The sequence below is a fragment of the Lethenteron reissneri genome, chromosome 57 (assembly GCF_015708825.2).
Source record: "Lethenteron reissneri isolate LAM-NWPU_2019-01 chromosome 57, ASM1570882v1, whole genome shotgun sequence".
NCBI lineage: Eukaryota > Metazoa > Chordata > Hyperoartia > Petromyzontiformes > Petromyzontidae > Lethenteron > Lethenteron reissneri.
Window position 1 is genome coordinate 8,507,835 of NC_083835.1, and position 144,179 is coordinate 8,652,013.

The following is a 144,179-nucleotide window of genomic DNA, read 5'->3' on the forward strand; positions in this document are numbered from 1 at the left end:
TGAACCGCAATGCTGGTGAACGGCCCAGATGTGCATCGACAAGCAGTGGCTTCCTCGTTCAGTGTCTCATCAGCAGCGTCAGACTTTTCTTGAACCGCAATGCTGGTGAACGGCCCAGATGTGCATCGGCAAGCAGTGGCTTCCTCGTTCAGTGTCTCATCAGCAGCGTCAGACTTTGCTCTGGCAGCAACCACCACCTCTGCCACCGCCCCCTCTCCACTGATATTCCTCGTGCCTGCGGTAGCCGATACATCGCGATATTGTGATATTTCACGATATCGTGATGGCACGATAAATCATTAAGTAAAATATCCCACAACAATTGCATTGTCCGTTGTGAGGGCGAAACTAAAATATCCATCGTATGATGATCATTCCGCTCTTTAATTATTGTAATTACTTTATAAGTAAACATGTACAAATAGATAAGGAATAAAAACGATGGTTTATATTAATAATAGTGAACAGTTGCCGTACTGATGCAAGTCGTAACTATGAGCGGCTGCGTATGAGCCGTGATATTTCGTGAGTTGTTCAACTTTCTAACGGAGAAGTCTTTTAATATGTCTACTACATATGTATACTAGTCGACGTTTCAGGGAATGAACCTTCAGGGCATATACAATGTGGTGATGTCATATTCTCCGAAGTGGGACCATTGTCCGAAACGTCAGCCATTATTTATTATGTTTTATTTTAAGACAAATACAACAATAGAGATCCCCGTGTAGCTTCAACAGACTGTTGGGGCAAGTGCCACGCCCGGCCGCCTTTGTCTCCCCAGTGGCAATGTTCACTACACACCGCACTAGGTACATTTGAGGCTGAGTCGACCTAGGGGAGGCCCGACACCGGTTCAGATAATCGTCGCTGTTGGTGGCCGTGAGCGGGAATCGAACTCGGGTCGCCGGGTTCGTAACGCAGCTGCGCTAACCGCCGCGCCACCGCTCTTCATGGACACGACAAAGACAAAGGTCCCCCGTGTAGCCTGGCACACACAACTCCGGCAGGCAAGTCCCTGTGAGCAGGCGGCACCTCCGTGAGGTCCGGCACGGCACACACGGCACGCGCTGTGACCGCGGCGGTGATGTTATTGCGACTAGGGGCATCTTTATCTGTGTGTGGGGAGTGGTGGCGCAGCGGTTAGCGCTACGCTGCGCTACGAACCCGGCGACCCGAGTTCGATTCCCGCTCACGACGATTATCTGAACCGATACTGAGCCTCCCCACTAGGTCGACTCAGCCTCAAATGAGTACCTGGTGCGGTGCGTAGTGAACATCGCCACTGGGGAGACAAAGGCGGCCGGGCGTGGTGCTGGTCACCCACCCCCTCGTGTGCCGTGCCGGCCTTCATAGGTGCTCGCGAACAGCACTTGCCCCAACGGTCTGTTGAAAGGCTACACGGGGGATCTTTGTCTTTGTGTAAGGGGTTAGTTGACACTGTGTTAAGATCCCTCTTTTCGTAATAGGATTAAGCAGCGCCAATCTTAATCCTATCTTCGTGTTGGGAGAGAGAGAGAGAGATGCAGGGAGATGGAGTGTTAATGTATTTAAATTAACAGCGGCTGCGCTGCGAGTAGACTTGCTCTCGTCATGGTAATGTGGAATTCACAGCACCCGCCAATGACACTCCCCGAGCTCGGTAGAATAGGAAAGGTTTCAACTTGGGGGGCGCCACGGTGGCTAGGAGATGTTGACTACCTCGCCTGGTGTACAGGCGGTCATGGGTTCGATGCCGACGCTGACGCCTGCTGCTGTATATTTGGAGTTTGCGTGTGTCTCTCTCTCTCATCATCATCACAGTGGCTAGGAGATCTGGAGTTTGCGTGTCTCTCATCATCATCATCATCACGGTGGTTAGGAGATGTTGACTACCTCGTCTGGTGTACAAGAGGTCGTGGGGTCGATCCCGACCCTGACGATGCCTGCTGTATATTTGAAGTTTGCATGTCTCTCTCTCATCATCACGGTGACTAGGAGATGTTAACTACCTCGCCTGGTATACAGGAGGTCGTGTGGTTGATCCCGACCCTGACGCCTGCTGTATAATTTGGAGTCTGCGTGTCTCTCTCTCTCCCCGTGGTTGCGTGGATTTTCCCTCCGGGTCCTCCGGTTTTCCCCGTCCACATTGAGAATCGGACGTTTCTACGCGTTTCGAGTGTTTTGCTACCGATATAAAAATCGCACGTGGCAAAGATGATGATGGTGGTGGTAAGTCGCCACTTCTAGTTGAGCTGTCATTTCTGACGCTTCTGAATAAGAGCCACTTCGCTCAGTGGGGGCCTTACACCCGGTGACATCATAGAAATAAAATAGGTAAAAAAAAAATTGTAAAACACGCTTTAATGAAATGTACTCGTAATGGCAGAACTCCACGACTCCATTAAGTGGCCCCGCAGCTTGCCATAATGTAAGGGACCGTGGACAATTAGACCCGTAAAAAAGATTGTTTAAAAATCTATTTTAAAAGTTTAATGATAGATTATAGTATTGTCATCAGTATGGCATAGCTATACCAAGTTTACAGTCGATACGACATTGGGAAGACGGTTGAAATAGAGTTACAAGATTTGAGGATACGACAACAGACGGAGTGAGTTAAATAAAAGCTTGTAATAATACTAATACTGGGAGGAGGGCACGGAAGTGGCCGTGTTAATGTGAGGGATTAGCATGATGTTAATGTGAGAGATTAGCATGATGGTAATGTGAGAAATTAGAGGGCACGGAAGTGGCTATGTTAATGTGAGAGATTAGCATGATGTTAATGTGAGAGATTAGCATGATGTTAATGTGAGAAATTAGGGGGCACGGAGGTGGCTATGTTAATGTGAGAGATTAGCATGATGTTAATGTGAGAAATTAGGGGGCACGGAAGTGGCTATGTCAATGTGAGAGATTAGCATGATGTTAATGTGAGAGATTAGAGGGCACGGAAGTGGCTTTGTTAATGTGAGAGATTAGCATGATGTTAATGTGAGAGATTAGCATGACGTTAACGTGAGAAATTAGAGGGCATGTAAGTGGCTATGTTAATGTGAGGGATTAGCGTGATGTTAACGTGAGAAATTAGAGGGGACGAAAGTGGCTTTGTTAATGTGAGAGATTAGCATGATGTTAATGTGAGAGATTAGCATGATGTTAATGTGAGGGGTTAGAGGGCACGGCAGTGGCTATGTTAATGTGAGAGATTAGCATGATGTTAATGTGAGAAATTACAGGACATAGAAGTGGCTTTGTTAATGTGAGAGATTAGCATGATCTTAATGTGAGAAATTACAGGACATAGAAGTGGCTTTGTTAATGTGAGAGATTAGCATGATGTTAATGGGAGAAATTACAGGACATAGAAGTGGCTTTGTTAATGTGAGAGATTACCATGATCTTAATGTGAGAAATTACAGGACATAGAAGTGGCTTTGTTAATGTGAGAGATTAGCATGATGTTAATGTGAGAAATTAGGGGGCACGGAGGTGGCTTTGTTAATGTGAGAGATTAGCATGATGTTAATGTGAACAATTAGATGGCATGGAAGTGGCTATGTTAATGTGAGAGATTAGCATGATGTTAATGTGAGAAATTAGATGGCATGGAAGTGGCTATGTTAATGTGAGAGATTAGCATGATGTTAATGTGAGAAATTAGGGGGCACGGAGGTGGCTTTGTTAATGTGAGAGATTAGCATGATGTTAATGTGAACAATTAGATGGCATGGAAGTGGCTATGTTAATGTGAGAGATTAGCATGATGTTAATGTGAGAAATTAGATGGCATGGAAGTGGCTATGTTAATGTGAGAGATTAGCATGATGTTAACGTGAGAAATTAGATGGCATGGAAGTGGCTATGTTAATGTGAGAGATTAGCGTGATGTTAATGTGAGAGATTAGAGGGCACGGAAGTGGCTATGTTAATGTGAGAGATTAGCATGATGTTAATGTGAGAGATTAGCATGATGTTAACGTGAGAAATTAGAGGGGACGGAAGTGGCTTTGTTAATGTGAGAGATTAGCATGATGTTAATGTGAGAGATTAGCATGATGTTAATGTGAGAGATTAGCATGATGTTAATGTGAGAGATTAGAGGGCACGGAAGTGGCTTTGTTAATGTGAGAGATTAGCATGATGTTAATGTGAGAGATTAGCATGACGTTAACGTGAGAAATTAGAGGGCATGTAAGTGGCTATGTTAATGTGAGGGATTAGCGTGATGTTAACGTGAGAAATTAGAGGGGACGAAAGTGGCTTTGTTAATGTGAGAGATTAGCATGATGTTAATGTGAGAGATTAGAGGGCATGGAAGTGGCTTTGTTAATGTGAGAGATTAGCATGATGTTAATGTGAGGGGTTAGAGGGCACGGCAGTGGCTATGTTAATGTGAGAGATTAGCATGATGTTAATGTGAGAAATTACAGGACATAGAAGTGGCTTTGTTAATGTGAGAGATTAGCATGATGTTAATGTGAGAAATTACAGGACATAGAAGTGGCTTTGTTAATGTGAGAGATTACCATGATCTTAATGTGAGAAATTACAGGACATAGAAGTGGCTTTGTTAATGTGAGAGATTCGCATGATGTTAATGTGAGAAATTACAGGACATAGAAGTGGCTTTGTTAATGTGAGAGATTAGCATGATGTTAATGTGAGAAATTAGGGGGCATGGAAGTGTATAGTAGTGTATAGTGTAGTGTATAGTAGTGTATATTGTAGTGTATAGTAGTGTATAGTGTAGTGTATAGTAGTGTATAGTGTAGTGTATATTGTAGTATATGTAGTGTATAGTAGTGTATAATAGTGTAGTGTATAGTGTAGTGTATAGTAGTGGAGTGTATCGTAGCAAACCTCTAAACCCACACGGTTTATTAGCCTGTATTTTTGTACAGGGAAATTGAGTTTTCAGGTCCATACCACCTACAGCCGTTTGAATACGGGCCACAATAACAACAACATCAATAATGTCTATGTGTTTCTCCCTTGTAATAGGACTTTGTAGGATGAACGTTGACATGTATATTGGGCACTGGGTGACGAATAAGATCTGAGCTGGTCTGTAATAAGGTAGGGCACTGATAAGGGGTTGACAGGTTTGTAGTGGTGAGTGTATAGTGTATAGTAGTGTAGTGTATAGTAGTGTAGTGTATAGTGTATAGTAGTGTATAGTAGTGTCGTGTAAAGTAGTGTAGTGTATAGTAGTGTAGTGTATAGTGTATAGTAGTGTATAGTAGTGTAGTGTATAGTGTATAGTAGTGTAGTGCATAGTGTATAGTAGTGTATAGTGTAGTGTATAGTAGTGTAGTGTATAGTACATAGTAGTGTATAGTAGTGTATAGTAGTGTAGTGTATAGTAGTGTATAGTGCATATTAGTGTATAGTAGTGTAGTGTATAGTAGTGTAGTGTATAGTAGTGTAGTGTATAGTGTAGTGTATAGTAGTGTAGTGTATAGTAGTGTAGTGTATAGTAGTGTAGTGTATAGTAGTGTAGTGTATAGTAGTGTATTGTATAGTAGTGTATAGTGTATAGTAGTGTAGTGTATAGTAGTGTATAGTAGTGTAGTGTATAGTAGTGTAGTGAATAGTGTATAGTACATAGTAGTGTATAGTACATAGTAGTGTAGTGTATAGTAGTGTGTAGTGTATAGTACATAGTAGTGAATAGTGTATAGTACATAATGTAGTGTATAGTGTATAGTAGTGTAGTATATAGTGTATAGTACATAGTAGTGTATAGTACATAGTAGTGTAGTGTATAGTGTATAGTAGTGTAGTGTATAGTGTAACCTATAGTGACTTCGTAGTATGAACGTTGAGTTGTATAAAATGGCCACCGGGTGACCAATACCATCTGAATAGCTCTGTAACAAGACAGGGCACCGATAAGATCTTTGTCGATGTACCCCCTCTGCCCCCCCCAAGACCTCGCGTCCCCCCGGGGCCCCTCGGCCCCCTCGTCGCCAGCCCCCTCGTCGCCCTCCTCCCCGACGTCGTCGTCGTCGTCGTCGCTGTCGCGTCGTCGCCAGAAGCAGCGTCGCAGCCGCACCAACTTCAGCGCCGATCAGCTGGGCGAGCTCGAGGGCCTCTTCGACGAGACGCACTACCCCGACGCCTTCATGCGGGAGGAGCTCAGCCAGAGGCTCGGACTCTCCGAGGCACGAGTTCAGGTACCTGGGGAGGTGGGGGGGTGGGGGGGGTGGGGTGGTGGTGGTGGTGGTGGGGTGGTGGTGGTGGGGGGGTGGTGGTGGGGGTGGGGGGTGGTGGTGATGGTGATGGGGGTGGTGGGGGTGGTGGTGATGGGGGTGGTGGTGGAGATGGGGGTGGTGGTGGTGATGGTAGTGGGGGTGGTGGTGGTGATGGGGTTGGTGGTGGTGGGGGGGGGTGGTGGTGGTGGGCGGGGTGGTGGTGGTGGTGTTGGTGGTGGTGGGGGTGTGGTGGTGTTGGGGGTGGTGGTGGGGATGGGGGTGGTGATGAGGGTGGGGGTGGTAGTGGGGGGTGGTAGTGGGGGGTGGAGGGTGGTGAGGGTGGGGGGTGGTAGTGGGGGGTGGGGGTGTTGGTGGTGATGAGGGTGGGGGTGGTAGTGGGGGTGGAGGGTGGTGGTGGTGATGGGGGTGGTGATGGTGATGTGGGTTGGGGGTGGTAGTGGGGGGTGGGGCGTGGGGGTGGTAGTGGGGGGTGGTAGTGGGGGGTGGTGGTGAGGGTGGAGGGGGGAAGTGGGCGGTGGGGGGGGGTGATAGAGGGGGTTGGTGGTCGTGGGTGGTGGTAGTGGGGGGTGGTGGTGGAGGGGATCTTGATGAGAGTGATCTGCGCGGTGGTAATGGGATGGTGGTAGTAGTCGTGGTGGGGGTGGTGATGGGATGGTGATATTAGTAGTGGTGTGGGTGGTGATGGGATGGTGATATTAGTAGTGGTGTGGGTGGTGATGGGATGGTGGTATTAGTAGTGGTGTGGGTGGTGATGGGATGGTGGTATTAGTAGTGGTGTGGGTGGTGATGGGATGGTGATATTAGTAGTGGTGTGGGTGGTGATGGGATGGTGGTATTAGTAGTGGTGTGGGTGGTGATGGGATGGTGATATTCGTCGTGGGGTGGGTGGTGATGGGATGGTGATATTAGTCGTGGTGTGGGTGGTGATGGGATGGTGATATTAGTCGTGGTGTGGGTGGTGATGGGATGGTGATATTAGTCGTGGTGTGGGTGGTGATGGGATGGTGATATTAGTCGTGGTGTGGGTGGTGATGGGATGGTGATATTAGTCGTGGTGTGGGTGGTGATGGGATGGTGGTATTAGTAGTGGTGTGGGTGGTGATGGGAAGGTGGTATTAGTAGTGGTGTGGGTGGTGATGGGATGGTGATATTAGTCGTGGTGTGGGTGGTGATGGGATGGTGGTATTAGTCGTGGTGTGGGTGGTGATGGGATGGTGGTATTAGTAGTGGTGTGGGTGGTGATGGGAAGGTGGTATTAGTAGTGGTGTGGGTGGTGATGGGATGGTGATATTAGTCGTGGTGTGGGTGGTGATGGGATGGTGATATTAGTCGTGGTGTGGGTGGTGATGGGATGGTGGTATTAGTCGTGGTGTGGGTGGTGATGGGATGGTGATATTAGTCGTGGGGTGGGTGGTGATGGGATGGTGATATTAGTAGTGGTGTGGGTGGTGATGGGATGGTGATATTAGTCGTGGTGTGGGTGGTGATGGGATGGTGATATTAGTCGTGGTGTGGGTGGTGATGGGAAGGTGGTATTAGTAGTGGTGTGGGTGGTGATGGGATGGTGATATTAGTCGTGGTGTGGGTGGTGATGGGATGGTGATATTAGTCGTGGTGTGGGTGGTGATGGGATGGTGGTATTAGTCGTGGTGTGGGTGGTGATGGGATGGTGATATTAGTCGTGGTGTGGGTGGTGATGGGATGGTGGTATTCGTAGTGGTGTGGGTGGTGATGGGAAGGTGGTATTAGTAGTGGTGGGGGTGGTGATGGGATGGTGATATTAGTCGTGGTGGGGGTGGTGATGGGAAGGTGGTGTTAGTAGTGGTGTGGGTGGTGATGGGATGGTGATATTAGTCGTGGTGTGGGTGGTGATGGGAAGGTGGTATTAGTAGTGGTGTGGGTGGTGATGGGATGGTGATATTAGTCGTGGTGTGGGTGGTGATGGGATGGTGATATTAGTCGTGGTGTGGGTGGTGATGGGATGGTGGTATTAGTCGTGGTGTGGGTGGTGATGGGATGGTGATATTAGTCGTGGTGTGGGTGGTGATGGGATGGTGGTATTAGTAGTGGTGTGGGTGGTGATGGGAAGGTGGTATTAGTAGTGGTGGGGGTGGTGATGGGATGGTGATATTAGTCGTGGTGTGGGTGGTGATGGGAAGGTGGTATTTGTAGTGGTGTGGGTGGTGATGGGATGGTGATATTAGTCGTGGTGTGGGTGGTGATGGGATGGTGATATTAGTCGTGGTGTGGGTGGTGATGGGATGGTGGTATTAGTCGTGGTGTGGGTGGTGATGGGATGGTGATATTAGTCGTGGTGTGGGTGGTGATGGGATGGTGGTATTAGTAGTGGTGTGGGTGGTGATGGGAAGGTGGTATTAGTAGTGGTGGGGGTGGTGATGGGATGGTGATATTAGTCGTGGTGGGGGTGGTGATGGGAAGGTGGTGTTAGTAGTGGTGTGGGTGGTGATGGGATGGTGGTGTTAGTAGTGGTGAGGGTGGTGATGGGAAGGTGGTATTAGCAGTGGTGGGGGTGGTGATGGGAAGGTGGTATTAGTAGTGGTGTGGGTGGTGATGGGAAGGTGATATTAGTAGTGATGTGGGTGGTGATGGGATGGTGATATTAGTAGTGATGTGGGTAGTGATGGGAAGGTGGTATTAGTAGTGGTGTGGGTGATGATGGGAAGGTGGTATTAGTCGTGGTGTGGGTGGTGATGTGAAGGTGATATTAGTAGTGATGTGGGTGGTGATGGGATGGTGATATTAGTAGTGATGTGGGTAGTGATGGGAAGGTGGTATTAGTAGTGGTGTGGGTGGTGATGGGAAGGTGGTATTAGTCGTGGTGTGGGTGGTGATGGGAAGGTGATATTAGTAGTGATGTGGGTGGTGATGGGATGGTGATATTAGTAGTGATGTGGGTAGTGATGGGAAGGTGGTATTAGTAGTGGTGTGGGTGGTGATGGGATGGTGGTATTAGTCGTGGTGTGGGTGGTGATGGGATGGTGGTATTAGTCGTGATGTGGGTGGTGATGGGAAGGTGGTATTAGTCGTGGTGTGGGTGGTGATGGGAAGGTGGTATTAGTCGTGGTGTGGGTGGTGATGGGAAGGTGGTATTAGTAGTGGTGTGGGTGGTGATGGGATGGTGATATTAGTCGTGGTGGGGGTGGTGATGGGATGGTGGTATTAGTAGTGGTGTGGTTGGTGATGGGATGGTGGTATTAGTAGTGATGGGGGTGGTGATGGGATGGTGATATTTGTAGTGGTGTGGATGGTGATGGGATGGTGATATTAGTAGTGATGTGGGTGGTGATGGGAAGGTGGTATTAGTCGTGGTGTGGGTGGTGATGGGAAGGTGGTATTAGTCGTGGTGTGGGTGGTGATGGGATGGTGATATTAGTAGTGATGTGGGTGGTGATGGGAAGGTGGTATTAGTCGTAGTGTGGGTGGTGATGGGATGGTGGTAGTAGTCGTGGTGTGGGTGGTGATGGGAAGGTGGTAGTAGTCGTGGTGTGGGTGGTGATGGGAAGGTGGTATTAGTCGTGGTGGGGGTGGTGATGGGATGGTGGTATTAGTAGTTGTGGGAGTGGTGATGGGATGGTCTCGCATTCGCCGCGATCCGAGTTGACCACACGTAGATACTTCGGAAATCGCATCGTTCAGAATCATTATGAACGTGATGCTGTTGCTGATGATGATGATTTTATGCTGTTGCTGATGATTCTGCTGATGACAATGGTGATGATTGTGATCATAATAATTCTGATAATGATGATTCTGATAATGATGATGATGATTCTGCTGATGTGACGATAATGATTCAGCTCATGATGATGATGATGATTTTGTTGAGGATGATAATTAATCTCATGATGATTGTGGTTCTGATTATGATGATGATCATTCAGCTCATGATGAGTTCTGCTGCTGCTGATGATAATTAATCTCATGATGAGGATTTTGCTGAATCATGATACTGATTATAATTCATATAATTATTATGATTATGATGATGATGATGATTATTCATCTCATGATGATGATTCTGCTGCTGATGATGATGATAATGAGAATTAATCTCATGATGAGGATTCTGCTGATGATGATGGTGATCATGATACTGATTATAATTCATATAATTATTATGATTCTGATGATGGCGAAGGTAATTCAGCTCACGATGATGATTCTGATGATGCTGCTGATGGTGATTCTGCTGATGATGATTCAGTTCATGATGATGATTCTGCTGATGCTGCTGCTGATGATGATCATCATCATCTTTCGCCAGGTTTGGTTTCAGAACAGGAGAGCCAAGTGCCGGAAGCAAGAAAATCAACTTCACCGAGGTAGCGCCTTCATGCCTCTCGCTCTCCCTGGCCTCTCCATGTCCCGTGAAGAAGGGCCATTGACCGAAACGTCGCCTCTCATGTGCTTTCTTTTGAAGGCTCCGCATAGGGTCACCGCAACGCGCGGCGTTTTTCGCGGCCGTCTGGAACGCTCTCTTCCTTCCGATGTTAGCAAGGCCGCTGGGAGCTGTGATGCACTTTTAAATCGTCATCATCATCAAGATTGACAAATTAGTTTCTTTAGAAACTGCTTTGTGCACGTGTTTAGTATGTTGTCCTGAGCACGACTGGCTACGTACGGTGCAAAAGAAGTTCAAGATGCATGCATTCACCACCACAATGCCAGCAACACCACACCGTCACTACATCCACTATGACCACCAGCATCTCACCTCCACCACACCACAATCACCACGAAAACCACTGGCACCACCACCACTAACACAACCACCAACACCCCACCACGACATCCATGATTCCCGCGCCTCTGATAAGCGTGGTTGGCTACGTACGGTGCGAAAGAAGCTCAACACACCACACCATCGTGTGCTGGCGTGGTACTGCTATACACTACTATACACTACACTACTATACACTACACTACTATACACTATACACTACACTACTATACACTACACTACTATACACTACACTACTATACACTACACTACTATACACTACGCAACTATACACTACACTACTATACACTACACTACTATACACTACACTACTATACACTACACTACTATACACTATACACTACACTACTATACACTACACTACTATACACTACAATACTATACACTACACTACTATACACTACACTACTATACACTACACTACTATACACTACACTACTATACACTATACACTACACTACTTTACACTACACTACTATACACTATACACTACACTACTATACACTACACTACTATACACTACACTACTATACACTACACTGCTATACACTACACTACTATACACTACACTACTATACACTACACTACTATACACTACACTACTATACACTATACACTACACTACTATACACTACACTATTATACACTACACTACTATACACTACACACTACACTACTATACACTACACTACTATACACTACACTACTATACACTACTATACACTACACTACTATACACTACACTACTATACATTACTATACACTATACACTACTATACACTACACTACTATACACTATACACTACTATACACTACTATACACTACACTATACACTACTATACACTACATTACTATATACACTACACTACTATACACTATACACTACTATACACTACACTACTATACATTATACACTACACTACTGTACACTACTATACACTACACTACTATACACTATACACTACTATATACTACAATACACTATACACTACACTACTATATACTATACACTACTATACACTACACTATTATACACTATACACTACACTACTACATACCTGACAACTCCTTATCAGTGCCATACGTTTTTACATGGCAAGTCAGACATTAATGGCCACCCCGTTCCCCTTATACATGTCAACGTTCATCCTACAAAGTTCCATCACAATGGAGAAACACAAACACATAGACAACAACAACATTGTGTGCCCGTATTGAAACGGCTGTATGCCGTTTGGACGTGAAAACTCAATTTCCCTGTACAAGAATATGGGGTAAACGGTATGGGTTGACAGGGATGTTCTGTAGATGTAGATGTCACTGGTTCTTCATGTTCTGTAGATGTAGATGCCACTGGTTCTTCATGTTCTGCAGATGTAGATGCCACTGGTTCTTCATGTTCTGCAGATGTAGATGCCACTGGTTCTTCATGTTCTGTAGATGTAAATGTCACCGGTTCTTCATGTTTGTTCTGCAGATGTAGATGTCACCGGTTCTTCACATTCTGTAGATGTAGATGTCACTGGTTCTTCATGTTCTGTAGATGTAGATGTCACTGGTTCTTCACGTTCTGCAGATGTAGATGCCACTGGTTTTTCATGTTCTGTAGATGTAAATGCTACTAGTTCTTTATGTTTTGTAGATGTAGAGGCCACTGGTTCTTGATGTTCTGCAGAAGTAGACGCCACTGATTCTTCACGTTCTGTAGATGTCGATGCCACTGGTTCTTCACGTTCTGCATATGTAGATGCCACTGGTTCTTCACTTTCTGCAGATGTAGATGCCACTGGTTCTTCATGTTCTGTAGATGTAGATGCCACTGGTTCTTCACGTTCTGCAGATGTAGATGCCACTGGTTCTTCACTTTCTGCAGATGTAGATGCCACTGGTTCTTCATGTTTTGTAGATGTAGATGCCACTGGTTCTTCACATTCGGCAGATGTAGATGCCACTGGTTCTTCACTTTCTGCAGATGTAGATGCCACTGGTTCTTCATGTTCTGTAGATGTAGATGCCACTGGTTCTTCACATTCGGCAGATGTAGATGCCACTGGTTCTTCATGTTCTGTAGATGTAGATGCCACTGGTTCTTCACATTCGGCAGATGTAGATGCCACTGGTTCTTCATGTTCTGTAGATGTAGATGCCACTGGTTCTTCACATTCGGCAGATGTAGATGCCACTACCGCCATCTATTGCGCGGCGGTTGAACTTACGAATCTCATTCCGAACAGTCAACTGGGCATACGGACCAGGTTTGGTCGTATCTCGCTGTATTAATAATACCATGATAATAATCGATGTATTGCTCATTATTAACTATAATTAATCATTATAATGTATAGTTGTAAGGCGTGTGTCATGCGTGGGTCGCTATGGTGGCCGCCCTTATATGCAAAGCGGAAAATCAACAGAACTAGCTGGGTCAATGGACAAATTGCCCGCTCCCTCACTCACCAATTCACCTACTCACTCAACAACTCGACTACTCACCAACTCAACCACTCGCTCATCAACTTACCTACTCACCAACTCGCCTACTCACTAATTTACCAACTCACTCACCTACTCACCTGCTCACTCACCAGCTCACCAATTCACTTACTCACTCATCAACTCACCTACTCACTCATCAACTCACCTACTCATTCGCCAACTTAACTACTCACCAACTCATCAACTCACCTACTCACTCACCAACTCATGAACTCACTCACCAACTCACCTACTCACTCACCAACTCACCTTCTCACCAATGCACCTACTCACTCACAACTCATCAACTCACTCACCAACTCACCTACTCACCAACTCGCCTACTCATTAATTGACCAACTCACTCACCAACTCACCTACTCACTCACCAACTCACCAATTCACCTACTCACTCATCAACTCACCTACTCACTCGTCAAATCACCTACTCACAAATTCACTTTCTCACTCACCAACTCACCAACTCACCTACTCACTCACCAACTCACCTACTCACCAACCCATCAACTCACTCACCAATTTAGCTACTCGCTCATCAACTCACCTACTCACTCATCAACTCACCTACTCACAAATTCACCTTCTCACTCACTAACTCACAAACTCACCTACTCACTCACCAACTCACCTACTCACCAACTCATCAACTCACCAATTCACCTACTCACTCGTAAACTCACCTACTCACTCATCAACTCACCTACTCACAAATTCACCTTCTCACTCACCAACTCACCAACTCACCAACTCACTCACCAACTCACCTACTCACCAACTCATCAACTCACTCACCAACTCACCAACTCACCTACTCGTAAACTCACCTACTTACTCATCAACTTACCTACTCACTCATAAACTCGCCTACTCACTAATTCATCTACTCGCTCACCAACTCAACAACTTACCAACTCATGAACTCACCTACTCACTCACCAATTCGCATTATCACCAATTCAACTACTCACTCACCAACTTACCTACTCAGAAAAACATGAACTCACTCACCTACTCACTCACTAACTCACCAATTCACCTACTCACTCACCAACTTCTTACTCACCAACTCATCAACTCACTCACCAGCTCACCTACTCACCCATTCATTCACCAACTCTCCAGTTCACCAACTCACCAACTCACCCACTCACTCCAAATATACAGCAGCAGGCATCGTCGGGGTCAAGATCGAACCCACGACCACCTGGATACCAGGCGCAGTAGTCAACATCTCCTAGACAGCGCGCTCAGCGATTCGAACCCGTCGATCAAATCTTTGACCGATTGGCTCACCGCTAAGGCACTCACACGCCGACTGATCGGCCCCGCTAATTTTCGGCTCGCTAATTGGCCGGCTCGCTAATTGGCCGACCCGCTAATTGGCCGACCCGCTAATTGGCCGACTCATTTGCGTTATCGGCTCACGAATGCTGCCTCCTGATTGGCCGACTCATTTGCGTTATCGGCTCACGAATGCTGCCTCCTGATTGGCCGACTCATTTGCGTATCGGCTCACGAATGCTGCCTCCTGATTGGCCGACTCATTTGCGTATCGGCTCACGAATGCTGCCTCCTGATTGGCCGACTCATTTGCGTTATCGGCTCACGAATGCTGCCTCCTGATTGGTCGACTCATTTGCGTTATCGGCTCACGAATGCTGCCTCCTGATTGGCCGACTCATTTGCGTATCGGCTCACGAATGCTGCCTCCTGATTGGCCGACTCATTTGCGTATCGGCTCACGAATGCTGCCTCCTGATTGGCCGACTCATTTGCGTTATCGGCTCACGAATGCTGCCTCCTGATTGGCCGACTCATTTGCGTTATCGGCTCACGAATGCTGCCTCCTGATTGGCCGCGCCCCCTCCGCCAGGTGTGTTCTTCAGCGCGAGCTCGCACCTGGACGCGTGTCACGTGGCCCCCTACCTCAGCATCAACTCCCTGCGCCTCCCCTTCCAGCAGGTGGGCACCCCGGACCCCCTCTCCCTCCCTCCCTCCCTCCCCCCTTGACCCCTCCTCATCCCTTGAAAGTCCTAAACCCCCGATACCACTGAACCCCCCTCCTCTCCTCCCCCTTGACCCCTCCTGATCCCCCTAAAGTCCTGAACCCCCCTCCCTGCCCCCTTCCTCACCCCCTTGATCCCTCCTGATCCCTTTAAAGTTCTGAACCCGCGATACCACTGAGCCCCCCTTCTCCCCTCCCCTTGATCCCTCCTGATCTCCCTAAAGTCTTGAACCCCCCTCCCTGCCCCCTTCCTCCCCCCTTGATCCCTCCTAATCCACCTAAAGTCCTGAACCCCCGATACCACTGAACGCCCCTCCCCCTCTCCCCTTGATCCCTCCTGATCCCCCTAAAGTTCTGAACTCCCCTCCCTGCCCCCTTCCTCACCCCCTTGATCCCTCCTAGTCCACTGAACCCCCCTCCCTCCCCTCCCCCTTGATCCCTCCTGATCCCCATAAAGTCCTGGACCCCCGATTCCATTGAGCCCCCTGCTCCCCCGAAAGTCTCTGATCCCCCCCCCCCCTTCACCACTGCCCCCCCCCCCCCCCTCGACCCCTCATCTCTGATGCCCTAAACCCCACAACAGATCATCATCATGAAGCTGATGATGATTTTTTTTTAATGAGAATCTTGCAACAGCAGGTGTTGCTGCTGCTGCTGCTGATGATGATGATGATATTTGCCGTGACTATCCTGCCGCTCTTTGCTGATGACGATTATGATTAAGCTTCTGCTGCTGATGATGATGATTATATTTAACAAGGATGTTGCAGCAGCAGTGATATTGGTGATGACTATCCTGCTGCTGATGATGATTATTATGATGCTACTACTGCTGCTGATTTCCCTGCTACTGATGATGATGATGCTGCTGATGGATGATGCTGCTGCTGATGATGATGTTGATTATATTTAATAAGGCTGTTGCAGCAGCAACTCCTGATGATGATATTTGTGATAATTGTTTTTTTACCCTTTCATCTGGCAACAAAACTGACACCTTTTTTTACAAGGAGTCATGTTTGCATAGACCACAATACCTACATTATCAGAGTTATGTTTTTTGTTTGCATTACGACTGCAGGTATTGTGGTCTATGCAAACATGACTCCAGTTTTGTTGCCAGATAAAAGGGTAAAAAACCAATTATCATATTTTTCTACTGGCAAATGAGGTTCCAATCGTGATGATATTTGTGATTATGATGAAGCTGCTGCTACTGCTGCTGATGTGACTGATGTTGCTGATGATGTTGCTTATGATGTTGCTGATAATGTTTCTGATGATGTTGCTGATTATGCTGATGGTGTCATTTCGTAGGTCCAAATGGAAGGGATCTCCCCGCATGCGACTCTGCAAGCCGCTCATCCTCCATACGTCCTCTTCCCTCCACCTCCTCCACCACCACCTCCTCCTCACTCCCACCCTCACCTCCATCACCACCACCACCACCCACAACAACAACACCACCACCACCAACAACACCACCACCAACAACAACAACATGAAGAGGAGAGCCAAACGCACCACACATCACCACCACACCACCACCACCACCACCACCACCCCCACGTGCACCTCCCGACTCTGGGAGCACCGCCGATCGATCAAGGGGATGCCCCGGGTCCAGCGAGGATCGGGGGGCCCGGTGATGGGGGGCTCCTCCTTGCACCCCACCGCTCCGATTCAACCTCCTCGTCCATCGCCGCCGCCTCCTCGTCCACCTCGTCGATTGTTGCAGCTGCAGCTGCTGCTGCTGCTGCTGCCAAGACGAAGACGTCGAGCATCGCGGACCTGCGGCTCAAGGCGAGGAGGCACGCGGCCGCCCTGGGGCTGTGACGCGCAGGGCTGCTGTGACGCGCACGGCTGCTCGGACGCGGTACGGCTGTGACGCGCACGGCTGCTGTGACGCGGTGGGCTGCTGTGACGCGCACGGCTGCTGTGACGCGGCAGGGCTGCTGTGACGCGCACGGCTGCTGTGACGCGCACGGCTGCTGTGACGCGGTACGGCTGTGACGCGCACGGCTGCTGTGACGCGGTGGGCTGCTGTGACGCGCACGGCTGCTGTGACGCGGCAGGGCTGCTGTGACGCGCAGGGTGGGGGGGAGGAGGGGGGGAGGAGGGGGAGGACCCCGGCCATAGGAACGGCGGCGGCGGCGCGTGGAGAGGTTCCAGATGGAAGCAAGTTTGATGGGGGGGGAGGGGCGAGGGGGAGGTTTGTGGAAGGGGAGGTTTGTGGGGGGGGAGGTGTGTGGGGGATGGGAGGTTTGTGGGGGGAGGCGATTGGGAGGTTTGTGGGGGGGGGGGGGGTGGTTTGTGGGGAGGGCCAGGGGGACGTTTGTGGGGGGGGGAGGGAGGTTTGTGGGGGGGGCAGACACGTGACACGTGGAGAAGGGAGGTTAACAAAGGGGCTGGGGGGCGGGTGAAATCGATTGCAGGCCGCTCGACTAATCGATTATCGATTATTCACACGGGACCATCGATTATTCTGCGCGGCTGCTCTGAACCGGGGTGGGGGGGGGGGGGGTACGTGGCGTGATTTTTGTTCTGTTTAGAAACTGCGTGAAGTGTCATTGTACACGTAGGGGCTTCGTCTGGTGAACAATGGCGGGTGTGAGGGTTGTGTTGTTGTGTTGGGTTGTGTTGGGTTGTGCTGGGTTGTGTTGTGTTGGGTTGTGTTGTGTTGGGTTGTTGTGTTGGGTTGTGTTGGGTTGTTGTGTTGGGTTGTGTTATGTTGTGTTGGGTTGTGTTGGGTTGTGTTGTTGGGTTGTGCTACACCGCTGTTCGAGACGCCGCCACGAGAGCAAAACAGCCGCACGGTGACGTGGGACGACGTCGCTTACGAAACAGCTGCAACAACAACCACGTGGTTATTATAATACAAACTATTGTTATTATAATAACTGTTATTATATTGTTCTTCTTGGTTCTTTCGGTAAAGTCACGTAGAAGGGAAATTATAAAAAAAACGTAATATTTTTATTTAAAAAATTTTTCCCTTCTACGTGACTTTACCGAAAGAACCAAGAAGATGAATCCCTGCAGTCACGAAAGCTTTCAATTGAAATTGATTATATTATTATAATAACAATAATTGTATTCTTTGGGTCTTTCTGTTAAGCCACGCAGATAGAAAAAATAACCAAAATCAAAATCACGACGTTTCGATCGCAACACAAGCAATCGTCTTCAGGTGAAAAAGAGGGGAGATCTGCTGAGGCAGGCTGTTTATAAAGGTTTAGAGATGAGCGGGGCAGCTGATGTTAATGTAGGAGCGAGTAGGAGAGAGCGAGTAGGAGAGAGAAGTTTGCCTGTAAATGTAAGCTCGGTGAAAGCCAAGCTCGGCTACGACGCAGTGGCAAGCCGCCATTAATCCAACACACCTAAAGGTCGGCTGTGCTAGTGAATGTGTAGTGAGTCCGACTGAGTCGCAGACGTCTTGGGAGCAACACTCTTTATATTACCAACTCAACTCAACACAACACAACCTACACTTTGGTGTTGAATGCCCATCTAGCCCACGCTAAGGCAGAACTAGACACGGTTCGCTATCCCGGCCCGGACCACAAGCTGGGTCCCGGACCGCGTGACTAGAGGCTTCTTTTACCCGACGTGTATCTTCATCACCAGCAACACGAAGAACCCCGAGCCCCTCACGGGGCCCCGTTATATCGGCCTGGGCTGGGACTGGCTCCACCCCTCGCCCCGCCCACCTTCTAGATCCTTCGAGCTCTTTCCCGCAGGCTCCCGAGAGCTCTTTGATACCACGTGACCACCCAGCGGCCCCCCTCCACCAGTACCCCCCCTCCAATATCATCCGGTCATGTGACAGCAGGTCAACCAGCGTATCGTGCCCCAACGTAACCCTGGCTGGCTGACACTCCCTGTCGCTCCCTCACCGGGAGCCCGCACCGCACACTGCTCGCGGTGCCTCCGCACTGACCAGCGCTCACCCAGGCCCCGCTAGGGCTGGTACTACGCCAAGTAAGCGGGATACACGTAATGCCGACACATTGTCTGCCGTGGCTTCGTAAGCCCGGCACCACACAGTGACATACACAGTCACTACAAATGTAACTCAGAGAGTCCAACATAACCGCTAACATAGGTAGGTAGGATAGGAACATCACAGCCAGTTATGACCTAAACTGGTTACTAACGTCCTTCCAATGATTGCTCAGTTTGTACCCATCTTCTTCTCGGTTGAAATTGTGTCTGTGTTTATACATTTGGATGACTTCATGAACGAATCTGTGCTGATAGTAACTATTGTTATTTTTATCACACCTTTAGTGAAAACACTCGTCGGCTCGCAATGAACGTGGGCCTCCCCGAAACGCGACCGGCGAGCCATGCAGAGCCTCAGCCCCCACCGAGTGTTCGGTGTGCTTGAGGACCCACGTCTTATTGTCATGGGTTCAACTGAGTTGCAGGCGTAGACTTGGAGGCAACACATTTCTGCAGTTCCAACACACGGGGTAACTTCCCCTTAACAGAATAACAACCTATGGTGGTTACCACCAGGCTAACTACACTAGTTACAACGTAACTGCTTCTACGGACCGGGACCAACAGCTTTGTCCCGGGTCCACGTGTTGGAGACTCGTTGAATGGAGAATGTAGATGAACAACAACAACCCCGGTCCCTCTCGGGACCCGGCTGAGATTCTCTGCGGCGTGACCTGACTCCGCCCTTAGCCACGCCCACCTCCCAGAATCCTCTGGAAGGATCTGGGTCCAAATCACGTGAACACCCCTAGCCCCCTCTAGGGGTGGTCACGTGTCAACCAGAGTGCCACGGCCTCGAGTGACCTCATCCTTCGGCCGGCACCCACGCAAGCCCTGTCCTGTAGGGCTGGCACTGCACGCAAAGCGTGGTGACATCCGGCGTTGTCGTTCAGCGCTCACCGGGCCCCTCTAGGCCCGGTACTACACCCACAGCATGTTGACATCCAACGATGTCACTACATCATTGTAGTAATAATGATATCTCTGCATCGCTCGCGTCTTCTAATCCACCAGCACGTAGCCGGCCATGGCTAATCGGATGTGTGTAGGGTGGGGTTGTGGGTAGGGGGGAGGAGGTGGCGATGGACAACAACAAACAAACAACAACAACCGTCAAGAAATGCGCTTTTCGATGTCAGATGATAACAACACCACCACCAGCACCACCAGCACCACCACCACCATTGTGTGTGTGCTGCGTGTCCCGTGGACCTCCGCGTGCACCTAGCCTGGCACAAGCGCCGTGGTGAAGTCACCGCCACTTAGTGGCGAATGTCGCCGGCTTCTGTTGATGTTTGTTGTTGTTGTTGGTTGTTGTTGGTTGTTGTTGTTGGTGTGCGCGCGCGTGTGTGAGTGACGAGCGGTGGCGCAGTGGTTAGCGCTACGTTGCGCTACGAACCCAAGGGCGACCCCAGTTCGATTCCCGCTCAAGGCCAACAACATCACCCAGTGACGATTATCTAAACCGGTCCTGGGCCTCGCCCTAGGTCAACTCAGCCTCAAATGAGTACCTGGTGCGGTGTGTAGTGAACATCGCCACTGGGGGAGACAAAGGCGGTCGGGCGTGGTGCTGGCCACCCACCCCCTCATGTGCCACAGTGCCGGTAGCCTTCACAAGTCCTGCTCGCTAACAGCACTTGCCCCTACAGTCTGTTAAGGCTACACGGGGGGTCTTTGCCTTGTCCGTCTGTATTCCACGCGACACCGAACAGAAGTGGAACGTTTTTGTTCAAACGTCGACCTCCAGTCATCGGTGCGTCGATGATTTCCTGCCAGAGGCAATTGGTCCTCATGATGGAACCGAGGCAATTAAATATTTTATTTCTGGGACACTATTTTGTTTTCCCAGGGGTGTACTTCACTCCTGGGGTACCAAATCAATCCGAAATCGTTGCCACACTCCGCGATGTGTAAACGCAGCGAGCGAGGACGACGATTGCGCCGAAACCCTGACGACTCGCATACGCACGTGGTGGTGCATCGTGTACAGCTCGTCGAGATGAGTCGATTGGCACATCGCTGACCATCAACAGACTCGAAATGACTGCATCACGGACATCGTGCGAGAGCCGGGGCGCTGTGGTTACCCCGGGGCGCTGTGGTTACCCCGGGGAGCTGTGGTTACCCCGGAGCGCTGTGGTTACCCCGGGGCGCTGTGGTTACCCCGGGGCGCTGTGGTTACCCCGGAGCGCTGTGGTTACCCCTGGGCGCTGTGGTTACCCCGGGGCGCTGTGGTTACCCCGGGGCGCTGTGGTTACCCCAGGGAGCTGTGGTTACCCCGGGGCGCTGTGGTTACCCCGGGGAGCTGTGGTTACCCCGGGGCGCTGTGGTTACCCCGGGGAGCTGTGGTTACCCCGGAGCGCTGTGGTTACCCCGGGGTGCTGTGGTTTCCCGGGGCGCTGTGGTTACTCCGGGGCGCTGTGGTTACCCCGGGGCGCTGTGGTTACTCCGGGGCGCTGTGGTTACCCCGGGGTGCTGTGGTTACCCCGGGGTGCTGTGGTTACCCCGGGGCGCTGTGGTTACCCCGGGGCGCTGTGGTTACCCCGGAGTGCTGTGGTTACCCCGAGGAGCTGTGGTTACCCCGGAGCGCTGTGGTTACCCCGGGGAGCTGTGGTTACCCCGGGGCGCTGTGGTTACCCCGGAGCGCTGTGGTTACCCCGGGGCGCTGTGGTTACCCCGGGGTGCTGTGGTTACCCCGGGGCGCTGTGGTTACCCCGGAGTGCTGTGGTTACCCCGGTGAGCTGTGGTTACCCCGGGGCGCTGTGGTTACCCCGGGGCGCTGTGGTTACCCCGGGGTGCTGTGGTTACCCCGGGGCGCTGTGGTTACCCCGGGGCGCTGTGGTTACCCCGGGGCGCTGTGGTTACCCCGGGGCGCTGTGGTTACCCCGGGGCGCTGTGGTTACCCCGGGGCGCTGTGGTTACCCCGGAGCGCTGTGGTTACCCCGGGGCGCTGTGGTTACCCCGGGGCACTGTGGTTACCCCGGGGCGCTGTGGTTACCCCGGGGCGCTGTGGTTACCCCGGAGCGCTGTGGTTACCCCGGGTGCTGTGGTTACCCCGGGGTGCTGTGGTTACCCCAGGGCGCTGTGGTTACCCCGGGGCGCTGTGGTTACCCCGGGGCGCTGTGGTTACCCCGGAGCGCTGTGGTTACCCCGGGGCGCTGTGGTTACCCCGGGGTGCTGTGGTTACCCCAGGGCGCTGTGGTTACCCCGGGGCGCTGTGGTTACTCCGGGGCGCTGTGGTTACCCCGGGGTGCTGTGGTTACCCCGGGGCGCTGTGGTTACCCCGGGGGGCCGTGACACCACCATGAGGTTCACTTTGATGAAGCGACGTTGAGAACAGGTGGTGGGGGGCGTCGGGGGGGTGATAACAGAGTAATCGATTATAGACTTCACTTGGGTCATCGATTGCACTACGGATTAACTTGTGTGAATCGATTATAGACTTCACTCGAGTATATCGATTAGCCTACGGATTAACTTGAGTAATTGATTAAAGGCTTCATTTGGGTAATCGATTACTCAACGGATTTTTTTGAGTAATCGATTACAGACTTCACGTGTGTATTCGATTATGCGACAGATTGAGTAATCGATTATGGATTTGATTACTCCACAGATTGTTTGAGTCATCGATAATGGATTTCAGTTGGGTAATCGATTACTCTACAGATTGCTTGAGTAATCGATGGCCCAGTTTCGCTTCTGCGATCTGAAGGGATTGGATGCAATTTGGTTATGTTGATCATAGGCCATGTGATGATGGTGGTGGTGAATGTGGTAGAGGTGATGGTGATGATGGTGATGATGGTGGTGGTGATGGGGGTGGTGGTGATGGTGATAATGGTGATGGTGATGATGGTGGTGGTGATGATGGTGGTAGTGATGGGGGTGGTGATGATGGGGGTGGTGGTGATGGTGATAATGGTGATGGTGATGATGGTGGTGGTGATGATGGTGGTAGTGATGGGGGTGGTGATGATGGGGGTGGTGATGATGGTGGTGGTGAATGTGGTGGTGATGATGGTGATGATATTGGTGGTGATGGGGGTCTTAGACCATTTGATGATGGTGGTGGTGATTATGATGGTGGTGATGGATGTGGTGACGTGTCGTCATAGGCCATGTGGTGGTGGTGGTGGTGGTAATGATGGTGGTGATGGTGGTGGTGATGATGATGAAGTTGGTACAGTAGAGGGCAAAGGTGGTGCATCAGCCAGTCATCTCGGTCATCTCAGTCAGTCGACCCGTGGCACCTGCTGGGTCTGCCCCGTGACCTCCTGCCAGCGGGCGTTCGACACTTCACGTGGCCTCAAGGTGCACATGGCCTGGCACAAGCGTCGTGGTGACGTCACCGCCACTTAGTGGCGAACGGCGGTTGTTGTTGTTGGATAATGATGGTGGTGGTGAGGATAGGTATGGTGGTGGTGATGATGATGGTGATGTTGATAGGGATGTTGGTGGTGCTGGTGCTTGCTAACAGCACTTGCCCCAACAGTCTGTTAAGGCTACCTGGGCGATCTTCGTCTTCTGCGATGCTGATGGGGTGAACTGATGTGGGGAGTGGTGGCGCAGCGGTTTGCGCTACGCTGCGACCCGAGTTCGATTCCCGCTCACGACGATTAACTGAACCGGTCTCGAGCCTCGCCCTAGGTCGACTCAGCCTCAAATGAGAACTTAGCGGCGATGTGTAGTAAACATCGCCACTGGGGGGAGACAAAGGCGGCCGGGCGTGGTGCTGGCCACCCACCCCCTCGTGCGCCGTGCCGGTAGCCTTCATAGGTGCCGCTACTCGCTAACAGCACTTGCCCCTACAGTCCGTTGCAGGCTATACGGGGGATCTTTGTCTTTGGGCGTGAATGATGCCCACTGTTGATGATGATGATGGATTCAAAGATGCCCCCCACCCCTCACCCCTCACCCCTACCTCCTACTCCTCCCTCCCATGCCCCCCCACCCCTCCCCCCCACACCCTCCCACCCCTCCCTTCTCCCCCTACCCCTCCCCCACCCCGTCCCCCTCACCCCTCCCCCCCCACTCCTCCCCCCCACTCCTCCCCCCCACTCCTCCCCCCATGCCCCTCCCCCCCAATGCCCCTCCCCCCTCCCCCCCTCTCCCCCCATCCCCCCCTCACCCCTCCCCCCACCTGCCTGCGCAGCCGTCCCAAGTCGGTCTGTGCCCAGAGGGCTGCAGACGCGTCGAAGGCTTGTCACCTGGAACGTCGGCCCAATGCTGCTGTCGTTGTGAACGCCCCAATAAAGGCGTCGGATGCGCATTGACGCCGGGTGTCCCGCTCGTTTTTTCAGGCCGAGTGGAACTAGGGGGTGGCCTGGCATCTTTAACGTCGGTCAATCAACGGGTCAACGCACGCACGCTATACACTATACACTACAGATTAAACACAAACATAAAAATATATTTAAAAAATAAGTGTTTTACCCCTTTCCTGCAATAATACAACATCAATTCTAGATTTGAAGCTTTCGTGACTGCAAGGATTCATATTCTTAGGTTTTTTTCGGTAAAGTCACGTAGGTAAAACATTAAAAAAATAAAATAAAATAAAAATCACGACGTTTCGGAGGCAACACAAGCTTCCGTCTTCAGATGGAACCGTCACAGCCACGACAGCTGTATCAAGTATTTTTTTTTATTAATTTTAATGTTTTACCTACGTGACTTTACCGAAAAAAACTATAAATATGAATACAACATCAGTTCGATATCTTGATTTGAAGCTTTCGTGACTGCAGGGATCCATACTCTTTGTTTACTTCGGTAAAGTCACGTAGAGTAGAAATAAAATTACACTGTCAACACACTTTTTCTGGCATAAGGTATTCCAACGGTTTTAAGGTAATTTTGGGGTGCCGATTCCAAATCTGGCATCAATTTTTGTCTATCACATCAGGTTTTTGAAATATTAAATATTGCATTTTCAATAAAAACTGTAGAAGAAAAATATAAAATGTGGATATCTACATAAAATGATATTATAAACACGCTATCCTAAAAATACAGCACCATATTTTAACACTAAAGCAGTCACTGACTCGCAACAACTTGAAATCATAAGTGACAGAGTTAATTTCGGGTAAAATCAATGAAAATGGGATATGCCGATAGCATACAATGAGATGTGATAGGGCAAATCTGAGATCAGATTTGGAATCAGCACCCTGAAATTAGTCTAGAACAGCTGCAAAAGTCCAGGCCAGAATTTTTTGTTGTTGTTGACCAGTGTAATCGATCACGACGTTTTCGATCGCAACAGGTGCTAAGATGTTCAAACACCCAAAGGGCCGTCCATAAATGACGTCACGCGATTTTGTAAGATTTTGCCCCCCCCCCCCACCCCCTCGTCACACATCATCACAAATGTCTGACCCCGCCCCCCCCCCCTAGGTGCGTGACGTCAGGATTCATACTCTGTTTTTTTCGGTAAAGTCACGTAGGTAAATAATTAAAATACATCACGACGTTTCGGGGTCAACACAAGCATCCTTCTTCAGGTGGGAACAACTTAGCGCTACACAAACCGCTTAAGTGTGTCCGTGACGTCATTTATGGACGGCCCCCAAATCGATGCATCTTGTAAGGAATCGAGTCTCTCCGTTAATCCACACACGGTCCTTGTGAACATGCAAACCGACATGATCTGATGATAATGTGTATGGCTTTGTGCAGACAAAGCAGCCTTCTTCATCGCCTAAGTGTCACGACAGAGAACGCCAGAAGGCGACCAGTACAATGACAATGCACGCATCGGAGCACTGAGAGCTCTGGGTGAGCAGCTACATCACGGGACATGTCTGCCAAGGCCGCATGGGACACCAAACATTATTTGTTATACTGGTAGGAACCCACTGGTTCCACCAGCCCACAGGGGATTATTGTGTCCGTCCGTCGTGCAGGGAGGGGCTGGGTGGGGAGGGAGGGGCTGGGTGGGGAGAAAGGGGCTGGGTGGGGAGGGGAGGGTGGGGAGGGGCTGGGTGGGGAGGGGAGGGTGGGGAGGGGAGGGGCTGGGTGGGGAGGGTGGGGCTGGGTGGGGAGGGGAGGGTGGGGAGGGGCTGGGTGGGGGGGTGGGAGGGGTGGGCTGGGTGGGGAGGGGAGGGGCTGCTCACCCCGTAGTGCCCTTATAAAACTCAACGTTTAACCTACTCACGCCGGCTTGTGCCCGCCCTCACAGTCGGCCATATTTGCGGAATACACCACGCCGCCGTTGACCCTGCAGGCCATTGACCGAGCAACCCAACGTCCCTACCAGCTCCCTCCGCAGGAATGTGTTCTTACCAGCTAAGGACACACTTACCTACGCAGCGCTTTGCAGAAGCGACCTGCCCATCGCAGATGGGAGCTGAACGAAGTGGGCTCGTCGCCATCTTAGTCGTCTTCGTCGTCATCGTCGCCATCGTCACGTGGACAATTCTAGCAGCAGTCAAATTACTCTGAAACGCCGCGATGACGATCGGTTCTAAATGTGGAGGGTGAAAAAAAAGCGGAGGACCCGGAGAAAAATCCACGCGACCACGGGGAGAGAGAAAGATAGACGCAGACTCCAAACATACAGCAGGCGTCAGGGTCGGGATCGAACCCACGACCTCCTGTACACCAGGCGAGGTTGTCAACATCTCCTAGCCACCGTGATGATGATGGTGAGAAAGAGAGACACGCAAACTCCAAATATACAGCAGCAGGCGTCAGGGTCGGAATCGAACCCACGACCTCCTGTACACCAGGCGAGGTTGTCAACATCTCCTAGCCACCGTGATGATGATGGTGAGAAAGAGAGACACGCAAACTCCAAATATACAGCAGCAGGCGTCAGGGTCGGAATCGAACCCACGACCTCCTGTACACCAGGCGAGGTAGTTAACATCTCCGAGCCACCGTGAAGATGATGATAGAGAGACACGCAAACTCCAAATATACAGCAGCAGGCGTCAGGGTCGGGATCGAACCCACGACCTCCTGCACACCAGGCGAGGTAGTTACCATCTCCTAGCCACCGTGATGATGATGATGAGAGAGAGAGAGACACGCAAACTCCAAATATACAGGGTCGAGATCTAACCCACGACCTCCTGTATACCGAGCGAGGTTGTCAACATCTCCAAGCCACCGTGATGCTGAGAGAGAGACGCAAACTCCAAATATACAGCAGCAGGCGTCAGGGTCGGGATCGAACCCACGACCTCCTGCACACCAGGCGAGGTAGTTAACATCTCCTAGCCACCGTGATGAAGATGAGAGAGAGAGAGACACGCAAACTCCAAACATACAGCAGGCGTCAGGGTCGGGATCGACCCACGACCTCCTGTACACCAGGCGAGGTAGTTAACATCTCCTAGCCACCGTGATGATGAGAGAGAGAGAGACACGCAAACTCCAAACATACAGCAGGCGTCAGGGTCGGGATCGACCCACGACCTCCTGTACACCAGGCGAGGTAGTTAACATCTCCTAGCCACCGTGATGCTGAGAGAGAGACGCAAACTCCAAATATACAGCAGCAGGCGTCAGGGTCGGGATCGAACCCACGACCTCCTGCACACCAGGCGAGGTAGTTAACATCTCCTAGCCACCGTGATGAAGATGAGAGAGAGACAAACACGCAAACTCCAAATATACAGCAGGCGTCAGGGTTGAGATCGAACCCACGACTTCCTGTACACCAGGCGAGGTAGTTAACATCTCCTAGCCACCGTGATGATGAGAGAGAGAGAGACACGCAGACTCCAAACATACAGCAGGCGTCAGGGTCGGGATCGACCCACGACCTCCTGTACACCAGGCGAGGTAGTTAACATCTCCTAGCCACCGTGATGATGATGGTGAGAGAGAGACACGCAAACGCCAAATATACAGCAGCAGGCGTCAGGGTCGGGATCGAACCCACGACCTCCTATACACCAGGCGAGGTAGTTAACATCTCCTAGCCACCGTGATGATGATGAGAGAGAGAAACACGCAAACGCCAAATATACAGCAACAGGCGTCAGGGTCGGGATCGAACCCACGATCTCCTGTACACCAGGCGAGGTAGTCAACATCTCCTAGCCACCGTGATGATGATGAGAGAGAGAGAGACACGCAAACACCAAATATACAACAGCAGGCGTCAGGGTCGGGATCGAACCCACGACCTCCTGTATACCGGGCGAGGTAGTTAACATCTCCTAGCCACCGTGATGATGATGAGAGAGAGACACGCAAACTCCAAATATACAGCAGCAGGCTTCAGGGTCGGGATCGAACCCACGACCTCCTGTACACCAGGCGAGGTAGTCAACATCTCCTAGCCACCGTGATGATGATGAGAGAGAGACGCAAACTCCAAATATACAGTAGCAGTAATCGTCAGAATCGGGATCGAACCCACGACCTCCTGTACACCAGGCGAGGTAGTCAACATCTCGCCGAGGTGGAGATATGTTAACATCGCGGGGAGAGAGAGACACGAGAGAAAGAGAGAGAGACAAAGACGGCGGGCAGAATTACACTACAGAACGGTGGCGTACACACCCAGCTGGTAAGGTGAGACCATGGGAACGATTTTTCACGGAAGATTCGTGCCGGCTGCAAGCGGCAGTGATGGTTGCAAATGTGATTCGTAGCGTTGATCGTTGCCTGCTATGCAGTGTCGAAGGTTCAATGTTAATTTGACGTCTTATTGAGGAACTACTGACTGCTGGTGTGTGGTGGTGTCTTGGTGTAGTGTAGGACTGTTGTTGTTGTTGTCTTGGTGTGGTGTAGGAGTATTGTTGTTGTTGTCTTGTTGTGGTCTGGGAGTGTTGTTGTTGTTGTCTTGGTGTGGTCTGGGAGTGTTGTTGTTGTATTGGTGTGGTGTAGGAGTGTTGTTGTTGTTGTCTTGGTGTGGTGTAGGAGTATTGTTGTTGTTGTCTTGGTGTGGTCTGGGACTGTTGTTGTTGTTGTCTTGGTGTGGTCTGGGACTGTTGTTGTTGTTGTCTTGGTGTGGTCTGGGACTGTTGTTGTTGTTGTCTTGGTGTGGTCTGGGACTGTTGTTTTTGTTGTCTTGGTGTGGTCTGGGACTGTTGTTGTTGTTATCTTGGTGTGGTCTGGGACTGTTGTTGTTGTTGTCTTGGTGTGGTCTGGGACTGTTGTTGTTGTTGTCTTGGTGTGGTCTGGGACTGTTGTTGTTGTTGTCTCGGTGTGGTCTGGGACTGTTGTTGTTGTTGTCTTGGTGTGGTCTGGGATTGTTGTTGTTGTTGTCTTGGTGTGGTCTGAGACTGTTGTTGTTGTTGTCTTGGTGTGGTCTGGGACTGTTGTTGTTGTTGTCTTGGTGTGGTCTGGGATTGTTGTTGTTGTTATCTTGGTGTGGTCTGAGACTGTTGTTGTTGTCTTGGTGTGGTCTGGGATTGTTGTTGTTGTTGTCTTGGTGTGATCTGGGACTATTGTTGTTGTTGTCTTGGTGTGATCTGGGACTGTTGTTGTGGTCTTGGTGTACACACCAAGACGTCGGCACTAGGGAGACAAAGGCGGCCGGGCGTGGTTGCACAGTTTTCTGGACGGCCACTCGCGATCGGCACTTGCCCCAAAAGCCGGTGGAGGCTTTACGGCCGTGGGGGATCTTTGTCTGTGTCTCTAGCTCGTCTGGGGCAGCGCGGCTGCTTGCAGGGAGATGTCTTCAATTACCGCGCTAATGAGGCCGCACGTCACGTGCAGCGCACACAGGCAAAGGTGCCGCCGCCCGGCGGGTAGCCTTCGCAGGCCGTCAGGGGCAAGGGTCACACGCGGAAGGGTTAGGCCACGGGTCGCGCGCGGTGATGGGTGGTTGGTTGGTGGTTGTGGTGGTTGTTGTGGTGGTTGTGGTGGTTGTTGTGGTGGTTGTGGTGGTGGTTGTGGTGGTTGGTTGGTTCGTGGGTGGTTGTGGTGGTCGTTGTGGTGGGGGATGGTGGGTGGTGGTGAGTGGTGGTGGTGTTAGTTGGTGGGTGGTGGTGGGTGGTGGCTGTGGTGGTGGTTGTGGTGGTGGTAGTGTTCGTTGGTGGGTGGTGGTGGTTGTGGCGGTGGTGGATGGTGGCTGTGGTAGTAGTTGTGGTGGTGGTTGTGGTGGTGGTGGTTGGTTGGTGGGTGATGGTTGTGGTGGTGGGTGGTGGTGGTTGTGGTTGTTGTGGGTGGTGGTGGTGGTTGTGGTGGCATTGGTGGTGGTCATAATTAAGGTTTTTTGGGTTAAATGGTCAGAATAAAGGTGTTTGAGTTTTATCGCGTAAATAAACTTACGCGATCTAACCCAAACACCTCCATTGTTCGACTCAGCATCAGATGAGTATGTGGTGCCACTGGGGGAGACAAAGGCGGCCGGGCGTGGTGCTGGCCACCCCTCGTGCGCCGTGCCGGCCTTCATAGGTACCTTGCGACTAACAGCACTTGTCCCCAACAGGCTATACGGGGGATCTTTGTCTTTGTATTTTGTTGAATGATGGCGTTGTTGATGGGTATTTGTACCTTTGTGTAAGGCCAGTAGGGCTGGCACGGGGCAACGAAGGGGTTAGGGTGGCCACTACCGCCTTTGTCTCCCCAGTGGCGATGTTTACTACACACCGCGCCAGGTGTACTCACTTGAGGCTGAGTCGACCTAGGGGAGGCCCAGGACCGGTTTAAATAATCGTCACCGGCGTTGGCCGTGAGCGGGAATCGAACTCGGGTCGTCGTGTTCGTAGCGCAGTGCGCTAACCGCTACACACACACAGACACACAGATAGACACACACACGGACACACACAGACACACAAACACACACAGACACACAAACACACACAAAGACACAAACACACACAGACACACAGATAAACACACACATACACACACCAAGACACAAACACACAGACACAGACAAACACACAGACACAAACACACAATACACAAACACACACAGGCACAAACACACAAAGACACAAACACATACAGACACACAGATACACATAGATACACACAGACACACACAGACAAACACACACAGACACAAACACACACACAGACACACACACAGACACAGACACACACATAGACACACACAGACACAGATACACACATATACACACACACAGACTCACAGACACACACACACAGACACACCTACACACACACAGATACACACACAGACACACACACAGACACACACAGACACACACAGATACACATAGATACACACAGACACACACAGACAAACACACACAGACACAAACACACACACACAGACACACACACAGACACAGACACACACATAGACACACACAGACACAGATACACACACACACAGACACACACACACACAGATACAGACACACGCACAGACACATACAGACACACACACAGACACACAAAGACACGCACACACACACATACACGCACACACAGACACGATGTTTGCGGGTGGTGGTTGGGAATCCGAGAGGATGTTAGAAGCGGCGGCATGAGAGTGTGTGAGTGAGTGTGTGGTTGTGTGTGTGTGTGGTTGTGTGTGTGTGGTTGTGTGTGAGTGAGTGTGTGTGAGTGAGTGTGAGTGGGTGTGTGTGGGTATGAGTGTGTGTGTGGGTCTGTGAGTGAGTGTGTGAGTGTGTGTGAGTGTGTGTGAGTTAGTGTGAGTGAGTGTGTGTGTGAGTGGGAGTGGGTGTGTGAGTGTGTGAGTGAGTGTGTGTGTGTGAGTGTGTGAGTGAGTGTGAGAGTGTGTGGGTGTGTGAGTGTGTGAGTGTGTGCGAGTGTGTGAGTGGGTGTGGGTGTGTGAGTGAGTCTGTGAGTGAGTGAGTGTGTGGGTGTGAGTGTGTGTGTGAGTGTGTGTGAGTGTGTGGGTGTGTGTGTGAGTGTGTGTGTGTAGAGTGAGTGAGTGTGAGTGTGTGGGTGGGTGGGTGGGTGTGAGTGGGTGTGAGTGTGTGGGTGTGTGTGAGAGTGTGTGTGAGTGTGTGTGTGAGTGGATGTGTGAGTGTGTGTATGAGTGCTTGTGTGTGTGTGGGTGGGTTCAGGGGGTGGGGGCTGGGGCTGAGCCAGTCACGTGTCTGAGCGCCATCCCAATGCGAGAGCGCAAAGCGACAAAAATGCGCGCGTGGCGGTGGTGGTGCGGATGGAGGAGAGGGGGGGGGAGAAGGGGGGGGGAGAAGGGGGGGTGAGAAGGGGGTGGTGAGAAGGGGGGGGGAGAAGGGGGGGGAGAGGGGGGGGGGGGAGAAGGGGGGGGAGAGGGGGGGGAGAAGGGGGGGTGAGAAGGGGGTGGTGAGAAGGGGGGGAGAGAAGGGGGGGGGGAGAAGGGGGGGAGAAGGGGGGAGAGGGGGGGGAGAAGGGGGGGTGAGAAGGGGGGGGAGAAGGGGGGGAGAGGGGGGGGGAGAGGGGGGGGGAGAGGGGGGGGGAGAAGGGGGGGGGGGGAGAAGGGGGGGGGAGAGGGGGGGGAGAAGGGGGGTGAGAAGGGGGGGGGAGAAGGGGGGGTGAGAAGGGGGGGGAGAAGGGGGGGAGAGGGGGGGGAGAAGGGGGGGTGAGAAGGGGGTGAGAAGGGGGGGAGAAGGGGGGGAGAAGGGGGGGAGAAGGGGGGTGAGAAGGGGGGGGAGAAGGGGGGGGAGAAGGGGGGGTGAGAATGGGGGGGGGAGAAGGGGGGGTGAGAAGGGGGGGGGGGTGAGAAGGGGGGGGGAGAAGGGGGGCGGGGCTGTTGGGGTGAGGAGTTGGGGTGGGGGTCTCGGAGGATACCGCCTGACATTAACATTATCTCCAGTTCACATATCCCACTGCATCTCCAGTTCACATCTCCCACTGCATCTCTATCACTAGTCTCCCAACTCTCTCCCCACTCTCATCCAGGGTTGATGGATCACGCCCGGATGAGCTGTGGAACTCCCCTTCCTAACCCTGTGGGTGTGTGTGGAGCAAGGCTGTAGCCATGGTGTCAACATTGGGGGGGACCAAATCTTCCAGGGTGACTGGGGGTCCCCCCCCAGAAAAAAATATCTACATTTGAAAACTTATTTCCTGCCTAAAATATTGAAAAAATTCACTAACACATGGGATGGACCATTGGAACCTCCTTTGCCAGTAGCAAGATGTGATAATTGGTTGTTCACCCTTTTACCCTTTTATCTCCAATGGTGTAAATGCTTACCCCGAGCTCTCATACTCTGATGGTGCATTGTCTTTGAGTTGTGCGCCTTTTGGCGTCATCTGGTCCAACACCATGTGAGACTGGGCTCTAAGAAAAGCTGTCTCGGGTGTGGATCAATACATTTCAAGGACAGTGCAGATGTAGTGGTGATACGCGCTGGTAGTAGGGATCGTGGGGTAGCGCGTGGTGATTGGCTGTGTGTTGGTGACGCGCGCTGACGGTGAGGGATCGTAGGTCAGCGCGGGGTCATGGGTTATGTGATGGTGATTGGCTGTGTTGGTGACGCGCGCTGACAGTGATGGATCGTGTGGCAGCGCGTGGTGATTGGTTATGTGCGCTGACACAAGAAGGGATCGTGTGGCAGCGCGTGATGATTGGTCGGCTAGGGTGGGTGCTCACATCGCGGTCCGCATAGGCTCCGTCTCCTTGGAGCGGAGGGCTATATAAGGCGGTGCGCGCGGGTGCTCGGGGAGAAGTTGGTGACCAGTGAAGGCGGAAGACGGAGGAGGAAGAGATAGGGCCCTGAGACACCTAGTCCCGCTGTCCTTGTAAGGACCGGGGCCCTGTGTGGCTCAGAGGCGGGACCTTGGGACCCGGGGGCCGGACGTCCGTGTGAGGACCGGGCCGCGGGACCCAGTGGTCGTGATCCGTACCCAAGCTGGGGTGGGTCTAGAGGTTCCCCCGGATGCTACGGGGCTGGAATGCCCGTGTGGGTGTAGCCGGGTGGAACGTGTAGCGTGAGCTGTAGATACCACACGTGTCAGGTGGAACGTGTAGCGTGAGCTGTAGATACCACACGTGTTATTGTGACAACCCAAGTGTGAATAAAGTGTGCTACCCGTCAAGTGGTCTCCCGCCGTAGTTTACTATACTACACATACATACATTATCAGAGTTGTGTTTTTTGTTTGCATTCTGACCGCAGGCATTGTGGTCAATGCAAACATGACTCCTCGTAAAAAAAGGTGTCAGATAGAAGGGTAAAAAAACAATTATTACATGGGATGGACTTTTAATATATTTTCTACAATAATGTCTAATAGTGTATTATATTTACATTGCTCTGTTGATACTTTTATTTACCTTTTCTTGTTTCATTGTATGTAATGTCAGAGATTCGAGATTAATAAAGTACAACCATAACCACAATCCTATGAACAGAAATCTATTTTATAGCAATATACAGGGTGTTTAAAAAAATATGGACCCGATTTAAAATGGCTATATCTCTGAAATTGGGTCCATCTTTTTAAAACAACCTGTATTTGGGGGGAAATTTTGAGAATATTTGAATATTAGCGGGGGGGGGGGGGGGGGGTGGTGTAAAGGACGAGCTGTACCCTAGACTGCCGGGAGAAGTCGGCACAGCAGAGTATGAGCTAATCTCCATCTGTTCCACACTCCCTTCCTAACCCTGTGGGTTGTGTGTGTGTCGCCTTGTGTGGTCAAGGGTGGAGCGGTGGTGTAGCGGTTAGCGCTGCGCTGCGCTACAAACCTGGCGACCCGAGTTCGATTCCCGATCACGGCCAACACCGGTGACGATTATGTAAACCGGTCCTGAGCCTCCCCTAGGTCGACTCAGCCTCAAATGAGTACCGGGTGCGGTGCATAAAAAAAACACGTCGCCACTAGGGAGACAAAGGCGGCTTTGGCGTGGTGCTGGTCACCCACCCCCTCGTGTGCCGTGCCGGCCTTCATAGGTGCTCGCTAACAGCACTTGCCCCAACGTTTGGTCAAGGCTATCCTGGGAACTTTGTCTTTGTTTTTTTTTGTCACGTGGCGGACCCCGCGAGCCGTCAATCATCCCGTACGGGGGCGTGTCTCCACGTGTGTGCACGTGCATCGCCCGATTAGCGTGCCCATAAACAGGCGACGTTTCGGGAAATGATCCTTATTAATGAGCACCTGCGATGGCCTCCTTTATCTCGTGCATCTGTGGAATGGAGTTTTTTTTTTATCAAACTATTTAAACTGTTTTTTTTTATTTGAACCGGGTAAGGCCCCTCTGAGCTGCTATGGGGCCGTCCATAAATGACGTCACGCACCTGGGGGGGGGGGTCAGACATTTGTGACGATGTGTGACGAGGGGGGGGGTTCATAAATGTGATGTCACATACAAATGCGCAACTTTAAATAAATAGACAACACGTTCTACTTAATAAAATAGACTTTTTTATAAATGTTTTCTCCTACAACATCAGAGTGCAGCTCCACATTAAATACGCACAACAATGACAATAGTTTAGAGCGATATGAAGCATGTTTTTTTTGCGGGGGGGGGCAGAGCTTTGTGACGTCATATTTGAGGGGGGGTCCGACTTTTTGTGAATGGGGGGGGGGGGGTCAAAAATCGTCAAATCGCATGACGTCATTTATGGACGGCCCCAATGTGTCTCTTTTTTAGAAGCGACCTGGATATCACGCATGATAGCTCCAACCAAGTGGGCTTATCATCAACATCATCATCATCACTATCATCATCACTATCATCATCATCACTATCATCATCACTATCATCATCACTATCATCACCATCATCATCACCATCATCATCACTATCATCACTATCATCACCATCATCATCACTATCATCACTATCATCACCATCATCATCACTATCATCACTATCATCACCATCATCATCACCATCACCATCACGTGGACATTAATCGCAGCAGCCAAACACTCTGAACGCCGTGGCGACATTCATTCTAAATGTGGATGGGGAGAAACCGGAGAAAAATCCACGCGACCACGGGGAGAGAGAGAGACACGCAAACTCCAAATACACAGCAGCAAGCGTCAGGGTCGGGAATCGAACCCACGACCTCCTGTACACCAGGCGAGGTAGTTAACATCTCCTAGCCACCGTGATGATGATGAGAGAGAGACACGCAAACTCCAAATATACAGCAGCAGGCGTCAGGGTCGGGAATCGGACCCACGACCTCCTGTACACCAGGCGAGGTAGTCAACATCTTGTCACCGTGAGACTTTAATTAACGTGAAATGGCTTTGACTCTTACCTCTCCACCGGCCTCCACGTGCTCTGGAGAAAGGCCACGACTTGAAACGTCGCCTTTTATATATATTTACGTATAGGGCCATTCGCAGGGTGCTGATTGGCTGGTGTAAGGCTGTGGGCGGGGCTCTGTACAAGTGTCAGAAGCCCCCCCTCACCTGCGCGTGGCCCCCCTCACCTGCGCGTGGCCCCCCCTCACCTGCGCGTGGCCCCCCTCACCTGCGCGTGGCCCCCCCTCACCTGCGCGTGGCCCCCCCTCACCTACGCGTGGCCCCCCTCACCTGCGCGTGGCCCCTCCCCTCACCTCCACCTAGCCCCGCCCCTCACCTCCACCTAGCCCGCCCCTCACCTGCACCTAGCCCGCCCCTCACCTCCACCTAGCCCCGCCCCTCACCTGCACCTAGCCCCGCCCTCACCTCCACCTAGCCCCGCCCCTCACCTGCACCTAGCCCCGCCCCTCTCCTGCACCTAGCCCCGCCCCTCACCTCCACCTCGCCCCGCCCCTCACCTGCACCTAGCCCCGCCCCTCACCTCCACCTAGCCCCGCCCCTCACCTCCACCTAGCCCCGCCCCTCACCTGCACCTAGCCCCGCCCCTCACCTCCACCTAGCCCCGCCCCTCACCTCCACCTAGCCCCGCCCCTCACCTCCACCTAGCCCCGCCCCTCTCCTGCACCTAGCCCCGCCCCTCACCTCCACCTAGCCCCGCCCCTCACCTGCACCTAGCCCCGCCCCTCACCTCCACCTAGCCCCGCCCCTCACCTCCACCTAGCCCCGCCCCTCACCTGCACCTAGCCCCGCCCCTCACCTCCACCTAGCCCCGCCCCTCACCTCCACCTAGCCCCGCCCCTCACCTCCACCTAGCCCCGCCCCTCACCTCCACCTAGCCCCGCCCCTCACCTGCACCTAGCCCCGCCCCTCTCCTGCACCTAGCCCCGCCCCTCACCTCCACCTAGCCCCGCCCCTCACCTGCACCTAGCCCCGCCCCTCACCTCCACCTAGCCCCGCCCCTCAACTCCACCTAGCCCCGCCCCTCACCTGCACCTAGCCCCGCCCCTCACCTCCACCTAGCCCCGCCCCTCACCTCCACCTAGCCCCGCCCCTCACCTCCACCTAGCCCCGCCCCTCACCTGCGTGGAGAGATGGCGACTTCGCCGGACGCGGCCTGCTCTGCGGTAAGTCGGGAATGTTCGTGGTGTCCGACGTTCCGCGCCCACGGCGTGACAGGCCAGGCCCGCAGCAGTGGCGCCAAGCGGCCGAGGCAGCCGCCGAGACGTCGAGGAATACTGGACGGCGTGTGCCGGGCACGGGGGGTGCCGCTCTGTGTACTCCCGCCGCTGCGGACGTGCGGAGGAGGCCGCTGGCGCTTCAACACGAGACGCGGTGACACGCGAACACCACTCGCCTGCTGCGGCTACGGGGGGGGGGGGGAGTAGGGTTAAGGGGGGGGTTAAGGGGGGGTTACGGGGGGTAGGGTTAAGGGGGTAGGGTTAAGGGGGTAGGGTTAAGGGGGTAGGATTAAGGGGGGGTTAAGGGGGTAGGATTAAGGGGGTAGGGTTAAGGGGTAGGGGTTAAGGGGGTAGGATTAAGGGGGTAGGATTAAGGGGGTAGGATTAAGGGGTAGGTTTAAGGGGTTAGGGGGGTAGGGTTAAGGGGTAGGATTAAGGGGGTAGGATTAAGGGGGTAGGATTAAGGGGGTAGGGTTAAGGGGGTAGGGTTAAGGGGGTAGGATTAAGGGGGTAGGATTAAGGGGGTAGGATTAAGGGGGTAGGATTAAGGGGGTAGGATTAAGGGGGTAGGGTTAAGGGGGTAGGGTTAAGGGGGGGGTTAAGGGGGTAGGGTTAAGGGGGTAGGATTAAGGGGGTAGGATTAAGGGGGTAGGATTAAGGGGGTAGGATTAAGGGGGTAGGATTAAGGGGGTAGGATTAAGGGGGTAGGGTTAAGGGGGTAGGGTTAAGGGGGGGGTTAAGGGGGTAGGGTTAAGGGGGTAGGATTAAGGGGGTAGGATTAAGGGGGTAGGATTAAGGGGGTAGGATTAAGGGGGTAGGATTAAGGGGGTAGGGTTAAGGGGGTAGGGTTAAGGGGGTAGGGTTAAGGGGGTAGGGTTAAGGGGGTAGGGTTAAGGGGGGGGGTTAAGGGGGTAGGATTAAGGGGGTAGGATTAAGGGGGTAGGGTTAAGGGGGTAGGGTTAAGGGGGTAGGGTTAAGGGGGTAGGGTTAAGGGGGTAGGGTTAGGGGGTAGGGTTAAGGGGGTAGGGTTAAGGGGGTAGGGTTAAGGGGGTAGGGTTAAGGGGGTAGGATTACGGGGGTAGGATTAAGGGGGTAGGATTAAGGGGGTAGGGTTAAGGGGGTAGGGTTAAGGGGGTAGGGTTAAGGGGGTAGGGTTAAGGGGTAGGGTTAAGGGGGTAGGGTTAAGGGGGTAGGGTAAGGGGGTAGGGTTAAGGGGTAGGATTAAGGGGGTAGGATTAAGGGGGTAGGATTAAGGGGGTAGGATTAAGGGGGGGGTTAAGGGGGTAGGGTTAAGGGGGTAGGGTTAAGGGGGGGGTTAAGGGGGTAGGATTAAGGGGGGGGGTTAAGGGGGTAGGATTAAGGGGGTAGGATTAAGGGGGGGGTTAAGGGGGTAGGATTAAGGGGGTAGGATTATGGGGGGGGGGGTTAAGGGGGTAGGATTAAGGGGGTAGGATTAAGGGGGGTAGGGTTAAGGGGGGTAGGATTAAGGGGGGGGGTTAAGGGGGGGTTAAGGGGGGTAGGGTTAAGGGGGTAGGATTAAGGGGTAGGATTAAGGGGGGGGTTAAGGGGGGGTTAAGGGGGGGTTAAGGGGGGTAGGATTAAGGGGGGTAGGATTAAGGGGGTAGGATTAAGGGGGGGGGGGTTAAGGGGGTAGGATTAAGGGGGTAGGATTAAGGGGGGGTTAAGGGGGGGTTAAGGGGGGTTAAGGGGGGGTTAAGGGGGGGTTAAGGAGGGGTTAAGGAGGGTTAGGGTTAAGGGGGTAGGATTAAGGGGGGGGTTAAGGGGGGTTAAGGGGGGTAGGATTAAGGGGGGGGTTAAGGGGGGGTTAAGGGGGGGTTAAGGGGGGTAGGATTAAGGGGGGGGGTTAAGGGGGGGTTAAGGGGGTAGGATTAAGGGGGGGGTTAAGGGGGGGGTTAAGGGGGTAGGATTAAGGGGGGTAGGATTAAGGGGGTAGGATTAAGGGGGGGGGGTTAAGGGGGTAGGATTAAGGGGGTAGGATTAAGGGGGTAGGGTTTAAGGGGGGGGGGGGTTAAGGGGGTTGGATTAAGGGGGGTAGGATTAAGGGGGTAGGATTAAGGGGGTAGGGTTAAGGGGGGGTTAAGGGGGTAGGATTAAGGGGGGTAGGATTAAGGGGGTAGGATTAAGGGGGTAGGATTAAGGGGGTAGGATTAAGGGGGTAGGGTTAAGGGGGGGTTAAGGGGGTAGGATTAAGGGGGGTAGGATTAAGGGGGTAGGATTAAGGGGGGGGTTAAGGGGGTAGGATTAAGAGGGTAGGATTAAGGGGGTAGGGTTAAGGGGGGGTTAAGGGGGTAGGATTAAGGGGGGTAGGATTAAGGGGGTAGGGTTAAGGGGGGGGTTAAGGGGGTAGGATTAAGAGGGTAGGATTAAGGGGGTAGGATTAAGGGGGGGGGTTAAGGGGGTAGGATTAAGAGGGTAGGATTAAGAGGGTAGGATTAAGGGGGTAGGGTTTAAGGGGGGTTAAGGGGGGTAGGGTTAAGGGGGTAGGATTAAAGGGGGGGTTAAGGGGGGGTTAAGGGGGGGGGGTTAAGGGGGGTAGGGTTAAGGGGGTAGGGTTAAGGGGGTAGGATTAAGGGGGGGGTTAAGGGGGGGGGGTAAGGGGGATATAGTTAAGGGGGGGTTAGGGGGGTGGGGTTAAGGTGGGGATAGGGGAGTAAGGTTAAGGGGGTAGGGTTAAGGGGGGGGGGTATGGGTGGGGGGTAGGGTTAGGGGGGTAGGGTTAGGGGGGGGGTAGGGTTAAGGGGGGGAGGGGTGTAGGGTTTGAGGGGGGTAGGGTTAAGATGGGGGGTTAAGGGGGGTGGGGGTTAAGGGGGTATAGGGTCAAGGGGGGGGGTGTAGGGTCAAGGGGGGGGTGTAGGGTTTGGGGTGTAGGGTTTGAGGGGGCGCTGGTTAATGCGGTGCGAGGGTTCTGAATAAGGTTGCGTGCACCTAGCCTGGCACAAGCACTGTGCTGACGTCACGGTTGTTACTGTGTCAGTGTCAGTACTAATGTTGGTGCTAGTGTGAGTGCTAGTTAGTCTGGGTGCTAGTTAGCAACAGCAACAACAGCAACAACAACAACATGCGTTACGGCTACACAGGGGGGGCACGGAGGATCTTTGCGTGCAAAGTTGGCTAGGCGGGTTAGTCGATGTATCATTTACACATGCGTTTTGCAAATGTGTATATTTGTATGGATGTATGTACGTACGCATCTGCAAATGCAGGCACGTTAAGCAAACGTGAGTACACGTGCCCATAACACAGTGGATAACCGCCTCTTAATGGCGGTGATCGGTTCCACGTGTCCATTCGTTAAGTGATTTGATCTTTAAGCGAGCATAGGTGGTGAAGGTCAAAGAGCTTAATTCGTTACGACAGCAACGAAAGTTAAAAAAATTATCCCGTAAAAACAAAGTTTTTCACTATAAATCCTTTATATGCGTGGCGGCTAGAGTCCTCTCGTCCTCTGGCTTGAGATGGCTTTCACCTATGGGTCAGATGATTGCATTGCACCATTAAGCAATTGGTAATTAAATATAATATTTTTGTCCTAAAAAGTGTAAAATTTTGGAATGTTTTTTCCACGAACATTAATTGTCACGCACAACGAGTCTGTGTGGAAAATGTCAGCTCGATTGGATCACGGGAAGTGGGTTAAAAAACGACCGAAAGATTTGCACGGTCCTAAGCAAGCAAGCGAACTTAATATAAAGGATTTAAAAACAAACGTACTACATCATATTTAAACAATGGATATGAATACGTGAAGATATCAACGACGTTATGAACCATGTAATATTAAAAGAAACACGGTTGATCGATGAATTAATTAATATTCACTGGAGTTATAACAGCCCGTCGTTAACAGGGGAATGGTCGGTAAGTGAACACGGGCTCTATGGAGGCACTACACTACTATACACTACACTATACACTACACTATACACTACACTACTATACACTACACTGCTATACACTACACTATACACTACACTACTATACACTACACTAATATACACTGCACTACTATACAATACACTACTATACACTACACTACTATACACTATACACTACTATACACTACACTAATATACACTACAATACTATACACTACACTATTCACTACACTACTATACACTACACTATACACTACACTACTATATACTACACTATACACTACACTGCTATACCCTACACTATACACTACACTATACACTACACTACTATACACTACACTAATACACTACTATACACTACACTACTATACACTACACTATACACTACACTACACACTACACTATACACTACTATACACTACACTACTATACACTACACTACTATACACTACACTACTATACACTACACTATACACTACACTACTATACACTACACTATTATACACTACTATACACTACACTACTATGCACTACACTATACACTACACTACTATACACTACACTACTATACACCACTACTATACACTACACTATACACTACTATACACTACACTACTATACGCTACACTACTAAACACTACACTACTATACACTACACTATACACTACACTACTATACACTACACTATACACTACACTAATATACACTACACTATACACTAAACTAATATACACTACACTAATATACACTATACACTACACTATTATATACTACACTATACACTACACTACTATACACTACACTACTATACACTACACTAATATACACTACACTAATATACACTACACTACTAAACACTACACTACTATACACTACACTAATATACACTACACTGCTAAACACTAAGCTAATATACACTATACACTGCACTATACACTACACTATACACTACTATACACTACACTACTATACACTACACTACTATACACTACACTACTATACACTATACACTACACTATACACTACTATACACTATACACTACTATACGCTACACTACTATACACTACACTACTATACACTACACTACTATACACTACACTACTACACTACACTACACTACCTACTATACACTATACACTACACTACTATATACTACACTATACACTACACTAATATACACTACTATAAATTACACTACACACTACTATATACTATACACTACGAACAATGGGCTGCATAACGTACGTTGATTTTAATCATATGAATAACTCAAATGGCAATGGATACCATAGTCATTAATATGCATGAAGCTGGTTGTAGTTACTGGCAAAACGTCATTCTAATATTGTAAATGTTATGGCTTTACTCTCCAACACACCGGTGTGCTGTACAATACACTACACTATACACTACACTATACACTACACTATACACTACACTATACACTACACTACTATACTACTATACACTACACTATACACTACTATACACTACACTACTATACACTACACTACTATACACTACACTACTATACACTATACACTACACTATACACTACTATACACTATACACTACTATACGCTACACTACTATACACTACACTACTATACACTACACTACTATACACTACACTACTATACACTACACTATACACTACACTACTATACACTATACACTACACTACTATATACTACACTATACACTACACTAATATACACTACTATAAATTACACTACACACTACTATATACTATACACTACGAACAATGGGCTGCATAACGTACGTTGATTTTAATCATATGAATAACTCAAATGGCAATGGATACCATAGTCATTAATATGCATGAAGCTGGTTGTAGTTACTGGCAAAACGTCATTCTAATATTGTAAATGTTATGGCTTTACTCTCCAACACACCGGTGTGCTGTACAATACACTACACTATACACTACACTATACACTACACTATACACTACACTATACACTACACTACTATACTACTATACACTACACTATACACTACACTATACACTACACACTACACTATACACTACACTATACACAATACACTACACAATACACTACACAATACACTATACACTACACTATACACTACACTATACACTAAACTCTATACTACTATACACTACACACTATACACATTATACACTACACTACACTATACACTATACTATACACGATTATACACTACGCTATACACTACACTATACACTACACTCTATACTACTATACACTACACACTATACACATTATACACTACAATATACACTACACTATACACGACACTATACACTACACACTACACTATACACTGTTATACACTATGCACTGTTATACACTATACACTACACTACACTATACACTACACTATACACGATTATACACTACGCTATACACTACACTATACACTACACTCTATACTACTATACACTACACACTATACACATTATACACGACACTATACACGACACTATACACGACACTATACACTACACACTACACTATACACTGTTGTACACTATACACTACACTATACACTACACACTACACTATACACTATTATACACTATACACTACACTATACACTACACTATACACTACTATACACTACACTATACACTAGTGCTGTACTAGTATACTACACTATACACTACACTATACACTACACTATACACTACTATACACTATTGCTGTAATAGTATACTACACTATACATTACACTATACACGACTATACACTACACTATACACTACACTATACACGACTATACACTACACTATACACTACACTATACACAACTATACACTACACTATACACTACACTATACACTACTATACCACTACACTATACACTACACTATACACAACTATACACTACACTACACTATACACTACACTACACACGAGTGCTGTACCAGTAACTAATTGGCACGTTTCGTTCACGTGACAAACCTCACTAATAGGCTGTGCCGGGTGGTGACGGGTTTCACGACACACTAATATGTTCACGCGCTCTGACGCCCGCACGCCCCGTACCCCCACAGCTGTCGCCCTCCCAGCTGCCCCCGGTGGTGCGTCTCAACGTGGGCGGCCTCCACTTTACCACGGCGCTCAGCACCCTGCGACGCTGCCCCGGCTCCCGCCTCTGCGACCTCTTCAGCGAGCCGCCCCCCGCCGCGTCGCCCCTCCGCTCCCCCTCCCCCTCGCCGGGGGAGTCCGGGGGGGGCGCGGGTTGGGGGGGCCACCCCCCGCCCCTGCGGCTGGACGAGGATGGCCGCGTGTTCCTGGACCGCGACGGGACCCACTTTGGGCAGGTGCTGACCTTCCTGCGGGAGGGCGCCGTGCCGTTGGCCCCGGCCCCCGGGCTCCGTGCGGCCCTGGAGGTCCACGCGGAGGCGAGGTTCTGGGGCCTGGAGGCCATGGCCAGGGCGCTGGAGGAGGCCCCGCCCCTCTTCGGCGAGATGGTGGCGCGGAGGCAGTTCTGCGCGCAGGTGCCCGGCTACCGTGAGAACATCGAGGTGAGGAGGTGGTGGTGGTGGTGGTGGTGGGGAGAGGAGGTGGAGGTGGTTGTGGTGGTGGTGGTGGGGAGATGAGGTGGAGGAGGTGGTGGTGGTGGTGGTGGGGAGAGGAGGTGGTGGTGGTTGTGGTGGTGGTGGTGGTGGGGAGGGGACAGGTGGTGAGGCAGAGGAGGACGGGGAGGAGGATGGAGGGTGGTGGAGAGAGGTGGTAATGAGTTGGTGAAGAGAGGAGAGGTGAGGATGGTAGGTGAGAGGAGGAGGAGGAGGTGGTGAGGAGAAGAGGAGGTGGTGGAAGGAGGTGAGGATGGTGAGGAAAAGCAGGAGATCAGAATGGTGGGGAGGGGAGTAAGTGGGGAGTGGAGGGAGAGCTGGTGAGATGAGGTGAGGTTGGTTGGAAGAGGAAGAGGTGGTGAGAGGGAGAGATGTTGAGAAGGGGTGAGCATGGCAGGAGGATGACATGGTGAGAGGCAGTCAGGATGGTGGAATGAGGAGGATGAGGTGGGAAGATGATGAGGATGAGAAAGAGGAGGATGGAGGGATAAAGGGGGAAGTGAGAGGCTCTTAGTTGGTTCCAAAACTCTGCGATACACCACATTGCATCAGCATCATCAGAATGAACAATCAAAGCATTGTCATCATGATCATCATCACCATGTTCAACACCATGCTCATCATGATCACCACCACGATCATCACCACGATTATTATCACCATGTTCATCGCCATGATGATCATGATCATCATCGTGATCATCACCACGATCATCACCATGATCACCAAAACGGTCACCTCTGCGATCATCACCACGATCATCACCACGATCATCACCACGATCATCACCACGATCATCACTATGAGCATCATCATGATCATTATCATCATGATCATCACTATGGTCATCGTCATGATCATCACCACGACAATCGTCATCACCACGACAATCGTCATGATTATCATAATCATTCTGATCTTCACTATGATCATCATCACCATGATGATCGTCGTCAGCACAATCATTCTTATCATCGCCGTGATCCACAGATCATGATCCGCGTGGCTCGGGCTGAGGCCCTGGCATCTCGGCTCTCCCGAGTTCTCGTCCACGTCAACAAGAGCTCCGAACACGAGGTCCACCACCACAACCACCACAACCACCACGAGGGGAGTGCCAGGCGTGCGCACGCGTGCTCCATCCACGGGGAGCAGTACCTCGTCAACTTCGGACCCTGGAGCGTAGAGCCTGGGGTTCGGGATCTCCTGGATTGTGTCAAGGTGTGAGACTTCTCCCCCACGCGCGCCCGTGTCTGTGTGTGTCTTTGTGTGGGAGCGATAGTGTCGTGGTTAGCGCTACGCTGCGCTATGAACCCGGCGACACGGGTTCGATTCCCGCTCACGGCCAACACCAGTGATGATTATCTGAACCGGTCCCGGGCCTCCCCTAGGTCGACTCAGCCTCAAATGAGTACCTGGTGCGGTGTGTAAACATCGCCACTAGGGAGACAAAGGCGGTCGGGCGTGGTGCTGGCCACCCACCCCCTCGTGTACCGTTCCGGCCTTCATAGGTGCTCGCTAACAGCACTTGCCCCTACAGTCTATTAAGGCTATACGGGGGATCTTTGTCTATGTGAATCATCCACGCGTCTTCTCAATGTCTCCTCCGCGTGTGTGTCCACGTATCTTCGCACGTGTCTCCACGTGTCCATTTGGGTCTCCACGTGGCCCCGCGTGTCACCAAGTGTCCCCCTGCATGTCTCCCCCCCCACGTGTCTCCCCCCCACGTGTCTCCCCCCCCACGTGTCCCCCCATACCTCTCCCCACGTGTCCCCCCACGTGTCCCCCCACGTGTCCCTCCACGAGTCTCCCCACGTGTCTCCCCACGTGTCCCCCACGTGACCCCCCACGTGACCCCCACGTGACCCCCCACGTGTCCCCCCACGTGTCCCCCCACGTGTCTCCCCACGTGACCCCCATATGTCTCCCCACGTGACCCCCACGTGACCCCCACGTGTCTCCCCATGTGTCCCCCCACGTGTCCCCCCACGTGTTTCCCCACGTGTTTCCCCACGTGTTTCCCCATGCCTCTCTCCACGTGTCTGCCCACGTGACCCCCCACGTATCCCCCCACGTGTCACCCCCCACGCGTCTCCTCCATGGTGTGTTTGTCCACACGTGTGTCTCCCCCCCCCCGCACTACCCCCCCCCCCCCGTCTACCCCCCAGGTGGACGTGGAGGCGCTGGGCTACCGCGTCACCTGGGAGGAGCGGCTGCCCCCACCGGGCGAGGGGGGGGGCGACCGGGGGGCGGGGCTCGCCGGGCTCTTCCGCGGACCCCCAGCCCCCCCCCCATCCTGCGGCCTCTACGAGTTCCTCTTCCACTGGTGGTGACCTCGGCGGGGGGGGGCTGGTGGGGGGGGGGCTGGTGGGGGGGGCTGGTGGGGGGGGGCTGGTGGTGACCTCGGCGGAGGGCTGGTGGAGGGGGGGGGCGAGCGGAGAGATTTTGGGGGGGGGGCAAGGTCAATGGATCAAGCCCAAGATGTCGCATGCGAGAGGTCAAATGTCTGATGCAATGTACAGCTGGTACGGGTGGTACAGGTGGTACTGGTGGTACAAATGGTACAGGTGATACAACCTGTACGGGCACAGAGACAGCTGCCACTGGGGGTGCCCCTAGGCTAGACCCACACAGCAGCCATCATCACCACCCCTACTGGCAGCAGACCGATGCCCTTCCGCCCAGATCACTCTTGCGAATGAGACTCCCATCCTGGTCTCTCGCCTCGTTGTTAAACAACAACTTGCACTCCTTAAACATCGGCTTGCACTCCTCGTGATGATGATGTTGATGACGGGACAAAGCCGCCACGAACTCGGAATTGAATTCGGCTCTTGTGGCTGTGAGGGCAGTTCGTGTTGGCGAGATGATCACGTCCCCAGCTCACGAGGAAGAGCCGCTGGGAAGCGATGCACTTTCAAATCTAGATTGAAAACTAATTTCTTTAGGTCACGTAGATAGAAAAAATAATAACGATAGAAGAATAAAAATAAAAATTAAGTGCATGAAAAATAATAGCAATTATAGTAGGAGGCACGTGGGTTCAACCCTCACCCAGACGCCTGCTGAGTATTTGGAGTTGGCGTGTGGATTTCCCTCCAGAGTGCTCCGGGTTTATCCCCCTCCACATTCAGAATCACCGTCACCACGGCGTTGAGAAGATTTCGGCGACTGCTGTCAATTTTGATGACGACGATGATGACGATGATGACGACGATGATGACGACGACGATGATGATGATGATGACGACGACGACGATGATGACTATGATGATGACGATGATGACGACGATGATGACGAAGATGACGATGATAACGATGATGACGATGATAACGATGATGACGACAATGATGATGACTATGATGACGACGACGATGATGATGACGATGATGACGACGATGACGACGATGATGATGACGACGATGATGATGATGATGACGATGATGATGACGATGATGATGATGATGACGATGATGACGATGATGATGACAACAATGATGATGACGATGATGACGACGACGATGATGAAGCCCGCTTCGTTGAGTTGCTCTCATTTGTGGTGTCCAGGTCGCTTCTGGAAAGTAAAGAAAAAGAGCTACACAGCTCATTCTGGGGGCCCTTACCTGCTGACATTTAAATAATCTAGTTAGTTGAGGCCGACTCGTGCACCTCCCAACGCCTGTCAGCCCCTTATCAGTGCCCTACCACATTACAGACCAACTCAGACCTTACTGGTCACCCCGTGGCCCTTGTAAATATCAACGATCTGTCGACAAAGTCCGATCGCAAAGGGCTGCATGCCTTAATTTCCCCGTACAAGAATCCGGGGTAAACCGTGTGGGTTGACACGTACGCTACTACACGCTACTATACACCATATTATTGGATCTTTCGGTAAAGTCACGTAGAAGGGAAATAATAAAATAATAATAAAACCATAAAATTCTCACGCCGTTTCGGCCACAACACAAGCAGCCGGAACATCGTGATAATTGTGTTATGTTTTATTTTTATTATTTCCCTTCGACGTGACTTTGTCGAAAGATCCAAAAATATTAATCCCTGCAGTCACGAAAGCTTTGAATCGATACTATACACCACTATTATACACTACTACTATACACTACTACTATACACTACACTATACAATACTCTATACACGATACACTACTATACACTGCACTATTGTATACCTTTCAACAAATCACCCAACACATAAATACAACACTAAACTCATTATTCAAAAGCGTCCTGGCTACAAATGATTGCTCCACGAAATGGCTTATCATTTGGAAATCTGTAGCAGCAAAATCATCTACATAGTCTACATAGTCTAAACGCATATTTATAAATGAGGGAAAACCGGAGGAGAAAATACACGCGACCACGGGGAGAGAGAGACACGCCGACTCCAAACATACAGCAGAAGGCATCGGCAGGGTCGGGATCGAACTCACGACCTCCTGTATACCAGGCGAGGTAGTTAACATCTCCTAGCCACTGTGATGATGATGAGAGAGAGACACGCAAACTCCAAATATACAGCAGCAGGCATCGTCAGGGTCGGGATGGAACCCACGACCTCCTGCACACCAGGCGAGGTAGTCAACATCTCCTAGCCACCGTTGCTTCACACGAAGAGCCTCGTCTCGCCCTGGAGGATGTTCAAGAATCATAAGCTATCGACGAATGTCTAAGTTATAAGCTATCGAGCACTTTGCAGATTGATATTTAAGGGCAATCCACACTCGGGTGTTTCGTCAGCAAGGTTTTGGTTTGGTTTCCTTTGGGGGTTAGATCGCGTATATACGAATGTGTCGTGAAGCTCGCCACCACCCGACACTGCCAATTGTTTAAGGGACGTGTCCGGTAAAAGGAAATCGTTGCCGATTCAGCACGAACCGGTGAGTGCTGGAGAGTTGAACCCACAACGTTTACAATTCGTGTTACCGTGGCATTTTCGCTCGTTGAATGTTACAAACAACAACAACAGCAACCAGCTTCGTCAGGGGAGGTGCCAGAATTGTGAATAAACGCTTTGGGGGAGTGGTGGAAAAAGCCTCCATGGAGTCCTGAGACCTGCTTCCTAGACGGGGGGGGGGGGTGACACGTGACGAGTCACTGCCCCCCCCCCCGCTCCACCGCTCCACGCACGCGGGACATACTGGCTCCACGTGGGAGACAGCTGGAGGACCCCCCCCCCTCGTCAACCCCCCCCCACTTCCCCTCGCCACCCCCAACTCCCCCCTATTCCACACCCCCCTCACCTCCCCTCACCTCCCCCCACTTCCCCTTGCCACCCCCCACTCCATCCCCCCCTCGCCCCCCCCCACTCCTCGCCACCCCCCCCACTCTCCCCCCTCCACTCTCCCCCCCCCCCTCACCACCTCCCACACTTCACCCCCCCCGTCACCACCCCCCCATTCTCCCGCTACCATCACCCCCCTCCCCCGCTCCCCACTGTGTGCGTTGCCTTAAAATGAAATATATGGGGGGTGGTGGTGGGGGGGTGGTGGGGGGGGTGGTGGTGGTGGAAGGGGGGGTGGTGGTGGTGGTGGTGGGAGGGGGGGTGGTGGTGGTGGTGGGGGGGGTGATGGTGGTGGTGGGAGGGGGGGTGGTGGTGGTGGGGGGGGTGATGGTGGTGGGGGGGGGGTTTGGTGGTGGTGGGAGGCGGGATGGTGGTGGGGGGGTGGTGGTGGGGGGTGGTTGGTTGGGGGGGTAATTCCAGGACAGTGTCTGATGAAGCGAGTGCTGGGCCTGTAGCATATGTTATGAAGTGGCACTTAATTAAAAAAATAAACACAACGATTAAATTTCGATTTAAAGCTTTCGTGACTGCAGGGATTCGTCTTCTTGGTTCGTTCGGTAAAGTCACGTAGAAGGGAAATATTAAAATAATAAAAATAAAATATTATGTTTTATTTTTTTTATTTTATTATTTCCCTTCTACGTGACTTTACCGAAAGAACCAAGAAGACGGAATTGAAAGCTTGAAAGCGTTAAGCGCGGGGGGGGGGGCCTTGAAAGTGCGGGGCACGTACGTCGCTACTTGTGCTCCGAGGATGCTCAGCCACTGGGCTGTTTGTGGGCTAATCGACGAAACATCGATGGGGGGGCCCACTTTAGAGCCTGGTGAAGAACCCCCCCCCTACTGGCATCGGTCCCAGTGAAGGTGAGTGAGCGCCTTGAATGAGGACGCTGGGGGTGGCGATTGAAGTTGTCCACCCTCCCCCAGCCCACGGAAGCCGCAGGGGGAGTGAGGCGAGCTGCCAGGTGAGACGGTAGGGGTGGTCACATCGCGTCTGAGATATCCATAGTGGAGGATTTTTTGGGTTAGATTGGGTCAATGTGTCAATGTGTCGTCAAAGCCGCCACCACCCGACAAGGCGAACTAGTAAGGGTTGTCACGTGCTCAGTTTGTCAATGTTGTGGCTTGGTTCTTCAACACACCGGTGTGCTGTACTAGTACACTACTCTATACACTACACTACTATACACTACACTACTATACACTACACTATACACTACACTACTATACACTATACACGACTATACCATTACACTACTATACACTACACTATACACTACACTACTATACACTACACTACTATACACTACGCTATACACTATGCCACACTACACCACTATACACTACACTACTATACACTACACTATACACTACACTATACACTACTTTACCACTACACTACTATACACTACACTATACACGACTATACCATTACACTACTATACACTACACTACTATACACTACTATACACTACACTACTATACACTACTATACACTACACTACTATACACTACTATACACTACACTATACACTACACTACTATACACTACACTACTATACACTACACTACTATACACTACACTATACACTACTATACCACTACACTATACACTACACTATACACTACACTATACACTACTATACTACTACACTATACACTACACTATACACCACACTATACACTACACTACTATACACTACACTATACACTACACTAATATACACTACTATACACTACACTATACACTACTATACACTACACTACTATACACTACACTACTATACACTACATATACTATACACTACAATATACTACACTGCTATACACTACTATACACTACACTATACACTACACTATTATACACTACTATACACTACACTACTATACACTACACTACTATACACTACATATACTATACACTACTATACACTACACTACTATACACTACACTACTATACACTACATATACTATACACTACAATATACTACACTGCTATACACTACTATACACTACACTATACACTACACTACTATACACTACACTATTATAAACTACACTATACACTACACTGCACACGACTATACCACTACACTACTATACACTACACTATACACTACACAACTATACACTACACTACTATACACTACATATACTATACATTACTAAACACTACACTACTATACACTACACTACTATACACGACTATACACTACGATGTACTATACACTACACTATACACTACAATATACTACACTACTATAACCTACACTACTATACACGACTATGTACTATACACTACACTACTATACACTACACTATGTACTACACTACTATACACTACACTATACACTACACTATACACCACACTATACACTACACTACTATACACTACACTACTATACACTACATTATACACTACACTATACACTACACTACTATACACTACACTACTATACACTACACTACTATACACTACACTATACACTACTATACCACTACACTATACACTACACTATACACTACACTATACACTACTATACCACTACACTATACACTACACTATACACCACACTATACACTACTATACACTACACTACTATACACTACACTATACACTACACTAATATACACTACTATACACTACACTATACACTACTATACACTACACTACTATACACTACACTACTATACACTACATATACTATACACTACAATATACTACACTGCTATACACTACTATACACTACACTATACACTACACTACTATACACTACTATACACTACTATACACTACACTACTATACACTACACTACTATACACTACATATACTATACACTACTATACACTACACTACTATACACTACACTACTATACACTACACTACTATACACTACATATACTATACACTACAATATACTACACTGCTATACACTACTATACACTACACTATACACTACACTACTATACACTACACTATTATACACTACACTATACACTACACTGCACACGACTATACCACTACACTACTATACACTACACTATACACTACACAACTATACACTACACTACTATACACTACATATACTATACATTACTAAACACTACACTACTATACACTACACTACTATACACGACTATACACTACGATGTACTATACACTACACTATACACTACAATATACTACACTACTATAACCTACACTACTATACACGACTATGTACTATACACTACACTACTATACACTACACTATGTACTACACTACTATACACTACACTACTATACACTACACTATACACTACACTATACACCACACTATACACTACACTACTATACACTACACTACTATACACTACATTATACACTACACTAATATACACTACACTAATATACACTACACTATTATACACTGCACTACTATACACTACACTATACACTACTATACACTAGTGCTGTACTAGTGACGAATTGGCACGTTCTGTTTACGTGACAACCCTCACTAGTTGGCCGTGTCGGGTGATGTCGGTTTTGACGACACATTTATATATTTACGCACTCTCACCTAAAAACACCCCTCTTGTGGATGATATTGGTCACGTGTTAAATCATCCCATATATGAATTAACAAATCGCGTTACACGATAGGGCTGATTCCATGATTCCTTGCAAACAAGGTTGACTTTTGGTGATTGGACATCTTTACAGCTGTTTTATTGCCAGATAGTGTAAACCCTATTCTTATTTTTTTTCATACAATAGGGCTATTTTATTACATTTTAATTTTTCAAACTCACGTTCATTGGCATGGATGCAAGATGCACGGATTCTCCTTTTGAAGTTAATTTAGGGTTGATTTAACTTGTTATATTGTATGGGTCTCTGCGAGTCTATGGGTCTCTGTGTGAGTCTATGGGTCTCTGTGTGAGTCTATGGGTCTCTGTGCGAGGCTATGGGTCTCTGTGTGAGTTTATGGGTCCGCTGTACGAGTCTATGGGTCTCTGTGTGAGTCTATGGGTCAGTGTGTGAGTCTATGGGTTTCTGTGCGAGTCTATGGGTCTCTGTGCGAGTCTATGAGTCTCTGTAAGAGTCTATGGGTCTCTGTGCGAGGCTATGGGTCTCTGTGTGAGTCTATGGGTCTCTGTGTGAGTCTATGGGTCAGTGTGTGAGTCTATGGGTCTCTGTTCCACGCTCTGGGTCTCTGTGCGAGTCTGTGGGTCTCTGTGCGAGTCTATGGGTCTCTGTGTGAGTCTATGGGTCTCTGCTGTGCGAGTCTATGGGTCTCTGTGCCACGCTCTGGGTCTCTGTGTGAGTCTATGGGTCTCTGTTCCACGCTCTGGGTCTCTGTGCGAGTCTGTGGGTCTCTGTGTGATTCTATGGGTCTCTGTGCGAGTTCATGGGTCTCTGTGCGAGTCTATGGGTCTCTGTGCGAGTCTATGGGTCTCTGTGCAAGTCTACGGGTCTCTGTGCGAGGCTATGGGTCTCTGTGCGAGTCTATGGGTCTCTGTGTGAGTCTATGGGTCTCTGTGCAAGTCTACGGGTCTCTGTGCGAGTCTATGGGTCTCCGTGTGAGTCTATGGGTCTCCGTGTGAGTCTATGGGTCTCTGTGCGAGTCTGTGGATCTCTGTGCGAGTCTATGGGTCTCTGTGTGAGTCTATGGTTCTCTGTGTGAGTCTATGGGTCTCTGTGTGAGTCTATGGGTCTCTGTGCAAGTCTACGGGTCTCTGTGCGAGTCTATGGGTCTCCGTGTGAGTCTATGGGTCTCTGTGTGAGTCTATGGGTCTCTGTGCAAGTCTACGGGACTCTGTGCGAGTCTATGGGTCTCTGTGTGAGTCTATGGGTCTCTGTGCGAGTCTGTGGATCTCTGTGCGAATCTATGGGTCTCTGTGTGAGTCTGTGGGTCTCTGTGTGAGTCTATGGGTCTCTGTGTGAGTCTATGGGTCTCTGTGCGAGTCTACGGGTCTCTGTGCGAGTCTATGGGCCTCTGTGCGAGTCTATGGGTCTCTGTACGAGTCTATGGGTCTCTGTGTGAGTCTATGAATATCTGTGTGAGTCTATGGGTCTCTGTGTGAGTCTATGAATCTCTGTGTGAGTCTATGGGACTCTGTGCGAGTCTATGGGTCTCTGTGTGAGTCTATGGATCTCTGTGCGATTATATGGGTCTCTGTGCGAGTCTATGGGTCTCTGTGCGAGTCTATGGTTCTCTGTGTGAGTCTATGGGTCTCTGTGCGAATCTATGGGTTTCTGTGCGAGTCTATGGGTCTCTGTACGAGTCTATGGGTCTCTGTACGAGTCTATGGGTCTCTGTACGAGTCTATGGGTCTCTGTACGAGTCTATGGATCTCTGACCACGACCACGATTATTATTCTTATTCTTACGATTAATCATTGAACCGACAGTCGGACACAGCTGATGCACTAAACCCTCCGTTCTGGAACCGATCGGCTCGTGCAGCCAACACGCGGACACGAAACGCAGCAGCGGAAGCATCATCATTAGAGGGCGTGTGTCCCGAAACGTCTTTAATGGGATCACTTTTTTTCCCCCAACGTCAATCACGTCGGGATCGTCGCGGACTCATCGATCGCGCTCAGTGTCAGCAGGAAGGGAAAATAAACCACGGTGGCGTTTCAAGGGCAACACACAAATATATATAATAGGCGACGTTTCGGCCGATGGCCCTTCTTCACACGGCGCGTGCAAATTAAAACTTGCTCTTGAAAGAAAGGGGGGCAAATAGGCCCGTTGCCCGAAACGTCGCCTATTTACGTGGTTTGTTTTTTCTTCCTTTTAAGTTCAAGCGATTCATTAGGAAGACGATAACGCGTTAGGAAAAATTCGCAACAATCGCCAGCGGTATAAATCACGTAACAATTAATCAGTGTCTAGGGGGGGAGTGGGGAGCGGTGGCGCGGCGGTTAGCGCACTGCGCTCTTAACACAACGGGCGAGTTGGATTTCTGGCCACGGACAACATCAGCGGCTCTTCGAGAGCAGTTCAACGCAGTGTCCCCCTTAGTTTGCATTCGTATGTGCGACCTCGTCATCAACGCGAGGCCCTTAACGCCGTTTAAACAAAAAAAAAACCCAATCAGAGGTCGCAACCGGGTACCCGATACCCGTACCCTACCCGATACCCGGCTACCCGTACCCGGCCGGGTACGGGTACCCGTTTGCGACCCTGGTGCGGCCGGGTACGGGTAGGCCGTGAGTCACTGGTGAGTAACTGTTTGTCACTCATTTCCCAACGTCTTGTCTCTTCTCACAATTCAAGTTCCTAGAATCAACCCACCCGCGCCTGCAACGTGGCTTCATCCCAGAGGTCGCAAACGGGTACCCGTACCCGGCCGTACCCGGGTACCCGTTTGCGACCCTGGTGCGGCCGGGTACGGGTACGGGGGGTAAGGAATCAAAACCCGTTTGCGACGTCTGCCCCCAATGCGGCCACGGAGCGGAATGATGATTGAGATGGCACGCGGAGAGTGGCCGGGTCGAATCGCCGCTGGAAATCTCCACGCGCCGACGACGAGAAATCCGTGGGGGGCCATCGGTTTGTGTGGGGTGCACAGGTCGCTTCCGATAACACTGGTCAACAAAAAAATAAAAACATTTTTTTCTGGCCTGGACTTTTGCAGCTGTTCTAGACTAATTTCAGGGTGCTGATTCCAAATCTGATCTCAGATTTGCTCTATCACATCTCATTTTTATGCTATCGGCATACCCCATTTGCATTGATTTTACCCGAAATAAACTCTGTCACTTATGACTGCAAGTTGTTGCGAGTCAGTGACTGCTTTAGTGTTAAAATATGGTGCTGTATTTTTAGGATGGTGTGTTTATAATATCATTGTATGTAGATATCCACATTTATTTAATATTTTTCTTCTGCAGTTTTTATTGAACATGAAATATTTGATATCTCAAAAACCTGATGTGATAGACAAAAACTGATACCAGATTTGGAATCAGCACCCCAAAACCGTTGGAATACCTTATGCCACAAAAAGTGTGTTGACCAGTGTAATAGAAGCCAATAGCTTAAGGGGGGGGGGGGGGGCTTTACTTAGTAAGATGCAAAAATAAAAATATAACAATTATTTAGTTGTATTTGTATGAATATTTTTAAGTTGATGTGTTTACCTTTACCTAGACTTTGCTACGAATCCCTGGCGACCCGAGTTCGATTCCCGCTCACGGTCCTGGGCCTCCCCTAGGTCGACTCGACCTCAAATGAGTAACTAGTGCGGTGTATAGTAAACTTCGCTACCGGGGAGACAAAGGCGGCCGGGCGTGGTTGCTGGCCACCCACCCCCTCGTGTGCCACTGTGCCGATAGCCTTCACAGGTGCTGCTGCTACTCGCTAACAGCACTTGCCCCCACAGTCTGTTAAGGCTACACGGGGGATCTTTGTGTTGCATATAACAATACCATCCTCCCATCATCATCATCGTATTTCGTAAATGTTTGTTGTTTGTTGTTGTTATTGTTCGTTGTTGTTGTTGTTGTTGTAATGTTCTTCGTAGCTTATCGATTCCTCCTCCAGCGTAAAAATAAATATTCAGATTCTGACTTCATGGGTCACTGTCGGGGCTGCAGGGGAGGGGCGGGAAGGAGTGGGGGGGCGAGGGGAGGGGCGGGAGGGAGTGGGAGGGGCGAGGCGAGGGGAGGGGCGAGGGGAGGGGCGAGGGGAGGAGTGGGAGGGGCGAGGGGAGGGGCGAGGGGAGGGGCGAGGGGAGGGGCCAGCGTGGGCGATGTTCGGATTGGTGGAATGTCCACGTTGCATAACGAGGCGTGATACACAATCGAGGTTTGTTTGGGGTTAGATCGTGTAAATATACAAATGTGTCGTTAAACCCGCCACCACCCGACACAGCCAATTATAGTAAGGTCTGTCACGTGAACAGAACGTGCCAATTGGTTACTAGTACAGCACTAGTGTATAGTGTAGTGTGTCGTAGTGTATAATGTAGTGTATAATGTAGTGTATAGTAGTGTAGTGTATAGTGTAGTGTATAGTAGTGTAGTGTATATTAGTATATAGTGTAGTGTATAGTAGTGTATAATAGTGTATAGTAGTGTAGTGTATAGTGTAGTGTATAGTAGTGTAGTGTATAGTAGTGTAGTGTATAGTGTAGTGCAGGGGTCGGCAACCTACGGCTCCGGAGCCGCATGCGGCTCTTTACGGGCTGCTTCTTGACGATGAGTACGTATGTACTCAAATGCATTGCGGCTCTTGAAATACTGAATTTTGTACCGAATTGGAAAGAAATGTCTCTTCTTGTTATTTTGGTTGCCGACCCCTGGTGTAGTGTATAGTGCAGTGTATAGTAGTGCATTGTACAGTAGTATATAATGTAGTGTATAGTAGTGTATAATAGTGTATAGTAGTATAGTGTATAGTAGTGTAGTGTATAGTAGTGTAGTGTATAGTGCAGTGTATAGTAGTGTAGTGTATAGTGCAGTGTATAGTGTAGTGTATAGTAGTGTAGTGTATAGTCGTGTAGTGTATAGTAGTGTATAGTAGTGTAGTGTTTAGTGTAGTGTATAGTCGTGTAGTGTATAGTAGTGTAGTATATAGTGTAGTGTATAGTGCATTGTATAGTAGTGTAGTGTATAGTAGTATATAGTGTAGTGTATAGTAGTGTATAATAGTGTATAGTAGTGTAGTGTATAGTAGTGTAAAGTATATTGTAGTGTATAGTGCAGTGTATAGTAGTATAGTGTAGTGTATAGTGTAGTGTATATTGTAGTGTATAGTGCAGTGTATAGTGTGTAGTGTATAGTATATAGTGCAGTGTATAGTGCAGTGTATAGCGTAGTGTATAGTAGTGTAGTGTATAGTGGTGTAGTGTATAGTGTAGTGTATAGTAGTGTAGAGGAGTAGTGGAGAGTGGTGGCGTCGTGTGCGCTGTCCGGTGCGGTGACCTCACGGGACGTGGGGTCGCACGCGCTGGGCAGTGCACGTGACATCACCCCTCCGAGGGTATATAAGGGAGACCCCGTAACGTAAGCGGGGTCACTATAGGAACGGGGGAAGTAAACAGGGTGAAGAGGGAACCAGGGATAGTGAGAGGGATCAAATAGGGAGTCTGGGGAGAAGCCGGTGGTAGCCGAAGAGGTGCTTCTCTCTCCGGTCGGTGGAGTCGGCAGACTCCACGATCCGACACGAGAGAGAGAGACCGGAGCTAGCCGGCAGGGACCCCGACTCAGAGTAGGACCCCTAGCCCCTGGGAGTTGTGCACCCTGTGTAGTATTGACCAAGAGTAATAAACCCTGGCGGAAGCCCCTAACCATACCTCCGTCTCCGAGTACGTCCGTCGGAACTTCTCTACAACTGGTGTCAGAAGTGTCTGCACTGCTGCTACAATGTTTACATCGGGAGCGGAGCGCAAGAACCCAGCGACGGGACGATCGGAGGATGAAGACGGCGGGGAGGAGGCTTCGGCAGTGACCCCGGAGTCCGGGGCTCCGGTGACAGGCCCCGAGAAGACGACGGGCGGGGGTGCCAGCTCGCCGCCACCACCGCTGGAGACGGGGAGCACCCCTGCAGACCTGCTGAGGCAGCTCCTGCAGGCGATCGCGCAGCTCTGCGCCCGTCTCGACATCGCGGAGGCGAAGTTGGGTCCTCCCGGTCCGCACTCGGGATGGGAGCAACTGTCAACTGCCGGGACGCCGCGAGAGGCGGCCGCCATCTTCGCCGCGACGCCCCAGCTGGCTATTTTGCCTGCGACGTCGCCAGCGGCGGCCATGTTGGTTGGGGCGCCTCAGGCGGCCGCCATTTTAACTGCGACGCTGCAGGTGGCGGCCATTGTTCATGCGACGCCGCACGTCGGCGCCATGGCTGCCATGGCAACTGCGACGCCGTTGTCCACCGTGGGTGCCGCCGCGACTTCGTGCCACACCGCGCGCGCGGGGTCTGCCAGCGGCGATGCCACAGCTCCGCACCATGCTGCGCCCGCCGGGGGAGCCCCAGGTACGTCCGGGGCTCCACACCTCGCCGCACCACGGGAGTTGCCGAGGGTGCCGCCGTGGTTCCGGCCATCGCCGCGCTGGCGGGGTACGCTGCGGGTGTCGCCGTGGCCCCGTGCATCGCTGCCGCGGCTCCTCACGATGCCGCGCCGCGGAAGTTGCCGCGGTTCCGAGCATCGCCGTGCCTGCGGGGTTTGGCGCGCCCGCCACCGCGGCTGCTATAGTTGCCGCGGCCGCGGGGTGGGCCGAGGGTCACGCCGGGGCACCGCACCTCGCTGTGCATGCGGGTTTTGCCGCCGGCGACGCCGCACCAGGCTGCTATTTTGCCTGCAGCGATCGCGGTGGGGGCCGCCGGCGACGACGCGGCCCCGCACCTCGCGGTGCCTGGGCGTTGCCATGCCGACGCCGCGGCTCTGCATCTTGCCGCGGCATGGGCAGCAGGAGCCGCCGCTCGGGCCGGCGCGCGCCTGGCAGGAGCTGCGTTGGGCTGCTGGGCTGCTGCGGCTCTCCCGGGGCCTATCACTAGCTGGCACGGTGCCTGCCCTGGCGATTCGTGCCACATGGGGAGGCGTGCGCTCTGTTGATGGCCTGTGGAAACGCTGCCGTCGGCCTCCAGCCCTCATCGCTCAATTGTGTTATGTTGGCGTGTTTTGTCTAAGACTGCCCAATTGTCCGTTTTGGTGTGTTTTGTCTGGGCTGCTCAATTGTTCAATTGTTGTTTGTTGGTGTGTGTTGTCTGGGCCATCGGGATTCCGCCTTTGTATTGATGGCAGCGCGTGATGAGAGTTTCAAAGTTTTGAAATTTGATTGATTGTTGTCATGCTGCCTGGATGTTGTCGGTTGGTTGTGAATATGTTGGTTTGTGGTTCTGGGACTCCTCTACTTTTATATTGTTTACAGCCGAGTCGGCTGAATTTTTTTCACAGGGGGGGGTGATGTAGAGGAGTAGTGGAGAGTGGTGGCGTCGTGTGCGCTGTCCGGTGCGGTGACCTCACGGGACGTGGGGTCGCACGCGCTGGGCAGTGCACGTGACATCACCCCTCCGAGGGTATATAAGGGAGACCCCGTAACGTAAGCGGGGTCACTATAGGAACGGGGGAAGTAAACAGGGTGAAGAGGGAACCAGGGATAGTGAGAGGGATCAAATAGGGAGTCTGGGGAGAAGCCGGTGGTAGCCGAAGAGGTGCTTCTCTCTCCGGTCGGTGGAGTCGGCAGACTCCACGATCCGACACGAGAGAGAGAGACCGGAGCTAGCCGGCAGGGACCCAGACTCAGAGTAGGACCCCTAGCCCCTGGGAGTTGTGCACCCTGTGTAGTATTGACCAAGAGTAATAAACCCTGGCGGAAGCCCCTAACCATACCTCCGTCTCCGAGTACGTCCGTCGGAACTTCTCTACAGTAGTATAGTGTAGTGTATAGTGTAGTGTATAGTGCAGTGTATTGTCCAGCACACCGTTGTGCTGGAGAACGATTCCACAACATTTACAATCCGGGGCACGGCATTCCGTCATCAATTACAACCAGCTTCATCAGGCAGGCAGCTTGCGACGTGATGGGTTTACTCTCCAACACAGCGGCGCGGAGGAGAAGTCTCCTCCCGTGTCCTTCCTTCAATCGAGGCGTTGAGATGTGAGGACGTCTTTCGTGAGCACTTCGTGCATGTTCGTGATGCACGCGCAGCCATAAATGCATCTTTCGATTTAAAGCTTTCGTGACTGCAGGGATTCATCTTCTTTGTTCTTTCGGTAAAGTCACGTAGAAGGGAAACAATAAAATAATAAAAATAAAACATAATAAAATTTTGATTTAAAGCTTTCGTGACTGCAGGGATTCATCTTCTTGGTTCTTTCGGTAAAGTCACGTAGAAGGAAAATAATAAAATAATAAAAATTACACATCAAATAATTCTCACGACGTTTCGGCCACAACGCAAGCAGCCGTCTTCAGGTGGAGAACAGGTCTGTCGAGAAGAACGTCGCAGGCTGTCTGCCTTCTCGACAGACCTGTTCTCCACCTGAAGACGGCTGCTTGCGTTGTGGCCGAAACGTCGTGAGAATTATTTTAAGTTTTATTTTTATTATTTTATTATTTTCCTTCTACGTGACTTTACCGAAAGAACCAACAAGATCAAATGCATCGTTTGGCGATTCGCTTCCAAAGCAGGGCTAAGTCTGTGGCTATCCGAACGTTTAAAATTCGTTTTTATCTCTCTCAATTTCGCTGCTGCTGCTGCTGCTGATATGGCTGCCGCACCACGTGGTGAACAGGCTCGACCCCGTTGGTGAACAAGATAAACGGGGGGGGGGGGGGGAGACAAAGGCGATCGGGAGCACGTGGCCAATTTGGGTCCGTCCATAAATGACGTCACGCGATTTTGGACGATTTTGGACGATTTTTGACCCCCCCCTCACCCCTCGTCACACGGCGTCACAAAAAGTCAGACCCCCCCGCCTCAAATATGACGTCACAAAGCTCTGCCCCCCCCAAAAAATAAAACATGCTTGAAATCGCTTTAAACTATTGTCATTGTAGTGCGTATTTAATGTGGCGCTGCACTCTGATGTTGTAGGAGAAAACATTTATTAAAAATGAGGCGTTGGAAAGCTGAAATTCGGCATAAAATTCATTTTTAAATATTCAACTAAAACTGCAGATGTTCAAAATATGATATTGAAATTATCTTATAATTATAAAATATTAAAAGTAATTATAACTATTAAAAAAATACGTGGAACTTTGTAGTAGAACGTGGCAAAAAGTAGAGTACAATTATAACAATCACAAGTTCATTCCACAGAATGAAAAGACCTGGTAGAATCATTAAAATCAAAATGTTTAATAACAATCATTTAAAAAAATGATCAAAATGTATGCTTCTCCATTCTCCCTTGGAGAAGCATAAATTCTCCTTCATGGAAGAAATAAAAGGTGACCTTAGTAAATTAAAATAAATCAAATAGTTAATAATGAAAATTAATAAAAATTAGTGTTGATATAACAATTCGATATTTCTCTGCTTGGTTCTTTTGGTAAAGTCACGTAGAAGGGAAATAATAAAATAATAAAAATAAAACATTATAAAATAATTCTCACTGAAATAAAACATAATAAAATAATTCTCAGTGAGAATTATTTTATTATCTTTTATTTCAGTGAGAATTATTTTATTATGTTTTATTTTTATTATTACCGAAAGAACCAAGAAGATGAATCCCTGCAGTCACGAAAGCTTTAAATCGAAATTCGATATTTATTTAAAGTTGCGCATTTTGATATGACGTCACATTTCTCAAACACCTCCCCCCCCCATCGTCACCCCCCCCCCCCCCTAGGTGCGTGACGTCATTTATAAGACGGCCCCTTGCCACACCCGACCTTCACCACTTGAAGGACGTCACTGTGTGTGTCACTGTGTGTCACTGTGTGTGTGTGTGTCACTGTGTGTGTGTCACTGTGTGTGTGTGTCACTGTGTCACTGTGTCTGTTACTGTGTGTGTCACTGTGTCTGTTACTGTGTGTGTCAGTGTGTGTGTCAGTGTGTGTGTTACTGTGTGTGTTACTATGTGTGTGTTACTGTGTGTGTGTCACTGTGTGTGTGTCACTGTGTGTCACTGTGTGTGTGTCACTGTGTGTGTGTCACTGTGTGTAGTCACTGTGTGTAGTCACTGTGTGTCACTGTGTGTGTGTGTGTCACTGTGTGTGTCACTGTGTGTCACTGTGTGTGTGTCACTGTGTGTCACTGTGTGTGTGTCACTGTGTGTGTGTGTCACTGTGTGTGTGTGTCACTGTGTGTGTCACTGTGAGTGTCACTGAATGATGAGGGTGTCACTGAGTGTGTGGTGTCACTGTGTGTGTATCACTGTGTGTGTGTCACTGTGTGTGTCACTGTGTGTGTCACTGTGAGTGTCACTGAATGATGAGGGTGTCACTGAGTGTGTGGTGTCACTGTGTGTGTATCACTGTGTGTGTGTCACTGTGTGTGTCACTGTGTGTGTCACTGTGTGTGTCACTGTGTCACTGTGTGTGTGTCACTGTGTGTGTGTCACACTGTGTGCGTGTCACTGTGTGTGTGTCACTGTGTGTGTGTGTCACTGTGTGTGTCACTGTGTGTCACTGTGTGTGTGTCACTGTGTGTGTCACTGCGTGTGTGTCACTGTGTGTGTCACTGTGTGTGTGTCACTGTGTGTGTGTCACTGTGTGTGTCACACTGTGTGTGTGTCACTGTGTGGGTGTCGCTGTGTGTGTGTCACTGTGTGTGTCACTGTGTGTGTCACTGCGTGTGTGTCACTGTGTGTGTGTGTGTCACTGCGTGTCACTGCGTGTCACTGAATGATGAGAGTGTCGCTCTCGGCGAGGCCGTACGCCGCCTTGTGCGAGTTGAACACGCGCTGCAGGCCGCTCACGTAGAGCGCGTGGTAGCGGTCCACGTCCTCGGCCGTGGGCTCCGGGATGTGGGGGACCGTGATGGGCTCCCCCACTGGGGGGCAGGGGGGCAACGGGGGGGGGGGGGCAGAGGGGGCAGGGGGGGTGGCGGTGATGGGGGGGGGAGAAGGAACATCGGTGTAAGAGGGTTTGTGAGCGGGAGTTTCAGTGGGTGGGTGAGTGGATGAATGGGTGGGTACGTGGGTGAGTGAGTGAGTGGGTGGGTACGTGGGTGAGTGAGTGGGTGAGTGAGTGGGTGGGTATGTGGGTGAGTGAGTGGGTGACTGGGTGGGTGAGTGAGTTGGTGAGTGGATGGGTGAGCGGGTGACTGGGTGGGTGAGTGAGTTGGTGAGTGGATGGGTGAGTGGATAAATGGGTGGGTACGTGGGTGAGTGAGTGGGTGGGCACGTGGGTGAGTGAGTGGGTGAGTGAGTGGGTGGGTATGTGGGTGAGTGAGTGGGTGACTGGGTGGGTGAGTGAGTTGCTGAGTGGATGGTTGAGCGGGTGACTGGGTGGGTGAGTGAGTTGGTGACTGGGTGGGTGAGTGAGTTGGTGAGTGGATGGGTGAGTGGATGAATGGGTGGGTACGTGGGTGAGTGAGTGGGTGAGTGAGTGGGTGGGTACGTGGGTGAGTGAGTGGGTGAGTGAGTGGGTGACTGGGTGGGTGAGTGAGTTGGTGAGTGGATGGGTGAGCGGGTGACTGGGTGGGTGAGTGAGTTAGTGAGTGGATGGGTGAGTGGGTGACTTGGTGGGTGAGTGAGTTGGTGAGTGGATGGGTGAGTGGGTGGGTGAGTGGGTGAGTAGGTGGGTGGGAGAATAGGTGGGTGGGTGAGTGCGTGGGTGAATTGGTGGGTAGGTAGGTGTATATGTGGGTGATTCGGTGGGTGGGTAAGTAGGTGAGTGGGTGGGTGAGTGAATGGATGGGTGGGTGGATGTGTGCGTGGATGTGCGGTTAAGTGGGCAGGTGAGTGTGCGGGTGGGCAAGTTAGTGGGTGGGTGGGTGGCTGGGTGAGTTGGTGGGTGAGTGGGTAAGTGGGTGAGTGGGTGAGTGAGTAGGCAAGTGAGTGAGTGGGTGGGTTGGTGGGCGAGTAGGCGAGTTAGTGGGCAAGTGAGTGGGTGAGTGGGTGGCTGGGTGGCTGGGTGTGTGGGCGAGTGGGCGAGTGAGTGGGCAAGTGAGTGGGTGGCTGGGTGAGTGGGTGGCTGGGTGAGTGGGTGTGTGGGCGAGTGGGTGGGTGTGTGGGCGAGTGGGTGGGTGTGTGGGCGAGTGGGAAAATGAATGGGTGAGTAGGTGAGTGAGTGGGTGGGTGGGTGGCTGGGTAAGTTGGTGGGTGGGCGAATGGGTGGGTGTGTGGGTAGATGTGTGGGCGAGTGAATGGGTGAGCGAGTGAGTGGGTGTGTGGGCGAGTGGGTGAGCGTGTGGGTGGGTGGGCGTGTGGGTGGGTGGGTGAGTGGGTGTGTGGGCGGGTGAGTGAGCAGGCTGAGCGAGCCACTCACCCACGGTGAGGATGGGCGTGGGGAGGGGCAGGACGCCCCACGAGTCGGGGCTGAGGAGCGCCCTGCCGTGGAAGATGCAGGGCGCGAACCCCATGGCCTTCTGGAAGGCCACCTGGACACGGCGCTTCCAAGTGCCCTCGGCGAACACCAGCTGCTTGAAGGTGGCACCCTCGCCGAACGAGTACACGGGGACCAGGTCAGCCCTGACGGGGGGCAGGGGGGGCAGGGGGAGTGGGGGGGGAGTGGGGGGGGGTGAGTGGAGGGGGGTCCCCCGGTTTGTGAACAGAGTTTGTGACGGAAGTATTCGTCAACGAAGAGGGGTTGTTGTTGTTGTTGTGTCTCCCCGTGTCTCTGTGTCACTGTGTGTCTCTGCGTGTGTCTCTGTGCGTCTCTGCGTGTGTCTCTGCGTGTGTCTCTGTGTGTGTCTCTGCGTGTGTCTCCCCGTGTCTCTGTGTCACTGTGTGTCTCTGCGTGTGTCTCTGTGCGTCTCTGCGTGTGTCTCTGCGTGTGTCTCTGCGTGTGTCTCTGTGCGTGTCTCTGCGTGTGTCTCTGCGTGTGTCTCTGTGTGTGTCTCTGTGTGTGTCTCTGTGTGTGTCTCTGCGTGTGTCTCTGTGCGTGTCTCTGCGTGTGTCTCTGCGTGTGTCTCTGCGCGTGTCTCTGCGTGTCTCCCCGACTTCTGCCTTTCCCTCCCCATCGCCCCCCCCCCACCACGTGCCCCCCCGCCCACGTACCCCCCTCTCCCACCACGTACCCCCCCCCCCCACGTACCTACCCCCCGCACGTACCCCCCCACGTACCCCCCCCCCACGTACCCCTGCTGCAGAGCGATCCGCACGAAGCCCTTGCGCCCCTTGAGCACCACGCGGCAGTCCCCGTGGTCCCCGCTCTGCAGAGACTCGGCGGCGCCCCCCACCACGATCACCACCGCCTTGCCCGGGGGGCCGCCGCGAGACAGCAGGTGGTCGATCGCGCCACGACTCACCGGGCACAGGCCTGGGGGGCACGGGGGGGGCACGGGGGGGGGGGAAGGGGGGGCACGGGGGGGCACGGGGTGGGGGCACGGGGGGAGACAGGGGGGGGGCACGGGGGAGGGCACGGGGGGGCACGGGGAGGGCAAGGGGGGGCACGGGGTGGGGGCACGGGGGGGACACGGTGGGGGGGGACACGGGGGGGGCAAGGGGGGGCAAGAGGGGGGGCACGGGGGAGACACGGGGGGGCACGGGGGGGGGACACGGGGGGGGGGGACACGGGGGGGGAAGGACACGGGGGGGGGGGCACGAGGGGGGGACACGGGGGAGACACGGGGGGCACGGGGGGGGGACACGGGGGGGGGGACACGGGGGGGGACACGGGGAAGACAAATGAGTACCTGGTGCGCTGTGTAAACATCACGACCGGGGAGACAAAGGCGGCCGGGCGTGGCGTTGACAACCCACGCACTCGTGTGCCACAGTGCCGGCCTTCACAGGTGCTACTCGCCAACAGCGCTTGCCCCAACAGTGTGTCAGAGGCGACACGGGGGATCTTTGTGTATGTGTGAGATGTGTGTGTGTGAGAGATCTTTGTGTGTGTGTAAGATCTTTGTGTGTATGTCAGATGTGTGTGTGTGAGATCTTTGGGTGTGTGTGTGAGATCTTTGTGTGTGTGTGAGTGATCTTTGTGTGTGTGTGAGATGTGTGTGTGTGATGTGTGTGTGTGAGATCTTTGTGTGTGTGTGTGAGATATTTGTGTGTGTGTGAGTGATCTTTGTGTGTGTGTGAGATGTGTGTGTGTGTGAGAGATGTGTGTGTGTGAGATCTTTGTGTGTGTGCGTGTGAGGTCTTTGTGTGTGTGTGTAAGATCTTTGTGTGTATGTGAGATGTGTGTGTGTGAGATCTTTGGGTGTGTGTGAGATCTTTGTGTGTGTGTGAGTGATCTTTGTGTGTGTGTGAGATGTGTGTGTGTGAGATGTGTGTGTGTGTGATCTTTGTGTGTGTGTGTGTGAGATCTTTGTGTGTGTGTGATCTTTGTGTGTGTGTGATGTGTGTGTGTGTGATGTGTGTGTGTGTGAGTGTGTGTGATCTTTGTGTGTGTGTGTGATGTGTGTGTGTGAGATGTGTGTGTGATCTTTGTGTGTGTGATCTTTGTGTGTGTGTGTGAGATCTTTGTGTGTGTGTGAGATCTTTGTGTGTGTGAGATGTGTGTGTGTGTGATCTGTGTGTGTGTGTGTGATGTGCGTGTGTGTGTGTGAGATGTGTGTGTGTGTTAGATGTGTGTGTGTGTGATCTGTGTGTGTGTATGTGATGTGCGTGCGTGTGTGATCTGTGTGTGTGTGAGATATGTGTGTGTGTGATCTGTGTGTGTGAGTGATCTCTGTGTGTGAGATGTGTGTGTGTGATCTGTGTGTGTGTGTGAGATGTGTGTGTGTGAGTGATCTCTGTGTGTGAGATGTGTGTGTGTGATCTGTGTGTGTGTGTGATGTGCGTGCGTGTGTGTGTGTGATCTGTGTGTGTGTGATCTGTGTGTGTGTGTGATCTGTGTGTGTGATGTGCGTGTGTGTGAGATCTGTGTGTGTGTGATCTGTGTTTGTGTGTGATCTGTGTGTGTGTGTGTGTGTGATGTGCGTGTGTGTGAGATCTGTGTGTGTGTGTGATCTGTGTGTGTGTGTGATGTGTGTGTGTGATCTGTGTGTGTGTGAGATGTGTGTGTGAGCTGTGTGTGTGTGAGATGTGACGGTGTGGGCTGGGTGAGATGTGTGTGTGTGTGATGTGTGTGTGATCTGTGTGTGTGTGTGATGTGCGTGTGTGTGAGATCTGTGTGTGTGTGTGATCTGTGTGTGTGATCTGTGTGTGTGATCTGCGTGTGTGTGTGTGAGATGTGTGTATGTGTGTGTGATGTGTGTGTGATCTGTGTGTGTGTGATCTGTGTGTGTGTGTGATGTGTGTGTGATCTGTGTGTGTGTGATCTGTGTGTGTGTGATCTGTGTGTGTGTGTGATCTGTGTGTGTGTGAGATGTGTGTATGTGTGTGTGATGTGTGTGTGTGATATGTGTGTGTGTGATCTGTGTGTGTGTGTGTGATGTGTGTGTGATCTGTGTGTGTGTGATCTGTGTGTGTGTGATCTGTGTGTGTGTGATCTGTGTGTGTGTGATCTGTGTGTGTGAGATCTGTGTGTGTGTGAGATCTGTGTGTGTGTGTGATCTGTGTGTGTGTGTGTGTGATGTGCGTGTGTGTGATCTGTGTGTGTGTGAGATGTGTTTGTGTGTGTGTGATGTGTGTGTGTGAGATCTGTGTGTGTGTGAGATCTGTGTGTGTGTGTGATCTGTGTGTGTGTGTGTGTGATGTGCGTGTGTGTGATCTGTGTGTGTGTGAGATGTGTTTGTGTGTGTGTGATGTGTGTGTGTGAGATGTGACGGTGTGGGCTGGGTGAGATGTGTGTGATGTGTGTGTAATCTGTGTGTGTGTGTGATGTGCGTGTGTGTGAGATCTGTGTGTGTGTGATCTGTGTGTGTGATCTGTGTGTGTGATGTGCGTGTGTGTGTGTGTGAGATGTGTGTATGTGTGTGTGGTGAGATGTGTGTATGTGTGTGTGATGTGTGTGTGATCTGTGTGTGTGTGATCTGTGTGTGTGTGTGATGTGTGTGTGATCTGTGTGTGTGTGATCTGTGTGTGTGTGATCTGTGTGTGTGTGATCTGTGTGTGTGTGTGATCTGTGTGTGTGTGATCTGTGTGTGTGAGATCTGTGTGTGTGTGAAATCTGTGTGTGTGTGTGATCTGTGTGTGTGTGTGATGTGCGTGTGTGTGAGATCTGTGTGTGTGTGATCTGTGTGTGTGTGTGTGATGTGTGTGTGTGTGATCTGTGTGTGTGTGTGTGATGTGTGTGTGTTATGTGTGTGGGCTCGGTGCGGTGGTGGAGAACGAACGCGAGGGGGCGCGCCTCGCCCACGCGGCGCTCGGAGTCGGGGTGGTGACGGTGGGTCGGCCGTGATGATATGCTGCCGACGATGCTGGTGGTGGCGATACTGCTGTGCAACTCTATGTATCTCTGTGTGTGTCTATGGATCTCTGTGTAACTCTACGGATCTCTGTGTAACTCTATGGATCTCTGTGTGTAACTTTATACATCTCTGTGGGTTTCTATGGATCTCTGTGTAACTCTTTGGATCTCTGTGTAACTCTATGGATCTCTGTGGGTGTCTATGGATCTCTATGTAACTCTATGGATCTCTGTGGGTGTCTATGGATCTCTGTGCAACTCTATGGATCTCTGTGTAACTCTATGGGTCTCTGTGTAACTCTATGGTTCTCTGTGTGACTCTATGGAACTCTATGCAACTCTATGAATCTCGGTGTAACTCTATGGATCTCTGTGTGTCTCTATGGATCTCTGTGCGACTCTATGGATCTCTGTGTAACTCTATGGATCTCTGTGTGACTCTATGGATCTCTGTGTAACTCTATGGATCTCTGTGTAACTCTATGGATCTCTGTGTAACTCTATGGATCTCTGTGCGACTCTATGGATCTCTGTGTAACTCTATGGATCTCTGTGCGACTCTATGGATCTATGTGTAACTCTATGGATCTCTGTGTGACTCTATGGATCTCTGTGTAACTCTATGGATCTCTCTCTAACTCTATGGATATCTGTGTAACTCTATGGATCTCTGTGCGACTCTATGGATCTATGTGTAACTCTATGGATCTCTGTGCGACTCGATGGATCTATGTGTAACTCTACGGATCTCTGTGCAACTTTATGGATCTCTTTGTAACTCTATGGATCTCTGTGTGACTCTATGGATCTCTGTGTGACTCTGTGGATATCTGTGTGACTCCATGGATCTCTGTGTGACTCTATGGATCTCTGTGTAACTCTATGGATCTCTGTGTGACTCTATGGGTCTCTGTGTAACTCCATGGATCTCTGTGTAACTCTATGGATCTCTATGCAACTCTGTGGATCTCTGTGTAACTCTGTGGATCTCTGTGTAACTCTATGCAACTCTATGGATCTCTATGTAACTCCATGGATCTCTGTGTGACTCTATGGATCTCTGTGTAACTCCATGGATCTCTGTGTAACTCTATGGATCTCTGTGTGACTCCATGGATCTCTGTGTAACTCTATGGATCTCTGTGTAACTCTATGGATCTCTGTGTAACTCTATGGATCTCTGTGTAACTCTATGGATCTCTGTGTAACTCTACGGATTTCTGTGTAACTCTATGGGTCTCTGTAACTCCATGGATCTCTGTGTAACTCTATGGATCTCTGTATAACTCTATGGATCTCTGTGTAACTCTATGGATCTCTATGCAACTCTATTGATCTCTATGCAACTCTATGGATCTCCGTGTAACTCTATGGATCTCTGTGTAACTCTATGCAACTCTATGGATCTCTATGTAACTCCATGGATCTCTGTGTAACTCCATGGATCTCTGTGTAACTCTATGGATCTCTGTGTGACTCCATGGATCTCTGTGTAACTCTATGGATCTCTGTGTAACTCTATGGATCTCTGTGTAACTCTATGGATCTCTGTGTAACTCTATGGATCTCTGTGTAACTCTACGGATTTCTGTGTAACTCTATGGGTCTCTGTAACTCCATGGATCTCTGTGTAACTCTATGGATCTCTGTATAACTCTATGGATCTCTGTGTAACTCTATGGATCTCTATGCAACTCTATTGATCTCTATGCAACTCTATGGATCTCCGTGTAACTCTATGGATCTCTGTGTAACTCTATGGATCTCTGTGTAACTCTACGGATCTCTGTGTAGCTCTTTGGATCTCTGTGTAACTCTATGGATCTCTGTGTAACTCTACGGGTCTCTGTGTAATTCTATGGATCTCTGTGTAACTCTATGGATCTCTGTGTAACTCCATGGCTCTCTGTGTAACTCTATGGATCTCTGTGTAAATCTATGGATCTCTGTGCAACTCTATGGATCTCTGTGCAACTCTATGGATCTCTGTGTAAATCTATGGATCTCTGTGCAACTATGGATCTCTGTGTAACTCTACGGATCTCTGTGTAACTCTATGGATCTCTGAGTGACTCTATGGATCTCTGAGTGACTATGGATCTCTGTGTAACTCTATGGATCTCTGTGTAACTCTATGGATCTCTGTGTAACTCTATGGGTCTCTGTGTAACTCTATGGATCTCGGTGTAACTCTATGGGTCTCTGTGTAACTCTATGGGTCTCTGTGTAACTCTATGGGTCTCTGTGTAACTCTATGGATCTCTGTGTAACTCTATGGGTCTCTGTGTAACTCTATGGGTCTCTGTGTAACTCTATGGATCTCTGTGTGACTCTATGGATCTGTGTAACTCTATGGATCTCTCTAACTCTATGAATCTCTGTGTGACTCTATGGATCTCTGTGTAACTCTACGGATCTCTGTGTAACTCTATGGATCTCTCTAACTCTATGGTTCTCTGTGTAACTCTACGGATCTCTGTGTAACTCTATGGATCTCTATAACTCTATGAATCTCTGTGTGACTCCATGGATCTCTGTAACTCTACGGATCTCTGTGTAACTCTATGGATCTCTGTGCAACTCTATGGATCTCTGTGCAACTCTATGGATCTCTGTGTAAATCTATGGATCTCTGTGCAACTATGGATCCCTGTGTAACTCTACGGATCTCTGTGTAGCTCTATGGATCTCTGTGTAACTCTATGGATCTCTGTGTAACTCTACGGGTCTCTGTGGAACTCTATGGATCTCTGTGTAACTCTATGGATCTCTGTGTAACTCCATGGCTCTATGTGTAACTCTATGGATCTCTGTGTAAATCTATGGATCTCTGTGCAACTCTATGGATCTCTGTGCAACTCTATGGATCTCTGTGCAACTCTATGGATCTCTGTGCAACTCTATGGATCTCTGTGCAACTCTATGGATATCTGTGTAAATCTATGGATCTCTGTGCAACTATGGATCTCTGTGTAACTCTACGGATCTCTGTGTAACTCTATGGATCTCTCTAACTCTATGGTTCTCTGTGTAACTCTACGGATCTCTGTGTAACTCTATGGATCTCTATAACTCTATGAATCTCTGTGTGACTCCATGGATCTCTGTGTAACTCTACGGATCTGTGTGTAACTCTACGGATCTCTGTGTAAATCTATGGATCTCTGTGCAACTCTATGGATCTCTGTGCAACTCTATGGATCTCTGTGCAACTCTATGGATCTCTGTGTAAATCTATGGATCTCTGTGCAACTATGGATCCCTGTGTAACTCTACGGATCTCTGTGTAACTCTATGGATCTCTGTGTAACTCTATGAATCTCTCTAACTCTATGGATCTCTGTGTAACTCTATGGATCTCTGTGTAACTCTACGGCTCTCTGTGTAGCTCTATGGATCTCTGTAACTCTATGGATCTCTGTAACTCTATGGATCTCTGTAACTCTATGGATCTCTGTGTAACTCTATGAATCTCTGTGTAACTCTATGGATCTCTGTGTAACTCTATGAAACTCTATGGATCTCTGAATAACTCTATGGATCTCTGTGGAACTCTATGCAACTCTATGGATCTCTGTGGAACTCTATGGGTCTCTGTGTAACTCTATGGGTCTCTGTGTAACTCTATGAATCTCTGTGTAACTCTATGGATCTCTGTGTAACTCTACGGCTCTCTGTGTAACTCTATGGATCTCTGTAACTCTATGGATCTCTGTGTAACTCTATGGATCTCTGTGTAACTCTATGGATCTCTGTGTAACTCTATGAATCTCTGTGTAACTCTATGAATCTCTATGGATCTCTGAATAACTCTATGGATCTCTGTGGAACTCTATGGATCTCTGTGTAACTCTATGAATCTCTGTGTAACTCTATGGATCTCTGTGTAACTCTATGAAACTCTATGGATCTCTGAATAACTCTATGGATCTCTGTGGAACTCTATGCAACTCTATGGATCTCTGTGTAACTCTATGGGTCTCTGTGTAACTCTATGGGTCTCTGTGTAACTCTATGAATCTCTGTGTAACTCTATGGATCTGTCCAACTCTATGGATCTCTGTGCAACTCTATGGATCTCTGTGCAACTCTATGGATCTCTGTGTAACTCTATGGATCTCTGTGTAACTCTATGGATCTCTGTGTAACTCTGTGGATCTGTGTAACTCTATAGATCTGTGTAACTCTATGGCTCTCTGTGTAACTCTATGGATCTCTGTGTAACTCTATGGGTCTCTGTGTAACTATATGGATCTCTGTGTAACTCTATGGATCTCTGTGTGACTCTATGGGTCTCTGTGGAACTCTATGCATCTCTGTGTGACTCTATGGATCTCTCTGTGACTCTATGGGTCTCTGCGTATCTCTATGGATCTCTGTGGAACTCTACATCTCTCTGTGTAACTCTACGGCTCTCTGTGCAACTCTACGAATCTCTACGCAAGTTCTGCATGCAATCACGATCCTCCTCATCATCAGCACCATCCTACATCACACACACGCACACATGTAAATATAAAAGCCAATGTACTCACAGCCCGCCATGAGATACTCCCGGTAGAGTGGGATCCGGAAGTTGCCGGCGAGGGTCGCCACGTAGGGGTGTATCCCGGGGAACAGTTGCGCGAAACCCGTTGCCTCCGTGCAGAAGTTGATGAACGCCCCGATGCACATAACCCCGTGGGGGTGGTAACCAATCACGAAGTTGCGTGACGGACTCAGGTCGCACGTCTTGACCAGCTGGCAAGGGTCACGGGCACAGGGCGAGGTCACAGGTCAAGGGTGAGGTCACAGGGCGAGGTCACAGGTCGAGGGCGAGGTCACAGGTCAAAGGCGAGGTCACAGGTCAAGGCCGTGCCTTGCATCTCTTTGAGTCTCTGTGGGTATCTGTATCTCACGGAGTCTCTGTGGGTCTCTGTGGGTCTCTATGGGTCTCTCTGTATCTCACGGAGTCTCTATGGGTCTCTGTATCTCTCGGAGTCTCGGTTGGTCTCTATGGGTCTCTATGGGTCTCTGTATCTATTTGAGTCTATGGGTCTCTGTATCTATTTGAGTCTATGGGTCTCTGTATCTATTTGAGTCTATGGGTCTCTGTATCTATTTGAGTCTCTATGGGTCTCTGTATCTATTTGAGTCTATGGGTCTCTGTATCTATTTGAGTCTCTATGGGTCTCTGTATCTCACGGAGTCTCTGTGGGTCTCTATGGGTCTCTATGGGTCTCTGTATCTCACGGAGTCTCTGTGGGTCTCTGTGGGTCTCTATGGGTCTCTGTATCTCACGGAGTCTCTGTGGGTCTCTGTGGGTCTCTATGGGTCTCTCTGCATCTCACGGAGTCTCTATGGGTCTCTGTATCTTTCGGAGTCTCGGTGGGTCTCTATGGGTCTTTATGGGTCTCTCTGCATCTCACGGAGTCTCTATGGGTCTCTGTGGGTCTCTGTTGGGTCTCTGTGGATCTCTATGGGTCTCTGTATCTGTCGGAGTCTCGGTGTCTATTTCAGTCTCTGTAGTCTGTTCCTGTATCGAACCCAGGTCGCACACATTAACACACACACACGTATTGACATACATACACACCCACACATTAACATACATACACACAGACACACGCATGTATACACAGACACACGCATTAACATACACGTACACATTAACATACCAATACAACCGCCATTCACCACTAAGTGATGGTGACGTCACCACGGCGCCTGTGCCAAGCTAGGTGCACGTTGGGGCCACGTGAAGTGTCGAAGGCAGGAGGAGGTCACGGTACAGACCTAGCAGGTGTCATGGGGTGACTGCTGTGCCAGGCTAGGTGCACGAGGAGGTCACGGAACAGACCCAGCAGGTGCCATGGGGTGACTGACTGAAGTGAATGGCAGATGCACCACGCTAATTTGTTTTCATTTTAACCGCCCGGGGCTCTGCTCGTTGTTGTGAGCGTCGCTCCTGTGCCCTCTGTTGTTGTTGGAGGGCGACTGCCTCCAACACACACAAAGACAAATTGACACACACACACACACTGACACACACACTGACATACATACACACACACACACTGACATACATGCACACACACATTGACATACATGCACACAGATACACAGACACACACACAGACACTGACACATTGACACACACACACACACTGACACATTGACACACACACACACTGACACACTCACACACAGACACACACAGACACACAGACACACACTGACATACCGACACACACACAGACACACTGACACACTAACACACAGAGACATAATCAACGCGCTCCAGGGTTCGTGACCATGTGGGTGTGAGACACGTGGCAGGGGTAGCGTAGTGGCAGGGTGGGTGGAGGGGTAGGGATGGGTGGCGCAATGCGTCTGCGACCCCCTGCATGTCTGTAAGTGATCACAGACTGCTCCCAGCCAAATAAATCTGCGCCTAATCAGCGTGAGCAACATTGACCCTTAACCCCACCCGCCCCCCCTAACCCCCCTAACCCCCCTAACCCCCCTTACCCCCCCCCCCCAGAACCCTGCACACCCTACAAAGACAAAGACACCCCTCCACCCCTGTATAGCCTTAACAGACTGTTGGGGCAAGTGCTGTTAGCGAGCACCTATGAAGGCCGGTGCAGCGCACGAGGGGGTGGGTGGCCAGCACCACGCCCCGTGGCCGCCTTTGTCTCCCCCGTGGCGATGCTTACACACCGCACCAGGTACTCATTTGAGGCCGAGTGGACCTAGGGGACGCCCAGGATCGGGTTCGCTGGGCGTTGACCCGCGAGCGGGAATCGAACCCCGGATCGCCAGGGTTCGTAGCGCGGCGTAGCGCTAACCGCTGCGCCACCGCTCCCCCGCCGTGCACCCTGGACCTCAAAACTCCCCCCGCCACCTCGCCTCCACCCGTGCCGCCTCCTGCCTGTCTGTGCGTCTCGATGTTCAGATATGTGTCTGTCTGTGTGTAACCAGACACTCACATTGTGTGTGTGTGTGTCTAAGTTGATGGGGGAGCGGTAGCGTAGTGGATTAACCGACCGCGCTTACGAACCTGGAACGGCCGAGTTCGACTCCGGCTCACGGCCATTAACAGTGGCGAATATTCGAACCGGTCATGGGCCTCCCCTAGGTGGACTCAACCACAAATGAGTGCCTGGTGCGGTGCGTAGTAAACACTGGGGAGACAAAGGCGGCCGGGGGATGGTACTGGCCAACCCCAACCCCTCGTGTGCCGTGCCGGCCTTCATAGGTGCTACTCGCTAACAGCACTTGCCCCTACAGTCTGTTTAGGCTATACGGGGGGTCTTTGCATCTATACACACACACTCACACGTGTACCTCTATACGTGTGCCTCTGCGTGTGGGGAGCGGTGGTGCAACGGTTAGCGCTCTGCGACACGAACCCGGCGGACCCAAGTTCGAATCCCGCGGTCAGCATCAGTGGCGGATATCTGAACCGGTCCTGGGCCTCCTCTAGGTCGACTCAACCTCAAATGAGTGCCTAGTGCGGTGTGTCAAAACATCGCTAACGTCACTTGCCCCAACAGTCTCCGTGTGTTGCGTGTCTCTATGCTTTCCATGATTGTACTGGAGGAATGCCCTTCTGGTACAGATACAATGTGCGTCAAGGGGTGGCTCCCTATTGGTCAACCGATGATCCATTTAACACGTAGGATTTCGCGACCAATATGATTCATAATCAACGTTTTTGGGTTTAGATGGCGTTATTTATAAATGTGTCGTAACCCTCCACCACCCGATGCTGTTACCAGCGAAACGTCGGACTAATCAAAAGTTGTAAATGTTGTGGTTTCACGCTTCAACACACCGGTGTGGGCTAAAGCAGTGAACTATTTTGTCTTTTGTCAACGTGACACGTTTTTACTGTTTGGCAGTGTCGGGTGGTGGAGGGTTACGACACATTTATAAATAACGCGATCTAAACCCAAAAACGTTAATTATCAACAACCGTGCCATGTTACGCCGATGATCCGCTGATTGCTGCTCACTCCGAGAAGGAGTTGGAGACGCTGCTGCTGAGCCCGGAGCGTGCCACTCAAGAGGTTTTACCATCAGCCCGTGCCTGGGCACTTGATGTCATCAATCGCTCTCCTCCTACTCACGACTTGATGGACGGGGGGCAGTTGTGGAAAGCGTGAATAAGTGTCCGTGCCAGGGCGGTGTGCTCACGATCAGCACCGGTTTTGCAACAGAGATGTCACTCCGAATCACTCGAAGCTACCTGGTCTGTCGCTCCACACGAGGCTCAGTGTCTCCACGCTAAACGCGGAGATCTTTAAAAGAATCATCCGCGCGCCGATTTGAAACATTCCGGCTGGCCTGGCCAGCGATCCATCCTGGGTTTAACCAGCAGTCTGGATTGTGTGAGGAGCTCACAGATCCTTGGAAGATCTGGACACATTCCCATCGGTAAGCTTTCTCCCGCAGGCCAAGCTGCGTTGGCTGGGTCACGAAGCCCCTCCCCCATGCCCAGCCACCGCGTGCCCAAAGCAGCTTCTGTTTTACCGGCTAGAGGGGAGCTAAACGCAGCACCGGCTGGGGTAGAGATGGAGCTGATGGGGCACGGGCGTATGGAGGAGCTGAGTGAGGAGCTCACAAATCCTTGAAAGATCTGGGCAAAGTCCCATTGGTGAGCGCCTCCGGCAGGCAAGGCTGCGTTGGCTGGGTCATGTCGCACGCATGCCCAGCCACTGCATGCCTCGGCCGGATCGAGGGGGCTAAACGGGCGCGGCACGGGCTAGAGAAGAGATGGAGTGATGTGGTACAGGAGGACGTGGAGCTGAGTGGACTTGCCGATGACTGGTACCAGCGGTGTCAAGATCGGCCTCTGTGGAGGAGGCTCGTGAAGGACGCTACTGGGCAGTTGGAGGCAGTCGCCCTCCAATAACAACGGAGGGCGGAGGAGCGACGCTCACAGCAACGAGCGCAGCGCCAAGCGCACTAAAAATCGCATCGAGTTGGCACAGGAGCGGAGCAATGGGTGGCGCATCTGCCAGTCGTCAATTATCCCATGGCACCATCTGGGCCTGTGCCGTGACCTCCTGCCAGCAGCAAGCCTCCACGTAGCCTTAAAGTGCACCTAGCCTGGCACAAGCGAGGGGCGTTGCCGCTGTGCCTCCATTGCGGGGAGCGGTGGTGCAGCGGTTAGCGACGCCGAGCTACGAACCCGGGCGCCCCGAGTTCGATTCCCGCTCTTGGCCATCAACGCCAAGTGACGATTATTTGAATCGGTCCTGGGCCTCCCCTAGGTCGACTCAGACTCAATTGAGTACCCGGTTCAGGGTGAAAACACCGCCGTGGTGAGGCCCACCTACCCCCTCGTGTGTCGTGGCCGCCTACCGTGAATGCTCTTGCCCCAACAGTCTGTTAAAGGCTATACGGGGGATCTTTGTCTTTGTGTGTGTGTCTCTATATTATCTATATATATACACACACACACGCGTGTCTCACCACGTGTTCCCGTGCCTCTCTGGAACCCGAAACCTCGCAATGGGTTTGGCTCTGGACCCAAATCATTCACTTCTCGTCCTCTCTCTCTTCCCTTACAGCTCGTGACGCAAACACATCGGAGGCGTGTGGCCCCTTCACAGACTGTCAGGGGTGGGGGGGGCAAGGGCTGTTAGCACCACCACCACCCCCGGCCGCCTTTGTCTCCCCAGTGGCGATGTTCGCGCATCGCACGGTCACACATCGCACCTCCGACACGGTTGGTGGCGATCGAAATCGAGGCATGCGTACTTATTTGAGGCCGAGTCGACCTAGGGGAGGGGGGGGAGAGGCCCAGCAGCGGTTCAGATGATCGTCGCTGGTGTTGGTTCGGCGAGCAGGAAACGAACTCGGGTCCCTGGGTTCGTAGCGCGCTACACTACCGCTCCCTAAACTTAAGATAAAGATCCTCCGTAAAGCCTTAACAGACTGTTGGGGCAAGTGCTGTTAGCGAGTAGCACCTATGAAGGCCGGCACGGCACACGAGGGGGTGGGTGGCCAGTACCACGCCCGACCGCCTTTGTCTGCCCCGTGGCGATGTTTACACAAACAGCACCAGGTATTCATTTGAGGCCGAGTCGACCTAGAGGGGAGGCCCAGCACCGGTTCAGATAATCGTCACGTGCCGTTGGTGGCCGTGAGCGGCAAAACGAACTCGGGTCGCCGGGTTCGTAGCGCAGCCTAGCGCTAACCGCTGCGCCACCGCTCCCTACAAGGCCCCCCACACACACACGGTGTATTCCTATTGCTGCTGCTGCTGATGTTGTTGCTGTAAGTAACTTCCACGTTACTTGCAGGCTTTCGGGATGAAATTGGTTTCCTCCTGTGCTTCGTTAACATTGTGGGTGTCTCTGTCATTATGAGACCTCCTTTGCCAGTAGCAAGATATAGTAATACGTTTTACCCTTTTATCTGGCACCAAAACTGACACCTTTATGCAAGGGATCATGTTTGCAATAACCACAAGGAGAGTGCATATCATTATCAGAGTGGTCTCTTTTTGTTTGCATTGACTGCCTGTGTTGTGTATCTGTCTCTCTCTATATGTATCCTGCATTTTCATAAATATGCTAAATTCCTCTTGATATGCAAATTCCTTTGTCAATGCGCCCAGCTTATATATATGCTCCAAGCTCGTGTGCTGTTTCATTCAGACTCTGTCGCCTCGACGGACCTGGTTTTCACCTGAGGACGGCTGCTTGCGTTGTGGCCGAAACGTCGTGAGAATAATTTTATTATGTTTTATTTTTATTATTTTTTATTATTTTATTACTTCCCTTCTACGTGACTTTACCGAAAGAACCAAGAAGATGCCTGTGTTGTGGTTATTGCAAACAACATCCCTTGTATAAAGGTGTCAGTTTTGGTGGCAGATAAAAGGGTAAAAACCTCTTACAAATGTCGCTTTCCTGAATCATTGATCCCATCTGCGACGAGTGAACCTGGCCTGCAATGCGGCGAGCGTTGCGTCTCCGACATGGCCACGGTGAACCACCTTGCCCGGCATGCCCAAGCCACCGCACGCCCAAAGTAGCTTCTCTCTTGGTCGAAAAGAGGCGTGGGGTCGCCAAACGGGCGCGGTACGGCCTCGAGGGGAGATGGAGCCGAGGATTGTGGAGCCGAGTGGACTTTGCCGATACCGGCGGTGTCAAGATCGGCCTCTGGTGGTGGTGGTGGTGGTGGTGGAGGAGGCTCGTGAAGGACGCTGCTGCTGCTGGGCAGTTGGCGGAGGCAGTCGCCCTCCAGCAACAGCGGAGGTGGGCGCGGCACGGGCTAGAGAAGAGATGGAGCCGAGGATTGTGGAGCCGAGTGGACTTTGCCGATACCGGCGGTGTCAAGATCGGCCTCTGGTGGTGGTGGTGGAGGAGGCTCGTGAAGGACGCTGCTACTGGGCAGTTGGTGGAGGCAGTCGCCCTCCAGCAACAGCGGAGGGCGGAGGCGGGCACGGCACGGGCTCGAAAAGAGATGGAGCGACGTGGTACAGGAGGACGTGGAGCTGAGTGGACTTGCCGATGACTGGTACCAGCGGTGTCAAGATCGGCCTCTGTGGAGGAGGCTCGTGAAGGACGCTACTGGGCAGTTGGTGGAGGCAATCGCCCTCCAACAACAACGGAGGGGGGCGGAGCGACGCTCACAACAACGAGCGGAGCGCCGGGTGGCTAAAGCACATCAAGTTGGCACAGTAGGGGGCACAGGTGGTGCATCAGCCAGTCATCTCGGTCATCTCAGTCAGTCGGGTCTGTTCCGTGACTCTTCTCCTGCCCAGCAAGCCTTCGACACTGCACGCGGTAGCCTCAAAGTGCACCCAGCCTGGCACGAGCGCCAATTGCTGGTGACCTAAGGTTGTTGTTGTTGTTGTGAACCATTTGAAAGCGAGCGAAGGAGCGAGGCGCACAGACACTCAGAGTTTCGGCGGTGTCGGCCAGAGGTCGCAAACGGGTTTTGATTCCTTACCCGTACCCGGCCGCACCAGGGTAGGGTATGGGTATCGGGTACCTGATTGCGACCTCTGGGATGAAGCCATGTTGCAGGCGCGGGTGGGTTGATTCTAGGAACTTGAATTGTGAGAAGTGACAAGACGTTGGGAAATGAGTGACAAACAGTTACTCACCAGTGACTCACGGTCTACCCGTACCCGGCCGGGTACGGGTAGCCGGGTATCGGGTAGGGTACGGGTATCGGGTACCCGGTTGCGACCTCTGGTGTCGGCTCATTGTGGAGGAGGTCTCCCTCGTTATACGCGGGTTCGGTGTGTGCGGTTTCCGCGCGCTGCATATTTGCACCCAATATTCGCTTCGCTCTACGCGGTTTGAATTCACTCTGCACGCGGCTATGTGTCCGCACGTGGGGCAACAGTGTGTGTGTGTACTGTGTGTGTGTGCTGCGTGTGTGTGTACTGTGTGTGTGTGTACTGCGTGTGCACTGTGTGTGTACTGTGTGCGCTGTGTGTTTACCGCGTGTGCACCGTGTGTGTGTACTGTGTGTGTGTACTGTGTGTGTGTACTGTGTGTGTCCTGTGTGCTGTGTGTGTGCTGTGTGTGTGCACCGTGTGTGTACCGTGTGTTTCCTGTGTGTGTGTCGTGTGTGTGCTGTGTGTGTACTGTGTGTGTGTACTGTGTGTGTACTGCGTGTGTACTGTGTGTGTACTGTGTGTTACTGTGTGTGTACTGCATGTGTGTTACTGCGTGTGTACTGCGTGTGTACTGTGTGTGTACTGTGTGTGTACTGCGTGTGTGTGCTGTGTGTTGTGTGTGTTGTGTGTGTTGTGTGTGTGTAGTGTGTGTACTGTGTGTGTACTGTGTGTGTACTGTGTGTGTATACTGTGTGTGTACTGTGTGTGTGTACTGTGTGTGTACTGCGTGTGTACTGCGTGTGTATACTGTGTGTGTATACTGTGTGTATACTGTGTGTGTGTGTACTGTGTGTGTATGTGTACTGCGTGTGTACTGCGTGTGTATACTGCGTGTGTATACTGTGTGTGTATACTGTGTGTGTATACTGTGTGTGTACTGTGTGTGTGTATACTGTGTGTGTATACTGTGTGTGTGTACTGGGTGTGTGTACTGGGTGTGTGTGTGTACTGTGTATTAGTGTGTGTACTGCATGTTTGTACTGCGTGTGTACTGCGTGTGTACTGTGCCCTACTCGGCAGACAGCTCTCTCCGTCTGCCTCCTCGTGCAGTTTCGCTTTGTGCGCCGGTGTTTTGGAACGCATCTACCACCGCCCCTCGTGTCCCCCCCCCCTCGTGTCCCCCCCCCCCCCAGTGTCTCCCCCCCCCCCCGTGTCTCCCCCCCCCCGTGTGTCCCCCCCCTCGTGCCCCCCCCCCGTGTCTCCCTCCCCCCCGTGTCTCCCTCCCCCCTCGTGTCTCCCTCCCCCCCCCGTGTCTCCCCCTCCCCCCCCGTGTCTCCCCCCCCCCCGTGTCCCCCCCCCCCCCCGTGTCTCCCCCCCCCCGTGTCTCCCCCCCCCCCCCCCCCCCGTGTCTCCCCCCCCGTGTCTCCCCCCCCCCGTGTCTCCCCCCCCCCCCCGTGTCTCCCCCCCCCCCCGTCTCCCCCCCCCCCCCGTGTCTCCCCCCCCCCCCGTGTCTCCCTCCCCCCTCGTGTCTCCCCCCCCCCGTGTCTCCCCCCCCCCGTGTCTCCCCCCCCCCCCGTGTCTCCCCCCCCCCCCGTGTCTCCCCCCCCCCCCCCCCGTGTCTCCCCCCCCCCGTGTCTCCCCCCCCCCGTGTCTCTCCCCCCCCCCGTGTCTCCCTCCCCCTGCATCTCCCCACCCAGCAACAGCAGCGGCAGCGGCTTCACTCCCCACAGCTATTTAGGTCGCCAGTCGCAGGCGTTTAAAGGTCAAAAGATAAAACGGAGACGTGACACCTCCACCTGTACGGTCAATGTACATGCCCCCCCCCCCTAGCCCTCCCCCCATCCCCTCGCCCCCCCTCGCCCCCACCCCCCCTCGCCCCTACCCCCCCCCCCTAGCTCCCACCCCCCCGATCCCAAGATAATGAGTCCAGAGAGTGAATTGAGTGATTGGGAAATCTGGAGTGGATAAACTCGCTAATTGGCAGGACTGAGTTGTCCACAAAACCAGACACACATGACGCGTGTGTTTGTGTGTGTGTTTGTGTGTGTGTTTGTGTGTGTGTTTCTGTGTGTTTGTGTGTGTTTGTGTGTGTGTTTCTGTGTGTTTGTGTGTGTGTTTCTGTGTGTGTCTGTGTGTGTTTGTGCGTTTGTGTTTGTGTGTGTGTCTGTGTGTGTCTGTTTGTGTGTGTTTGTGTGTGTGTTTGTGTGTGTGTGTTTGTGTGTTTGTGTGTGTGTTTGTGCGTTTGTGCGTTTGTGTTTGTGCGTTTGTGTTTGTGTGTGTTTGTGTGTGTTTGTGTGTTTGTGTGTGTGTGTTTGTGTGTTAGCGACGCTCACAACAACGAGCGGAGCGCCGGGTGGCTAAAGCACAGCAAGTTGGCACAGTAGGGAGCACAGGTGGTGCATCAGCCAGTCATCTCGGTCAGTCGACCAGTGGCACCTGCTGGGTCTGCCCCGTGGCCTCCTGCCAGCGGGCGTTCGACACCTCACGTGGCCTCAAGGTGCACATGGCCTGGCACAAGCGTCGTGGTGACGTCACCGCCACTTAGTGGCGAATGGCGGTTGTTGTTGTTGTATGTGTGTGTGTATGTGTGTGTGTATGTGTGTGTGAGTGTGTGTGCGAGTTACTGTGTGTATGTGTGTATGTGTGTGTGGGTGTGTGTGGGTGTGTATGTGAGTATGTGTGTGTGTATGTGTGTGTATGTATGTGTGTGTGAGTGTGTGTGTGTATGTGTGTGTGAATGTGTGTGTGTATGTGTGTACATGTGTGTATGTGTGTATACGTGTGTACATGTGTGGTGTGTGGTGTGTACGCATGCTCTGTCCCACTCTCCCCGACCACAGTGCAAAGGTCACCTGCTGCTCCTGTTTTGGTTTGTGGGGGTAGTGTAGTGGGGGGTATTGGGGGGTAGTAGGGTCGAGTGGGGGGTAGTGGGGGGTAGTGGGGGGCTAGTGGGGGTAGTGTAGTGGGGGGTAGTGGGGGGGTAGTGGGGTCTAGTGGGGGGTAGTGGGGGGTAGTGGGGGGCTAGTGGGGGGGTAGTGTAGTGGGGGGTAGTGGGGGGGTAGTAGGGTTTAGTGGTGGGGTAGTGTAGTGGGGGGCTAGTGGTGAGGTAGTGTAGTGGGGGGTAGTGTAGTGGGGGGTAATGGGGGGCTAGTGGGGGGGGGGCTAGTGTAGTGGGGGGCTAGTGGAGTGGGGGGCTAGTGTAGTGGGGGGCTAGTGTAGTGGGGGGTAGTGGGGGACTAGTGGGGGGGGTAGTGTAGTGGGGGGCTAGTGGTGGGGTAGTGTAGTGGGGGGTAGTGGGGGGCTAGTGGTGGGGTAGTGTAGTGGGGGGTAGTGTAGTGGGGGGTAGTGGGGGGCTAGTGGTGGGGTAGTATAGTGGGGGGTAGTGTAGTGGGGGCTAGTGGTGGGGTAGTGTAGTGGGGGGTAGTGTAGTGGGGGGTAGTGTAGTGGGGGGCTAGTGGGGGGGTAGTGTAGTGGGGGGTAGTGGGGGGCTAGTGGTGGGCTAGTGTAGTGGGGGGTAGTGTAGTGGGGGCTAGTGGTGGGGTAGTGTAGTGGGGGGTAGTGTAGTGGGGGGGTAGTGTAGTGGGGGGTAGTGGGGGGCTAGTGGGGGGGGTAGTGTAGTGGGGGGTAGTGGGGGGCTAGTGGTGGGGTAGTGTAGTGGGGGCTGGTGGGAGCTGAGCTGTGGGAACTCCGGGGCGAGGTGGGGGTGGTGGGGGGGGATGAGTTGGGGTCAAGGGTCAGGGTCGTGGTGTTTGTGAATGCTGCGTTTTTGTAACAACGAGGGGGATTTTGTTTTTTATCGCGCCAGGAGTCAATGAATCCCCCATGCACGGAGCGAGTGCGACATGCACGGGGAAACAAAGGCGGCCGAGCCCGCCTCAATAGGTGCTCGCTAACAGCACTTGCCCCAACTGTCCGTGTGACTACACGGGTAATCGTTGCCTTTGTGCGTATGTGCATATATTTGGGAAGCAGTGGTGTAGGGGTCCGTGCGTTGCGCTACGAATCTGGCCTCAGCTGGGATTTTCCAAATGAGTAACTGGTGCTGGACCAGGCACCCAGTGGACCAGACACCCAGTGGACCAGTCGCTCAGTGGACCAGGCACCCAGTGGACCAGACACCCAGTGGACCAGTCGCTCAGTGGACCAGGCACTCAGTGGACCAGTCACTCAGTGGACCAGGCACTCAGTGGACCAGGCACTCAGTGGACCAGTCGCTCAGTGGACCAGGCACCCAGTGGACCAGTCGCTCAGTGGACCAGGCACTCAGTGGACCAGGCACTCAGTGGACCAGGCACTCAGTGGACCAGGCACTCAGTGGACCAGGTACTCAGTGGACCAGTCGCTCAGTGGACCAGGCACTCAGTGGACCAGTCGCTCAGTGGACCAGGCACTCAGTGGACCAGGCACTCAGTGGACCAGGCACTCAGTGGACCAGTCGCTCAGTGGACCAGGCACTCAGTGGACCAGGCACCCAGTGGACCAGTCGCTCAGTGGACCAGTCGCTCAGTGGACCAGGCACTCAGTGGACCAGGCACTCAGTGGACCAGGCACTCAGTGGACCAGTCGCTCAGTGGACCAGGCACCCAGTGGACCAGTCGCTCAGTGGACCAGGCACTCAGTGGACCAGGCACTCAGTGGACCAGGCACTCAGTGGACCAGGCACTCAGTGGACCAGGTACTCAGTGGACCAGGCACTCAGTGGACCAGGCACCCAGGTGGTGCCCTAGCATCTGCGTGAGCGACAGTCCTGAACCTCACCCATTTTCCTCTCGGAGTCAGGAGGAGGAAGATGAGGAGAGTGGGTGGGGGGGAGCGATGCCAACTCCAGCTGCAGGATATTGTCCGATTCTCCCTTGCAACTTCCAATGGGTCCTCGGTGGACACCCACCATCGCAGTGCAAGAACACCAGGCGCGTCGGGCAGATGACGAGCCGGTGGTCAGTGGATAACTCAACTCCACGTGCGGAGTGCAGTGGCCTCCCGTCAACTCTTCCGTCACTACGCAGGCCAGCAGATGTTCTATCCGGGACCTGGCATGCACCCAGAATGCCGTGTCGATGTTGCCCTGGCGATGGTAACAGCGTGCAGGTGATTGCAGCAGCAGCAGCCGCCGCCAACTGCTACCGTTCTTATTGAGCTGATGTGGCCCATGACTTCCAAAGAAAAATCACTCTCGCCCAAGGTGCCTGTATCGTGACCCAATGGGGCATTCAGGTCACCCAACAGGATGTCTCTATCCCGAGCAGCCACTTTAGCTAGCACCTGTGACAGGATGTCATAGAATTGGGCTCTGATCCATCGGCATTGCCTGCATCTCTCCACTGACCTTTGCATTCGGTGAGAGGCCGTAAGCCACCACCACCACCATTCCTCGCCTCCTGTTGACGGTAAGGCGAGCCCACAGTAGCCTGGGACTCGCAGCTTCCTCTTCCTCACCGCCACGCTCCCACACTGCCTTCTCAGTCTCTTAGTCAGGAGATCCACTCGCCCTGTTGTTTGATGCTATCCTGCGCCGACTAGGGGGACTGAGTTGGAGGAATGTCCACCCCTCGTGGTGACCGGAGCCACAACCAGTTCACAGGAGTTCCGCTACTCCACTGATTGTCCAGGCGAGTTTACCGGTCCAACTCTAATCAATACCAGGTGGCATATTTGCAGATGACGAGCCAATGGTCAGTGGATAAATCGACTCCATGTGTCCAGCACAACAGACAAAGATCCATCCCATCGTATAGCCTCAACAGATGTTGGGGCAAGTGCTATTCGTAGCTAGTAGCAGCAGCACCTATGAAAGCCGGCAAGACTCACGGGGGGGTGGGTGGCCAGCACCACACCAGGCCACCTTTGTCTCCCCGGTGGCGATGTTTACACATTGCACCAGGTACTCATTTGAGGCCGAGTCGACCTAGGGGAAGGCCCAGAACCGGCTTCAAATAATCGTCATTGGTGGTGGCCGTGAGCGGGAATCTACCTCGGGTTGCCGACGTTCGCAGCGCAGCGCCACCGCTCTCTGCGTGTGTCAAGCACAGAGGACGCACGCACCGACACGGGGAGATCCAGTGGACCGGTCCTTGCTCCCCCCCCCTCTTCCTGGCAAGTGTAGTGATTGTGGTATCATTGCTGGGTACATACGCACACGTATGACGTCACTGTGCCAGGAGCGTTACTACCACGAGGGTCGACACACACACATGACGTCATCCCGGCTGGAGGCGGGAATGACGTCAGGGCCGGTGCTGGACACGTGACCGGATCCCAGTGGGGGTCCAGGGGGCCCTCGGGGGGGCACGTGGACAGCAGGGGGAGGGGCTTCGAGAGGGTTCTCGAAGGTGGGCGTGGCCGGGGTGGGGCCCATATAAGCAGCCTCCTCACGAGGTTCGTGGCTGTTCCTGTGGAGAATGAAGACGCCTCGTGAAGACGCCAAGAAGAGAAGGCCAACAGTGAGCGGACCTACCAGCAGCCACCTGGCTGGGTCATGCTGGAGTAGCTAAGGGACAAGTGTGTGTGTTAGCTAGGGTAGGTCGGTGGTCACCACCTTACGTGCAGATTAAAAGTAACTGTTGAGTAACCTTCTTGGTTCTTTCGGTAAAGTCACGTAGAAGGGAAGTAATACAATAATAAAATTAAAACATAATAAAATAATTCTCACGACGTTTCGGCCACAACGCAAGCAGCCATCCTCAGGTGAAGAACATTACTTCCCTTCTACGTGACTTTACCGAAAGAACCAAGAAGATGAATCCCTGCAGTCACGAAAGCTTTAAATCGAAATGTTGAGTAACCGTTGTGTTCATTAATAAAATGAGTGTTGCCTCCCAAGAAGTGTGTTGCGCCTAAATTGAACCCACTACACAAGCACTGGAACATTCCACGTGGCCGGGGCGCAACAGTCGCCCGTCGTCGTTGCTGTTGTTTGCTGGAAAGCACCGAGCGCCAGTGGCTTCAGTTGCCCTGGCACCACCAGCTCGCGCGGGGAGGGGGGGGGGGGTGGCTGGCGGGCATCGCCAGGGCATATCGCTGATCGCCTGTCCTCTACGGACCTCCGGCTCACGCGCACGCACACACACACGCGCACTGGCATTGGCGATTTCGTTACGCGCACGCTTTTGTTGGCCAAATAAATTGGTGGCAGGAGTTTGCCGATTTTAAATCGCTACAAATCCAGGAATCCCGTTGGTCGATCGCGACGCGGACGCGGCGACTCACTACGTGGTGGCTAGGAGATGTTGACTACCTCGCCTCTGTATGGAGGACGGCGTGGGTTCGATCTCGACCCTGACGAGGCCGGCTGCTGTTGATTTGGAGTTTGCGTCTCTCTCCGTCTCAGGTGGTCACGTGCATTTTTTCTCGGGGTCCTCCAGTTTTTCCCCTCCACATTTTAGAATCGACGTCAAGCGTTGAGAGCATCTGGCTGAATCTCGATTTGAAGCTTTCGTGACCGCAGGAATCCATACTCTGGTTCTTTCGGTAAAGTCACGTAGGTATAAAATAAAATAAATTTCTACGCCATGAGCCACTTCGCTTAGCTATCATTTGTGCTGACCAAGGTCGCTTCTGCAAAAAAAGCTACACACAGCTCAGTGGGGCCTTACCCGGTAAAATACAAAAAGGTGAGTTCTATAGTGATAGGTCTTTACCCTTTCAACTGGTACAAAAACTGACACCTTTATACAAGGCATCACGTTTGCAATAACCACAACACAAGCAGTCAAAATGCAAACAAAAAGAAACAACTCTGATGATGATAATGATATCCACCGTCCTTGAAGTTGATTGGTCCACAACCAAGACAGCTTTTCTTAGAGCCTAGTCTCCATTGGTGTTGGACCAGATGACGCCAAAAGGCGTATAACTAAAAAATAGCGCACTATCAGAGTATTGAGAGCTCGGGGTAAGCATTTACACTGAGACCTCATTTACCAGTGGCAAAATATAGTGATAGGTTTTTACCCTTTCAACTGGTACAAAAGGACAGTGCATATCATTATCATCATCGGAGTTGTTTCTTTTTGTTTGCATTTTGACTGCTTGTGTTGTGGTTATTGCAAACATGATGCCTTGTATAAAGGTGTCAGTTTTTGTACCAGTTAAAGGGTAAAAACCTATCACTATATTTTGCCACTGGTAAAGGAGGTCTCGTAGTGTAAAGGTGAGTTCTAGTTTATTTCTGCTCGATCACTACTCGACTCATCCTCGCCGCCAGGATTGCCCAGATAGTGGACCATCTGGGCAATCCTGGCGTGTGGCACTCCAAGCAGTGATTTGGGTTGCCCGCGGTTTTTGCGATGGAGATGAAAGCTGTGTTGGTCAGCCCCGTGGTCACCAATCGCCCTACCATGCCATCGCTATCGTGACCTGCGGTGCCACCCGCCGTCCTGAACCATAAGATGCGGTGATCTCATTGCCAACTCCCAAAATCAGGTATTGATCACCAACTACCAGAATCAGGTTCTGATCACCAACTCCCCAGAATCAGGTATTGATCACCAACTCCCCAGAATCAGGTATTGATCACCAACTCCCAGAATCAGAATCTGATCACCAACTCCCAGAATCAGGTTCTGATCACCAACTCCCAGAATCAGGTATTGATCACCAACTCCCCAGAATCAGGTATTGATCACCAACTCCCAGAATCAAGTTCTGATCACCAATTCCCAGAATCAAGTTCTGATCACCAACTCCCAGAATCAGGTATTGATCACCAACTCCCCAGAACTAGGTATTGATCACCAACTCCCAGAATCAGGTATTGATCACCAACTCCCAGAATCAGGTATTGATCACCAACTCCCAGAATCAGGTATTGATCACCAACTCCCAGAATTAGGTATTGATCACCAACTCCCAGAATCAAGTATTGATCACCAACTCAGAATCAGGTATTGATCACCAACTCCCAGAATCAGGTATTGATCACCAACTACCAGAATCAGGTTCTGATCACCAACTCTCCAGAATCAGGTATTGATCACCAACTCCCAGAATCAGGTATTGATCACCAACTCCCAGAATCAGGTATTGATCACCAACTCCCAGAATCAGGTATTGATCACCAACTCCCAGAATCAGGTATTGATCACCAACTACCAGAATCAGGTTCTGATCACCAACTCTCCAGAATCAGGTATTGATCACCAACTCCCAGAATCAGGTATTGATCACCAACTCCCAGAATCAGGTATTGATCACCAACTCCCCAGAATCAGGTATTGATAACCAACTCTCAGAATCAAGTATTGACCACCAACTCCCCAGAATCAGGTATTGATCACCAACTCCCAGAATCAGGTATTGATCACCAACACCCAGAATCAGAATCTGATCACAAACTCCCCAGAATCAGGTATTGATCACCAACTCCCAGAATCAGGTATTGATCACCAACTCCCAGAATCAGGTATTGATCACCAACACCCAGAATCAGAATCTGACCACAAACTCCCCAGAATCAGGTATTGATCACCAACTCCCAGAATCAGGTATTCCTCACCAACACCCAGAATCAGAATCTGATCACAAACTCCCCAGAATCAGGTATTGATCACCAACTCCCAGAATCAGGTATTGATCACCAACTCCCAGAATCAGGTATTGATCACCAACTCCCAGAATCTGATCACCAACTCCCCAGAATCAGGTATTGATCACCAACTCCCCAGAATCAGGTTCTGAGTGAGTAGGTGAGCGAACTGCTGTGGGACGGAGTCAGCTGAGTGCAAGCTGCGCTGCGAGACATCAACACGACTCCTGGGACCACAGGACGGGTTCCGCACCATAAAAAAATCAGCACTGGGAAGACAAAGACGGCCGGGAAAGGTTCCTGGCCGCACCACTCATGCGCCGTGCCAAGTGCTAGCAGTACTTGGCCCAGCAGCCTGTGTAGCTGCAATGGGGGACCTTTGTCTGTGTGGAGTGTGTGGGTGAGTGACGGGCCGATTCGCTGGTGGAGAGACCAACCTTTATGGGGAAGTAATCTCGGAAGTAGTTCCACACACCCCAGTTCCGCACCCAGTTCGTCCTCCGGCCTCCTGAGTTAGGGAGGTGAGGAGGGGAGTGGGGGGGGAGCGGTGGCGCAGCGGTTAGCGCGCTGCGCTATGAACCCGGCGAAACGAGTCGGATTCGCACTCACGGCCAACACCGTTGACGATTATCTGCACTGGTCCTGGGCCTCCTCTAGGTCGACTCGGCCTCACATGAGAACCTGGTGCGGTGTGTAGTAAACATCGCCACTGGGGAGACAAAGGCGGTCGGGCGTAGTGTTGGCCACCCACCCCCTCGTGTGCCGTGCAGGCCTTCATAGGTGCTCGCGAACAGCACTTGCCCCAACAGTCTGTTCAGGCTATACGGGGGATCTTTGTATTTGTTTGTGTGTGTGTACGTGTGTGTGTATGCACGTGTTTGCTCGGCTAAAGTCCCGTTATCTTAACTTCGATAGCTCGAGGAATGGCGATGATAACAATATCGATGCTGATGATAATGATGTTTTCGGGCTGTTTATGCTATTTTCTACGTGACTTTACCGAAAGAACCAAAGAGTAATTCCTGCAGTCACGACAGCTTCGAATCGAGTTTGGACCACCTCCACGGGGAGGGTTTCCTCACAACTCACACTTAACTTCTAATTTAGCAATCTTTGGGAGAATGTAATCAACCAGGCTATGCATTAACTGTGTGTTAGCCGACTCTAGGCGTTGCATTGCATTACACTTCCTAATTGTACTACATTTGTTGTCAAACTTCCTATTTCACTCTCTAAATGTTTCCTTGCTTGTCCGTTTCACGCTTAACTTCTAAATTTAGCAATCTTTGCAAGAACGTAATCAACCAGGCTATGTGTTAATTGCTTGTTAACCGACTCTCTTTGTTACATTACATTACACTTCCTAATTTTACTACATTTGTTGTCAAACTTCCGATTTCTCTCTCTAAATGTTTCCTTGCTTGTCCGTTTCACGCTTAACTTCTAAATTTAGCAATCTTTGGAAGAACGTAATCAACCAGGCTATGCGTTAATTGCTGTTAACCGACTCCCTTTGTTGCATTACATTACACTTCTTAATTTGACTAAATTTGCATTCTCAAACTTCCGATTTCTCTCTCTAAATATTTCCTTGCTTGTCCGTTTCACGCTTAACTTCTAAATTTAGCAGTCTTTGGGAGAACGTAATCAACCAGGCTATGCGTTAATTGCTTGTTAACCGACTCTCTTTGTTACATTACATTACACTTCCTAATTTTACTACATTTGTTGTCAAACTTCCGATTTCTCTCTCTAAATGTTTCCTTGCTTGTCCGTTTCACGCTTAACTTCTAAATTTAGCAATCTTTGGAAAAACATAATCAACCAGGCTATGCGTTAATTGCTGTTAACCGACTCCCTTTGTTGCATTACATTACACTTCTTAAATTTGACTAAATTAAAGTTGCATTTGTAGTGACATAAGAAGGGAGGGGCTGCTGGGGGCTCTGGGTCCCTGGGAGGGCCAGGCGCTTAATCCCCTTGGCGCCAGGCGTGGGTTCTCAAGCGGGTCAGACGCTTAAGCCTCTTGGCGTCAGGCGTTGAGTTCCCAGGCGCTTAATCCCCTTGGCGCCGCCAAAGGGGGGGCTGTGTGTGCTCTGTGGGATATCTGGGGGCGCACACGGCCCCACCCCTCGTTGGGGACTGGGCATATAAGCGGAGCTTCCTGGACGATCAGGGCCAGTTGTAACTCAAGACCCAAGACCCACGACCAGCCATCTGAAGACCCTGGGATGCTGTGAGAGCCAGTGGTGGGACTCTGGAACTCCCGACTCTACGACCTTGTGAGGGCGAGTTCCGGAGCGTAGCCAGAGTAGAGTATCTAGGCTGTGTAGCTAGGCTGTGTACCTAGGCTGTAACAGAGTATCAGGACTGTTGGAGAGTTGGAGTACTGTTGGAGTGTTGTATTGTAATAAAGAAGTTACCTATACAAGTGTCTCCGGAACCCGTTACACATTCTCAAACTTACGATGTTCTTGCTCTAAGTAATTGCCACGCTGCTTGTTTGTAGAGTCTACTGTCTCTCCTCCGGCCACTACGGTCCGGAATTCCACGCAACTCTCTCATTGTCCTCTACCCCCCCCCGCCCCCCCTCTCTCTCTCTCTCTTATGCCATTTATTGTGAAAATTCCGTCACAGTTCCTATGATCACTGTTTCATTGCTTTCATGGCTTTATTTTGGTAATTTCGAAAAGTGTATTGGTTTAGCCATGTTTGTTTGTTGTAGCACAGAGTTAGACTGATGGCCTTAATCTAAGTTGTCCTGTGGTTGTAGTTGGTTGTTTGACTTGCATCCCACTGGGATTTTTGCACACAGCGTTGGTGTACGGTGATTTTTTTCTGCATTATTTTGCTGTGTTTTCTTGGATTTTCTGTTTGCACTTAGTCACATAGTCACTTTAAGATGTTTTTTGTTCATGTTTTAGGTTTTTGTTTGTTGCGGTTGCACCCGATTCAAGAGCCGAATGGCTCACAGGGCTATACCTAATACATGAACTTGAACTGCCCCAACCCCTCCCCCCCTCTCTCTCTATATTTAAAGCCTCGACACAGTGGCGCCGTCTTTCTGTTCGTCATTCTTTGGAGGAGCGTCGGTCAGCCAGATGGGGTTGTTGGCTGTTGTGTTGGCCGTCAGGCATTGTGCTTCTAAGTTTACTAGGTTTTTTTTCTTTCCTCATTCATTCTATACCCAATGACGGTTGCTTGTGTTGCAATCGAAACGTCGCATTCCATTCTTATTCGATTTCATTTTCTACGCGATTTTACCCAAAGAACCAAAGAGTGGTTATGCTTGTTTTCATGTTAACTTTCGATACGTGTTGATGGTGTATCACTCAAATGACTAACAAGGTATTATACAGGGTGTTTCAAAAGGATGGACCCAATTTCCAAGCAGTATATCTCACGATGGCAACATGTTACAATTACACAAAAAAGTTACCAACGGTTTAATGAGTTATCAAGTTTTACCAACCATGTTATAAATGTTCTACGTGCCCTCCACCTGCTGTACGGACAACATCGAGACGATAGTTGCATTCGTCCCAAACGCCTCTCAAAGTGTCTTCTTCCACTGAAGTCACCGCTGCCGTGATTCTGTTTTTGAAGTCATCCAGATTAGTTGCTAATGGTGGCACAAAAACACGGTCTCTTGTGCCACCATGCTCTTTGACATTGGCGGATCAGTGCCAAAACGTCGTTGAAATGCACTTTGCACCACAATAACGGATTCAGTCTTGCTGAACTGCAGAACGCAAAACGCGGGGTCGCCATCTTGCGAATGACTGAGACTAGGGGCTGTTTGTGCGCTGGGAGAGGCATCTAGCGGTAATCATTTTAAACTCTATGCCCCGCCCTCTCTATGCCCCGCCCTTTCAAGTGATAAGAGTTTCAATCATGGGCGGTTCGTGGTTGCAAAGATATAGCGATTTCAACTCGGTACCATCTTTTTCAAACACCCTGAAAATCCATTAAACACACAAATCAATACACACCGGTTTAACACGTGTAGGCTTTCGCGACCAATACCCATAATACACGTTTTTTTTGGGGTTAGATCGCGTAAATATTTACGCTAAATAGCCCAACAAACTGGTATTATGGAAAGTACACACACACATGCATGGCAATAACAAAGATCCCCCACGTAGCCTACAGCGGCTGTTCAGGCAAGTGCTGTTAGCGAGCACCTATGAAGGCCGGCACGGTGCACGAGGGGGTGGGTGGCCAGCGCCACGCCCGGCCGCCTTTGTCTCCCGGTTCAGATAATCGTCACCGGTGTTGGCCGTGAGCGGGATTCGAACTCGGGTCGCCGGGTTCGTAGCGCAGCGCGCTAACCGCTGCGCCACCGCTCCCCACACAGACGCACGCGTAGACACACTCAGAAGACATTTCTCCATATGTATGTAAAAGGCAAAGTTGTGAATATGTGTGTCTGTTCAAAATGTTTAGCGTACTTCCCGACATGCAACAAACTTGAAATTTGCCGTGTGGGTAGATTTTTTGCACAGCAAGTGAGCTGTGACGTCAAATCTGTCACGTGACCCGCGCACGTGGAAGCGTAACGCATTGTAGTGTAGCGGTTAGCGCGCTGCGCTACGAACCCGGCGACACGAGTTCGATTCTCGCTCACGGCCACCACCGGTGACGATTATTTTAACCGGTCCTGGGCCTCCCCTAGGTCAACTCAGCCTCAAACGAGTAGCTGCTGTGGTGTGTGAACATCGCCACTGGGGAGACAAAGGTGGCCGGGCGTGGTGGATCCAAGTCCCGGGCGAAACCGGGTAGTACAGCTAGTTATATATATAGGAGATTTCAGGTTGTGAGGGATGCCATTCCTACAGATGTTAGACATGAGAAATGGGGACACGTGAGACTCAATCCCTGCATCTGGCCATCTCTCTCTCTCAGGGGGTTCACAATCTTCATCTTCTACTTCCGCACGGGCTGCCGATGTGGATTCACAGCAACAGTTCCAGTTTCACATCCCGGTGGGTCAAGCCAGCAGCTAACCCGCGCCAGCAGGCGCAGTAGTGGAGTAGTCGGAGTGGTAGTGGATCATCGTCAACATCATCCATCATCGCCGTGATGTCTCCTCCTCCGTTATTTGTGGATTGGCAGTGATAGGGGTAGGGGTAATGATATGGGTAGTAAAGTAGGTATTAATAGGGGTGCAGGCGTAGTGATAGGGGTAGTGATAGGGTGAAAGGGTAGTGATAGGGGTAATGATATGGGTAGTAAAGTAAGTATTAATAGGAGTGCAAGGGTAGTCATAGGGGTAGTTATAGGGGTAGTTATAGGGGTGGTGATAGGCTGAAAGGGTAGGGATAGGGGTAATGATATGGGTAGTAAAATAGGTATTAATAGGGGTGCAGGCATAGTGATAGGGGTAGTGATATGGGTAGAGATAGGGTGAAAGGGTAGTGATAGGGGTAAAGATATGGGTAGTAAAGTAGGTATTAATAGGGGTGCAGGGGTAGTTATAGGGGTAGTTATAGGGGTAGTGATAGGGTGAAAGGGCAGTGATAGGGGTAGGGGTAATGCTTTGGGTAGTAATAGGGGTGAAGGGGTAGTGATAGGAGTAAATGAATAGTAATAGGGATATGGGTATGGGTAATGATATGGGCAGTTATACGGGAAGTAATAGGGGTGAAGGGGTAGTGATAGGGGTAGTGATAGGGATAGTGATAGGGGTGAAAGGGGAGTGATAGGGTTAGGGGTAATGATATGGTTAGTGATAGGGGATTCCAAGAACACAGGATGAGATGTTACTATCCTTTGTGCAAGCACTTCCAAGAGTTCATGAACAGTGAGCCTGGTGAAATTTGGGGAGCGCATCGTCAGTAGTGTACCTTTGGTTCCTAGGGTGTTTCGGCCTTACACACTATACACCCTCCCCAAAGGCGGCCAGCGACAGGCTGATCAATCCTACGCTTGCATCCCATTCCCAATTAGTCCTAGGAGTTGCCTTGTTGTTGATGGGTAGTAATATGGGTAGTGATAGGGGTGAGGGGTAGTGATAGGGGCGAGGGGTAGTGATAGGGGCGAGGGGTAGTAATAGGGGTTGTAATAGGGGTTCATCGGAGGGGGGGGGGTTGAGCTCGCTTCGTTGGCGGTTAAGGGCGTTGCTTCACAATGGCCGTGTCAGAGGCATGAAGCCAACACTGATGAAATCCTGGGTTCAAGCCCTGGGTCTGAGTGTCTGGTTAGATTCTGTGTCTCTCTCTCTCATATAGAACTCACGATGGCCGTGTGAGAGGCATGAAGCCAGCACTGATGAAATTCTGGGTTCAACCCCTGGGTCTGAGTGTCTGGTTAGATTCTGTCTCTCTTTGATATGGAACTCACAATGGCCGTGTCAGAGACATGAAGCCAGCACTGATTAAATCCTGGGTTCAAGCCCTGGGTCTGAGTGTCTGGTTAGATTCGGTGTCTCTCTCGCTCATATAGAACTCACAATGGCCGTGTCAGAGGAATGTAGCCAGCACTGATGAAATCCTGGGTTCAAGCCTTGGGTCTGAGTGTCTGGTTAGATTCTGTGTCTCTCTCTCGCTCATATAAAACTCACAATGGCCGTGTGAGAGGCATGAAGCCAGCACTGATGAAATCCTGGGTTCAAGCCCTGGGTCTGAGTGTCTGGTTAGATTCTGTGTCTCTCTCTCTCTCTCGCTCATATAGAACTCACAATGGCCGTGTCAGAGGAATGTAGCCAGCACTGATGAAATCCTGGGCTCAAGCCCTGGGGCTGAGTGTCTGGTTAGATTCTGTGTCTCTCTCGCTCATATAGAACTCACAATGGCCATGTCAGAGGCATGTAGCCAGCACTGATGAAATCCTGGGTTCAAGCCCTGGGTCTGAGTGTCTGGTTAGATTCTGTGTCTCTCTCCGTCTCATATCAGGATTCACAACGGCAGTGCCAGCGACACGGAGCCAGCATTGACGACAACCTGGGTTCAAGCCCTGGGTCTGAGTGTCTGGTTAGATGTTATTGGTTCTTTCGGTAAAGTCACGTAGAAGGGAAATAATAATAAAATAATAAAAAATAAAACTATAAAATCCTCACGACGTTTCGATTGCAACACGAGCAATCATCATCAGGTGTGAAAACCAAAGAACCAAAGAAGATGTCTGGTTAGAGTTTGTATCTCTCCATCACATAGCGTTTACAATCGCCGTGTCAGAGACATTGATCCAGCGCTGTCGAAGATTTTGAGTTTGAAATGATCAAGGTGAGGGTGAGGTGAGCGACACACGCTAAGGCAGGCGAGTCACAGATACGACCCATGGTACAGCAGGCGAGGGACAGGTGAGGCTGGTAGGAGACACAGCCAACGTAAGCGAGATAGACGGTGGACAGACATAGGCCAGGCAGGTGCGAGACGGCTGAGGCAGGTGAGAAATACAGGTGATGCAGGTGACAAAGGTGAGGCAGGTGAGATAGGTGAGAAATACAGGTGATGCAGGTTGGAGGCACGTGTGAAGCAGCTGACAGACACAGGTAGGAGACACGGGTGACCCGGACGGTTGAGCAACACGGGTGAGGGACAAGTGGGAGACACGGGTGAGGGATACGGGTAAGAGACACGGGTGAGGGACAGGTAGGAGACACGGGTGAGAGACGCGGGTGAGAGACGCGGGTGAGAGACGCGGGTGAGAGAGGCGGGTGAGAGAGGCGGGTGAGAGAGGCGGGTGAGAGAGGCGGGTGAGAGAGGCGGGTGAGAGAGGCGGGTGAGAGAGGCGGGTGAGAGAGGCGGGTGAGAGAGGCGGGTGAGAGAGGCGGGTGAGAGAGGCGGGTGAGAGAGGCGGGTGAGAGAGGCGGGTGAGAGAGGCGGGTGAGAGAGGCGGGTGAGAGAGGCGGGTGAGAGAGGCGGGTGAGAGAGGCGGGTGAGAGAGGCGGGTGAGAGAGGCGGGTGAGAGAGGCGGGTGAGAGAGGCGGGTGAGAGAGGCGGGTGAGAGAGGCGGGTGAGAGAGGCGGGTGAGAGAGGCGGGTGAGAGAGGCGGGTGAGAGAGGCGGGTGAGAGAGGCGGGTGAGAGAGGCGGGTGAGAGAGACGGGTGAGGGACAGGTAGGAGACACGGGTAGGAGACACGGTTGAGGGACACGGGTAGCAGACACGGGGTGAGAGACACGGGTGAGAGACACGGGTGAGAGACACGGGTGAGAGACACGGGTAGGAGACACTGGTGAGAGACACGGGTGAGAGACACGGGTAGGAGAAACGGGTGAGAGACACGGGTGAGAGACACGGGTAGGAGACACAGGTGAGAGACACAGGTGAGAGACACGGGTGAGAGACACGGGTGAGAGACACGGGTAGGAGACACGGGTAGGAGACACGGGTAGGAGACACAGGTGAGGGACAGGTAGGAGACACGGGTGAGGGACACGGGTGAGAGACACGGGGGGAGAGACACGGGGGAGAGACACGGGGGAGAGACACGGGTAGGAGGCATGGGTAGGAGACACGGGTGAGAGACACGGGTGAGGGACAGGTAGGAGACATGGGTAAGAGACACGGGTGAGAGACACGGGTAGGAGACATGGGTGAGACACGGGTGAGGGACACGGGTGAGAGACACGGGTAGGAGACACTGGTGAGAGACACGGGTGAGAGACTCGGGTAGGAGACACGGGTGAGAGACACGGGTGAGAGACACGGGTGAGAGACACGGGTGAGAGACACGGGTAGGAGACACGGGTAGGAGACACGGGTGAGAGACACGGGTAGGAGACACGGGTAGGAGACACGGGTAGGAGACACGGGTAGGAGACACAGGTGAGGGACAGGTAGGAGACACGGGTGAGGGACACGGGTGAGAGACACGGGGGGAGAGACACGGGGGAGAGACACGGGGGAGAGACACGGGTAGGAGGCATGGGTAGGAGACACGGGTGAGAGACACGGGTGAGGGACAGGTAGGAGACATGGGTAAGAGACACGGGTGAGAGACACGGGTAGGAGACATGGGTGAGACACGGGTGAGGGACACGGGTGAGAGACACGGGTAGGAGACACTGGTGAGAGACACGGGTGAGAGACTCGGGTAGGAGACACGGGTGAGAGACACGGGTGAGAGACACGGGTGAGAGACACGGGTAGGAGACACGGGTGAGAGACACGGGTAGGAGACACGGGTAGGAGACACGGGTGAGAGACACGGGTAGAAGACACGGGTAGGAGACACGGGTAGGAGACACGGGTGAGAGACACAGGTAGAAGACACAGGTAGGAGACACGGGTAGGAGACACGGGTAGGAGACACGGGTAGGAGACACGGGTAGGAGACATGGGTAGGAGACATGGGTGAGAGACACGGGTAGGAGACACGGGTAGGAGACACGGGTAGGAGACACGGGTAGGAGACACAGGTAGGAGACACGGGTAGGAGACACGGGTGAGAGACACGGGTGTGAGCTTGCCGTCACCTCTGTGCGGGGTCCTCCAGTCGATCACGAGCCAGGCGAGATAGAGGGTGGCGATCGGCCACAGGGTGGAGCACAGCAGCACCACCATGAGCAGCGGGCACACCACCCCTACGGGGCACGCGCAGACAAAGATCCCCCAGGTAACCTTTAATAGACCGGAGGGGCAAGTGCCGTTGGCGAGCGGTTGCACCCGATTCAAGAGCCGAATGGCTCACAGGGCTACACCTAATACATGAACTTGAACTTGAGCATCGCGCGTGCGCTCGCTTACCCGCCAGTAGAAAGGTGAGCTCCCATTGCAGGACTGCCAGCGCCTCCACGTGCGGCCGCAGCCTGTGCGCCACGCCACGGACGGAGGGCCCGCTCCACTTGACGCAAGCGGCCACGTCATGCCCGCCGACGCTGCCGCTTGCGCCGACGACGACGCCGCCGCCGCTGCCGCCGTTGCTGCTGACTGCACGAAAGACAGTAGATATGATCATCCTTGACGATAAACACACGCTTGGCTACGTACGGTGCGAAAGAAGTTCAACTGTACGCACGCGTCGAAACCCCCCCCAGCCACCCCCCTCGATTGGCTTGCTTCTGGGCCTCGTTCGAGACCCAGACATCATCCGCGCCTCCTCGAAGACACCGGTGGGGTGAACCGTCAAACTCACCCACCACTCGCTTGCCAATTCACTCGCCCGCTCACTCGCTCGCCAATTCACTCACCCGCTCACCCACTCGGTCACTCAATGGCCAAGTCACCTACTCACTCACCACTGGTCGAGACGTCAACTCGCTCACCAATTCACCCACTCGCTCACTCGCTCGCTCACCCACTCGGTCACTCAATGGCCAAGTCACCTACTCACTCACCACTGGTCGAGACGTCAACTCGCTCACCAATTCACCCACTCGCCCACTCGCCCACTCGCTCGCTCGCCCACTCGCTCGCCCGCTCGCCCGCTCGCCCGCTCGCCCGCTCGCCCGCCCGCCCGCCGCCCGCTCGCCCGCCCGCCGCCCGCCCGCTCGCCCGCCCGCCCGCTCGCTCGCCCGCCCGCTCGCCCGCTCGCCCGCTCGCCCGCCCGCTCGCCCGCCCGCTCGCCCGCCCGCCCGCTCGCCCGCCCGCTCGCCCGCTCGCCCGCCCGCTCGCCCGCCCGCCCGCTCGCCCGCCCGCTCGCCCGCCCGCCCGCCCGCTCGCCCGCTCGCCCGCCCGCCCGCCCGCTCGCCCGCCCGCTCGCTCACCCACCCGCTCGCTCACTCACACGGTCACTCAATGGCCAAGTCACCTACTCACTCACCACTGGTGAAACCATCAAACTCATTCACTCACCCAACCCACTCACTCACCAATTCACTCACTCACTCACTCACCCAATACAACCGCCATTCGCCACGAAGTGACGGTGACGTCAACACGGCACCTGTGCCAGGCCAGGTGCACTTTACGGCCACGTGAAGTGTCGAAGGCTCGCTGACAGGAGGATGTCTCGGGACAGACCCAGTAGGTGCCAGGGGTTGGCTACTGAAATGACTGACAAATACGCCACCTGTTCCCCCTACTGTGTCAACTTGCTGCATCTTAGCCACCCGGCGCTCCGCTCGTTGTTGTGAGCGTCGCTCCTCCGCCCTCCATTGGTGCGGGAGGGCGACTGCCTCCAACTGCCCAGTAGCAGCGTCCTTCACGAGCCTCCTCCACTCACCCACTGACTCGGTCACCCATAAAAACACATAGATACCCATAGGGCCCGCCGGTTTCGAACCGCATAGATCCCAATTGAGACCCATAGATGCCCAGAGACCCATATAAACATATAGGATACATATATTCTCAGAGACCCATAGAGACACATAGATACTCAAAGACCCTTATGAACACATAGAGATACATAGAGCCATTTACATGAGACTCAAGAGATACAGATACCCATTGAGACTCAATGAGATACAGATATTGAGAGACCTATTGAGACTCAAGGAGATAGAGACCCACAGAGACTCAAAGAGATGGACAGATCCATAGAGACCCATTGAGACTCAAAATAGATACAGAGATGCATAGAGACGCATAGAAAGCCAGAGAGCCTCAAATAGATACAGAGACCCACAGAGACTCAAAGAGATGCATCGATCCATAGAGGCCCATCGAGACTCAGGAGATGCATGACAGACACAGAGACTCAAAGAGACGCATCGATCCATAGAGACCCATCGAGACTCAGGAGATGCATGACAGACACAGAGACTCAAAGAGATGGATCGATCCATAGAGACCCATCGACACTCAGGAGATGCATGACAGACACAGAGACTCAAAGAGATGCATCGATCCATAGAGACCCATCGACACTCAGGAGATGCATGACAGACACAGAGACTCAAAGAGACGCATCGATCCATAGAGACCCATCGACACTCAGGAGATACATGACAGACACAGAGACTCAAAGAGATGGATCGATCCATAGAACCCCATTGACACTCAGGAGATACGTGACAGACACAGAGACTCAAAGAGATGGATCGATCCATAGAGACCCATTGAGACTCAGAGATTGAGACCCACATAGACTCAAAGAGATGGATCGATCCATAGAGACACATCGACACTCAGGAGATGCATGACAGACACAGAGACTCAAAGAGATGCATCGATCCATAGAGACCCATCGACACTCAGGAGATGCATGACAGACACAGAGACTCAAAGAGACGCATCGATCCATAGAGACCCATCGACACTCAGGAGATACATGACAGACACAGAGACTCAAAGAGATGGATCGATCCATAGAGACCCATCGACACTCAGGAGATACGTGACAGACACAGAGACTCAAAGAGATGCATCGATCCATAGAGACCCATCGACACTCAGGAGATGCATGACAGACACAGAGACTCAAAGAGACGCATCGATCCATAGAGACCCATCGACACTCAGGAGATACATGACAGACACAGAGACTCAAAGAGATGGATCGATCCATAGAGACCCATCGACACTCAGGAGATACGTGACAGACACAGAGACTCAAAGAGATGGATCGATCCATAGAGACCCATCGACACTCAGGAGATACGTGACAGACACAGAGACTCAAAGAGATGGATCGATCCATAGAGACCCATTGAGACTCAGAGATTGAGACCCACAGAGACTCAAAGAGATGGATCGATCCATAGAGACCCGCAGAGACTCAGGAGATACATGACAGACACAGAGACTCAAAGAGATGTATCGATCCATAGAGACCCATCGAGACTCAGGAGATGCATGACAGACACAGACGCAGCAGTGCGGCTGCGGTGTCGAGCCCGAATTGTGGCCTTGTGGGCCCAGAGAACGCCAAACGGCGAGTAGAAATAAAGCGTGCATGGCTCGGGTTGAGCAGTTAACGCCGATGGGACTATTTTGGCAGTCCTATTACACACTACTATGAACTACACTACACTATACACTACTATGAACTACACTACACTATACACTACACTATACACTACTATTAACTACACTATGTTACACGATACACTACACTATACACTACTATGAACTACACTACTTTACACTGCACTGCTATACACTACACTATACACTACACACTACTATGAACTACACTACACTACTATGAACTACACACTACTATGAACTACACTACTATACACTGCACTACTATACACTATACACTACACTATATACTACTATGAACTACACTACACTACACACTACACTACTATACACTGCACTACTATACACTATACACTACACTATACACTGCTATGAACTACACCACTATACACTACACTACACACTGTTGCTGTTCTCAGAGCGAGGGGGAGATGGGACGACAATGATGTTGGTGGTCAGAATCAGCATCTGTATTCATGGCAGCAGCAGGAATCCGATGAGATGTGGAAACTATTTTTTTCACAGATGTCCAGAAGTCACACGGGGTCAGAACGTTTCAGCAACAACAAGAAGCAGTTACGAAATACGACGACGATGATGATGGCAGGAGGGCATTGTTACGTGCAACACAAAGATCCCCCGTGTAGCCTTAACAGACTGTAGGGGCAAGTGCTGTTAGCGAGTAGCAGCACCTATGAAGGCTACCAGCGGTACACGAGGAGGTGGGTGGCTGGACACGTTCGCCCATGCCGCCTTTGTCTCCACAGTGGCGATGTTTACACAACGCACCAGGTATGTATTTGAGGCCGAGTCGACCTAGGGGAGGCCCAGGAGCGGTTCAAATAATCGGCAACTGGTTCTGGCCGTGAGTGGGATTCGAACTCGGGTGGCCGGGTTCGTAGTGCAGCGTAGCGCTAACCGCCACGAAGCGACGGTGACGTCACCGCGACGCTTGTGCCAGGCTACGTGCAACGTTGAGGCCACGTGAAGTGTCGAACGCCCGCTGGCAGGAGGTCACGGGGCAAACCCAGCAGGTGCCACTGGTCGACTGACTGAGATGACCGAGATGACTGGCTGATGCACCACCTGTGCCCCCTACTGTGCCAACTTGCTGTGTTTTAGCCACCCGGCGCTCCGCCCGTTGTTGTGAGCGTCACTCCTCCCCCCTCCGTTGTTGTTGGAGGGCGACTGCCTCCAACTTCCCAGTAGCGTCCTTCACGAGCCTCCTTCACAGTGGCCGATCTTGACACCGCTGGTACCAGTCATCGGCAAGTCCACTCAGCTCCACATCCTCCTGTACCACATCACTCCATCTCTTCTCTAGCCCGTGCCGCGCCCGTTTAGCCCCGTTGATCCGGCCGATCAAAAGCTGTTTAGGCATGCGGTGGCTGGGCATGCGGGCTACATGACCTAGCCAACACAGTCTTGCCTGCCGGAGGAGCTCACCGATGGGACTTTGTCCAGATCTTTCAAGGATCCAGCCTGGTTAAACCCAGGATGGATCGTAGGCAAGCCAGCCTAAATGTTTCCAACCGGCGAAGATGTTCGATTAGGGGGGTCCACGTTTCTCCAGCACAGAGAAGGGAGGGAATGACTGTGGCCGAGAAGACCTGGAGCTTCATACGGAGCGACAGACCAGGTAGCTTCCACACTGATTCGGAGTGAGACCTCTGCTGTTCAACCAGAGCCGGTCACGAGCACACTGCCCAGGTATGGGAAACTCTCTACAACTGCCCCATCACCGATTGGGAGTTGTGAGGGTGGAGTGTCCGATGGTACAAAATACCCAGGCAAATGCTTAGTTTTGGTGGGGCTGATGGTAAGGCCCCACCTCTTAGTGGCACATACACTGGCACACACACAGTTACACACACACATACTGGTACACACACTTGTACACACACACACACAGATACACATACTTGTACACACACACACTAGTACACACACAGCTACACACACAGCTACACGCACACACTGGTACACACACTTGTACACACACACAGCTACACACACACACAGCTACACACACACACACTGGTACACACACAGCTACACACACACACACGCCTACACACACTGGTACACATACACACACACACACTGGTACACACACACACTCGTACACACACACACTGGTACACAGCTACACACACACACAGCTACACACACAGCCACAATGTGTGTCTGTATCAGCAGGGAGAGTCAGTGTTGATCCACGCAGACTATCAACTTTAAATCGTTTTGGTCAAAGTCCTAAGTCTGGAATTATTGTGTTGATTGCTGCCGCTGCTGAGTTTGCAGCGGCGCACCAACAACGACAACAACAACAACCCCAACGCTTCCCGTGTCAATAGCAAACAACGGCGGACACAATTGGAAACAACAACAACAACGCCACACTCTCACGCCAATAAACGAGTTAGTTGCTGGAATAAACTTGCTTAATTATTCTTCGAACAATGACCCCCCCCCCCTACATCGATTTATCTTCACGCTAAATTTTGTTTAAAATTTAATTATTAGTTTCATTCATTTTAAAACAGGAGGGTGGGGGTGTAGCAGCCAAAGAGCCCCATGCCGCCGGTTACAAACGCCCCCGTAAGCGCTGTCTAAAACGGGCGACGTTTCGGGCAATGCCCCTTCTTCACAGCGCACGCCATAGACGCGAGCCAGGCGTTGACCGGGGCGGCCCGCCGGTTTCGAACCGCGGCGAGCCCCGTGACGCCACTCACCTCCCAGGTCGGCAGAGCTGTACGCAGCAGCGATGATGGTCTTCATGGTGAGTTGGGGGGCTCAGGTGAGTTGGGGGGGAGGCTCAGGTGGGATGGGCGGGGTGGGGAGCTCAGGTGAGGCTGCGATCACAACGGCACGAGTTCTCTGCCCCATGAGCTCGGTTTATAATGGACTCATCCCTCCCTCCCTCCCACTCAACTCCCTCCCCTCCCTCCCACTCACCTCTCTCCCTCCACCGCTCTCAGCTCCACCCCCTCACCACCCCCTCGCCACCCCCCCCCTCTCTTAACCCCACCCTCTCACCTCCCACTCCCCTCTACCCCCTCACCTACCCAGCGCCTCCCACTCAGCTCCCTCCCTCCACCGCTCTCAGCTCCACCCTGTCACCACCCCCTCGCCTCCCACTCAACTCCACCCTCCCACTCAGCCCCACTCTCTCACCTCCCACTCACCTCTACCCCTCACCTACCCCTCGCCTCCCACTCAGCTCCCTCCCTCCACCGCTCTCAACTCCACCCTCTAACCACCCCCTCGCCTCCCACTCAACTCCCTCCCTCCCACTCAGCTCCCTCCCTCCACCGCTCTCAACTCCACCCTCTCACCACCCCCTCGCCTCCCACTCAGCTCCCTCCCTCCACCGCTCTCAGCTCCACTCTCTCACCTCCCACTCACCTCTACCCCCTCACCTCTCTCTCTCTCAACCCCCCTCTCTCTCTAACTCCACCCTCTCACCTGCCCTTCACCCTCTCAGCTGTTCCACAAACTCCCTCTCAGCTCCCCTGTCGCTCCACTGGGATCGAAGCTCGGGGCTGAGGCTCCTCCACTCCCGCTCGCGCCCCACATCCATCCGTGCGGCTACGTTCGATGATACCGCATGCACCGGATTACAAGACGCACTTCCCATCCCCCCTCCACCCTCTCGTCGCGGGTGCGTCTTATAATCGGGTGTCCAGACGGGGGAGCGGTGGCGCAGCGGTGTGGTGGTGCTGCTGCTGCTGCTGGATACCGATATCCTTTCGTGTGCCGTGACGGCCTTAATAGGTGCTCGCTAACAGCACTCACCACATCGATATCGCGTTGCGTGTGTGCGCGTGTGTGTGTACGTAGGTCGACTCAGCCTCAAATGAGTATCCGGTGCGATGTGTAAACATCGCCACTCGGGAGACCGGTCCTGGGTCTCCCTCTAGGTCGACTCGGCCTCAAATGAGTACCTGGTGCTGTTTGTGTAAACATCGCCACGGGGGAGACAAAGGCGGCCGGGCGTGGTGCTGGCCACCCACCCCCTCGTGTGCCGTGCCGGCCTTCATAGGTGCTCGCTAACAGCACTTGCCCCTACAGTCTGTTAAGGCTACACGGGGATCTTTGTCTTTGTGTGTGTGTGGTGTGTGTCGGGCGTGGTGCTGTGTACGTTGGACTTCGTTCGCACCGTACGTAGCCAACCGCGCTGATTGGAGGTGCGGGGGACGGACAACAACACAACAACAACACTAAACACAACAACAACACTCACCACAACAACACTAAACACAACAACACTAAACACAACAACAACACTCAACACCTCAACACTCAACACAACAACACTCAACACAACAACACTCAACACAACAACAACAACTCAACACAACAACACTCCAACACAACAACACTCAACAACAACAACACTCAACACAACAACAACACAACAACACTCAACAACAACAACACTCAACACAACAACAACACAACAACACTCAACACAACAACACAACAACACTCAACAACAACAACACTCAACACAACAACAACACAACAACACTCAACAACAACAACACTCAACAACAACAACACTCAACACAACAACAACACAACAACAACACTCAACACAACAACACTCAACACAACAACAACAACTCAACACAACAACAACACAACAACACTCAACAACAACAACACTCAACACAACAACAACACAACAACACTCAACACAACAACAACGCAACAACACTCAACACAACAACAACAACAACACAACAACAACAAGCGGCAGTTGTAAACAATTTCACTGTCAACGTGGAGCAGTAGTTCGTCACCTTTACAGCAGCCGTGCACCCTTTGAGTTTCACTCGTCATTAATGTTGTTGTATCTATAATGTCAATAAATACATCGGGGTCTGATGAAACACAGTCAGATGTAGCTTCACGTGCCCCGTGCCATTATTCGTGTTCTCGATGATTCACCATCAAACCTCGCACCCCCAGGTTAAGAACCACTGGTGTAGTGTATAGTGTAGTTTATAGTGTAGTGTATAGTAGTGTAGTGTATAGTAGTGTAGTTTATAGTAGTGTAGTGTATAGTAGCGTAGTATGTAGTGTATAGTAGTATGTAGTGTAGTGTATAGTAGTGTATAGTGTAGTGTATAGTGTAGTGTATAGTGTAGTGTATAGTGTAGTGTATAGTAGTGTAGTGTATAGTAGTGTAGTGTATAGTGTAGTGTATAGTAGTGTATATTAGTGTCTAGTAGTGTATAGTTTAGTGTATAGTAGTGTATAGTGGTGTAGTGTATAGTAGTGTAGTGTATAGTAGTGTAGTGTATAGTAGTGTAGTGTATAGTAGTGTAGTTTATAGTAGTGTAGTGTATAGTAGCGTAGTATGTAGTGTAGTGTATAGTGTAGTGTAGAGTGTAAATCAGTGGCTCTTAACCTTTACCGCAGCCTTGCACCCTTTGGTTCTCAATACTAAAACAATGTCATGATCTTCTTGGTTCTTTCGGTAAAGTCACGTAGAAGGTAAATATTTTTATTATTTTATCATTTCCCTTCTACGTGACTTTACCGAAAGAATCAAGAACATGAATCCCTGCAGTCACGAAAGCTTTAAATCAAAATTCAATGTAATAATCTTAATAAATACATCGGAGTTTGATTAAACAAAGTCAGTTGTAACGTAGCGTGCCCACAGATTAATTCGTGTTTTCGACGATTCACCTTCTAAACAAAATCTGCCCATGTCCCACACCCCCAGGTTCAGAAGAAGACCCACTGATTTCGACGATGAATTGAATATCACTGCTGTTGCTGATGATCACGATCATGATCATGATGATCACGATCACCATCACCAATACCCCGACGTGTGCACATCTCCCCACTTCGTCACGAACACCTCGAGCCGATCTGTGTCGTCCCAAAACCCCGCACATTTTTGTAATGTGAGGATATATCTGGGTCGTTGACGGATTACAACTCGTCACGATGATTGGCTCTGCCGGTCCTGGCCCATAGCCAATGGGGAGAAGCCTAGGGGCGTGGCCCTGACGTGATGGAAAGGTGACAGCTGTAAGTAGAGGATTGGTTCTACTGGCTTTAGCCACAGCCAATGGGGAGACGAGTCAGGGGCGTGGTCCTGGGAACCGACGATGGAGTCTGGAAGATTCCATAGAGGCTAACCAGGATTGGTGGAAAGGTACCACGTGACCCGGGTATTAAATAGGGGTGGAGACGAACAACACGTGGTCAGAACTGGAACGAACGGAGGAAGGGGGCCACGCGAGAGCGGGGGTCCAGGCTGCCACGTGGTCCAGGCTGCCACGTGATCCAGGCTGCCACGTGGTCCAGGTTGCCACGTGGTCCAGGCTGCCATGTGGCTGCGTGCGTCTCTCTCTATCCCTCTCGCGCTGTCTGTCAGCAGCGTGAAGGAGTGTTGTAAGGACAGACAAATAAAGACCGGATTCCAGAAGTCGCTTCCACGACCTTTATTACACTTGCATCGCTTGCAGCATCAGAATTGTAAGTTGTACTTACACTGGAGGAATCCGATGAGCTATGAAAAGCTTCTGGGTTTTTTTCCATGTCGTTTCACAAATGCGTCGTCACTTTATGACAAACTCAAAAACAGGTAGTCCCCGACTTACGATGGAGATGCGTTACGACGACCCCATCGTAAGTCGAAAATGCCGTAAGTCGAAGATGGCCTATAACCTACCCAGGAGTCTTAAAGAATGGTGATAATTTAGCAAAACAGAGCAATTTACAGTACCGTACTGTATAAACTATATACCGTATGTATTTATTAATTACTATACTGTATTGCACATTAACATGTAAAGTTTAAAAAACAAGGTAAATTCTTAGCCTACATATATGAACTGCTATTTAATAGAAAGTTTTTTCAGGAAACAATCCTATCTGCTATAAAAAAAACACTTTTAACATGCATTGAATGTATCGTATCGTGGTAACCCTAAAATGAAATCGCTAAAGCTACGTATCACACATGCATTGAACGTATCGTAACGTATCATATTGTGCTGTACTCACCAAGATTCTGAAACACAAAAACACAGAAAAAAAATGACACGCGCTAACACCGTGACCACTTAACTCCGTCAACCGCTGGTGAGTGAGAGGCATCACCACACAAGGCGGGAGATGCGCACAGTACATCCCAGCACCGTCCCAACGCACAGCATCGTACCTCGTACGCTGCGACGTTTGCCTGATCGCGCGAAATGTAAAATATTTTACAGTTTTGTCATATCGATATCGCCATCGTAAGATCGAAATATCGTAAGTCGGACCATGGTAAGTCGGGGACTACCTGATCATTGTTTTTTTACCCTTCTATCTGGCAACAAAACTGACACCTTTTTTTACAAGGAGTCATGTTTGCATAGACCACAATACCTGAGCTCTCATACTCTGATGGTGCATTGTCTTTGAGTTGTGCGCCTTTTGGCGTCATCTGGTCCAACACCATGTGAGACCAGGCTCTAAGGAAAGCTGTCTCGGGTGTGGAACAATCAACTTCAAGGACAGTGCATACATTATCAGAGTTGTGTTTTTTGTATGCATTATGACTGCAGGTATTGTGGTCTATGCAAACATGACTCCTTGTAACAAAAAATGTGTCAGTTTTGTTGCCAGATTGAAGGGTAACAAACCAATTATGATATTTTTTACTGGCAAATGAGGTTCCAATGGTGTAAAAGCTTACCCCGAGCTCTCATACTCTGATGGTGCATTGTCTTTGAGTTGTGCGCCTTTTGGCGTCATCTGGTCCAACACCATGTGAAATTAGGCTCTAAGAAAAGCTGTCTCGGGTGAGGACCAATCAACTTCAAGGACAGTGCATACATTATCAGAGTTGTGTTTTTTGTTTGCATTATGACTGCAGGTATTGTGGTCTATGCAAACATGACTCCTTGTAAAAAAAAGTGTCAGTTTTGTTGCCAGATAGAAGGGTAACAAACCAATTATGATATTTTTTACTGGCAAATGAGGTTCCAATGGTGTAAATGCTTTACCCCGAGCTCTTATACTCTGATGGTGCATTGTCTTTGAGTTGTGCGCCTTTTGGCGTCATCTGGTCCAACACCATGTGAGACTAGGCTCTAAGAAAAGCTGTCTCGGGTGTGGACCAATCAACTTCAAGGACAGTGCATATGTGGTGCCACAACGACGGGGCCGCTCTGCCGAACCAGGGAGCCGCCCGGCTTCCCCCACCGCACTGCCCCCCATCACCCGCCCCACATAAGCACACACCCGCACGCATTCCCCCCCCCCCAAGAGCTGGAAGGGAAGGTCACCTGATCGACCGGTTTTTATCCGAGAGACCCTTATCGGGATTAATTCTCACGGTTTCCGGCGATCAGGGAATTGGATGACCTCCCCCGTGCTACGTGGCACCGCGGCGCTGCGGCCGGCCTTAATATGGTTTGGTCGCGGCGTGGGGCATTCGGCCACTGCGGTTGAGGCGCATTTCCCCCCACACACACCCCCACGAGTCGACGGGGCAAGCAGGGGAGGCACGGGACAGCATGAATAGCGGGCTCACAGGGGCTGTTGCGCATAGTCATGGAGGGTTGGGATAATTGCGCTTGAGCGCGCAGGCCCCATTGTTAGGGAGGGTAAGGGATTAATTAGGATTTACGCCTTGCACGCAGCACACTGATTAGCATATCAACAGCGCCCGGGGAACCGCCGTGCACGGGCTTGGGGTGCACGAGCCCATTGTTCAGCGCAGCATCCCCTTTGAGGTAGGGAGGATAAATAGAGGAGCGGAGAGGGGAAATCGCCCTTCTCTCCAGGCCAGCGGACCAGCAGGAGTTCCAGCCAGCGACCCGGACGTCCGTGCGACGCATCGAGGTACGCTGTTAGCGCAGAGAGCAGCGAACCTCCGCGGGTACCAAACAGTGAGTGGGGAGGTGAAGTAGGGTATCGTAAGCCGATAGATAGGGAATAGGTACAGGTTTAGTGGAATAGGCCAGCCTCGTCGACTCACTGATTCAACATCAATTCGCAGGTGGCCTATAATAAATCATTAATAGCGAAGCGTGGTCTCGCGTGATCTTGTCGTGCAGTGTGAGCGTGTGGGTGCGCTGTGTGCGCAGTGGTTCGCCACGTGAGTGAGCGCTGCGCGGAGCTGAGCGCGCGGGTTGCGCGTGAGTACGCAGTGATTCTGTAGTGCTGCGGCTCGCCTCGGGGGAGCGCTGCGCAGAGCGGTGCGAGAGTGGGTGTCGCGTGTGTTCACTCCGTGTGTGATACAGGTGCGCGAGTATAACGTGAGTTGAGTTGGAGTGCGCGGAGCGGCGTGTGTGTGGGCGTGCGTGCGTTCGCTCCGCGTGGGTTGCAGGCGCGCGATTAGGAAAGGGAAGTATCGTAGTAGAGAGGGGCAGAATACGAATCGGTAATTAACCATGCCCATTACGCGGACCCGCGGTGGAGGGGAATCCGCGGGCGACGGCTCCCCCGCCATAGGTGAGGAACTTAGCAGCGGTTCGCTTAGCAGCGGGGGGGCGATTGATGATGCTAGCCCGGCCGTTAGCATTATCGAGGGAGGGATCTCGGGGGTTAGCGACCCCCACATATTGGTGTCAGAAGCGGGACGATCCCCCGCACCCCTAAGGGAAAGAGGCCCCCCAACCCAGGTTAAAATCAAATGCACATTTACGGGCAAAGGAATTCCATCATGGAAATCGTTTGCCCGCAGCATCAGGGGGGCTAAAAAGGTTAATGGGTGGTCGGATGAGGAGGCGTTGCAGCAGTTAGACATACATTTAGATGGACGGGCAGCTGACTTTGTGGAAGCTTTGCCCGCAAGCACACAAACTCAGTGGGAAAAATTAATGTGCGAACTCGAACGGCGCTTCGGCGCCTATGACGAGGAGGAGGCGCAGGCGGCCTTAGAGGCACGCCGCCGCCAGCCCGGCGAGGATCTGCGAGATTACGCCGAGGACGTACGCATGTTGACCCAGCTCGCGTACCCGGAGCACGAGGCGAAAGTAATTGAGAGCCTCGCCGCCGGGAAGGTCCAGCGATATTTGGCACGCACCTCGTGGTGGCAGCCAAATATAGACGGTGCACGCCTCTCCTTTAACACACTTGTCGAGCACGCGCGTAAATGCGAGAAGCTTTCTGGTGAGCGCGCGCAGCCTCGAGGGAGGGGACGAGAGTGCGCCGTAGCGAGCCTACTCTCGGACGAGGAGGAGGAGCTCGCCATCGCAGTAAGGGGACGGGCAAGGGAGCCCCAGAGACCCAGCGAAACAACTCCGGGGTGGGTAGCTGGGTTACAGACCGGCATCGGAGATATGGATGGTAAGATAACCCACGTAGGTGAGAAAATGACCAAACTGCAATCCTCCGTTGAGACCAACCGATCCGAAATGGGGGACCTACGCGCCACGGTGGGAGGGTTATCTGGAAGGGTAGCCCGACTCGAGGCGGAGGGTGGACAGCGGCGCAATGGGGGGGGAGGGATTGGGCAGGGGACCCACTACGGAGCCGCTCCCCCTCCTCGGGCATGTTATATGTGCGATCGCCGAGGGCATTTAGTGAGAGACTGTCCTGAAATCACCCGAGCTAGGCAGATGCGGGGGTTAAACTCCAACGCCCCCTAGAAAGCGGACCAACTAGGGGTGCAATCGACGCGGTCCCGATACAAATAGACGATAATGAGAATAATGGCGAGCGAGTGATCTCCACACAGGTTCCAGCAACACCCACGGAAACGATGATTCCTGGCGACTGGCTGCGGGAGCTGGTGGCGGGGATCACGGGGGCCACGTCGCTGGTGGAAGGGGAGGTTAACGGAGTGCGTACCCGAATCCTGCTGGACACGGGGGCGGTGGCCTCGCTCGTGAGCGCAGCGCACTGCAGCGCGATCGGGGTCGACGTGCGTCACCTGCAGGCCCCGGACCGCGCGCTGCACACTGCGAGCGGAGCCGGAATGGGGCTGCTGGGGAAAGCCACCCTAGAGGTCCGCATAGGCAGCCAGGTGTGCACGCAGGAGTTCTACGTGTCGAGTGCGTTGTGTCACGAGTGTATCGCAGGCACCGACCTCCTAGAACGGTTGGGACTCAACGTGCAACCCCGCCAGCGATGCGCCACCATGGAGAGCAACGGCGAGCGGATACCGTTCCTGGGACGAGAACCAACGCGCCGCCGCTTTGCACCTGTGGCCGCTATCCTGACGACGGCAGTCACCATCGGCCCGCTCACCGAGATGCTGGTGCCGGTGGCAACATCCCCCACCGACCCCGCGCTCCGACCATCAGGGGAGGTAATGCTAACTCCTCACCCGGAGTTGGCAAAACGGTATGGGGTTGTGGGATCCGCCACGTTGGTAAACGCAGATGGGGACCGATTGTTTATGCGGATGTTTAACCCCCACAATACCCCCGCGATACTGCGACGGCGCACCCCGATAGCCACAGTACACCCCCTGCACGCACGCCACTCTAACGACTCGGTGTTCGCACTCTGGGCTGAGGACCCCGGTCGTCCTGAGGGTGAGCAGGACCTGGCCTGGCGAGTCGGCCCGACTCCCCGAGCCGAGGTCGTTCCCCTGCTCGACGCGTTACATGTACCATGGGCGGACTTACCTAAGGGAGAGGCCGATCGGCTGCGCGAGTTACTGCGGGAGTATGCCGACGTGTTCAGCGAACACGACTCGGACGTGGGTCGGACCGACCTTGTTAAGCATCAAATTGACACCGGTGCAGCCCGACCCATCAAACTCCCTGCGTACCGAGTGGGCGCACCCGAACGCGCCCAAATCAAAGAGGCAGTCGGGGACATGCTTCGCGATAACATAATTCAGCCCTCGGCGAGCCCCTGGTCAGCCCCGGTGGTACTAGTAACGAAAAAGGATGGGTCAACCCGGTTCTGCGTCGATTACCGTAAACTAAACGCAGTCACGCTCGGCGATGCCTTCCCCATACCTCGCATCGACGACACCTTCGACAGTCTCGCAGGAGCGCGGTATTTTTCCACCCTCGATCTGGCGTCCGGTTACTGGCAGGTGGAGATGACGGAGGAGGATCGGCCAAAAACAGCATTCACCACCCCGATGGGCCTGTTTGAGTTTCGAGTGTTGCCGTTCGGACTCACTAACGCGCCCGCGACGTTCCAGCGGTTGATGGAGTTGGTGATGCGGGGCTTGCAGTGGGAACAGTGCCTGATTTACTTGGACGATGTGATAGTGTTCAGTAGATCTTTGTCTGAGCATTGGTCCAGGCTTCGAGAGGTGTTCCAGCGACTGCGAGCGGCTCATCTCAAGCTCAAGCCACGTAAGTGTTACATCGCACAACGCGAGGTGGGGTACCTCGGGCATCGCGTCAGCGAGGCAGGCGTGCGCACCGATCCGGAGAAGGTACGCGCCGTAGTGGAGTGGCCACGGCCAAGGAATCTGACGGAGATCAGATCATTTTTGGGGCTCGCCACCTATTATCGTCGATTTGTAAAGGGATTCAGCGAGATTGCACGCCCCCTCACCCAACTCACCTCCCCTAAGCACCCCTACCAGTGGACGGGGGCCTGCCAGACGGCCTTCACCACTCTCAAAGACCACCTCACCCACGCCCCCACCCTCGCTTTCCCCGATTTTACCACCGATTTTATTTTGGACACCGACGCCTGCAGCAGCGGGCTGGGCGCGGTGTTGTCACAGGTACAGGATGGGACGGAACGAGTCATCGCGTACGCCAGCCGGACCTTGAGTGGGGCCGAGCTGAACTATTGCGTGACCGGCCAAGAGTTGTACGCCGTGATTTTCGCATGCAAACAGTTCCGGCCGTATTTGTACGGCAGGAGATGTCGCGTACGCACCGACCATTATGCTCTGCAGTTTCTTCTTACATTCAAGGAGCCGCGGGGGCAGATGGCCCGGTGGTTGGCGCAGTTGCAGGAGTACAACCTGCAAATCGAGTATCGGGCTGGCCAGACGCATGCAAACGCGGACGCCTTGTCGAGGCGACCCACGGTGTACGCCGAGACGAGGGCGGAGGAGGCCTGCCCGTGTTTCACGGGGGGACGCTGCCGGCAGGCAACGGACCCCCGAGAGGCCGCGGCCACTGACCCCCCCCCAGCGAGGGAGAGTGCAGTGTGCGCCACAGAAACCCTCACAGGTGGCACTGAGGATCCCGTCGACCGCCCGGCAAGCGCGGGACCCGCGGCTCGGGACCCGATCGGACGGATCCAGGAGGACGTCGGCTGCGCCTTCCCGGGCCTAAACGACAAGCAGCTGAGACAGACCCAGCAGCGAGATCCGGATCTGGCGGCAGTGGAGGCGGCACTGCGGGAGGAAAAGAGCGCCCTACCAGGACCCTGGAGCGGTTTGTATGCCCGGTTGTGTGTGCGGAACGGAGTGGTACGAGAGTTAACCGAGGCCGGCCAGCCGGGGTGCATCTGTGTTCCTGCCCAGGTGCGACCCCAGCTGCTACGGCTGGTGCATGACCACCCACTCGGGGGCCACGATGGGGAACGACGCACTCGAGAGACCCTGCGTCGCCAGTATCTCTGGCCCAAATTGGCACAAGATGTGGCCGCCTGGGTGCAGGGCTGCCGGGCCTGTCAGCAGTGTGGGCAAAAGCCGGCGAGGTACCAGGTACCCATGAGGCTGTTCCGAGTCAGTCGGACGAATCAGTTGGTCGGAATCGACCTGCAGGGGCCCTTTCCACGATCCCACCGGGGCAACCGATATATTCTCGTAGCGGTGGAATACTTCACCCGCTACCCCGTGGCGGTGGCTATCCCGGATAAAACAGCCCTCGTAGTGGCCCGGGCCTTCGTGGAAAACTACGTACTTAAGTGCGGGATCCCCGAACGAGTCATTACCGACCAGGGTAGTGGATTCGAGGCCGAACTATTTCAGGCGCTGTGCCGAGAGTTCGGGATCCAGAAGGACCGAACCACGGCGTATCACCCCCAGGCGAACGGGATGGTAGAGAGGATGAACCAGACTCTGGCCGGGAAGCTTAAACGCATGGCGGCCGCGAATCAACAGGACTGGGACGAACACCTCCCCTATGCCCTGTTCGCCTACACCACCGCCGTTCACACCTCTACAGGACAGACCCCGTTCCTAATGATGTTTGGTCGCGAGTCTCGCCTGCCCGCAGATCTGCTGTTCGGTGTTCCTCCGCCGCAACGGGAGGAAGGGAGCCACCCCGTGGAGCACTTGCTGGAGACCCTGCGAGGGGCCAGGGGCCGAGCCTACCCGCACGGAGAGGCCGCGCACCAGCGGCAAGAGCAGGGCGCCCAACCCCGTATGGAGCCCCCCTTCTACACTGCGGGCTCCGAGGTGTGGCTGTACACTCCCCGCGTCGGTGCCGGACAGGTGGGGAAGCTGACCACCTACTGGCGAGGACCCTGGATTTTGAGACGGCAGATCTCACCATGGACGGTGCTGATTCAGGGAGGAGAGAGGGGCCGGGAGATGGTGGTCAACATCCGCCGACTGAAGCCGTGGCGAGCAGCCCCCGAGGGGGGGAGCCCCGCCGTCCAAGTACCCCGAAACCCCGGGGTCCCCCCACCCCCCGTGCCCGGGGGCCTCGCGCAGTACATGGGCCCCACGGAGCCCCGGGCTCCGAGGGGCCCCGGGCGGGGCCGGGGGCGACGAGGACGGCGACCCTTAAACCCCACCGCCTCTGAGTTTGTTCCCCAGCCCGCAGGTGCCAGAGGCCGAGGGGAGCCGTTGGAATGGAGGAGGAGACCACCGCCGGAGCCCCAGGAGACGGAGCCGCCACCCCCGAGGCCAGCCACAAGGGCCGGGCGAATCCCGCGGACCCCGCGGCGATACCTCGTGGGGGCAACCCAGGCGAGGTGCTCCAGTCAACCCGGGACGGGGACTGGCACCCCGGGGGGCTATGTGGTGCCACAACGACGGGGCCGCTCTGCCGAACCAGGGAGCCGCCCGGCTTCCCCCACCGCACTGCCCCCCATCACCCGCCCCACATAAGCACACACCCGCACGCATTCCCCCCCCCCATAGAGCTGGAAGGGAAGGTCACCTGATCGACCGGTTTTTATCCGAGAGACCCTTATCGGGATTAATTCTCACGGTTTCCGGCGATCAGGGAATTGGATGACCTCCCCCGTGCTACGTGGCACCGCGGCGCTGCGGCCGGCCTTAATATGGTTTGGTCGCGGCGTGGGGCATTCGGCCACCGCGGTTGAGGCGCATTTCCCCCCACACACACCCCCACGAGTCGACGGGGCAAGCAGGGGAGGCACGGGACAGCATGAATAGCGGGCTCACAGGGGCTGTTGCGCATAGTCATGGAGGGTTGGGATAATTGCGCTTGAGCGCGCAGGCCCCATTGTTAGGGAGGGTAAGGGATTAATTAGGATTTACGCCTTGCACGCAGCACACTGATTAGCATATCAACAGCGCCCGGGGAACCGCCGTGCACGGGCTTGGGGTGCACGAGCCCATTGTTCAGCGCAGCATCCCCTTTGAGGTAGGGAGGATAAATAGAGGAGCGGAGAGGGGAAATCGCCCTTCTCTCCAGGCCAGCGGACCAGCAGGAGTTCCAGCCAGCGACCCGGACGTCCGTGCGACGCATCGAGGTACGCTGTTAGCGCAGAGAGCAGCGAACCTCCGCGGGTACCAAACAGTGAGTGGGGAGGTGAAGTAGGGTATCGTAAGCCGATAGATAGGGAATAGGTACAGGTTTAGTGGAATAGGCCAGCCTCGTCGACTCACTGATTCAACATCAATTCGCAGGTGGCCTATAATAAATCATTAATAGCGAAGCGTGGTCTCGCGTGATCTTGTCGTGCAGTGTGAGCGTGTGGGTGCGCTGTGTGCGCAGTGGTTCGCCACGTGAGTGAGCGCTGCGCGGAGCTGAGCGCGCGGGTTGCGCGTGAGTACGCAGTGATTCTGTAGTGCTGCGGCTCGCCTCGGGGGAGCGCTGCGCAGAGCGGTGCGAGAGTGGGTGTCGCGTGTGTTCACTCCGTGTGTGATACAGGTGCGCGAGTATAACGTGAGTTGAGTTGGAGTGCGCGGAGCGGCGTGTGTGTGGGCGTGCGTGCGTTCGCTCCGCGTGGGTTGCAGGCGCGCGATTAGGAAAGGGAAGTATCGTAGTAGAGAGGGGCAGAATACGAATCGGTAATTAACCATGCCCATTACGCGGACCCGCGGTGGAGGGGAATCCGCGGGCGACGGCTCCCCCGCCATAGGTGAGGAACTTAGCAGCGGTTCGCTTAGCAGCGGGGGGGCGATTGATGATGCTAGCCCGGCCGTTAGCATTATCGAGGGAGGGATCTCGGCGGCTAGCGACCCCCACACATACATTATCAGAGTTGTGTTTTTTTGTTTGCATTATGACTGCGGGTATTGTGGTCTATGCAAACATGACTCCTTGTAAAAAAAAGGTGTCCGTTTTGTTGTCAGATAGACGGGTAAAAAAAAATTATCATTTTTTACTGGCAAATGAGGTTCCAATGGTCGGGGACTAACCGTATGGCCCAAGTCTCGCGCTCCCACATTTGCGTCGCCCTAACTCTGCACTGGCAGCATGATCGTCTTTCAGACTTCACCCACCACCATGATCGCTGCAAAGTATGATCTGTGTTTTGATTTGGTGTGCTGATCTTAAAGGTGCATTGAAAAAAGTTGACACTCCGACTGATGCTCCTGCTGTTGTGGAGTGACTCATGCAGCCAGCTATGGCTGCAGGGTTTGGTGGTACATGTTGTTCACATCGTTTATTGTGAAAATTCGGTCACAGTTCCTATGATCACTGTTTCATTGCTTTTATGGCTTTATTTTGGTGATTTTTTTAACAAACGTTTTTCGGTTTGGCCATGTTTGTTTGTTGTAGTACAGAGTTAGACTGATGGCCTTAATCTAAGTTGTCTTGTGGTTGTTGTTGTTGTTTGACTTGCATCCCACTGGAATTTTTGCACACAGCGTTGGTGTACGGTGCTTTGTCTGCAATATTTTGCTGTCTTTTCTTGGATTTTCTGTTTGCACTTAGTCACATAGTCACTTTAAGATGTTTTCTTGTTCATGTTTTAGTATTTTTTATTTTATTGCGGTTGCACCCGATTCAAGAGCCGAATGGCTCACAGGGCTATACCTAATACATGAAACTTGAAACTTGAAACCACGTCCAACCCACTACCACCCTGGACACGAACTACGTTGAGCCGTGATGCCAAGTGCACATCATGTTGTTATGATTGACGTGCATCGTTTAGGAGATGTGGGGGGGGGGGGAGAAATGTCTCTTTCCATTGACGTCGTTTCGAAATGCGTCGTCGCGTTGTTTCAGGAACTCATCCCCAACGTGAACCGAGGTATTACTGCTACTGACGATGATGACGATGATGCTATCAAATCATCCTTCTGGTACCGATGATAATGATGATTACGATGGTGCTATCATATCATCCCTCTGCTACTGATGATGATTACTATGATACTTTCAAATAATCATTCGATAACGATGATTATCACTACAACACTCTCATACCATCCTTCCGGTACCGATGATGATGATGATGATAATGATGTTATCACATCATCCATCTGCTACCGATAATAATGATGATGATGATTACTATGGTACTATCACATCATCCATCTGCTATCGATGATGATGATTACTATGGTACTATCACATCATCCATCTGCTATCGATGATGATGATGATTACGATGGTGCTATCATATCATCCCTCTGCTACTGATTATGATTACTATGATACTTTTAAATAATCATTCGATAATGGTGATGATGATGACTACAACACTCTCATACCATCCTTCCGGTACCGATGATGATGATAATGATAATGATCTTATCACATCATCCTTCTGCTACCGATGACGATGACGATGATGATTAATTGACACCTCCCCTGCACCGCCCACTATTCCCTGCCCCCCCCGCCCCCCCACAGCCCAAACCTGGGTCACCGTGACCTCCTGACATCCTGACCTCCTGACCCCCTGACCTCGTGACCTCCTGACCTCCGCACACTCTCGCCACGCGTTTAGCACGCGCGGCGCGTGCCGTGGTGATAGGGGGACACGGGGGGAGGGGTGGAGGGGGGGCGGTTGACCAATGGGAGCGCGGACCTGTGACCACGCCTCCTTCACACGCCACAGACATTGGCCCCGCCCCCATCCCGGGCAGCCCCCACGTGACCCTCGAGACCCGGCCGCCTTTGTCTCCCCAGTACTGACGTTCACAAAGACAAAGATCCCCCGTGTAGCCTTAGCAGACTGCAGGGGCAAGTGCTGTTAGCGAGTAGCAGCACCTATGAAGGCCGGCACGGCACACGAGGGGGTGGGTGGCCAGCACCACGCCCGACCGCCTTTGTCTCCCCCAGTGGCGATGTTTACTACACACCGCACCAGGTACTCATTTGAGGCTGAGTCGACCTAGGTGAGGCCCAGTACCGGTTCAGATAATTGTCACTGGGTGTTGGCCGTGAGCGGGAATCGAACTCGGGTCGCCGGGTTCGCAGCGCAGCGTAGCGCTAACCACTGCGCCACCGCTCCCCACACACACACGCGCACACTGCACCGGAGACTCACTTCAGGCTGGGTCGACCTAGGGGACGTGGCCTGGACCGGTTCACCTGCTCGCCGTCACTGTCGGTCCGTAGCGCAGCGCGGCGCGCTAACCGCTGCGCCACCGCTCCCCACGAGACGCAGTTACCCCCCTGCCCCCCCCCCCCCCCCTCTATAAATATCAGGCGGTGATGTTGCCAAATAGAATAGAGAGAAGTGACCCCAATGTGGCCGGGAGATGTTGACTACCTCGCCTGGTGTGCAGGAGTTCGTGGGTTCGATCCCAACCCTGACGCCTGCTGCTGTATATTTGGAGTTTGCGTGTCTCTCTCTCTCATCATCATCATCACGGTGGCTAGGAGATGTTGACTACCTCGCCTGGTGTACAGGAGGTCGTGGGTTCGATCCCGACCCTGACGCCTGCTGCTGTATATTTGGAGTTTGCGTGTCTCTCTCATCATCATCATCACGGTGGCTATGAGATGTTGACTACCTCGCCTGGTGTGCAGGAGGTCGTGGGTTCGATCCCGACCCTGACGACTGCTACTGTATATTGGGAGTTTGTGTGTCTCTCTCTCTCTCATCATCATCACGGTGGCCAGGAGATGTTGACTACCTCGCTTGGTGTGCAGGAGGTCGTGGGTTCGATCCCGACCCTGACGCCTGCTGCTGTATATTTGGAGTTCGCGTGTCTCTCTCTCTCTCATCATCATCACGGTGGCTAGGAGATGTTGACTACCTCGCCTGGTGTACATGAGGTCGTGGGTTCGATCCCAACCCTAACGCCTGTTTCTGTATATTTGGAGTTTGTGTGTGTCTCTCTCTCTCTCTTTTTTTTTACGATCAGTGGAAACAAGAAGATGCTCCCCTCATCATCATCACGGTGGCTAGGAGATGTTAACTACCTCACCTGGTGTGCAGGAGGTCGTGGGTTCGATCCTGACCCTGACGCCTGCTGCTGTATATTTGGAGTTTGCGTGTCTCTCTCTCTCATCATCATCATCACGGTGGCTAGGAGATGTTAACTACCTCGCCCGGTATACAGGAGGTCGTAGGTTCGATCCCGACCCTGACGCCTGCTGCTGTATATTTGGAGTTCGCGTGTCTCTCTCTCTCTCATCATCATCACGGTGGCTAGGAGATGTTGACTACCTCGCCTGGTGTACATGAGGTCGTGGGTTCGATCCCAACCCTAACGCCTGTTTCTGTATATTTGGAGTTTGTGTGTGTCTCTCTCTCTCTCTTTTTTTTTACGATCAGTGGAAACAAGAAGATGCTCCCCTCATCATCATCACGGTGGCTAGGAGATGTTAACTACCTCACCTGGTGTGCAGGAGGTCGTGGGTTCGATCCTGACCCTGACGCCTGCTGCTGTATATTTGGAGTTTGCGTGTCTCTCTCTCTCATCATCATCATCACGGTGGCTAGGAGATGTTAACTACCTCGCCCGGTATACAGGAGGTCGTAGGTTCGATCCCGACCCTGACGCCTGCTGCTGTATATTTGGAGTTTGCGTGTCTCTCTCATCATCATCACGGTGGCTAGGAGATGTTAACTACCTTGCCTGGTGTGCAGGAGGTTGTGGGTTCGATCCCGACCCTGATGACGCCTGCTGCTGTATATTTGGAGTTTGCGTGTCTCACTCTCTCCATGATCGCGTGGATTTTTTTTCCGGGTCCTCCGATTATTACCTCCACGTTTAGAATAACCTATCATGCGTTTAAGAATATTTGGCTGCTATAAATGTCCACCTTGGGGCGGTCATTCGTAATAGCCGGACCACTTCTAAAAAAGAGCTGTATAGGTCAATGGGGCCCTATCTCATAAAATAAAATAGTTTAGATGATAGCTCCCACGTCACGCCGCTTTAGTACCAGATTAGTGCGGCAAAGATGATAATGATGATACTAAACTGAAAAAAATTACGACGTTTCGATCGCAGCACAAGCGGTCGTCCTCAGGCAGAAAAAAATATAATCCAGCAGTTGAACTGGTTCAGCAGTTAAACTGCTGGATTTATTTTATTTATTTTATTTTTCTACTTACGTGACTTTACCGAAAGAACCAAAGAGTATGGATTCCTGCAGTCACGAAAGTTTCAACTCAAGATTGATAATACTGAAGTCAAATTAAGCTAAAACAACATCTTCTTCCACCAGGGAAGGCCCAATTGAGTTGCGTAGCTCTTTCCAGAATCTTAATCAGAATATTAATTTTTACTGGAAGATTCCGGTGTCCCGTAGACCGGGACAACACGTTACAACAACAAACACTTTTTAAAAAACCACGACGGGAGTGCAAAATATAGCAAAGTAAACAAATTGCGAACAATATCTACAACTACACCGTTGTATTTTACCAGCTGTTAGTTTGGCTAATAGAATCGACCACGAATGATATCTTCACGAAGTGACTTATCACGTGGACATTTATATCAGCGGCCAAATGCTCTAAACGAGCAGAGATGTTGATTCTGCATGTGGAGGGAAAACCGGAGGACCTGGACACAAATCCACGCGATCACGGGGAAAGCGAGAGACACACAAACTCCAAATATACAGCAGCAGGCGTCAGGGTCGGGAACGAAACCACGACCTCCTGTACACCAGGCGAGGTAGTTAACATCTCCTAGCCACCGTGATGATGATGATGAGAGAGAGAGACACGCAAACTCCAAATATACAGCAGCAGGCGTCAGGGTCGGGATCGAAACGACGTCCTCCTGCACACCAGGCGAGGTAGTCAACATCTCACAGCCACCGCGGCACCCCTCAATAATATAGTAGTGATGACGATAGAAAGAGGCCTCTCTGTCACAGAGGCCGAGTGCGAGAGAGAGAAACAGAACACGACTCAGAAAGAAAGGACGACTCAGAGAGAGAGAGAGAGAGGACGACTCACAGAGAGGACAACTCAGAGGGAGAGAGAGGACGACTCAGAGAGAGAGGACGACTCAGAGAGAGAGAGGACGACTCAGAGAGAGAGAGGACGACTCAGAGAGAGAGGGCAACTCAGAGAGAGAGAGAGAACGACTCAGAGAGTGAGAGAACGACTCAGAGAGAGAGATGACGACTCAGAGAGAGAGGACGACTCAGAGAGAGAGAGATGACGACTCAGAGAGAGAGGACGACTCAGAGAGAGAGAGAGGACGACTCAGAGAGAGAGGACGACTCAGAGACAGAGATGACGATTCAGAGAGAAGACGACAGAGAGGGAGAGAGGACGACTCAGAGAGAGAGAGGACGATTCAGAGAGAGAGAGGACGACTCAGAGAGAGAGGACGACTCAGAGACAGAGATGACGACTCAGAGAGAAGACGACAGAGAGGGAGAGAGGACGACTCAGAGAGAGAGAGTACGACTCAGAGAGAGAGAGGACGACTCAGATATAGAGAGGACGACTCAGAGAGAGAGAGAGAGGACGACTCAAAGAGAGAAAGGACGACTCAGAGAGAGAGAACGACTCAGAGAGAGAAAACCTACTACTATATTTTGCCACTGGTAAAGGAGATGTCTCATAGTGTAAAAGCTTGATAGCTCTTTGTATTTCTCAGCCCTCCTCCTCCTCCTCCTCCTGCAGGCGATCACCAGCAATGTCCGTACGCCACCTCCTGCCGAACAACGCTCACGGTTCCCTGCGAGACGGCAATATAATTCTAGATTTGAAGCTTTCGTGACTGCAAGAATTCATATTCTTAGGTTTTTTCGGTAAAGGGATATGAATCCTTGCAGTCACGAAAGCTTCAAATCTAGAATTAACGCCCTCTACGGGAAGGAATTCCAGCTATCTATTAGAGTTTTTAACAGACATCGAGACAAGAAGTAACAGCTTCTCGAGACGCTGGCATTCCTCAAGAGATGCCGAGATAACAAGGTCATACCCATCGCTTTCACACTATATATACGAAGTGGTATATCCTGTAATCTCTCATTTACTTGATACAGCTGTCGGGCTGTGACGGTTCCACCTGAAGACGGAAGCTTGTGTTGCCTCCGAAACGTCGTGATTTTTATTTTATTTTTATTTTACTTTCATTAATTTTAATTTTTTACATACGTGACTTTACCGAAAAAACCTAAGAATATGACGGCCATATAACTTCACACGTTTGCCTGCGTGTGTGTGTATGTTGAACTTCTTTCGCACCGTACGTAGCCAACCGTGCCATTCGGAGGTACGAGTGGAAGGACATCGATCATCTAGATTTTACAAGTGTATTCAACTCCAGTGTCTTCCCGATGACGCTTACGATATAAGTGATGTCTTCATTGATTACGTATTGATATTCATATATCGAACGCCTGAAGGGTGCTCGAAGCGCGCTCTGTAATCGGTGTATATTTGGAGTCTGCGTGTCTCTCTCTCATCATCATCACGGTGGTTAGGAGATGTTGACTACCTCGCCTGGTATGCAGGAGGTTGTGGGTTCGATCCCAACTCTGACGCCTGCTGCTGTATATTTGGAGTTTGCGTGTCTCTCTCTCTCATCATCACGGTGGCTAGGAGATGCTAACTACCTCGCCTGGGATGCAGGAGGTCGTGGGTTCCATCCCGACCCTGACGTCTGCCGCTGTATATTTGGAGTTTGCGTGTCTCTCTCATCATCACGGTGGCTTGGAGATGTTAACTACCTCGCCTGGTGTACATGAGGTCGTGGGTTCGATCCCAACTCTGACGCCTGCTGCTGTATATTTGGAGTTTGCGTGTCTCTCTCTCTCATCATCATGGTGGCTAGGAGATGTTAACTACCTCGCCTGGTGTACAGAAGGTCGTGGATTTCGATCCCAACCCTGACGCCTGCTGCTGTATATTTGGAGTTTGTGTGTCTCTTTCTCTCTCATCATCACGATGGCTATGAGATGTTAGCTACCTCGCCTGGTGTACAGGAAGTCGTGGGTTCGATGCCAACTCTGACGCCTGCTGCTGTATATTTGGAGTTTGCGTGTTTCTCTCTCTCATCATCATCACGGTGGCTAGGAGATGTTAACTATCTCGCCTGGTGTGCAGGAGGTCGTGGGTTCGATCCCGACTCTGACGCCTGCTGCTGTATATTTGCAGTTTGCGTGTCTCTCTCTCCCCGTGTTCACCCTCCACACTTCGAATCGACATCGCGGCGTTTGGAGTATTTGACTGCTGCGATGAATCTCCACGTGTTGATGGTGATGATGATGATGGTGATGATGGTGATGGTGATGATGGTGATGATGATGATGGTGATGATGGTGATGATGATGGTGATGATGGTGATGATGATGGTGATGATGATGGTGATGATGATGATGATGGTGGTGATGATGATGGTGATGATGGTGATGATGATGGTGATGATGGTGGTGATGATGGTGATGGTGGTGATGATGATGGTGATGATGATGGTGATGATGGTGATGATGATGGTGATGATGATGGTGATGATGATGGTGATGATGGTGATGATGATGGTGATGATGGTGATGATGATGGTGATGATGGTGATGATAGTGGTGATGATGGTGATGATGGTGATGATGGTGATGATGATGGTGATGATGGTGATGATGATGGTGATGATGGTGATGATGGTGGTGATGATGGTGATGATGGTGATGATGATGATGGTGATGATGATGGTGATGATGGTGATGATGGTGGTGATGATGGTGATGATGGTGATGATGATGATGGTGATGATGGTGATGATGGTGATGATGGTGGTGATGATGGTGATGATGGTGATGATGATGATGATGGTGATGATGATGGTGATGATGGTGATGATGGTGATGATGATGGTGATGATGATCCACCACTTCGTTCGGCTGTCATTTGTCGGCTGGTCGCTTCTGGCCAAAGAGACACGTGGGCCTGACGTTGTTAAATAAATAAATAAATGTGGTTTCGATTGCATCTAGTTGAAGCTTTCGTGACTGCAGGGAGCCATACTCTTTGGTTCTTTCGGTAAAGTCACGTGGGTATGAAATAAAATAAATCTCGACGTTTCGATTGCCACACAAGCAATCATCATCAACGTGGGAAAACCACAGCAAAACTTATTTTTTCTGAAGTGGGAAAGACAAAGTCGGCATTCATAGCTGCTCGCTAACAGCACTTGCCCCTACAGTCTGTTGAGGCTATACGGGGGATCTTTGTCTTTGTACACACACACGTGTTCCGTGCGTGTGTGTTCTTCGCGAATTATTTTCAGAGGGAACTGGGGGAGGGGGGGGGCGATTGAGAGGGTGACACTTTTTCTAGATGGTACATCGCGGTAGCAGAACGATGGTGATGGTGATGATGATGGGGGCCGCAATGAAAGCCACCAGAGGCCGCCAGAGGGCCGCGTGGCCTGTCGATCAAGAAGACCTCTGGCGGAGGCCTTCATAGGCGCCACTCGCTAACAGCACTTGCCCCAACAGTCTCTTGAGGCTATGCGGGTGACCTTTGTCTTTGTTTGTGCGCTTGCGTAGATGAGCGGTAGCGTGGCGGTAGCGTGGTGACCCGAGTTCGATTCCCGCTCACGGCCAACAACCGGTGATGATTGTCTAAGCCGGTCCTGGGCCTCCCCTAGGCCCACTCAGCCTCAAATGAGTGCACGGTGTGGTGTCTAAAAACATCGCCACCGGGGGGAGACAAACACGGCCGAGCGTGGTGCTGGCCACCAAGGTCCCAACACCTATTGGGAGCTTGACACCCAGGGTGGCACACCTGCTGGGAGCTTGTCACCAGGGTGGCACACCTGCTGGAGCTTGTCACCAGGGTGGCACACCTGCTGGGAGCTTGACACCTAGGGTGGCACACCTGCTGGGAGCTTGTCACCAGGGTGGCACACCTGTTGGGAGCTTGACACCCAGGGTGGCACACCTGCTGGGAGCTTGTCACCAGGGTGGCACACCTGCTGGGAGCTTGTCACCAGGGTGGTACACCTGCTGGAACTTGTCACCAGGGTGGCACACCTGCTTGAAGCTTGACACCCAGGGTGGCACACCTGCTGGGAGCTTGACAACAGGGTGGCACACCTCCTGGAGCTTGTCACCAGGGTGGCACACCTGCTGGGAGCTTGTCAACAGGGTGGCACACCTGCTGGGAGCTTGTCACCAGGGTGGCACACCTGCTGGGAGCTTGTCACCCAGGGTGGCACACCTGCTGGGAGCTTGTCACCAGGGTGGCACACCTGTTGGGAGCTTGTCAACAGGGTGGTACACCTACTGGGAGCTTGTCACCCAGGGTGGCACACCTGCTGGGAGCTTGTCAACAAGGTGGCACACCTGCTGGGAGCTTGTCACCAGGGTGGTACACCTACTGGGAGCTTGTCACCCAGGGTGGCACACCTACTGGGAGCTTGTCACCAGGGTGGCACACCTCCTGGAGCTTGTCACCAGGGTGGCACACCTGCTGGGAGCTTGTCACCAGGGTCGCACACCTGCTGGGAGCTTGACACCAGGGTGGCACACCTGCTGTACCTTGTCACCAGGGTTGCACAGCTGCTGGGAGCTTGTCACCCAGGGTGGCACACCTGCTGGGTCCTTGACACCCAGGGAGGCACACCTGCTGGGAGCTTGACACCAGGGTGGCACACCTGTTGGAGCTTGTCACCCAGGGTGGCACACCTGCTGCGAGCTTGACACCAGGGTGGCACACCTGCTGGGAGCTTGCTATCAGGGTTGCACACCTGCTGGGAGCTTACCATCAGGATTGCACATCTGCTGGGTCCTTGCCATCACGGTTGCACATCTGCTGGGTCCTTGCCATCAGGGTTGCACATCTGCTGGGTCCTTGCTATCAGGTTTGCACACCTGCTGGGTCATTGCCATCAGGGTTGCACACCTGCTGGGGCATTGCCATCAGGGTTGCACACCTGCTGGGTCCTTGCCATCAGGGTTGCACATCTGTTGGGTCCTTGCCATCAGAGTTGCACACCTGCTGGGTCCTTGCCATCAGGGTGGCACACCTGCTGGGTCCTTGCTATCAGGTTTGCACACCTGCTGGGTCATTGCCATCAGGGTTGCACACCTGCTGGGGCATTGCCATCAGGGTTGCACACCTGCTGGGTCCTTGCCATCAGGGTTGCACATCTGTTGGGTCCTTGCCATCAGAGTTGCACACCTGCTGGGTCCTTGCCATCAGGGTGGCACACCTGCTGGGTCATTGCCATCAGGGTTGCACATCTGCTGGGTCATTGCCATCAGGGTTGCACATCTGTTGGGTCCTTGCCATCAGAGTTGCACACCTGCTGGGTCCTTGTCATCAGGGTGGCACACCTGCTGGGAGCTTGTCGCCAGGGTGGCACACCTGTTGGGAGCTTGTCACCAGGGTGGCACACCTGCTGGGAGCTTGTCACCAGGGTGGCACACCTGCTGGGAGCTTGACACCAGGTTGGTACACATGCTGGGTGCTTGTCACCAGGGTGGCACACCTCCTGGGTCCTTGCCATCAGGGTGGCACACCTGCGGGAGCTTGTCACCAGGGTGGCACACCTGTTGGGAGCTTGACACCCAGGGTGGCACACCTGCTGGGAGCTTGTCACCAGGGTGGCACACCTGCGGGAGCTTGACACCCAGGGTGGCACACCTGCTGGGAGCTTGTCACCAGGGTGGCACACCTGCTGGGAGCTTGACACCCAGGGTGGCACACCTGCTGGGAGCTTGTCACCAGGGTGGCACACCTGCGGGAGCTTGACACCCAGGGTGGCACACCTGTTGGGAGCTTGTCACCAGGGTGGCACACCTGCTGGGAGCTTGACACCCAGGGTGGCACACCTGCTGGGAGCTTGTCACCAGGGTGGCACACCTGCGGGAGCTTGACATCCAGGGTGGCACACCTGTTGGGAGCTTGTCACCAGGGTGGCACACCTGCTGGGAGCTTGTCACCAGGGTGGCACATCTGCTGGGTGCTTGTCACCAGGGTGGCACACCTGCGGGAGCTTGACACCAGGGTGGCACACCTGCTGGGTCCTTGACACCAGGGTGGCAAACCTACTGGGAGCTTGTCACCAGGGTGGAACACCTGCTGGGAGCTTGACACCAGGGTGGCACACCTGCTGGGAGCTTGTCACCAGGGTGGCACACCTGCTGGGAGCTTGTCACCCAGGGTGGCACACCTACTGGGAGCTTCCCACCAGGGTGGCACACCTGCTGGGAGCTTGTCACCAGGGTGGCACACCTACTTGAGCTTGTCACCAGGGTGGCACACCTACTTGAGGTTGTCACCAGGGTGGCACACCTGCTGGGAGCTTGTCATCAGGGTGGCACACCTGCTGGGAGGTTGTCACCAGGGTGACACACTTGCTGGGAGCTTGTCACCAGGGTGGCACACCTGCTGGGATCTTGTCACCAGGGTGGTACACCTGTTGGGAGCTTCCCACCAGGGTTGCACACCTGCTGGGAGCTTGTCACCAGGGTGGCACACCTGCTGGAAGCTTGTCACCAGGGTGGCACACCTGCTGGGACTTCACCCAGGGTGGCACACCTGCTGGGATCTTGTCACCAGGGTGGCACACCTGCTGGGAGCTTATCACCCAGGGTGGCACACCTGCTGGGACTTCACCCAGGGTGGCACACCTGCTGGGAGCTTGTCACCAGGGTGGCACACCTGCTGGGACTTCACCCAGGGTTGCACACCTGCTGGGTCCTTACCATTAGGGTTGCACACCTGCTGGGAGGTTGCCCACAGTCGCCTCGCCCTGTGTGTGGAGAGGGGGGTCAAAAATCGTCCATCTCCCTCCCTCCCTCTCTCGTCTCGCTCTCCGCTTCAATAAACACCGGCAAGTTCTCATTTGACACATCCCATCAGACACTCGAACCCCTCCAAATGGAAGTGGGCACGTCTGCTTATCAGCTGCATTGGTTTCAACATCAATGAGAATGATTTTGAAATAAACTTATTTCAAAACACGCTTTTATGAATGTACTAGCAATGACACAACTCCACGACTCCAGGAAGTGGCCCAAAAGCTTGCCACAACGTATGGGACCGTGGCCAATTACAGCCAACGTCAGTTGACCGTTGGCATTTAGACCCAAGCCGAAACATTACATGTAAAAATATAATTTTTATTGAAAGCTTTCGTGACTGCAGGGATTCATAATAAAAAAATATGAAAAATAAAATTCTCACGAATTTATTGTTTTAGATTTTTATTATTTTATTGTTTCCCTTCTACGTGACTTTACCGAAAGAGCCAAGAATATAAAAAAGAATGTTTAAAAATATTCTTTTTTATGATCGAATATAGAATCGTCATCAGTACGACATAAGTATACTAAGTTTGTAGTCGATACCACATTGGGAAGTGGGTTAAAATTGAGTTACAATATTTGACGATACGACAACAAAAGACAGAGTGAGTTAAAATAAAGCGTGTAAAAAAGATTGTTTAAAAATATATTTTTAATTTTTTATGTCATCAGCACGACATAAGTGTACCAAGTTTGCAGTCGATACCACATTGGGAAGTGGGTTAAAATTGAGTTACAATATTTGACGATACGACAACAATAGACAGAGTGAGTTAAAAGAAAGCGAGTAAAAGAGATTGTTTTAAAATATATTTTTATTTTTTTATGATCGAATATAGTATTGTCATCAGTACGACATAAGTGTACCAAGTTTGCAGTCGATACCACATTGGGAAGTGGGTTAAAATTGAGTTACAATATTTGACGATACGACAACAATAGACAGAGTGAGTTAAAAGAAAGCGTGTAAAAAGATTGTTAAAAATATATTTTTTATTTTTATGATAGAATATAGTATTGTCATCAGTACGACATAAATACACCAAGTTTGCAGTCGATATCACATTGGGAAGTGGGTTAAAATTGAGTTACAAGATTTGACGATACGACAACAACCGACAGAGTGAGTTCATAGAAAACGTGTAAATAAAATAAAATCTTTGGACCGGTTTCCGACAATCAGTCTCTCATCAGCAGCGTGAGGATTTGATTTGACCACAATGCTGGTGAACTACCCAGGCGTTTGTAGGCAGGGACCTCCATCCTTCGAGTTTAGAGGCGGGGAACCTTTATTCTGCCAAGGGCACATTTGTATATTTACACTAGCAGAAGTACCCGGCGTTGCCCGGGTGAAAAATATATTTCTTAATAACCTTACATATATACACAGATGGGCTGCTACCCCTGCCCCCCCCCCCCCCAGCCACGATCTCCTCGGCCGCTGTGCAGTAATATGTACGGCCTATAGTGTGGTGGGGTGTCGAGGCCTAGTACCGTGCAGAGCCTCCGGCCTCGCCTAGATTGCCCACCCGGCTGAGGCTGGGTACTTGGGCCGTTACCCCCCCCCCCCCCCGCGCTACAATAATACTGTCTAATCGCTATAATTTTATTATCTACCGACCCTATAATAGTAATTGCACACATTGGGGTGGGGGGGAGTGAAGAGGACGTGAAACTTTGATGAATTTACCTCAGAGTCGCGTGTTAACGCGTGCGCATATTTTTAACGGGAATTAAAAATGGCGTCCACCCCGCAGCGAATGCGTCGCTACCCGTTGCCAGGGGCAACCGCCGTGGTAAACCAAACGGACCAATCGCGTTTCGCAAATCCCTCACATTTCGTCAAATGAAACTGCGTATGGTCCGGCGACACACAGACAGACAGACACACAGACAGACAGACAGATTTGCGATTTTATATATATATGTAAAGTAGTAACTCGGCAGGAGACGACTTCACGGGTAGCACACTCTTTATTTTCACCAACTTGTAGTTACACGGATGACTAACACCCACTTCGTTACACGGGTGACTGACACCCACTTAGCTACTCGGGTGACTCACACCCACTCAGCTACACGGGTGACTAACACCCACTTCGTTGCACGGGTGACTGACACCCACTTAGCTACTCGGGTGACTCACACCCACTCAGCTACACGGGTGACTAACACCCACTCAGCTACACGGGTGACCAACACCCACTCAGCTACACGGGTGACCAACACCCACTCAGCTACACGGGTGACCAACACCCTCCTTAGCTACTCGGGTGACTAACACCCACTCAGCTATACTGACACGGGCTCTTACGCCCCGTAGCCTTCCGGGACACACCCAGCCGGGGTGCCCGTCTCGGCTCTGGGTACCACCGTCCCGACCCACACGGGCGTCGGACTACGGTCCCCCAGTCTCGGCTCCGAGCCGCACAGGGCCCCGGTCCTCACAAGGACGGCGGGACTAGGGGTCTCGGGCCACTACCTCCTCCACCCCGTCTTCGGTCTTCAACTGGTTAACACTGACCACGAGTGCTCTCGCGCGTCCCCCTTTATACCCCTCCTGCGGACGTCGCTGAGAGCACCCACTTATCTGACCAATCACTGCGCACTCGCTACGATCCTCTTTTCCCAGCTTGTGTCAGCGCGCCTTACCACCGGCGCGCGCGTCCATACCACGCCCACATCGCGTGCCCAACCCCGCGCCCCGTGATCCATCACTGTCAGCGCACGTCAATACCACCACTACATCACCCCCTACCACATAGCTCGCAGCCGACCCGGCTGCTAATAAAATATACAACACCCCTTCACCCCTATGTGTGCCCCGTAACATAACAACAAAACCCTAACAACACAACATGAACACCGCAATCCGCAAAACCCAGCAACCGCCACACCCACAACAAGAACAATATGCGCAATCCGGCGAGTGGCAACGATAATGTGTATGCGGAAAGAGTAACAATAAAAATAAAAAAAAGATTTTTCATTTTCTCTTCTTTTCTCTCCGACTCGTGCAGCATCCCAATGTGTCCGAGCGTCCCTTGAACGGGACATTACCCCGGCAGAGGGGGACCCCGGCAGCGAGGTCGGGCTTTAAACAAAAAAGGAAAATTATCTTTTTTTTTTTTCTATTCATGAAAAGTGTTGCGTCCTAGCCCGAGTCCGCCTTGCCGGTCCGTCGTACGGCACCAGACGCAGTTGGCCATCCGGTGGCGCCGGCAGTTCAGGAAGGCATGGGCCAGGCATCGGGGCTCCGCGCGAGCCGCGGGGTTCCGGTTCCCGACGGTCAACAGCCGTCAGGTCCGAGACACCTGGGGGTGGGTCAGGTGGAGACACGTGAGGATCAGCCTGCGACACATCCCTCCCCGAGTCGACGGTCACATCACACGCTCGGTCGTCACGGCACAACCCGGGGTCACGCGGCGCCGCGTAGGGTTTCAGTCGGGAGGGGTGCACGTACCAACGGCGTTTTCCCCATTTAATCTGTATACTCTGGGGTCGTGCAACCCGCACAATTTCCACCGGTCCCCTCCACGGTCTCAACAGTTTGGGGGACGTGGCCAACGGTGCGTGTGGACAATGCAGCCAGGCCTTATCGCCCGGTTCCCAATTGTGCGTATGCACCTTCCGTCCATGCAATCGCTCGTTCGCGATCTGCCGAGACCGCGAATTCAATCTCGCAGCCTCTCGCGCTTCAGCCAATTTGGCGATGTTAAACTTGATATGGTCTGCCAATTTAGATTTTGCACGTGGCTGGGAAATCCCCAGTTGGACGTCCATGGCCGGATCGGCCTCCCGCCCATACATCAGAAAAAATGGAGAAAACCCCGTCGCCGCATGAGGTGCCATCCGATAGGCCGCTAGTACCCCCGGTACCTGTAAGTCCCAATCCACCTGGTCATCGCATACCTGTTGGCACAGCATAGACGTAATCGTCCTGTTCAGACGTTCAACCATACCGTCAGTCTGCGGGTGGTACGGGGAGGTACGTACTTTCTTTGTACCCAACAGGTCGCACACCTCGCGCAACAAAACACTCGAAAAATGTTTCCCTTGATCCGTCAGCAAGCGTTCGGGGGCGCCTTTGTCCAAAACATAACCTTGGACAAAGGCGTCCGCCACTGCCGCAGCCGACTGGTTGGCGAGTGGCCATGCCATGGGCCAGCGAGTGAAGTACTCTACGCCAACCAGCAGGAACTTATTTCCCCGAGGCGTAGCGGGAAAGGGCCCCAAGATGTCCAGCGCGACCAATTCGTTCGTGCGCGAAACCTGAATGGATTGCAGCGGTGGATTAGCCGCTATTGGTGGTGGTTTTCTTTGGGCGCACCCTACACATCCCTTAAGAATGTTCGCCACGTCGTTGCCCATCCCCGGCCAATAGTAGTCTCGCTGAATGAGGGCGAGCGTTTTGTGAAACCCCAGGTGCATGAGTCGTTCATGGGCAGCCAGGACGACCCTACCCCGCATAGCAAACGGCACCACGAGCACGTGACGCCGGGACATGTTGTCCCACCTCATCAAAAGGCCCTGTCTGCACACCCAGGAACCGACCCGCGTTTCCCCTCCCTCGGGATCGTCAACCTTCCGACGTATCGTGAGTAGGGAGCTGTCGGACATTTGCAGACGGCCCCACTTGATGAGAGGCAACGCTAACAGCGAGTCCCTCCCCGTGGGAGCGTCGACCCCCGTAGTATCCGTGGCGGCGAGCACAACTTCCGCGGGGACAGCGACAGAGGGTTTACACCGCGCCGATCCTAACAGACATGCGCATTCCGTACGCGGCGGCAACCGCGACAATGCATCTGCATTCGAGTGGCGCAACCCCTTGCGGTAAATCGTCGTGAATTGGTAGTCCTGAAGGACCTCCAACCATCGGGACAATTGGCCGGATGGCTGCGCCACCCGCATAGCGTATTGGAGAGCCGCATGGTCCGTGCGAACCGTAAAATGACGGCCATAAAGATACGGCCTGAATTGCTGTATAAAAAACACAATCGCCAGCAATTCACGACGTGTCACGCAGTAGCGTTGTTCCGCGGGGGACAGAACCCTGCTACCGTAGGCGACCACCCGTTCGACCCCCCCGACCACCTGTGAGAGCACTCCCCCGATACCCGTGTTACTGGCATCCGTGTCGAGCACAAACGGTTGCGTGAAATCGGGGTAACACAAGGGGGGAGCCTGCACCAAGGCGTCACGAAGGGAGCAGAACGCGGCCTCCTCTTCCGACCCCCAGTGAAACCGCACCCCTTTAGCCGTCAAAGCGTGCAGGGGCCTGGCTATGGTGGCAAACTGCTTGACAAAACGACGGTAATAGGAGGCGAATCCTATGAAACTGCGGACTTCAGTGACAGAGGTCGGCGTTGGCCATGAGCTGACGCATTTCGTCTTAGCAGGGTCTGTCGAGATCCCTGAACGGCTAACGATATGGCCCAAATACCTGACCGATTCCCGAAGCAGAAAACATTTAGCCGGTTTAAATTTAAGCTTAGCGGAACGCATCCTGAGAAACACCGCTCTCAGTCGCTGGAGGTGCTCCTCAAAAGTCCGGCTGAAAACGATGATATCATCGAGGTAAATCAAACAGGTGTCCCATTGGAGGCCTGACAAAACCAATTCCATGAGCCTCTGGAACGTGGCAGGAGTGGAATGTAAACCCATGGGTAATCGGTTGAATTCAAATAGGCCTCCCGGTGTCCGGAAAGCGGTTTTTGGTTTAGATTCGTCATCGAGGGGTAATTGCCAAAATCCCGAAAGCAAATCGAGCGTCGAAAAAAACTGTGCTCCCGCCAAGGCATCCAGAGACTCATCCATCCTGGGGAGCGGATACGCATCGGCCATTGAGATTTTGTTTAGGCGGCGGAAATCGACACAGAACCGCAAGGACCCATCCTGTTTTTTAACCAAGACGATAGGAGCACCCCACGGACTGGAAGAGGGCGCAATGATGTCGGCCGCCAACATGTCATTAACTGCCAACTGCACCTGCTCCTTCTCGGCTGGACTGAGCCGGAAAGGATTCTGTCGAATAGGGGCCGCATCCCCAGTAGCTATGTGGTGGCGCAACAGGTCTGTGCAGCCAATATCATACTTGTGCCTGCTAAACACGTCAGCAAACTCGAGTAGCAAGCCCCTCAATGCACCCGACTGCACACTGGACAAGTTACTGGACCCGGCACACAACGAGTCCAACCACTCCGTCCCCTCCTCACTATGAGAATGCGTATCGGCACTCGAATCGGCGTGAGCAACGAGCTGTTCCTCGACGGGTAGCGGCGCGGCGTGGGCCAGCACCGTTCCCTGCGTAATCACGGCCGGCCGCGACCCCGTATTCAGGACCATAACGAACGGCTCACTGTCCCCCCTCACCATGGTCTGGGCCACCGCTAAGTCGAGGCCCCCTTTAGCTCTGTTAGACGGCCCCAACAGAACTCCCTGTGCCCCCGCATCTGCCCCGAGGGGTTTCCTCAACCGAAGGGGTACCAACATTTGCGAACCCGGGGGCACCCGTACAGTCTGGGTTGCCAGCGCCTGCACCGTCGCACAAACCGTGCGTATCTTAGTAGGACTCTTCAAAAACTCAACCCGCCGTCCCGACGGAAGCTCAATGCAGGCCTGGTCTATGAGAATTTTGATGGGCATTTTAGACAGAAAGTCCGTGCCTAGTAAACAAGGAACGGCCAACGAAGATGATACAAAAATAGGACCCGCCAATTTTATATCGCCAATACAAATAGTCGCCCGAATCTGGCCGATGATTCCCAAAGATCCCCCGTTTGCCGCGTAAAACGGTACGTCCACCGGCAGAAGGGGTCGACATTGGACGGGAAGAATGTTATAAATAAGGTCCGAAATGATAGTGGCCGACGCACCCGTGTCCACAAGCACCCGGACCTCAACCCCGTCAATGTACCCCGTTACCACGGACGACCCGGCCGACGCAGCCACTATCCTGTGGGCCAATTCGGACCATTCGACTGCTTTCGGGCCGTGTACGGACCCCTCTCGCCGAACCGAACCCCCGGTGCCCATATGCGGTCCCCCCACCGCTAAGCGGCGACCCGAACGTGCCGTGCATGTGGACCGAACGTGTGAGGTGCCGCGACTTGCCGGGTTCAGCTGGGATGTCTTTAGGGCCTGGTCGTCGTCCGGACGTGGTCCCGCGGTACGCTGACGTGGGGCCCGGCACCCGGACGCGACGTGGCCCCGAAGGCCGCAGTTGTAGCAGACGACGAGGGACGTCGTAGGTTTCGGTTGCTCCAGCTTGCGGTGTGAACGTGTGGGCGAACGACCTCCCGTTCTCCACTCCCCCGGTCTTGAAACGGCGAAGGCCTCCTCCCGCGGCACAGCAGGCTGAGGGCCGATGATCGTGGCGGGCGGTGCCCCGTTCCCCACCGATGCGCAGACGACCGTCGGCTTTCGCTTTAGGACTTCGTAAGCGTGAATACTTGTGGCAATCCCCAGAGAGCAAATGTCCATCTCGTCCGCCGTATTAATGGGAACTCCCAATCCGTGAGCCAACGCCAGCAGCTGCTCCGTCACCATGGCGTCCTTCCCCTCCTTGTCCATGCGGGGAAAAGCTGAGTCTGCCAGGGCGAGCAGCGCCGTGCGATAGGCGAGCGTTGTTTCTCCAACCACCTTCCGCCGATCGTAGAACTGGTGGCGACAGGTCGAGGGTGGCCCGAACACCTTGGCCATCAGGTGTAGCGCGGCCTGGAGCGTTGAGCGGGACGACCTCGGGGCCGATGTGAAGGCTGCAAGCGCGTCGTCGTCGAGCATCGCTGGCAGCGCGCGCAGGGCAGTGGTGTCGGACCACCCCGACATTTCTTGATGCGCGACGAACCGTCGCTGGAAGGCTCCCCAGTCGCCCCCGTCCGCCTTGAACACCGACAGCGCGGGCAATCGTTGCTGGAGGACTCGATCGCCGTCGTCGTCGTTGGAACGATTTTCCCGCGCGCCGCTGTGGTTGTAGAAGATGTCGGCTCCGTCTGCAGGCGCATAATGGAGATCTCCGGCGCGCGCCGATGACGCGGGCTGCGCTGTGTGGAGATCTCTGGCCACGTGGTGTCCGCGCTTCCCGCCAAGCGGTGGCGGGCCCTCAAAAATGGCGCCAACTCCAAAACTTTTGGCGCGAAACGCCGTCTGGTGGGATCCCTCCAGCCGCGCCGCCTCCTCCAACCCCGCAGCCGTACCACCGCCCGCTGGAACGGAGATCTCCGCCAAGATCGCAGCGGCGGCGAGCAGCAACTCCGCCAGGCGGGAGTGTGCGTCCTGCAGGCTGGTGTCGGAGGCAAGCGGAGCATCGGCCATTTCTGCGAAGTGCTGCATCGGCGGCAACTCCTCGTCCTCTCCTCCCGAGGGTGGTGTCTCCGGTACGCCGTCGTCTCCCCGGTCTTGCACGTGGGAACGAGAAGTCTTCCTTGTGTCCATTCTCCTTGAAGACAGGTTTACTTCTGACGCCAGTTGTAAAGTAGTAACTCGGCAGGAGACGACTTCACGGGTAGCACACTCTTTATTTTCACCAACTTGTAGTTACACGGATGACTAACACCCACTTCGTTACACGGGTGACTGACACCCACTTAGCTACTCGGGTGACTCACACCCACTCAGCTACACGGGTGACTAACACCCACTTCGTTGCACGGGTGACTGACACCCACTTAGCTACTCGGGTGACTCACACCCACTCAGCTACACGGGTGACTAACACCCACTCAGCTACACGGGTGACCAACACCCACTCAGCTACACGGGTGACCAACACCCACTCAGCTACACGGGTGACCAACACCCTCCTTAGCTACTCGGGTGACTAACACCCACTCAGCTATACTGACACGGGCTCTTACGCCCCGTAGCCTTCCGGGACACACCCAGCCGGGGTGCCCGTCTCGGCTCTGGGTACCACCGTCCCGACCCACACGGGCGTCGGACTACGGTTCCCCAGTCTCGGCTCCGAGCCGCACAGGGCCCCGGTCCTCACAAGGACGGCGGGACTAGGGGTCTCGGGCCACTACCTCCTCCACCCCGTCTTCGGTCTTCAACTGGTTAACACTGACCACGAGTGCTCTCGCGCGTCCCCCTTTATACCCCTCCTGCGGACGTCGCTGAGAGCACCCACTTATCTGACCAATCACTGCGCACTCGCTACGATCCTCTTTTCCCAGCTTGTGTCAGCGCGCCTTACCACCGGCGCGCGCGTCCATACCACGCCCACATCGCGTGCCCAACCCCGCGCCCCGTGATCCATCACTGTCGGCGCACGTCAATACCACCACTACATATAGATAACATCATTCGCGAGCCATACAAAATTATGAACTTAAAAATTTGCCCCGTTATATTTGGTCAAACATTTAATACTGGTAGGAACCTCCTGGTTACACCAGCCCACAGGGGATTATTGTGTCCGTCTGACCGTCCGTCGTGCAGGGAGGGGCTGGGTGGGGAGGGAGGGGCTGGGTGGGAAGGAGAGGGTGGGGAGGGGCTGGGTGGGGGGGTGGGGCTGGGTGGGGAGAGGAGGGTGGGGAGGGGCTGGGTGGGGAGGGTGGGGAGGGGCTGGGTGGGGAGGGTGGGGAGGGTGGGGAGGGAAGGAGAGCGTGGGGAGGGGCTGGGTGGGGAGGGTGGGGTTGTGTGGGGAGGGGAGGGTGGGGAGGGGCTGGGTGGGGAGGGGCTGGGTGGGGAGGGTGGGGAGGGCTGGGTGGGGAAGGTGGGGCTGGGTGGGGGAGGGAGGGGTGGGGCTGGGTGGGGAGGGGCTGGTCACCCCGTGGTGCCCTTATAAAACTCAACGTTCAACCTACTCACGCCGGTTTGTGCCCGCCCTCACAGTCGGCCATATTTGCGGAATACACCACGCCGCCGTTGACGCTGCAGGCCATTGACCGAGCAACCCAACGTTCCTACACCAGCTCCCTCCGCAGGAATGTGCTACTCGCCCCCTAATGCGATGGGCTGGAACTGCTTCTCTTTGGCGAGGCGTGTGATGATGTTAGCTGGCTATTGATGATGTTGCTGCTACTCGCAACTGCTTGTCCAGGTTTCCTCCGAGATTTATTGAATTTCGAGGGCCACACCAAATGATTTCCCCACCCCAACAATAAACTCAGAATCACCGCCAGCGTCCCTGCGTTGGGGGATATGTCACGGGACTCAAGTTCAAGTTCCTGTATTAGGTAGAGCCCTGTGAGCCATTCGGCTCTTGAATCGGGTGCAACCGCAACAAACAAAAAACAAAAACATGAACAAAAAACATCTTAAAATGAATATGTGACTAAGTGCAAACAGAAAATCCACAGCAAAATGTTGCAGAAAAAAAACCGTACACCAACGCTGTGTGCAAAAATCCCAGTGGGATCCAAGTTAAACAACAACAGCAACAACCACAAGACAACCTGCAGATACACGCTACGGTGGTGCATGGGCGGAATCAGAGGTGGGTAAACAATCGATCCAAATGCAGAGCTCATTCTCCAGATGACAAGACGCTCTGTGTGTGTGGTGTGTGTCGGGCGTGGTGCTGGCCACCCACCCCCTCGTGTGCTGTGCCGACCTTCATGGGTGCTGCCACTCGCTAGCAGCACTTGCCCCTGCAGTCTGTGAAGGCTACACGGGGGATATTTGTCTTTGTGTGTGTGGTGTGTGTCGGGCGTGGTGCTGGCCACCCACCCCCTCGTGTGCTGTGCCGGCCTTCATGGGTGCTGCCACTCGCTAGCTGCACTTGCCCCTGCAGTCTGGTCAGGCCACACGGGGCATCTTTGTCTTTGTGGGTGCGCGCAGTGAGCGGTGGCGCAGCGGTTAGCGCTACGCTGCGCTACGAACCCCAGCGACCAGAGTTCGATTATCCGCTCATGGCAAACACCGGTGACGATTATCTGAACCGGTTTTGGGGCCTCTCCTAGGTCGACTCAGCCCCAAATCAGTATCTGGTGCGGTGTTTAAAACATCGCCACTGGGGAGACAAAGGCGGCCGGGCGTGGGTGCTGGCCACCCTCGCCCTCGTGTGCCGTTTTACGGCCTTCAGAGCTTCCACCCCCCCCCCTCAAACCACACCTGAAGAGGTTCCT

At 52.3% G+C, this 144,179-nt stretch overlaps 3 protein-coding genes across 3 annotated transcripts; 2 read left to right on the forward strand and 1 right to left on the reverse strand.

The window, feature by feature from the left end:
* The first annotated feature begins 5,891 nt into the window (after positions 1-5,891).
* On the forward strand, positions 5,892-17,300 carry LOC133357229 (short stature homeobox protein-like). Its single transcript, XM_061575058.1, has 5 exons — positions 5,892-6,161; positions 10,486-10,543; positions 15,333-15,421; positions 16,782-16,857; positions 17,155-17,300. Exons 1-5 carry the CDS (start codon positions 5,892-5,894, stop codon positions 17,298-17,300), a joined length of 639 nt encoding a protein of 212 aa, XP_061431042.1.
* A 20,410-nt stretch (positions 17,301-37,710) lies between these two features.
* Positions 37,711-47,639, forward strand: LOC133357316 (BTB/POZ domain-containing protein KCTD14-like). Its single transcript, XM_061575204.1, has 4 exons — positions 37,711-37,760; positions 44,776-45,249; positions 46,291-46,521; positions 47,469-47,639. The coding sequence occupies exons 1-4, from the start codon at positions 37,728-37,730 to the stop codon at positions 47,631-47,633; spliced, it is 903 nt and encodes a 300-aa protein (XP_061431188.1). The 5' UTR covers positions 37,711-37,727; the 3' UTR covers positions 47,634-47,639.
* A 15,502-nt stretch (positions 47,640-63,141) lies between these two features.
* On the reverse strand, positions 63,142-107,712 carry DGAT2 (diacylglycerol O-acyltransferase 2). Its single transcript, XM_061575190.1, has 8 exons — positions 107,614-107,712; positions 101,756-101,938; positions 101,485-101,592; positions 92,500-92,570; positions 75,005-75,209; positions 67,307-67,487; positions 66,495-66,697; positions 63,142-65,055 (listed from the first exon to the last, which is right to left on the reverse strand). The coding sequence occupies exons 1-8, from the start codon at positions 107,657-107,659 to the stop codon at positions 64,901-64,903; spliced, it is 1,152 nt and encodes a 383-aa protein (XP_061431174.1). The 5' UTR covers positions 107,660-107,712; the 3' UTR covers positions 63,142-64,900.
* Between the last annotated feature and the right edge of the window lie 36,467 nt (positions 107,713-144,179).

Bases quoted from the DNA above. Each gene is read 5' to 3' on its own strand.
- LOC133357229 (XM_061575058.1), top strand. From the start codon at position 5,892: ATGTACCCCCTCTGCCCCCCCCAAGACCTCGCGTCCCCCCGGGGCCCC. The intron at 10,544-15,332 runs GTAGCGCCTTCA...CCCCTCCGCCAG, and splicing joins AGAAAATCAACTTCACCGAG to GTGTGTTCTTCAGCGCGAGC. The intron at 15,422-16,781 runs GTGGGCACCCCG...GTCATTTCGTAG, and splicing joins TGCGCCTCCCCTTCCAGCAG to GTCCAAATGGAAGGGATCTC.
- LOC133357316 (XM_061575204.1), top strand. From the start codon at position 37,728: ATGGCGACTTCGCCGGACGCGGCCTGCTCTGCG. The intron at 37,761-44,775 runs GTAAGTCGGGAA...GTACCCCCACAG, and splicing joins CGGACGCGGCCTGCTCTGCG to CTGTCGCCCTCCCAGCTGCC. The intron at 45,250-46,290 runs GTGAGGAGGTGG...CGTGATCCACAG, and splicing joins GCTACCGTGAGAACATCGAG to ATCATGATCCGCGTGGCTCG.
- DGAT2 (XM_061575190.1), bottom strand. From the start codon at position 107,659: ATGAAGACCATCATCGCTGCTGCGTACAGCTCTGCCGACCTGGGAG. The intron at 101,939-107,613 runs GTGAGTGGCGTC...TCTTTCGTGCAG, and splicing joins CAGCTCTGCCGACCTGGGAG to TCAGCAGCAACGGCGGCAGC. The intron at 65,056-66,494 runs GTGAGTGGCTCG...CCTGCCCCCCAG, and splicing joins CACGCCCATCCTCACCGTGG to TGGGGGAGCCCATCACGGTC.